The sequence below is a fragment of the Rousettus aegyptiacus genome, unplaced genomic scaffold (assembly GCF_014176215.1).
Source record: "Rousettus aegyptiacus isolate mRouAeg1 unplaced genomic scaffold, mRouAeg1.p scaffold_m13_p_1, whole genome shotgun sequence".
Classification (NCBI taxonomy): domain Eukaryota; kingdom Metazoa; phylum Chordata; class Mammalia; order Chiroptera; family Pteropodidae; genus Rousettus; species Rousettus aegyptiacus.
Genome location: NW_023416284.1, coordinates 30,972,684 through 31,116,862, shown reverse-complemented (window position 1 = coordinate 31,116,862; position 144,179 = coordinate 30,972,684).

Below are 144,179 nucleotides of genomic sequence, written 5' to 3'. Positions count from 1 at the left end.
CACAGAACAAATACTCAGGTACCTGCGGCCAAGGATTTAGGGCTTAACAAATCCCCAGTCCCAGTAAGCCTCTGAGACCCTCTCTGCCCAGGTCCCTTCAACAGCTGCTATGGCCCGGTGGGGTGCAGGAGCCCAGCCAGGCTGCGCTGAGGGGCAGCTGCCCACTGTGGTCCCAGTCATGCCCTTCCTATGACTTCCTTAGGCTTTCAGCCTCCAGAACTATGAGAAAATAATTGTCTGTTGTTTAAGCCACCCAATTTATGGTACTTTGTTATTGCAGCACAAGCAGACTAATACGGATATCAACTAGGAATTATACTTGCACATATTTGCAAATATTGATTCGCATATCAATAAAACTTATTGATACACTCCTAGAGAGAGTAATATCATGTGTGCCACTCCTGCTATTAGTACTGCTGTTCTCACTGAACTCTGATGTGCTGAACTCTCATATCTTTAGTTCACACTTTATTCTCAAGACAGCCCCAAGGGGGAGACATTTATTAGCTCTACTTTATCAGAGATTAAATCTCGAATAAGGTGCTCAGAGTTGGTTGCACACTGCTAAGTGGTAGAGTGAGGATTTGAACCCAGGTCTCCCTGACTCCGGTGTGCATGCTCTGTAGGGATGATAAGCAATCCAGCACTCAGAGTTGGGGAAGGGGGAACCTCACCAGGGCTGGAAAAGAACAATCCTGCCACGCCCACAAGGCCAAAGCCTCCATTCCCCAAGGCCACCTGACTTGTTCAGCCTCGCACCTTATAACTCAATTACTGTAATTGGGGACAGCTGTCTCCTGAGCAGAGCCAGTCTTCCCAGGCTACAGATCCACAGGCATCTCTGAAATCATTAAAGAATTGGCTTGCAACTTTTGTTCAAAATAATGACCATAAGAGTAATGCAATAAACTGATTTTGATATATGCCCAGCTTAACTGATAGGCTCAGCCCCAGTGTTGGCATTTTCTGACAAGATTTATTCTCAGTACAAAGCCACTGCTCAGATTAATACAGCTACGATGTTATTAAATTAAAAATTTACTTTTAATTTAAATTAAATTTACTTTAATTTTACTTTAATACAGTGTTTTTAATAACGAGATCATTTAATGGTGCATTTGGACCCAGTCTCTACCTGTAGCCCCCACATCCCCATGCAGATTCTCTCATTTACAGTTTAATCGGGCAGGGGTGTGTTCAGGTTGAACAGGACCTGCCTCTCCTAGGCTCCCAAATCCATCCCTCCTGAAGCCCTTCATGCTGGCCAAAGCTGCCCTGAGGATATTCTGGAATCTACATCAACCCTGGGCTGAAGAAGGGCCCGGAGCAGCCACACAGACATGTCACACTCGTTCAGTCCTGGGCCAGCACCCCGGCTGGCTTCCCCAGAAGAAAAATGAAGGTCCTCTGACAGGCAAGCATAAATATTTTCTTTCCCAGCCTGGTTCAGATGGGGATATTTGCTGTTAATAAAGTGGCAGCTGGCTATCTGGGAGTGTCTGAACGTGGCCTTCCCTGGCAGGGAGTGTATCATCCATCTCTGTCCCTGCCCTGTCAGATGACAAGACTTCGCTGGCCTGCTTGTTTTTGGAATGTGCCTCAGATGGCAAAAAGCAGGCAGGAAGCGTTTGGGTCACAGCAGTTTCATCTTCTCTCTCTTGAGGGGCAGGGAGGAGCAGCCTCAGGTTGCTGCTCTTGGCAAGCACGCCTATCAGGAGTATGGCCATCGGGTGCCTGGCAAAGCTATTTATTTAAGCCCCACATTAGGCAGTGAGACTTTATTTATGGGGGCAGGAGGGGGAGTGTTGGAGCAGGCTGGATCTTCCCACTTTGAAAGGTGCTCAGACCAGAAAGGGCAACACAACGTAATGGGAAACTGTGCTTTTCTTTAAGGCATGTGGCCTGGAAATGGAGCTGCAAGGCCCGGAAAGGTTTTGAAATAACATTTCGGGCTGGAGCCCTCCCTTCCCCCACCTGGAAATAGGTGTTGGGATGGAAAACAGGGCACCTCTCCTCACCACTCGTCACCAGCCAGGACTGTTTGAAATGAAAACAAAAAATTCTTCCTTAAAAGAAAATGTGTTTTCCAAAGTACTATGAATTCTCTTGACTTCCAAGTCCACGAAAGGCCATGTGAAGGCTCAATTCACAGCTTGGAGCTGTGGAGGCTGCTCTGGGAACCCAGGAGAGGCTGCAGTCTGGGTAAAATATCACCAGCCTCCAAGCCCTTGTGTTTCTCCATGGCAAATTTTGCATTCGATCAACAAAACATTGGTGAGTGCTAAGCCTCTGGGTAACAAAAAGATACAAAGATTTCAGGTCACCTATGCCTGGGTTCGAATCTCTGGCAAGGCTATTCAAACTTTCTGTTTTGGTTTCCTCATGCATAAAATAGGGACAATAATACAGATTTCAAGGGAATGTTATAAGAATCTCACTGAAGCCTACGTATGAAAGCGTGCACTGTAGCACCTGACTCCCACTCAGCGCTTGCAAACAGGTAGGTTGTCAAAGGAGCTCACAGAGGTTTCCTGTGACCTGAAGACTGGGGCAGAGCTCCTCGGTGTGGCAGTCAATACCTTCTGGGATCTGATTCAAACAATTCTGTCACCCAGTGGTCAGGATTCTCCTGCTGCTATCAGTGTGGCAACAGGCCTGGCCGCCCAAAGTCTCTTAGTTCACGATATGCTGCTGCCGTCCCCACATGCCTGTTCATGCTGTTCCACACACCACCACACATTGAGGTAGTCCCTTCCCTCCCCTTTGCACCTTCCGACTGGATGCCTGTGTCTTCAGGGGTGACTGCGACTACCACCTATTGTGTGCCATGTGTCAAGACACTTCTCGCATATTATTTTGGGATCTTTATTTAAGAGTCAGGGAAGACAGAATCAAGAGAAAGAAAAGAGGGGAACAGTAAAGCGTTTCCAGAAAGAGGATGACATGGACATATTTCTCATAGAGGATAGATTTCTCTGGGCCAAAGAGGGGGCTGGGTCAGGAAGAGTCTGAGGGTTGAGGAGAAGTCTAGGGGTCGGAGCGGAGGCTGAGGGTCAGGGGGTAGGCTGTTACAGTGTCCAGGCAAGAAAAGACAGTGACAGTGGCTTTTGGATGGAGAGGAGAGGCTGGATTTGACTTTGCTTTACTTATCCATTTAATACATATTTTGTGGGCACCTATCCATTCAGTACATATTTCATGGGCAGGCTCTCATCCAGCTGCTGGGATACAGTAGTGAACAAAGCAATACGAAATCCCTGCCCTCCTGGAGTTTGCATCCTAGTGGGAGAAACATATAATAAAATAAATAAGAAAAATGTACGGTGTGTTAGATGAGTGCTATAAAGAAAAATCAAAGCAAGGGAAGGGGATACAAGAGTCAAGGATAAAATTATAGACACTGTGGCCACAGAAGGCCTTAAAGTGACTTTTGAGAAAAGCCCTAAAGGAAGTGAGAGGACCAGCCCTGCAGATATCTAGAAGCGCATCTCAGCCAGAGGGAGCCAGGAACGGGAGGAGGCTGGGGCTGGAGGAGACCCCAAAGGGGAGAAGATTAAGAGAGGAGGTCAGAGATGACAAAGGAGCTGGCTTATAAGGGACTCGTCAGTCCCAGCTAAAACTCCTTAAGGCACCTTGAAGTCAGAGGCTCTTGAGTGGTCCTCCTCCCTCTCTGAGCCTGATTTCTCACTGCGGAGGGTACATGTGGTGTTGGGTATGACTGTGAAAGCTTTGAGGTTCACTCTATGCACTGGGCAACAATCAGACCTGGCAAGCCCTGAGGTTCTAGGCGTTGAAGTCATCAAACCTGTCTAAGACCACCTTTCAGCTCCAAAGGTGCTAACATAGTGGCATTGGTGCTGACCTCAGGACGCAGAGGGCCAGGCTCCCTGGCCTCAGGAGCCTCTCCTGCCCAGCCTACTGCCCTGTCCTCTGGGAAAGAGGAGAAGAGCTGACTTTGGGCAACTCTGGCTTCTAGGTCTTGCATCTGTAAACACCGGGTCGCGTGGCTCAGTTTCTTCCCCTGATAACTGATGAATTTTCACCGTCATTCCTTCATCCCTTCATTTATACTCCCCAGTACTCATTTATATATTCATTCCCTCCCTCATTCTGTTTGCTCATTCCTGTCTTCACTCCTTCCTCACTTATTCGCTTCTTCACTGACTAATTTTACTCCCTCGTAGCATTTATCACATGAGTCACTAAATAAGTAATGGATTGTGTAACTCTATATAAGCCTGACTTCTCAGCTAAAACATAAAGGCATGGGTGAGGGCAGACAGCATGTCTTATTCACAGCCATAACACCAGCGTCTGTCCCCACGGCTGGCGGTTGGTGCACACTCTGTAAATGGATTCCATATCTCTTCATTTGCTGCACACTCATTCATTCCTTCAGGTGTCTGGCAAGCCTTTGCATGTGCCAGTATATTGGCCTGGCACTTTTTTTAATCTCTTGACTTTTTTGTTGTCTTTCTTCTCTTTCTTTCATTTTTCTCTTCGGTTGGGCCTGATACATTTTAAAAGAGAGATAAGAAAGAGGAAAATATAGAGATAAATTATCTGTGCTCCTGTCATCCACCCATTCCATTTGTCCATTCATCTGTTCATTCTTCAATGCACATTTACTGATGTTGCTCAGGACCAGAACCTGAGCTGGAAATTCCTTCATTCAGGATGATCAAAGGAAGGCTAAGGGTGGGCTGGAGCTGGGCCTCAAAGAATGGGTAAAATTTCAGGAACCATGGGATGAAATGTAGTGAGGGAGAGGAAACAGCATGAACAGAGGCTGTAAGGAACATCACAGCCAGGTAGGTTCTGACTCCGCAAATAGCTCGGCCTCATAGGATGCTAGGAGAAGTGTGCTCGGAAGATAGTGTGGGGCTAATCATGAGGGCTTTAATTGCAACGCATAAGGGTTTGCTGAGCTCCAAGGGAGACTGACTTGGGCTTCTCATTTCCAATTGAGAGGAGGGCACGCAAACACAGTTTAAGTTTCAGGTTGTTTACTCCTGGAGCATTACGATTTTCTGTTTTCCCTGAGAGGAAGAAGAGGTCTGAGAAGGCTAAGATTCCTCAACAGGACACAAGCACAAAAGGCTCTTACAAAGCTTTGTGATGGCTTTAATACAAATAAATTAAAAGTGTGTGAATTACATACAGTTCCCTCCCCAAACTCTCGAGATGGTGGAAATCAGAAGGAACGCATTAAGGAGTAGGGATCTGGGTGTCCAGGACCCATCAGAGCCTACAGGAGCCTCTCAAACAGGGAATGAGGATTTCTGTGGGACTGTAAGGAGGATAGAGCCCAAGCCTGAGCACCTAGGTCCCTTGAATTCACTTGCAAGCCTGTCTCAGCACTAAGGATGCATCAGCTCTGCAGGTGCCATAATTCTGGCCAATAGGCCTGGACCTGAACAAGGACAAAGGGTCCTCAGCCATCTAACTCTGCAGCTCTCTAAGTCTTCAAGGCCACATGGGGGCCCCAGCAGAACTCCTAGCCTCCTCTAGGCCCCTAGTCGGAGAAGAATTGGCACTTGGACCTTGATCTCCAGAGGACACCAGATCCTCTGGCTAGCCAGGAAAGAGAGTAAACATCAAATAATGACAAAAGCAATAGGGATAATTTTAATACTTATTTTCTCATATGTAAACACATTCTAACACATGCTAACAAAGCACCTTCATAATCTATATCTCATTTGACCCTCACAAGAAGCTGAGAGGATAAGCAAGGTGGGGTATCATAATTTACATTTTAGAGAAGAGAAAACTGAAGCTCAGAAAAGTAAAGTGACTTTTTTCAAAGTCCTACCTCTGCTAAGGTGTTCTGAAGGGCCTTTTTGTCAACCTTCAAACCAGTACAAGGATGGTAAAGATGGTGTCCTGGGTATAAATAGTAGTCAGTGGTTCCTGCAGTCGAGATTGGCCATAGGAAGCTGTGGTCTTTCCTTATACCTCCATCCTGACCTGTAGGTTAGAAGGCAACGACCTGCATCAGGGTCAGGGCTCAATGGTGAGGGGGATCAGGGTGCAGTGTATGTGACCAGGGTCAGGGCTCGGCCAAGACAAGAACCAGAGTGCAGGCCTCCTGACCCCAACCCAGTGTTACTATCACTATATCTGCACTGACACTGACCGGGACAAGGCCCTTTCAATATTTGTAGCCTCCCTATCTGTCATGAGAGGGTATGAGAGAGAAAGCCTCTCAGGCCCCTTCAGAATCCAGGCTGCTGGGCTGTTGTGTCCAGACCTGAGCTCAGGATGTAAAGGTGGAGAGTGAGAGCAGGAAGTCCTGGGCCTCCCAGGGGTGGGGCAGGCCGAGCCTCGGGGGAGGCAGAGGGCACTGAAGCCACCCTTGACTGACCCACCCTCACCCCCCACACACACTTCCTCCTCTCTAGCCTGGGAGGTCTCCCCCACTTCCACATGTTGACTTTCAAATTTACAAGGTGTGCCGATTGCCAAGGCCATGGGATGATTACACACCTGGACCCACCTTAGGAAAGCATCCTCCTTAGCATCTTCCTTATCCCAGTCACCCGAGCAGCCAAGCAGCCGAGCAGCCGTGGGCTGGGGGTGGAGCACACAATGGATTTCTCGGTGCTGTGAAAAATTTAAAGAGGAAAATAGCCAAAAAGACAACAGAAGAGAGAATCAAAGGCAAGTGCCGTTCTAGAAGAAAAGGGGGAGGATTCATGTTCAACTCGATGGTCATGTTCTGATACCCTTGCCTCTTAACTCCAGGTCTGACTCTGACTATCAAGGCTCAGGCTGGAGTTAGGAGCTTTACGATATTTGCTTGGTTTATTGGCTCTACGGAAGAGGGTATGAGGCCCCAAGCAGTTCTCCGGAGCTAGGACCCCTCAAGGAAAAGTCAAGATTTATGGTTTCTAGAAACCCTCAATGCTTCTGGGCTGGGCAGAGCTGGCTTTCCTCAGCAACCAGGTTTCAGAGTGGGAGGGCCTGCAGGTAAGGGAACCCCAGACTGTGGTGGGAACCATTCCCATAAATGCTTTCTCCGCCATCACCTCCCATGATTCTCTGTAAAAACTCCATGATGCTGGGATTTCTCCTTCATTGTGACAATGGGGAGATTGAAGCTAGGAGAGCTAGTTGGCTAGCCTAGATCAAACAGAATCAAGGTCAGGAGGAATTCAAACCCAGCTCTCAGCCAGGGGCCATCCCCCTCTGAGCTATTACCACTAACATGACCTTTGAGGCCTAGTCATGAAATACCTGATTCATTCTGACTAAATGAAAAACAATATTCCTAGTGTTCTGGCCTCGAATCACCTCTCTGTTACCCCATACAGATATGGGAGAATAGCCACCCACCAGGGCTCAGCAAGGTGACCCAGGTATCCCTCTCCACCAGTGAGTGATCACCTACAAGGGTGTTTGACCTTCCAGAAAACACCCACCTGCACCACTCCTGTGGACACTGACTGACCAAGTGGCTCTGGACACAAATGTTTCATTGACAACCCTACTCCATAGGCACAAGAGGCTGACACGGCCTTACCGTCTTCCGTGGCCCCTGTGAGCAGGGTAAATTTTATTTCTAGGCTTAATTATGGGACATGCCATAAATATTCATGCAGCAAAATGAGCCCTGGCTCACAAGAGCGGCTGCTTCCCGCTTGGGGGAAATTAACATTGTTTTCCAGCCAATGAGTAATGAGGCTCCGCTGCTGGAGAGAGGAGCCTTTTCAACAGCCTCTCTAGGACAGAAAGAGAGAGCCACACTGAGAGGCGCCCACACCCCGCGGCACTGCCCTGGCCATCCCAGGCTTCTCTGCCTCTCCAAGGCGGAGCAGAGCTGGATTCCTCTTAGGCACAGCCCTGAAGGGAACCCCCAGCAGGTGCTCAGCAGAGAAGATGCATGAGCTGTGTCTCCAGAACTGAGGTCAACAAACTACAGCCCACTAACCAAATCTACCTACCATTTGTTTTTATGAATAAAGTTTTATTGGAACACAGCCACGCCCGTTCATGTAGCTATTGGCTACAAAGCAGAGTTGGATAATTGTGACAGAGAACTTATAGCCTGCAAAGCCTAAAATTTATCTGGCCTTTCACAGAAAAAGTTTGACAACTCCTGTTCTAGAACCTTCTCATCCTTTAATAAAAGTCCCATAATATTGAATTCTCTGGACTCTTAGGAACATGGAGCAGTCTATGGTCATAGAATGTGCACAGACTAGAACTGGAGTCTAATCTCAGATCTACCACTTACTCAGCTGTGTGATTGCCTCAATTTCTTCCTTTATAAATTGGGGATAATAGTATCTATCTCGGGATTCTTGTGAATATTAGGTAAGTGTATATTTGTAAAGCCCCTAAAAAAGTATTTAGCACAGGGCAAGCATTATGGAAGTGTTCTGCTACATAAGTGGACTCAGTCTCCTATAATTTCTGAATCCTAAAGTATTGAACCTTAACCCCGACACATTTCAGCCTGTCAGACCTTAGACTCTCAGCTAGTACAGGAGGAGCATGTTTCTAATACTGTGCTAAATGCTTGATATGCATTATCTCATTTAATCTCCTAAACAACTCCTTGAAGTAAGAATAACTACTGACTTACATCTGAAGAAACTGGGACTTTACCAAGGTTAGGAAAATAACCCAGGATCCCACAGGACTGAATTGCAAAGCTGAAACTGAGTCCAGGTGTGCCTGACCCCAAAGCCTGTCTCTCAGGTAGTTCCACCTCTCTCCCAGTACCACGGCCCCTCCTCCATACCTGTCACAGTGTCCTCCAACCCCTGCTGGACACCTGCTGTGACAGGGAGCTCACTACCTCTAGAGACAGCGGAAGAACACACACTGGGAACTACTCTTGCATTCACCCATCTCTCAGTCCTAGTTCTGTTTCCTCTCAGCTCTGAAAAACCCAGGTGGGATAATAAGGGCATTTCTGGGGTCACTTCCCAACTTGCTGGGAACCAGCAGTAATCTGGACTTTAAACATTTGCAACAAACTAAACCTGGATGCAAAGACTAAGCTCCATATCATTGGACAGAGCACTCCTCCAGGAAGCCCTCCTTGGTGCCAACAGGCAGCAAGGACCTCCTTTTCTTCTCAAGGCTCCCAACACACCGCCTGAACCCACATTCAAAGAGACCGGAGTCATGCACTAGTGTGAGACTTGTTATAATAACCCTAGGACTCTCTAACCCTTGTGTTCTTTCTGCTTGCTCGCAAACTGTCTTGAGATCTAGTCTCTCTCACAGTTTTGTGGTGTTGCATTTATCCTCACAGTATACTCCAGCTGGAGAGGCTTTATATTTCGATTTGAAAGATGCTACATCTGAGCCCCAGAGGGGACAACGATCAGGAAGAAAGGAAAAGGAAAATACTATTGCTAATCTTTGTCTCATTTAATCGCAGCTATGTAGGCAGTACCCCACTTTACAGAGGAGAAAACTGAGGCTCCAAGAGGAAATCAAACTTGCTCTTGATTCTGTAGATAGTAAAAGAGCGAGAAATACATTGATAAAGCGTCTACCTTATGCTAAATGCTTGCACATATATGTCTTATTACACCATCAAACACATGCAAAAGAAAACTCTACGGGAGGTATTTTTATTTCTGTGTTCCAGGTGTGTAAACCAAGGCTCAGAGAGCCAGGGTGGCTTATCCCAGGGGCAGTGGGGCTGGAACCAGGCCTTGCTGGCTGTGGATAAAGCACTCTGGCCCAGCCTGGCCATCCTCACGAGGCTCAGCACGCATCCTTTCGGGGAGTGGAAAAGGAAACACTGAGCCCTTTTACAGGGTTTCCGTGTGCATGATGGGGAGCCCCTGAGGATGGCCGGCCTGCCACGGATAGGAGGAACAGTTTATTTTTTCTGTGGGCCGCTCTGGAGCCTTTCAAAGGTGTGAAGTTCCGTGGCCTGCAAAGGCTGACTCCACTGGCTGTCCAGATCAGGCCTGCCTGGGCCCCAGCCCCCCAGGCCTGGCCTCTTCAAGTGCCGACTGCGGGAACTCCCTTGGCCCACCTGGCCTCTCACTCGCTGAAAGGCTGCGGAGTGACAAGCCAGAAACTCGACTCCAGTGTTTACTCACCAAACACAGAGACAGCCCTCTGGGCTCTCCTCCGCCATCCAGACCCTGTGCCACCTCAGGGGAAGAGGGGCTTCCAGCCCATTCCCAGGCTTGGCAATACCTGGCATGCTCACCTCCAGAGACCAACCACAAGGAGGAACATCCAGCCCGGCCCTGCAGCAGGAGGGAGTCAGGTTAGACACAAAAAAGAACTTTCTGCCACTAAAGGACATTCCGCTCAGACACAGGGGAACCTCCTGAAGTGTTGTGCTCTCTTGGTAAGGACCCTGGGCCCTTCTGTCTGAGTTTCCTTCTCTCACCCCTGCGATGAGGGGCGGGAGACCCAGGCTCTACCCCAGCTCCCCCGTCAACTGATTGTGGGAACATGGGCGAAGTTACTTCACTGCTCTGGACTTTGTTCTCCCAATGTTTAAAATGGGCATAATTATCAAAGGGTAGTTATGAATTGATGGATACGAAATACACCGCATAGTATGCTCTAACTGTAAAGCGCTCTGCATGTGAAAAGTGGCTTTATTTCCACTATTCCTTCCTCCTTCTCCTCCCTCGTGCTTCTTTTGATCCTTCCTATCTTTCCTTCTTTTCCCTGAGGGGGAAAGTTAGCATGTCCCCTTCTCCACCTAGCCAGTTAACTGAGATGTTGTTTATAGATCCAGAGGTTCTCGTTTTGATTTTTTTTTTTATGCAATTAGTACAAGTGGGCCCAGGAAGGTAGTGGGGCCACAGGGAAATGCCCACGGAGGCTCCGGGTTCCCTCAGGGAACCCTCCAGAAGAATCTGGAATATTCCCCCCTGCTGGAGAATGTCTACCTAGGTTTCTGTGAGGGCAGGACAGTGGGAAATTCATGGTCACAACCTTCCTGGGCCAGGCCAAAGGACTATTTCTCAGTGTTTCCATTGGCTGGACAGGACTGAGCAGTTGTGTCAGTGAATTGATCGTTTATTTCCTTATGGAATGGCCAAAGAAGTTGAACGGTTACTTTGTAAAAACTTCACTGATATTGTTGTTTTTCTGTCACCTTTCTTTCCCTGACCATTTTTATAACTGAACTGACTGTTTTGGTTGGACTGACCTATTGTTCGTCTAAACTGACCCATTGTTGGAGGAACTGACTGGCCGTTTGTCTACAGTGACCAGTTACGGGACCGAGATGGTTGGCTGGGGGCTGTTCCGACAGGATACTTTGGCTAAATGAACTGGTCTGAGGCCTACAGTCAAACCAGCTGATACCGACCGTCCCCCTCAACCTTACCCGCAACACTTATTTCAGAGAGATCCAGTCTCAGATGTGCCGGCCATAAATCCCACCCCCGTCGTCTTTGAGAAGATGTACAGTATTGTCCTATGTTTAAAAAAAAAAAAAAAAAGAATGGGCGTTACATCAAGAAAGGAGAAAGCCCATCTGAGGACCTGGGAAAACCCCAGCTGCCTGTCCTCAGCAGCCTTGCGGGCAGCCCTGCCTGCCCGTTCGCGTGGCCGGAGCCCTTCATTCCCGTCCAGCGTCTGCGTTAGGCATTCGCTGAGCCCCCAGCACAGCCCCCTCACGCGCCCCTTTAACTCACTTCCTTTCATTGCCGATGGGTTCATGCACTTTCAATGGGGCCGCAGTAAGAGGGACCTCACTCCTCGGCCGCATTCACCCTGCCCGCCCCCTCCTTGGCCTTTCAGGCTCCCAGTGAAAGGGACTTGTCCACAAATTGAGGATTTGCCATTGTCCCCTTTGTAAAAGCCGTTCATTTTTCCTCAGCCCCACCCCTCCCATCACCCCGATCAGCAGGGTGGCCCCACAGGGGCTGCGGATGTAACAGGGCACAAAATCCCCAACGGTCCTGCTTAGAAGCAGGGTTGGGGCCTCAGAAACTCAGACTTTGCTCTGGAGCAGGGAGACACTATCTAGATTTCTCCCTGCCTCCATCCCCACCCCATTTTATAGATGAGGAAACTAAGAGAGAGGCACATGACGACATCCAGTTTGCTGTCATTAGTTCGTTTCTCTTCTGTTTCTTTCAGAATTGAGAAGGCAATGTCGTTTGTCACTTATGTTAACCCAATAACTCACTATCGAAAATGTGTACAAAAGCTGTAGTCAGTAGTCGAGGGAGTCTGGGTCGGGGCTCTGTTGTTTAGCATCTGAAATCAAAAGCTAGAGTCATGAAAACATCAACTCTTGGTTGAACTGCCTCAAAATTAAATAGAAACACTGCTCTGACTAATTTGAAATTCAACTCACAAAAAAGAAACAAAGCCAAATTGTTTTTTTCCTGTTTCTAATATTTTTGTTCCCGCACTAGAATTATTTAATTCAACTTCCTATCTGTAGGTGGGCTTACTACTGGGGCCCAGAGAAGAAATCTACCTGCCTAAAATGCCCTATATATCATCACAGATAGGGCTGGGCAGGTGTGCCTGGAATCCACCACACTCTGCCTCTCGGGCAGGCATTTCAGTTTTGAAAAAAATCTCGGCTCCATCGAAATGGTGTTGCCAGAACCAGTTAGGCACTGCAAATTTGGGGCTTTGCAGTTTCTAAGCTAAATTGGCTTTTAAGAAAAGATTTGAAATTGGCAAAAGGGATTGTTTACAAAGTTTCGTCTGTAGGGAGACTCGCTCGATCTTTAGCATTTTTAACGCAAGCTGCTCTCTCCCTGAGGAGTCCTGGGGCACTTTAGGTGAACACGGGGCTGGGAGATTCTGTGTGCGAGCTGAGCCAGAGAAAAGATCTTTGGAGGAAGATGGCCTTAGATCTAAGCAGCCACCGTACAGACCCTGGCTTTAAGATGCTTGAATAAAAAGCAGGAGATTCCATATTTAAATTGTTTATCTCTGGCTAGTCCTTTTACAGAGCACGGGATGAATTTGCTAGGAAGTGAACATTTTCTAAAGTACCAGGGTGGCTCTGAAGGTGGCTGTTTTGCTTTTGGTTTATTCTTAAATGTTGTAATAGAATACAGAGTATTACCATCCATCCCTGTGCACCATGTGAACTGTCCCCATTGGAGATTTATGGTGGGTGATGAGGCTCCACATCTCTCTGAGCCCCAACTAGGTCATAACATCATAAACTCATCGCTGAACCATCCTCATCAACACAGCTTCCATCACCCCTAAGACTGATAACTATCAGAAGCTGTTAATTCCCAGCAAATTATCTAATCCATATGTTGTTCAATTTGTGTAAAACCCAACCCGTGAGGATCATAAAATAAATAAGCACGGAATGGTTTATCATTTCCAATCTCCTCTCACCTAGATAGGCAGGCTGCTTGACCTCGGCCGTGGCTCCCACGTCCTTCCGAAAGGAATAGGCAGCGTAGGTTCATATCTGGACCTGTTTGTTGCTGTTTCTGGGACAGAGGCCACAGACATACATACACAGACTCACAAGTCTGCCTCGTCCCTCCTGCTCCCGCTCCCACACCTCTAATGGGCCAAAGCTTCATTTCACTAATATGTTAATCACTGAAACAGTCTTCCACAGGGGCACAGGCACGGGGAGTTAAGAAGCTGGTAACTTGCAGAAAGAAAAGCAAACTGTCCCTTCGAAAAGCAGAGGGTGGTAGGAATTTGTAATGATGAGAAGGGAACAGAAAAGGAGGTCAGCAGCTCCAGGAGACATAGAGAACAATCAAATTAAATCGTGTTGTCTAGAATAAGCACAGGGTCACCAAGGGGCTGAAGGGGTGTGTGTGTGAGTGTGTGTGTGTGAGTGTGTGCGTGTGTGTAAAAAGGCTTAGGTGAAGATTCAGGCTCGGCCAAAAGTGGGGCCAAATGACCTCTAAATCCCTTTCTGCCTCTGAAATTCTTCAAGGCTGTGTCTAAAAGCCTATAATTGCAAAATTCTGAAATTCATAGATCCTATACTTCTCTAACAAAACAGACACTCTGATTCTAATGTTTTGTGATCCTAAGGATCTATAATCCAATGAATCTGTAATTATAAACTGCTCTGATTATAAAAGTCTATGGTTCTTTAACTCTACCGTTCCATAATGCTAATATTCTATAATTCTAAGATTATATCATTCAACATTTGCTTAATTTAATATTCTAACATTCCACCATTCTTGCATTCTGTAAGAGACCACGATTCTAGACTTCTAGGAATTTATTTTTCTATATGTCTAATACTCTATGATTCTAGTATTTGAGAATTCTGATTCCATAATCCTAAAATTCCATAATTCTGTTTTATGCTACTAAGAATCAAAAACACTTCTGTGATTCTCTAAGTTTATATTTTTCAAGAATTCTAACAGTTTATGATTTTAATGTTCTGGATCTTTACCATCCTACAATGTAAAGGTGTTTTTTTTTTTTTTTTCCAAGTTCTATAGTTTGAAGAGTCTAAGAACCTTCTGTTATTTAATATTTATTTAATATTTATTGTATGCTCTCATAATTCCAGCATTTCTGATATTTTATGATTTTGTTATGACAAACAAAATGTGGCTTCATCTACAAAGAACAGGCAAAGAACCAAGTGACTACCCCAGCTGTCCTCCGAATCCGGCTGTAGCATGTCGCAGGGCCGCTGATCTTCCCTCCTCCGCGAAGGAGACCAGAACACAGCCGGTTTATCCAGCCTGGGCTCCAGGAGCTGCCCCAGACAAAGGCATGGGGAGGGGGTGGCCAGGCCAGGGTCAGGCAGCGGAGCTGGCCCCCACACCTCAGGGAGGCCCCTCCTCAGCAGCCAGGTCTCCAAACATCTGCCAGCGTTTGGGTCCCGATTGCTGTCCTTTAAAACTATCCCTCTCCCTTTCTTGTTCTCCATCAAGAGCTCCCATGACAATCATTTCAAGCAGTTAATGAGTTTCAGATGGCCTTCAGGAGCCCGGGATGGATGGAAGCTGGGGGATGAGGGTTCTTAGGCCGAGTTTTGTGGGCAGCGGGGGAGGGGTGGGGGCGGGGGTCAGAAAGAAAAATCTTTTGTAGCTGAAGTGTTATGGGGCCACCCACCCCTCCCCTTCCAGACCTGGAGACAGAACCTGGAAGAAAGTCCCTTGGTCACTCGGCTGCTTCTCTCTGTTTACCCGTGCTCTCTCTCTCTCAATATACAGACCAGTGCCCCTTCTCTAACTTGTCACTTGCTATATTGAACTTAGACAAAATCGAGACCCAGAAGCATTATATGAAAGAATCAAGGCTTTCTTGAGGCTAAGATGTCATTACTCACCTGCTAATAGAAATGTCTTTACAAAAGACAAAAACAATCTTCTGTGACTCTGTCGCTATCCAGATGCATGAGGGTAAAGACCTGAGACTTGCTCGGTGCCCTCTGCCTCTAATGTGGGCCATGCCGCTTGGCCCACAGTGGAGTTGGCTGTGAGGTCTTGGGAGATGCTCTCCCCGGGCCCGCTAGCAGTGCACAGGGGCAGCTCCTCAAGCCTGCAGCTTCCCCCTGCCGGCTGCTCACTCCCTGTGTGGTGCTCCTTCTGCCCACTCAGTTGGCCTAGGACCCCGACAGGGGCCTCTCGTGGCCCCAGAGCTTTTTCTTTCTGGCAGCAGGGGACTCTGGGGGGACCAGAGGCACAGGAGGCGGCAGTCCCAGCCTTCTTTCCACGTATTCGGAGAGCCCAGGAGGCGGCCGTGCCAGACCTGGCCAGGATTTCACAGTGGATTCTGTGGTGTTCTCCCTCCCAGCTGCCTGGGAACTTCCGCTGCTTTCAAGGTCTAATTTAGGGATCGACTTAAGCGAGCAGAACATTGAGAAAGGCATGCTAGTGCCTTTCAGAGGAACTCACACACTCCCCAGCCCACGGAGGCCATTCCCATCCAAGAAGGTAGGGGACATTCCTGCAACAGGATGTGTACGGTTTTGAGTTCTGAGTGGGTCCCTCCTGGCAAGGGAGATCCAACCTTATAATTAAGTAACTCGACGTTTCCTTTAAGATATCAACAATAATAACCACGCTCTCCCTGTTGCCTAAACAGGACAAACCCTGCGTTAAGCAGTTCCTGGTGGTCCGCTCTCACACATGTGCAGGGAGAGAAAAAATACCCGCCTGAAAGCCGGCCTCCCTGCTTCCCAGCAGCTGCTGCCTCCCTCACGCCTCACGGCCCCCTCCCTGTCACAATTAGGGGTAATCTTTTGTTGCCTGGAAAGTGTAAAAATCACCAGCTTTTCTCTTTGCATGCATAATATCCATTTCCCCTCCAAGTGCGTTGTTATTTGGTTTGGGAATTACATCTATTTACAAGAGTAGATGTTGCACAAAGGTTGTGTTTATGTGGAAAATTATATCGGTGACACGGGCTGATTGGCGTGTGGAGGCTGGGAGAGCAGGCAGAAGAGGCCTTCTCATCAGCTTGGAATAACAAAATGATTGTATTTTCAGCAAAGCTAATTGATCACATACCTCGCTGGGCTATCTGTTTACTCAAAGGCCATCCAGGCCCTGGGAAGGTGGAGAAGAGAGGGCCCCGGGGCAATGGTCACCACTAGACCAAGCCAGCTTTCCAAGGCACTGGGGGGTGCCCTGAGACTAGGGGATGGGACGGGGCATCGATCGGGTCCTGTAGTGGGACAGAGGATTGATGAGCTGAGTGTCCTCGGAAACCAGGCCCAGACCCGACACTGGCAGATCATGTCCTTTCTCCAGAACCCCAAGAGTCAGTGTGGGACATAGGAGCCGTGGGAAAGGCAGGAGGATCAGGGACCACAGCAAAGAAAAATGAGTTAATTCCCTTCCTCTCTTCCATTTGAAAAGCTGACCCGAAAATGGGGCTTTGAAGCTGGTGGTTGGGCTGGCTGCACTGGGCCCAGTGGGACCGAAGGTGCTGGAAACCTGCCCTACGCCTGTCTTAACTGAGTAACTCTGGGTGTCGAAGTTCCCCGGCTCTTCTCTAGAAGCTCTCAATCAGGAACCTGAGCTGGGAGGTCGGATGGGAGAAAGGTCTGTGGGGGGTTTCTGGGTGTGGATGAGGGGTGCATTCAGCTTCCAAATCTGCAGCACAGCGAAACCTGAGCCCAAGTATCTCTCTGACACCCTCCTGGGAACAAAGACCCTGCTCCTTGCCTTTGGGGAATGGAGGGGCTTATCTTTAGGTTTATGAACAGCATTCTAGGTCCCCCAAGGTATGTGATAGGTCTCCTAAGGAGATATTAACTCCCCCAAACTGACCCACACAAGCCAGGCCTTGGGGGCCAAATGACTCCAGTCACCAAAACAGCACTGAGTTAGAATTCTATTTCCTCACCAGTATTAAACTGCGACTTATGTGGGGGCAGAAATAAAACAGTTGGATATAGTTAAACAAATGCTTGAATTGAAAATGACCAGTTATTCTAAAAACAACTTGTCAGGAATTAGTCAAGGAACTGATTAATTTACCACTGACTTTGCAAACATGAAATTCCTTTGAAAAGCATCCATTAAAAATAATCTGACCGCCGCCCATATTATGAAGATAGCTGTTTATTTTGCAAACTTCCAGTTAGAGTCAGTCAAACTACTAGTTACTCTTTACAAATAGCCAGGCAGAAGCTCCAGCCCCTGGTTTGACGGGTTCCAATTGTGGCTTGGTATCCTCATTGCTGATCAATTTCAGATTTCGTTAACTTTTCTTAAAGCAAAGGTTAAGAAGTCTTTGGGGATCATCAATAAGGGTTCCCCCAGAGAAATCCTGAATCCTCAGAGACCCCCGAACCCAACAACCTCATTTTACAAATGGGGAAACTGAGGCCTAGTATACGCTACTCTTACTAATACCTGCTCGTGACATGTAAGCCAAGTTCATGTATTATTTTGGAGTCGTTTGGAGTCGTGACACTAAATAAATTTCAGGTGCCTTTTTTTCCAAGCCTAGTCATGAGGGTTTTCACCTCTCTCCAGGTCCGAGCAATACAAGCCCCAATTCGGAATATATTGGATGTTGTAATAACCTCCTGGTAGTACTGTGTATATATGCATGTGTATTTGTCCACCACTACATTTCAAAATCTCTGGCCTTTCCGAGAGACAAGCAGTTTATTAATGTGGTGCTCTCAGAATTGTTTTTTAATTAGAAACATTTTGCCATGAAAGAACATTAATAAAACCTGAATCCAAATCAAACTTCTCTGTGTATGTTATTTTTACTCCATAGTCAAATGCTTTTATTAGATTTAAAACTTTCACTATGCTTTTTATCTCTGGCTGTATAATGTTCTACAATAAAAAAAAAAAAAAAAAAAAAGCTCAATGACTCCGAAGTCTGGCAAAATAATATACTTTCTTGGATGTCTCTGTGTGTTGCCAATTAGCTTTGCCGTGAACGCAGGCCCCCATCCATCACTCGCCTCTGGGTGGCTGTAACAGAGACCTAATTTGTTTCATATGCCCCGTACTCTCTGAGCCATTCACCAGCACCTCCAACCTGCTGAGGAGCAGCCGGGCCAAAGAAGAGATGAATGACAAGAAAAACCCCAGGCAAGCCAAAGGGACCCCTTATCAGAGCTGGGCTCAGCCTCGTTTGCCCAGTGGGACAATCTCAGCCTCTGTGCCTCCAGTTCCTTCCTCCCCGTACCCCCCTCCAACACCCTTTTCTGTCTCCCACATCTTCTTTCCTTTCATGACCCAAAAGACCCAAAGCTCACGGCCAGTGAGGCTGAGAGTGGAGGATGGACGCCTTCTCCTTTTCTCCGATTTCCCAGAGCGGGCGGCTGTCCTCTCCCCTCTCTACCCGGTTCCCACCCCCTCCCACCTACTCCTTTTACAAGCCCGACGTTTAAACCTCCAGTTCCCTAGGAATTTTATGAATGCTCAGCACAAGCCAAAATAAACTCGTAAAGAAAAAGTTTCTAAAGAAGGTCACAGACCCGTATGGCAAGTGCTGAGCGGTAAATACAAAATTCTTCAGGTCGCTGGGAGCTGAGGTCTGGGTGGTGGAAGGTTGGGGTCGGTGGAGGAAAAACGGGGGAAGGAGGGAAGGAGGGACAGGAACGAAGGCTTCCTTCTCTCTCCTAAAAGGAGAGATGAGAACTCTTCAAATCCCAGACCGACCAAGCCTTTATTTAAAAAAAAAAAATTTTTTTAAGCGCTATTGTAGTTTGACTTCTCCCTTTATTGAAGCTGTAGCCCAGGGAGATGAGGGATTTATCCAAAGTCACACAACAGCTGACCTGTCCAGTGCTGAAGCCAGGTGCTCTGACTCCCAGTCTGGAGCCCTCCTTCTCTGTGTCACTGACACAAGGAGGGAGGGAAAGGAAAGGTCCTCAGGGGCAGAGGCCTCATCTGGGCCTCAGGGTCATGCAGCTGCCTGTTGTGACTCTGAAGCGGTGCTGTCCCATAGAACTTCCCGCAGTGATGGAAATGTTTTATATCTCTGCCGCCCTTCATAGGAGGCACTCACCACATATGGCTACTAAAATTAAATTAAATAAAAAATTCAGTCTCTTAGCCACATTTCCAAGGCTACCATAGTGGATAGCCCAGATGTAAAACATTTCCATCATCGCAGAAATTTCAATTGGACAGTACTGCCCTCAGGGTCAACACCCTTGGCCTTTGAAGACATAATTGTTGTCATGGTGCAAGATGGTTCCTTCCTCTGGGCTTTCAGAGACCCTAGGACCTCCACTAGCCCCCATAATGACACATGCACCTTGGCAGCTTAGGCCCCAACTCTCTTCTCTTTTCACTCCTATGATACCCAGCACAAGACAGATACTCAGTGCAGATTTAGTCTCAGAAGCTTTGGGTCAGAAAGGGTCTTACGGGGAGTTCAACTGGACAACTCCCAGGGCAGGAATCTCCCCCAGCTTCCCAGGCGGTGGCCCATCCACCCACCGTTCGCATACCTCTAGGCACAGAGCCCTCGCTCTCTCCCCAGGCAGCCTAGTCCATTTCTGAAGAGCTGGGATTATTAGCATACACTTCCTAAAATCTAGCTGAAATCTCCCCACTCACATCCCTCACCCTGGCTCCACCCTCTGGGATCTCACAAAATTAATTTTGCTTTTTCTTCTATATAATGACCCTTCTAATAGCTACACATAGTCCAATTCCTCCCCATTCCTTTTCAAACATAAGCTCATTGCTGAACACCTAGACGTGGACTGGTAAGCAGAAAATAGCAGATACTGACCTCCCTGAACCTAGAGACTATTTTTTCTGTTAATGGCACCCATACTTTAAACAACTCCATTGCTCCTTAGGCTTATATGGGGATTGGGTTGTTTAAATCACCCAGGCCATATGAATGGTCCAATAACTAAGTTATCCCAGTGGTGAACAGGATGGACATGATCCCAAATAATATTGCTTTTTGACCCAGGCAAGCAGGGCTCCCACTTCTGCCCCACTCCCAGGTAGCCCCACATTTTGGAGCGCCTTCTGCAAAGTTTTCCAAGTCCTCTCCAATGCCTGGGACTACCTAGGACTAGCAGAGTCATATCGATAGGACGCTCTGAGCCTGGACTGAGACCCATATAGGCTCTGGTCTGTTTCTCCCTTTCAGTGTTCTTTATACCTCTACTTTATGCATGAGGTCAACCAGATGCCCTGAAGAGCTCCAGGATTCATTTCTATGGATTTGTTTTGGGGCTCCATGTCCAGGCCCTGGGCTCAGTAGAGCAGCATTGTAAAGGTATCACTTCCATTAGCTGATGTACTAGTGCTTTTGTAGGTGTCCATGAAATTGCGTCTCCAGAATGCTGCTGGCCTATTAGTCTTGGATGACTCAAATTGTTCCTATAGACAGGAGTCCGAAGCACCCTAGAGTCAGCTGTGTTCCTTGTGTTCACAATCCAAAGGGGAGAAACAGTCTACTGCACAGTTTTCTGACAGAAGCAGTGCTTCCCAGAAGAAAGAACCCAGAGGGCTTCCTGTAGGCAGTGTTATTTAAGCCAAGTCTAAAGAATGGGCCAGGAAAGAGAGTGAAGGGAGAGAATTTCAGGCAAAGGTAACTGTGTGCAGAAAGGGCTCTGAACATGGCTCAGCCTAGTTATGTAAGTTTGGGCAGATTGCTTAGCTTTTTTGAACTCTGGTTTATATGTCTATAAAATGAAGAGAACGATCTCTACCTGACAGGGTCAGGCCTTCATTCAATGATTCAAAGGATGTCCTGGGAACCTACTAAGCCAGACACTGGGCAGGTGCCAAGGACATCCAAAGGAGCACGGCAAACTCCTGCTCTCCAGGCACTCAATCAGCAGCGTGGCAGAGAGGGCTGACTCCCCGGGAGCCACACAGCGGGGTAGTTGACTCCGGCCAGGGCAGGCCTTCTGACCCTTGAGCACGATCTCGAAGGAAGTTTTGTAAGAGTTGTCAGGGCAGAGAGGATGGGAAGGGCCTTTCAAGTATAAGAAGAGAATTGCAAAGGCCCAAAATTATGACCAACCTGGTGAGATTTGGGGCCCGGGAAGCAGTCCTGTATGTCAGTGTGTCTGGTATAGTGTGGCTGGAATTTGAGGCCAGAGCCAAAGAGACTTTGAATGCCCTTTATCATGTAGATGGGGCTCAGTTCTGGAGGATTTTCAGCCTGAGAGTCATGCTATCAGATTTGTAGTTGAGAGTTTCTTTGGAGGCCAGTGTGGAGGCTGGACTGATAAGTGAGAGGCTAGAGGCTGGGAAGTCAAGGGGGAGGCTGGTGGGATGTCCAGGTGGAGATGATGAGGCTGTCACCAAGAGGGGAAGAGGCCCATATAAGAGGCAGAATCAAGAAGAACTTAGTGGCTGGCAAATGTGTGTGGTAAAGGCCAGGTGGAGCCAAGAATAACTCAGGTATGAGGCCTGTTTGTTTTCCAGAAGAAATATCAACAGTCTGGGCAATATTAGCTCGCATTTATCATGCACCAGTTATAAGACAGGCAATATGCTAAGCATTTCACATGCGTGATCTCATTTAATCCTCAAAGCAATTCTGTGAGGTGGCTACCATTTTATTCTCTGTTTTACGGATGAGGAAACTGGCTCAGAAAGGTTACGTAACTTGCCCAAAGCCACACAGCAGACCCAGGGCTGGCATTCAGGGCAACCCTCAGCATTTCTGTCCTTCCCTTCTTCCTGCTTCTCCCTCAGGCTGAGGGTCTGGGTTACTGCCAGGCTGTCCACACCCTATTCGACCACCCAAACGCTCAGGCGCAGAATGTTTTCTTGCCTGCCTCTCCTTCAGTACTTTCCTACACAAGAGCCAGTTCTCTTCAACTGAAGGAACATCACTCTCTCTCATTCACTCACCCATCTGTCCACCCCCAGCACATTCGCTGAGCCGTGCTCCAGGCCAGGCCCAGTGTGGGGCCTGGAATCAGGGGTGAACAGTCTTGTCCCTGCCAACTGCACTCAGCCCAGGACAGCCTGTGCTCTGCAGACTCCTCCCCAACTGCCCTGGCTAAAGGCACCATTCCATTCTGCCATGTTCTCTCCCTCAGCCCATTTCTGTTTGTTCATAGCCCTTATCAGAGTTGAATCGTTTTGCATTTCTGTTGGTTGCATCCATCTTCCCCATGAGGTAAGCTCTCCGTTATGAGCAGAATTGTATCCCCTCAAAATTCGTATGTTGAAGTCCTAAACCCTAGTACCTCAGAATGTGACTATATTTGGAGATGGAGATCTCTTTAGGGAAAGAATTAAGTTAAAATGAGATCATATGAGTGGGCCCTACTCCAATATGACTGGCATCCTTATAAGAAGTGATTGGGACCCAGACATGCACAGAGGGAGGACCACGTGAAGCCACAGGGAAAATATAGCCATCTACAAGCCAAGATGAGAGGCCTCAGAGGAAACCAGCCCTGCCAAAGCCTTGATTTTGGACTTCTCACCTCCAGAACTGTGAGAAAATAAATTTCTGTTATTTAAACCTCTCAGTCTGTGGTGCTTTGTTATGGCAGCCCGAACAAACTAATACATTCCCCGAAGGACACTATCTTATTCTCTAGGGCATGGCATTATTCCCCAACTATCATTAGGCTCTCAATGAATATGTGTTGATAGAATATGTGTATGAGTGTGTGTGACACATATATGTTTGTGGATGCAAAGATCTGTGGGGGCACATGTTTGCATATGATTGAACTCAAGTGTGTGTCTACATGTGTGCACTTTGACTTTTGTATCTGTGACTCAGTGTGAATCTGTGTTTATGAGTTTATTTGTATGTAAGAGAGCAATTTATGAATGGACACGTGTTCCAGTGTTTGTGAACAAAGGTGTGGTGTGTGGAGGAGTGTCAGTGTGGAGGATACTGGGTGTGTGTCTATGAGCTTTTCACCCAAGCGTGCATCTGCGCATATCAATACGCACTCATGAAGACAAGGGTTGTTCATGTCCTCATGCGTCTGAATGTGTGGACCCATGTCTGGGTGTCTGTATCTGGATGTGTCCTTGCACTCACATGCGTTTGTCCCGCTCTTCAGGGAATGTCCCATGGCTAGAGCAGTGACAGGGTCTCCGCTCAGCTGATAGCTAAGGAGGCATGGTCTTAGCTGCTGGTTCTCCGTGAGGCAGACTGGCTTATAGGAAGAGCTTCCTGAAGGGGCCTGGGTGGGGTCGGCACTCTCGGATGAGCTAGCGTAGACCAAGCCGTGGGGGACAGTGGAGAGGGAAAACCGAGGCGGCAGCAGCCACCCTTGACCCCATCCCATCCCCTCTCCCCCAGAATGAGTTGCTCCCCTACCCCCATCTCTGCCCCTACACAGACCGTTCAGTTCAATCGTTAGATCCGTGCTCATGCAATGCATCCCCTCCTCCCGAGTGCTTGTTCCCTGCTTCTCGTTTTGTTCCTCTCATTGAGAGTGAGATGATGTTGATAGTGGATAGAATATTAAGGTAATAGCAACATTTTATTCCTCCCCCGTGTAGTTTCTTCTTGCCGTTGCCCTTACTCCTGCAGGGAACGTCTCTGCACTCCTTGCCGCAGGGAAGGTGTGTGGTAGGGTAGAAAAAAAGGTAGCCAGCAAGTGTTCCTAACTTTTCAAAAGAGAAAGAGGATTCTGCAGAAAAGCTGAGACAGAGGAATGACACAGACTGGCTTAGAAGACACAGGAAGGGGCAGGATTTTCCACAGACCCAGGCAGTGTAGAGGAACAGAGCAAAACCTGCGAATCCCTCACGCGGAGAAAACTTAGGACTGACTGCTCAGATGAGAATGTGCCTGTGGGAGGCATGTCCAGGCAGAAGCACCTCAATACACACAGGTGCTTCCTACAGCCGCCAGGCCAGAAGGAGCCATATGGCAAGGGCAAAGGACAGCTCTGATGTAGCTGACTGACCACCGAGGAGCCCCCTTCCCGACCCTAGCTCAATGCAAGGTCCTGGAATCAGTCAGAGTTGAGCCCAAGAGTAACTAAGGTCACATTTCCTACTAGCTCAGTGTGAAGGGAATTCAAATACTAGCTTCCTGTTTAGTCATCATGGGGATTCACTCCGTCACGCACACCTGAGTCATGGACTAAGATGCACACCCATTACGATATTAAAGCCACCATCGGCCTTTTCATGATTTTATTTAACCTTAGGGTGGCTCTACAAAGAAGGTGGTACTGTGAACAGTCCCTTTTGAAAGATAAGAAACTGAGGCAAAGAGAAGTTAATTTGTCCCACAGCCGCTCTGTGGCCAAGGCAGGAGTCTGAGCCACCTTAATCACTATACCAACTCATAATATCTTCCTATCAGCATTTCTGCCAATCCTTCCCACATATTCCAAATCTAAAATGCAAATCTGAGACCGTGTCGCCTGCACCATGTTTCAACCTTCTCATGACGTCCTTGTCCTCAGGATAAGGCTCAACCTCCCATCCTCAGGGTCTTCCCAAGAACCTGGGCCCTCACCACCCATTTCCATCCTCTGATTCTTTACTCTTCCCTTCTCCCCAACCAAGATGGTCAGCCCCCTGTTTTCTAAACATACTCTGCTTTCATGCCTCTGCACCTCCATGGCCACCTTGCCTTTTTCATCTGCCTGCAATAACCTCTCTCCAAGTACCATCCACAAACCACTTCCTCTAGCAAGCCTTCCCTAACTGCCCTCTTCACCCCTATTTTCCTGTAGGTTTCTGCCATTCCCACTGGTACTTCCTATGCAGTTCTACTCACTTTTTTACCTTAGGCATGTCCACTCTCTGTGAGCTTCTGGTAAGGAGGAAACGTGTAAGACTCCACCCTGTGGCCCTGAACACCAAGCACAAAGTGGAGACCTAGTAAATGATGAATGAATGATGTTGCTCACCATTCAGGTGCAACCTAACACCTTTACACTCCAGGAACCTTCTCTGACAATAAATAGAAGATGAGAGGGGAGCAGGGATGGGATTTTAAGCAAGACATTCTCAATTCTGTCTCTTGATTGCAGTGGACTTTTCTCAGTCAATTTCCCTCTCTTGAACCTTAATGTTTCTTCACCTAAAATGGAGCTAACTAGCCTCTTTGATTTGAGAACGAAGAGGTACTGGCTATGAACACAGTTTGTAACTACAAGGCCTCAAGTGTTGTCCCGATTCCCTTTGTCTCACCCACCCTGATCTCCACCCTCTGTGGAAGGGTCTTGGCCTGGCTACTGGCTGTTGGCTGGGAGCTTCACTTGTACCCAGGCCTCCCAGCATCCCCTCTCTGGGCACCGTCTCCAAATGTGCTGACCTAGCTTGGTCCAGCAGGAGAACTTCAACTTGGGAGCCTCAGGGCCCTGCAGGAGAGGTCAGGCTGGCAATTTATGGTGTGTGGAACAAGCTCCCTCCCAACACATGATCTATCAAGGCGATGTTTTCCTTGGAAAGCTGCTGCGGCATGGAACCCTCTTCCCGGCAGGCAAACAGCTCTCCCTCAGGTGCTCGCAGAGTTCATCAGGCAGGCGAGGTGGGGGCAGAGGCCTCCTGGGAAGGAGCCTTTTCCATCAGAAATGACAAATGGATTTCCTCAGCTCCAGGCCTCAGCCGGAGCACATTCCTGCGTGCAGAGGCCTTGCAGGTCGCAAGGGGACGACGGAGCTCTTGTGAGTTGGCGGGTGGGGGGTTGGGGTGGAACCTGGTCTGGCTCCCCTCCAGTCCCACCCAGACCCTCTCAGTCTCAGGGGCTGCAGAGGGGCCGAAGGAGGCACAGAGACGGGGAGTGAGGCGCAGAAACAGGGACACAGAGATACAGAGAGAGATAAAGAGAGGCCGACTTGTGTGGACACAGGGGCAGAGACAGGCCACGAGTCAGACGGCAAGGCTGAAGAAGACACGCAGCTAGAGACAGAGACAGAAAGAGGATAGAGAAAGCACTCGAGAGCAAACACACATCAAGGGGGTGGGGTCGAGAGTCTCAGAGACCAGACAAGACAGAGAGGGAGTCAGAGGAAAAGAGGAAACAAGCCACAGTAAAGGCTCCTGGGTGGGGATGGGGATGGTTCAGAGGCAGAAAGTCAGGGAGAGAGAACAAGAGATAGCTTGAAACAGACATGGGGCCAGAGGAAGACAATCAGAAAGAGTCTGGGAGGGAGGAAGAAGTGAAGGAGACCCAGGGGAGAGAGGAACAGGGCAAAGACAGATGGAGGACGGGGCAGGTGGGAGCCTGTGTGGGGCAGGCAGGAACATTGTGGTGGGAACACCAAAGTGATTTAGAACAAACGTGCAAACCATTCCAGTCCCAGGGCCTATCACACAAACCTGCCTGCTCGCCCCTTTCCTGGACAGCAGTGGGCCCTGGGACCTCAGGCTGAGGGGTAGGGACACTAGTCAGTGCCCCCTCAAGACAGGAGGTGGGGTGGGCATTAGGTGGGTCCCAGCCTGGTGGAGGAAAGAGCTCTTGGGGGCAAGGGAGCTGCGGTGGTGGCGGCGATGGAGGGACAGCGAAGAGAGAGAGGCATAGAGAAGTCTTCCTGGGCTGGACAGGAGAAAAAGAAGAAATGGAGACCCGCTTTCTCTGGGGCCAAAGGCCACTGCCTTATTTTCACGGAGTCAGACTAGAGTCTGAAAGCCAGGCAGTGCAATCTCCGCCTAGGACAAGAACTCCCTCACTCAGTGCCTATTTATTGAGCCCCTTCTAGGTGCCAGGCCCTCTTCTGGCTGCTGGGGACACCATGGCAAACAAGCGACCGGAAAGTGTGTCCCATGGAGCTTACTCTCTAGTGGGAGGAGAAAGACAGTAAATGAAATACAGACGCTTATATTGATGGCTTGCCAGATGGAGGTGTGTGCTGTGAATATAAACGGAGCCGGGAACAAGGATAGGCGTGAGAAAAGGCCTGGAACTTTGGATGGTCAGGGAAGACCCACGGAAAAGTCTTGAATGAGGCGGAGGCCTGAGCTGTGAGAGCCTAGAGGGAATGAGTCCCTCGCGTCTGTGGAGCGATAGGCAGAATGGTGGAGCCCAAGTTGAGGAGACGTGAGCACGAGGCAGGTGATGAGGGCAGAGTGGGAAGGGGTTGGGCCTTGCGGAACCCATAGACCTTATAGCTGTTGGCTCTGCTCTGAGTGAGATGGGGAGTCAGTGGAGGGTTCAAGCAGAGGAATGACTGACAGGACTTCCTTAAGAGGTGACTTCCTGCCATAGTGGTGGCTTGGACAGCGTGAGACGGGTGGAAGTGGTGAGAAAGGGTCAGGTTCCAGGCCTGACAGAGACAGAGCTGACAGGATTTGCAGACAGATTGGATGCGGGCGTGTCATGAGAAGAAAACAGGAGTCCCAGCTCACCTCTGCTCTCAGCTCCTGGAGCAGAGCACTCACTACTCTTCTGGGAAGGGAGAGGGGGGACCGCACCTCTTTGGACAGCTATGCCTTAGAGAGAGCGTTTCCTCTGGGTGGTGCTCAGATCCACCTTCTCTTATCTTCACCCGACCCCAGCACCAGGCTGGGCGCCCAGAAGGTCTTTAGGCCTTTGCTAAAAGCTTGTTGATTCACTTATGCCCCCACCTTCAATCTGCCTCAGAGAAGAGGGTGGTCCTAATTCAAGCTTGATGCAGCAATATCACTTAAAGGCAACCCTTCCCCGCCCACCCCCCCAAAAAGAAACCCTACCTCTTTTAGTTTATAAAAGATGGAAGTTTGAAACATCAAGTGTTAGTTATCACTATTAAAACACATGCCCCAAGCTTGGCTGTGGGCTCTGCCATCACTAACCCTGCAACCTAGGATAAGTGCCTATGTGTCTCTGAATCTCAGCATCCTCCTACATATAGTGGAACTTTAAATTCTCCCTCACGTGAGTAAGGTTAGAATTAACTAAAATTATGTATGTCTAAGCTCTTTAAGAAATAAATGCAAGACACGGTATATGTGTCAGTAGTAATTATGATAGTAAAAAACATTTATTGAGTATTTTCCATTGTCAGACATAACACTATGAATACTGTTATCTCATTAAATCCTTAGAGTCCTGGGAAGTAGTTACAATTATCAGCTCCATTTTACATGTGAAGGAACGGAGGCTTATAGAAGGTAAGTAGTATGCCCAGGTCACTCAGCTAAGAGGGCTGGAGTCCAGACGCAAAAGCAGACTGATCTGCTCCGGAGGAGCCCATGCTCAGAGCTATCTTATGCTGCCTCCAGCCACAGCGCGAGTAGAACTCAGGCTGAGAGTGTCTCGGTCTTCTCCTCCAGTGAGTAGTACTGGGCAGTCCCTTGAGGAGTGGCAAGGTGCCTTATTGTGAGGAAAAGGACTCCAGAATCACCACTGTTGCACTCAATTTTATTCATTTTTGCCCTTATCTATTTTCTCACTGGATACTCTCAGGTCAGATGTATATTTACTTCTTGTGACAGATGAGAAGTCAGGCTCCATGGAGGGAGAACAGCACATGCAAGGCCTGTTGGCAGTTCAGGCTTTCTGACTGAAAACCAGGGTTCCTTCAGTGCTACGTTGGCTCAGAAATTGGAGGCCCAGGAGCCCAGAGAGACTACCTATTGGGTTACATTGGTGTGGCTCTTATTTGCATTGGAATCTACTGGATTGAATTGCACTGGTTTAGTTTCATTTGTTTGGATTTCATTGGATTGTTTCTTTAGTTGATTTCCTCCCAACCTGACCTTGGGCATTCAGTAGGGTATTCCTGGTTGTAATTGACAGTAATTCTACTTAAACTGGTTAAGCCAAAAAGAGAATTTATTGACTCACTTGATTAGAAAGTCCAGGAAAGTTTACTAGCATCAAGAACTCCAAGGACCCAAAAGACGTTGTCAGACCGCTCTTGTGCATACACCTTCTTTTGCTCTTGCTCCCATTTGTTCTTTCTCTGTATCTCGTTATGTCCTACTCTAGATGGTCTTCCCGCCTTACAGAGGTATCCTTCCTGACTTGGAGCGGAGAGTGGAAGGATAGGGAAGGGATGACCTCAGACACCTCCACTCTAACATTTTCCTAGTTTAGCAGCTCCAGACTTCTGCTCTCCTAGTGTCCACATATTAAATCTCAAGGAAGGATTTAACTGGTCTAGCTTTGGTCATGTGCCCATTCCGTGAGCCAATCACTGTGCTCAAACAGAAAGGATGATATAACGAACTCCATGAACAGAGGGACAGAGTATTCTGACTGGTCACGCCCCTCCCATGGAGTGTGAGAAGCACAGTTTCCCCATAGAAAGGAGGAGGGAAGGATGTCGAGCAGACCCACCAGAGCTATTCTTTATTCCTTGTGACCGATGTCACTGGAGCTGAGTCCCTCTCTCTCCCTGACCTATGGGAAGAGCAGTGGATCAGGTAGGTGGTCAGGGTGATCCGACTCACTTTAGAACAACTCTAAAATATCATTGTGCGTCGGGGTGAATCACAGTGAACTGATTCTACAATCTTAGATAAGCATTGTTCCTCTCTGGGCCTCAGTTTTCTCCCATATAGAACCGGAATGGACACCAGTGCCAGAAGGAAGGCAGCAAGGGTGAATAGGACCCTGCCTCAGACCTTACGCTGGCCCAGTGGGCAGTTAAATAGGCCACAGGAGATAGCTGGAGGTGAGGATGGGGGATTTATCGTCACAGAGGTTTGTATGTTCGTTTACTGACATGCCAAGCACTGTTCTAAGCACTGATATCAGCGCTTAGATATCTCCGCCCAATGGCACTTGTGTTCTATGGGAAGGAGACACTCAATAAACAACAAACAATACATAAGTGAATTATATTATTATTAGAAAATTATATGTATAATGCAAAATATGAAGAAGTTGACCAGGGTGAGGGAAACGGTAGTGGAGGGGCGCAGATTCCCATTGTAAACAAGATGGGCAGAGTAGGTCTCACTGAAAAGATGACATCTGAGCAAAGACTTGAAGGAGGTAACTGAAGGCATGGGAGCAGGTGAGCATGCCAGAGATTGAGGATGTCACTGGGGCCTGGGAGCAGACTCCCTGGACTGTGAGCATCCTGGGACTGGATGAATATGCGTCTGTGCATGTGTACAAGCTCTTTTTTCTGGAAGGGCGCTTAGGGAGCACTGCACCCATTCCCCTCTCCAATTTTATTGCAAGATTCTGAGGTCAGAGGGAGAGCAAGGTGGTGTCTGGGCTTCAACAAGAACTCACTGGCCCAGGGCTAAGTAGCTGGCAGCCTCATGAAGAGGAATCCAAGTCAGCCACATCACCAAGGTTGAGCCAGTTTATCATCACCCATACCTCTGTCTCCAGCTCTGCATGGAGTGTCGCTGTGGGCTCAGCTGTGGGCCACAGGCCATGTCAGGGGCAAGAGCGGGGCTGTATGGCAGGAATAACCCCATTAGTAGGAAAACTCTCCCACTTCCCTACCCAAAACTAAGATCATCTTGAAATGATGTTCCCACCACAATCTCAAAATCACAGGAGACCATTTCGATAAACTAGAGTTTCAGCTGTCGCTTCATTGACATTTGCTTAGAGTAGCCACAGACAAAACAGCTTCTTGCTCCAGACAACTCTGCCTTGGATGATCTTGATCCAAACCATTCCCTAACCAGGGCCTTTGTCTTTGGGCTCCTGAAAGGTCCCACCCTCCCTGCTTCTCCTCAATACCTGGGGCTTTTGAGGGTACGAGGTAAGCGAATGAAAGCTTAGATGAAGAGTCTATTGACAAGAGATTTCAAAACCAGAGGTAAATAGGTTCATTTGCATTCATTTCCATTTAATTAAACAAATGTTTGCTGCTCATCCTTTCACAGGTCAGGCCCTGCATTTTTGCCATGAGTAACAGACAAAACAAGGTCTCTGCCTTTGGTAGACTGCAAAAATGACTATACATTCTTCTCATCTCTGCCTGCCTGCATCTTTGTAGTGTCCTCCAATCAGGGAATGAAGTCTATTTCTCTCCCCCTTGACTTTGGATTGCCCTGTGACTTGCTTTGGCCAGTGGAACATTAGTACAGGTGACCTGAAAGCACGTGGATTGAAAAGCATTTAGACAATAAGACCTGCCCTTTCTACTCTTGGGAACCCTGCTACCACGCCACAAGAGAAAGTCCAGGCTGTCCTGCTGGATAATGAGAACCATGTCACCTAATTACCCAGCCAACAGCCAGCCAGCCACAGACCCCTGACACCAGCAGAGGAACCACTCAGATGAGCCCAGACCAAACTTCTCACTCATAAAAGTGTGAGATAATTGTTGTTTAAGACATGAAGGTTTGGGTGGTGTTATACAGCAAAATATAACTGAGGCACTGCTTGCAACAAGCTATCCCATGACCCAGGCCAGTAAGTAAAGAGGGGAAACTAGGTGGTATAAGATAATAGGGAGTAGTGGAGATGATGGCGAACTGTCCTCACCTAAAAGAAACAGCTTCTTTCAGCTTCTCCTATTGGCTGACGTGCAAGCATGTGTACCTAAGTTTCTAAGAGAAGCCAAAAGTCAGGATATCTCTATGAGATCTCCCAATGCTTAAATGTTGACAATTTAGTTCTCTTTAATGCTATGTAGTATAAGCATCTGAAGGCCTAATCCAGCTCAAAGGCTTTTAGTTTGCAACTTCTAGTGTGATGGAAGAAGGGAAATATATTAAACAAAACAACAACAGCACTGATAATGATGGTGATGATACTACTAATTAATAATGATAATAATAATAATATTTAGAAAGGGAATTAAGTGCAGGGAAAGTTAAGCACAGAGGCTCTGGGAACTCCAGACAGGCACCTGACCTGTTCAGCGGGGCTCCTCACAGGAGGCAACATCAAGATTGGGTCTTGAAGAATGAAGACATGTAAGTCAGGTAACAAGGTGAGAAAGACATTCCAATAGAGAGAAGAGCCTGTCCTTAGTGAAGTGTCACAGTGCTGACGTCTTGGAAGATAGTATCCCGGTGACATACGGGGAAAGAGCCGTTGGAGTGGCTGGAAGTGAAGCTGGAATGGTGGACGGCTTCCGGTAAAGTCTGGACTACATCAACTGTGGAAGCAGCCTCGGGAACTAGGTTCCTTAATTCAAATCTCAGCGCCATCATTTCTTACCAGGGGAAATTTTGCAAGTCACTCATTTACCTCTTTGTGCTTCAGTTTCCCCATATTTTAATGGGGTTAGTAAGGACAGAACCTAACACAAGTTTGTTGTGAGAGTTAAAGTACCAATATTATTTATCCATGAAGAGGCATTGAAAGGTATCATTTATTTTATGTTTTCTTTTTGAAATGTTTCTCTTTTCTCTCTCGTTCTGTGAAAGCAACACATGCTCATTGTAGAAAATTTATAAAATACAGGAGTAAGAAGATTTTAAAATCATCCATTAATCCCATCACTCAGAAAAGACCATTATCAACACTTTGCAGATATTTTCTCAGTGTTATTATCCTGTACAAGTGTAGTTTTCACAAATCTGAAATCATACCCACTATACAGTTTTGTATTTTCTCTCTTAATGTCATATCATAAGAATTTTCCCGTGTCATTAAAAATTCTTCAAAAACATAATTTTAAAAATAAGATCTACTTATTCTTTAGTCTTCTACTGATTTTCTTTTTTTTCTTTTTTCTTTTTTCTTTTTGCTATTGTAAACAATACCAAAATAAATAATCTGGTGCATATACCTGTGTACATATGTTTGGGCATATCTATGGATTAGATTTGTAGAGGTACAATTTCTAGTCCAAAGGTATGCACATTTCTTTAATTTGCAAAGTTGCCATTGATAATGACTAGCCCAAAAGTATATTAAAACTCCTGTTTTCATAGGTTGTGTTTTATCAATTATTTTATTCTTTTTATTTTTGAAGTTAAGAATAGTGTCTTCTTTTAGTTTCATTACTTTCATTATGAAAGGGAAGTTGACATCTCCTCAAATAAAAGCATCATCTTATTGCACCTTAATACTCTCTCCATGCCATAATTTACTTAGCCCATCTTTCAAAATTCACAATTAAAAATAACAGTGTGATGACCACCTTTCTACATAAGTCTTTGTCTGTATCTCTCAGTATTTCCTGGGAAAGATTTCTAGAAGTGGAATTACTGAGTCAGAGGGTATGGGCTTTCTAGACACTTGCTGTTATTGCAAATTGTCAAACATTAATCCTCCCACCAGCAACACTTGTGGGAGCTTCCTTACCTACCTCCCTAGCACTTTCATAGTTTTTAAATGAGTGCCTATAATAAGGAAAATGGGATCTCAATTTCATTTGCAGTTCTTTGATTTCTAATAAACCAGATTCGACATTGTTTTCATATCTCTAGGCCATTTACATTTCTGTTTCTGTGAATCCCGTCTTTTATCCATGTTTCTACTCTTAGTGGTTCTCTTCTACAGGTAAAACACCAAATGTCAAATCAGCATATCACTGATTAAATTCCTACTATGAAGAAAGTACAGAGCTAGGTGTTTTGAGAGATAAATGAGATGCAATCATTATTCTTACAGATCTTGTGATTTAGCTGGGCAGACAAGCCCATACACAGAGAAAGCAATTAGAGAGCAAACCAGACAGTCTGCAATCAAGTGTTAAATGGGCAGCTCAGATGCTACGTGCTGTGAGAGCTCAAAGAGGAGAGAGAATGGCCCAGCTGGCTGGTCAGGGAAAGCTTCTTGGAGGAAGGAGCTCCACACAAGGGCTGTGACATTTAAAACATGACTATTACATGGTGACACACATTTCTATTTCCTCCAGCAAAGAGGACAATGCCTTAGTGGTTCTCTTAGCACTTCTGCAAGAAATCAGTATTAAAGAGTTAAACCAGTTGACTGCATTGGTTGGCCATTTTCATCATTGCCATGGTAACAACAGTGACAACAACTGACATTTGTTGGGCTCTGACCGTATGCCAGACACCTTGTGCTAAGTGCTTTGCATTTATTATTTCATTTAAATTCCTGACAGGCCTGTGAAGTAGATACTATTGTTATTCCTTTTACACATATAGAAACTGAGGTTCAATAAGTCATTCAAGGGCATCAATAAAAGTGTTGATGTGCTTAGTCTCTGACCTTATTTGTCTCCTTCCAAGGACTGTGTTCCATGTCTAGTCTTGCTACAACGGCCAAGGTCAAAAAGCCTTTCGCACCTACCAACTCATCCCTTCTTCCTCCCACTAAAACCAGAAGTCACATGGTTCTGGAGGTTCTTTTGGCATGACTGACAAAAAAGGCAAACCTTCTTTTGAGGGGGAAAATATTAGAGCCATAGAAGTCCGGCGAAGGCTCCTTGAGCATGTGCTAGGTACACGTGAGGCACGTGAGTCCCCACCGTGAAGGGAATGATTTAGGGCAGATGGGCAAGGCCATGACGGAGGTTCTGGTGACAGGGATGAGTGCAAGGAGCAAGGAGAGCAGCAGCAGGTCCTCAGTCCCAAGAAGGAAAAGTGAGTCAGGAAAGTCTTCTTGGAGGTGAGGGTAGCTGAGTCAGCCCTGGGCGTTGGAGGGATTCGTCACACCCCGGGGGGGACAGGCAGAGGGGCACTCTAGAAAGAGGAAGCAGCCTCAGCCACAGACAAGGTAGAATGTAGCGTAGACATGCGTCCAGGCCAGACACAGTCACAGTTTCCCTTCTTCACAGCGCTAACCACACTGTGTCGTCATCTGCTGACCCACCGCTTCTCCCCAGTGGGCTATGTGCTCCCCTGTGAACATTCTTCTCTGTGAACCCCACAGCGACAGAAGGCCTGGCCCATTCGAGGCCCATTCGAGGCCTGGCCCATTCGAAGCAGGCAATACACATCTGTGAGTGAAGGAGGTCAGACCAAATGTCTTCATCCTGAAGCCTTGGCGCTATGGACCTTGCCAGACAGTGCGCTCCCTGAGGGCCAATCTCCTTCTTCTTCCAATCTCCAACACCAAGTTGCCAAGCACAAGCCTGTGAACAATGTGATGATAATAATTATTACTATGAGCATAGCAAACACTTACATAATGACTATGTGCAAGGCACTACACTAAGGCCATTAAACCTGTCTTCTCTTTGTATCCCCAAAAATTCCATTATAGGAATTTCCCACTAAAATTCTAGAAGGGGTAAGTAACTTGTCCAAGGTCATTCAAGAGACACTATATAACTTAGAACTTCGGAGGAAAGACATGAGATTCAGACTCGGATCAAATCCTAGCTGTACTACTTACTTGTTGTGGGATCTTTGCTGATGTTCTTTGGCCTCAGTTTCCCCATTCGTGACATAGTAAGAATAGTGACAACTTCACAGGTTTGTGGTGAGGAGCAAATGATGTACGTGGAGAGAAGCGGTTGATACTTGCAGGTACTCAGGAACTGGCAGCCATCATTTTTGCCCTGAAGTCTGGAAAGCTCTCTTTCCAGTGAGATGGACAACATATTGCCCTCATTGTCCTCCTAGTCCCCTTTCTCATCAGACGGGACCTGCTGCTATCACATGAGCCACTCCCAGGATGATGTGTGAGTCAGACTCCCATTCTACTTGGGTCTGCTCTTCCCCAATCAGCAAACTTCTTCCATACAGAGCCATCTTTTCCACTGCTCCCAGCTGCCAGCAGAGGCCGGTACTAGAGAGAACCTTGGCTCCTATTGGAAGAAAAACAAACTTTACAGAAAAATAAACACTTTTTAAAAAAGTCTTGTGGTTTCACATTCAAGACCTAATAGTTTTTCCTTTCTTCTTTCCCCTGGATACCACAAATCTTCTGCTGGAGAGAGAAGAAAGGAAAAACAACCAAGAAGAGACTTCTAGATTGTTCTTCCATGCAAACATGCACCAAGATGGCCGCATTCAAAGACCGGAGTCCCACATCTGTGCTGTAGCGAGAAGACTTCCAGGCAGAGGCCACTTAGAGACTAAAATCCTCTCCTTCCTGCTCTCTGAGCCATCCCTTCTCCTTACTTCCGCGGCTCCAGAAGAATGAGTCCAAGCTACTTGTCTCACCCACTCCCATTGTTCTGGTGCTATAATGAGCAGACAGAGGTGTAAATGTCAGGGAGACCCAGACAGAGACTCTCCTGTGATAATCCTGTGCCATTTGAACTCCCCAAAACATTCACCTCCCCATAGTGAGCTGGCTGGCTAAAGGCCATCCTGTTCCAGTGAAAAGTCCTAAAAATAGGAGACTCTTCCTTAGAGAAACATAAAACCATTGCCTTTGAGAATGGCCTCCACTCTGCCTTGCAGGGCAGGGAAGAGGAGCCCCGAGTGTCCCCATCAGTGGCTGAATGCTCTGGCTGAGTGAGCCATGCCCCTCAGATAGCCACCTGTTTGCTCATCCTGAGCCTGGGCAGTGCCAGCCTGTGCTAGGCATCAGGGGAGGGTGGTGGGTGTAGTGACTGCGAGATGGTACAGGCAAAGCCCCTTCTACAAGAACCGGCACATAGTGAGTGCTCTGTTTATCTCTGTTCCCTTAGATCCAGAGTTCTCGAACCTGCCTCATGGCTTCAGAAGGTCTGGGAACACCTTGCATGGTAAACAATATTTTATGTGCACACTCTCCCTGGTGAATGAAAGCTTTCACTCCAAGGAGTCAAAGACCCCAAAAAGCTAAGCATCACTGGCTTTTTAATTTAACTTTTTAATGAGAGTTGAACTCTGGAGACAAGGACTTATTTGTCTCGGTATCACCACAGCACAGGAAGAGACCCAGCATTCACACATACAATGGAATGAATGAATGAATGAATGAGTTAATAAACAACAAGCAGATTATTCCTTCAAGGAATTCAGAGCTTAGCAGAGGAGAAATGTAAGAAATAAGTATACTACAAGGCATAAAATTCTGGAAGTCAAAAGAAATGGAAAAAAATAAAATAAATAAAGAGCTGCAGAAACTCTGAGTAGATATAAATTTCTCTGGCAATGCTGGGGAGGCGGAATGGCCTGCTAAGTTGAGAGGAGACAACTTGTGGGGGTGAGGGAAGGAGGTTCAGTAGATAGAATGAGGAGAGAGCTGGGGAGTCATTTCAGGAAACATGGTAAGAAAAAAATCACAAACGTTAGAGAGACATGGACTTTTTTTAACTGTGGTTTTGCATTCAGGGCCTAATGGCTTTTCCTTTCTTTTCCCAGCTTGGCAAGAGGAAAGAATATGTTCGAGGCAGGGGTGGGAAAGAAGTTTGGAAAGAGAGGTTGAGGCCAAATCCTGGGGGGCCTTGAGTGCCAATCTCCACTAACTCAGCTCTGCAAAAGCAGAGCAGCTCTCCATGGGAGGCGAGGGTGAAGGGCCGACCCACCACCCACCCTGGCAGAGGGGAGCCACTGCAGGATTCCAGGTGAAGGAGGCTCAGGTAGGCAGGCCCCGGCCAGGGCAGCACAGATGGAGAAATGAGGCAGACGTGAGGGCAGGAAGGGGGAATCCAGCATCTGGCAAGCGATTTCACAAGGTAAAGAAGCTGTTCTCAGAGAATCCTGAGTTTCCTCAGCTTGAGTTATTGGCCATTTTTTATATTTAAATAACAATGGATTTTAAAAGATTATATTAAACTCAGTTATAAGACTATAGAAAGCAAGATAAAAAGATGAGCAAGACTGAAATAAATATAGAGACGAGGCACAAACCGATGCCTTTTTCCTAGTCTTATAGCGTTCAGTGATTGCTTCTGAAACCTCGCATTTTCCCCCAGACCCAAATGCTCCAACCCTGCTGCCTCACGGTCCCTGTTCACAAAGATTCTGCTTTGAAACCCTGTCCCATCCCTCTTCCTCAATAGCCCCTTTCATCATGAAGCAGCTTTCCCATGTAATGACAGTGATACTGACATGAGTCTAGAGTTTTCTAAAGGTCTCCAGCCCAATGCTATCATCATCAGAGATAACATGTTACAGACCAAACTTTCCAACCCATTCTGTTCTCATGCTATACATGAAGCTCAATTCAAATCGAGAATAATAATAATAGCAGTTACAACTCCTCCCTACTCTGTGACAGGCACTGCTTTGAGCATTTCACGTATATGAACTCATTTAATGCTCACAAAAACCCCCTTGGGATGGGTATTACCATAAGTCTCGTGAAATTGTGCCTTGGCTAGTAAATGGAGAAGCCAAGATACACGTCCTGGATGTCTGTCTTGGGAGTGTATGTTCCTAACCCCTACTCTTGACTGACATTTGACATCTGAGACCCAGCTCTTTTCTTCACACACATTCACTGATGTGCTCCATCAGTGGAGTTAGCTACTCACAAGGCTATCCAGAGAAAGAGGTTAATGGGCAATCTTTCTATGCCTGCCACAGTCCTGTGAATGCATGCTTTTTTTTTTTTTTTTTTAAAGCACTGGAGTAATTTTTGAATGTGAGGCACTTTGGGGGAGAAGGTAAGTAGCAGCTCTCTAGGACCTGTCCTGCTCCTTATACTCCATAGAGGCCCAAAAGGACCAGACAATGAAACACTTTCTGCCTCCACATACCAATCTGAAAAATGGGCTTCCAAAGTAGAAATTCACATAGGCCCACAGACCCACAATAAGAACATAAATCGAACAAAGCTCAAAGAGAAGCATTAGCAATCTGCCTTTTTGAGGCAAGTAAGATCTCAAGAAAGGTCTTTCAGGGGCCACAGAGGGAACTTGATTTCTTATGCAAAAGAGAGACTCAATACTGGAGGGAAAAAAACCCGACTAGAAATGGAGAGATGTGGGTTTCAGTGCTCGTTCTGCTACTTTGTAGCCATGTGACTGCAAAATAAAGTCTACCTTTGGAGGTTTGGTTGGCCCATCAGGTCGATGTGAACAGTGCTTACTTTGTGTGCATGACTTTGTTCCTTTGTTGCCTTCTCCCATTTTCCAACAGTCGAACTTCTACTTATTCCTCAAAGCCCCATGTAAATGCCCTCCCAGAATCCCCCAGGTAGAATTAACCTTTCTACCACTCAATGCACAGAGCACTCATTTATCTCTCTCACTGGGACTTACAAATTTTGCTACTTTGTATTTTATACATTTGTTTAATCATTTAATAAAGTGTTAATTTATTTGACATAATCTCCTGAGCTCCTATGACATGCCAAGGGTTGTGCTAGATTCTGGGGATATAATGAATAAGAGATTGTTATGGGCTGAATTGTGTCCCCCGCAAAAGTCATGTTCATCTCCTCAGAACATGACCTCATGAGGAAATGTTTATTATAGATGTAACTGGCCAAGATGAGGTCATGGTGGATTAGGATGGGCCCCTAACCCAATACGACTGGTGTCCTTATGAGACACAGACACACAGGAAGACTGTTATGGGACAACAGAGGCAGATATCGGAGTTATGCTGCCACAAACCAAGGAACACCAGGGGCTAGCAGAAGCTCAAGGAGGCAAGGAAGGACCCTCTCCTAGAAGCTACGAGAGCATGGCCCTGCCAACACTTTTATTTCAGACTTCCCAGCCACTAGACCTGTTGACAGAATAAATCTCTGTTGTTTCAAGCCACCCAGTTTGCGGTACTTTGTTATGACAGCCCTAACTAACTAATAAGGAAATGTTCTCCACTTTCAAGGAACGATACATAAACAGATCATTACAAAACAGCATGGGAAGGCTATAATAAACAAATAAAAAAAGAAGCCCTCTGCACAAACACAGAGGACATGACATGTAACTCGGTTTTGGAGGAGGATCAGGAAAGTCTTCCCAGAGCAGGCACAATTGGAGCTGGGTTTTGAAGGATGAATAGGAGTTCTCTGGGAGAAAGAGCACTCAGGCAGAAGGAACAGCAGCACCACCTGTGCACCCTCTCGGTCTCTCCTGCTTGTACTCCCTGATGGCCTTAGCACGACATGACAGATGCTCAGCACATACCTCTAGAACTCGAAGGAAAATGGACTCTCTAGACAAGAAGAGAGGAACGGAGGACAGAGTGTGGGTGGCTGCCACCTAGAGACAGGAAAAACTGAAATCGCCAGAGTCTCCAAATCGAGAGCAGATGGAAGGCAGTGGCAGAGGCCAGGGAAATGAGGCAACACAAGCAAGGCTGGCTTAAAAAAAAAAAATTGGGTTGTTCTCTAGGGCTCCAGCTCAGCTGGGAAGGAAAGCAATTTATGGCCAAAGGAAGTAGGCTGACAGTAAACAAAAATACAGTGACCCTTGAGTTCCCACTGGACAGAAGATAGATGGTGCCGTCGTAAAAATGAGATTAATTTTAATAAGGGCTTTCACCAAGCAGCAGACCCTGGCGGCCAGAGGCCTGTCAGAGGGCTGATGACAGGCAGCACCGCTGATGGATGAGGTTGACCCTGCGAGCCGAAGACACGGGGAACAATCGGAAGCTTGGGACGGCCCCTGGCTGTGGATTGGGCAGCTGCTGTTTGTGTGGATTCTTTGTCCTTATGATTTGTGTCCCGAAGCTGGATGCCCACAGTTCAAATCTCTGAACTATGCCTCAACCTCTGCTGGGGCAAGAATCCCCTGTTCCCTCAGCTTAACATGGAACTGTGCTTGCACACCTCCAGTAATGAGAGGCTCACTACCTGTAAAGACTATGAGGCATTGCTCCACACAGGGTCACTCAGAAAATGCCTTTTGCCTCTTTTCTTTGCCACAAGACAATCTTACAAAGACTCTGATCGTTGTCGATTCAAATAAGCAGAGTTCGATTTCATAAACACTGAGAACTCACTGTGCAACAAGATTAGGAGCAGAGAGATGGTTAAGAACTGGTTCCTGCCTCCAAAGAACTTTCGAAAGGAAAAGCAGACTGTACCCTGACTCTGACAACAGAGTGAGCCATGAGCCTGGCTATTGACTGAGCCCTGACCCTGACTGCCGTCTGAATCCCGATCCTCTTATAGACTCGGCCCTGAGCCCTCAAGACTTCAAGTCTTGATCCTGTGCCCCAACTCTGACCCTGGCCTCACACGGAGGTGCCTATTATTGTGGGCTGAGGGAGATGTCTAATGAGAATGTGTAAATGGCTAGGGTGGCTGGCACAAAGTCTACATCCGTGACGCTTGGGGCAGACATATTTGAGTCCCGGCACTGTGGGAGGCGCAGCCTCTGCTTTTGGAAGAGCATGTTGACACTCCCTCCACAGGCTCTCACAGCTTGTGCTTGTCTTGCCACAGCGCTCAGTCACTGTGTTGCTATTCATGTGCACACCTACCTCACTGGCCTCTGCTCTTCTTGAGGACAGAGACTGAGTTTATTTGCTTGTGGGCCGGCTGCTGTCACTGAGCCTTTCTTTCTGGCCCATTCCCGAACACCTACTTTGTGCTGGGTCCTGGTCTGGTCTCAGGGACAGAGAGACAAATGGCCTATGGCCTGGCACAGACACCGGCAAGAGCCCCATTAGATCTTTAACCATTTACTTAATCAACAAACCAATGAGAGGGATCACCTTGCAGAGAAACAGTGCCCCGTGGGGTTTATGAGCTGAACACCTGCCAACCAAATTAAATCAGCCCTCATGATTTTCCAGCCCCCCTGGCATCAGACAGCCCAATTTCTTGTCAGCCATTTCCCCGATTATGTATCAATAGATGTCACACGATCAAGTCCTGGCTCCCAAGAGAGAGTTTGAAAAGTCAAAGATGTTTGTCTAATGCAAACCGATGTCATGTCGGGAATTAGTTTGACTAATAGGCCTTTAATTAGATCCTTGTGAGGTCTGGGACCCAAGCAGAGGCTTCCCAAAGTTTTCCTTTAGAAGATAAACTATCCCTTCCCCCAGATTGCCACCATAAATCTCCTTTCCAGTGTGCATGCAGAATGGCAGAGCAAGGCATAGGTTTGCTTCTCCTGCCAACCTGAAGAGTCTGGTGCCCAATCACCCAAGGGTTAAGTGCCCTGGAGCTTCTTGCAGGCCAGGCCCCCTCACCAGAGGAGCTGGGGGAGGTGCCCAGCCTGTGCCATCTGCTCCGGATGGGGAGCAGAGCTTCTCACCAGGGCCAAGGAGGCATTTTCCCAGACAGCAACAGGAAATGTTCATTTTGTCAACCCAAATAACCCTTGCAAGGCCAGTTCCAGAGCAGAGCAGACTATGATGTGATCATCATCCAGGGAATTTCTCTCAAGGGAAGGAACGTGGAAATCGAGAGACACTTGCAGAGTGAGATCATCATTGCCACCCAGGCAGGCAGGAGGGATTCCACACAAAATAATGTATGTAGCCCACCAGGCACTGGGCAGGTGCTTGATACATGATAATATTGTGATTCATGCTGATTCATTCCTCCACCTTGAACTTATTCAAGACATTCTTGAGTACACACAGCCTAGATCAACTCCACTCCAAGTACGCTCCAAGGCCTGGTACCAGCAGGTCCATGACCATTTGATAACCAGTTTGAGATGAGTTCATGGAAATTGAAAGAAAGTGATTAGAAATGTTTATGGACAGTTGGCATTGCTGTAACAAAATTTATTGTATTTTACAAAAGTATTACCAGTCAGCAAAAGATTGAAAATAAAAAATAGTTTTGTTTTTTCTTACCATAAATAGTTCAAGAAGGGGAAAAAGGAATCTTCTGAGGTAAGCCTTATTATTACAATTTTATACATAAAAAACTGAGGCTTGGGGTGATCAACATGCCCAAGTCCATCCATACAAGTGAACTAGCTCGTCCTCAAATCCAGGTCCTCCTCATTCTAAAGCAGGGGTGTCCACCCCTCGGGCCATGAATTTGTACTGGTCCATGGCCTGTTAAGAATCAGGCTTCACAGCAGGAAGTGAGCCATGCGTGAGCAAGGGAAGCTTCATCTGTATTTGCAGCCACTCCCCAGCACCAGCATCACCGCCTCAGCTCCACCTCAGATCATCAGGCATTAGACTGTCATAGGAGCACCGGTCCCCTGGTGCCAAAAAGGTTGGGGACCACTGCTCTAAAGGTTTGTTATTTCCAGTCACTCTATTCCAGGGCCAAGAAAGTCACATTCCTGATCTCGATGTGTTGCTTATTTTAAAAAAGCTCACAGTAATTGGAGACAAAATCATGGACATCTTGTCTCAGCTCTGCAGTCAACTCACTCACTGAGACATTTTTGAGGGGGAGCCTCAGTTTCCTTATATGTACAATGAGAGAGGCAGCCTTCAGTTATCTTGAGGGCCTCTTCTTTATCTGACATCCTAAATTTGATCATAGACTCTGTCAACAGAAAGGGATTTTTGAGATCATGTGGCCAACCTCTCCTCCAAAGAAACCTAGACCCCTGTAGCCCTTGGATACTCCCTGTGCGTGGCTACGATAAAATAGTTCCGATTTTCAGGCTAGCATCTTCCTTCCAAGGGCTTGTGCCATGAGTATTGGGCAGAGTCTCTCTGCCGTCCTCAGAATTCTTGACCCTAGGAGATTATTCTCCAGAGATGGGCCTTGCCTTTATTCTCAGATTCTCAGCTTCAAGCCAACTCTTGCACCTCGAGAGGGAATTCCGTCAGCCCAGGGCAGAGCTCTCCTCTGGTGCTCGAGAATGAAAGGACACCCTAAAAGCCACCTGTGCTTTTTCCCTGGGAAAAGCAGTGAAACTCCCTTTTGCCCTCATTCAGATACTCCATCCCTTGAGGGGCTAAAGACCCTGCAGGCTCTCATCAACTTTGATGAGAGTCCTAAGGGGTATGGGAAGTACCTAGCAGCTTTTCCCAGGCCTGTGCTGGAAGGCAACTCATCAGCGCTGCACCTCGCCTGGCACAGACTGCATAAGACAGTGCATATGTGATATCAAACCGTAAGTGCTGACTCCCGCCACAGCCTATCAAGTGCACAGCCTGTCCCAGTGAAAGCTGACCTCAAAGGCTCCATCCAACTTCCCACATCTAAATAGAAGAAATAAACTGGAAAGGAAGCTGACCCATGTATGTGGCATGCCACCCCTTCTACCTCCTACCTCTAAAATACTGACTCAGTGAAACCTCCCCTAAGCTGTCTCTGCAACAATCAATGAGAAAGTGGAAAGCTCAGTCTCTGTCAATGCTGAATGAAATGATCAATTATAGACACAAAGAGTCCTGGGAATTTGGAAATACATAGAATTTCAAAGTAAAAGAATCAGAACATCATACGGCAAACGTTTATTGAACATGTATGAGGCGTCAGGCCAGGTTGGGCCCTGGAGATGTGCAAATACAGGGTAGTTGAGTCAGAGAATGCTACAGACTCAGTGTCATGGACTCTTAAGGTGTTGGAATCCTTAAAAGTATCAAATAATAGAATCACAAGACATTAGACAAATAAAATCTAGAATCACAAGAGCGTGGGAACCCAGAAACTTAGGGTCCCACAGAACCAGCAGGGGTTTGTGAGAGGTCTCCATATTTTACATTTTGGTTCAGCGAGGCCTTTCCAGGCCTACGGCAGGAAACTAAGTTCAGAGAAGAAACAGTTTCCACTACAATGTCAGAGGCAGGGTGGCAACCAGGACATGGACCAGGGAGAGGAAGTGGACCTAAAGAATGAGAATGGGGACAAATGGCAGGAGCTCTAGTGAGCTGTGAAGTTGCCTCTGAAATGAAGACCAAGGGCAGAAGGACACCTGATAGGATAAAAAAGGCCACAGGTAGACACAGACCTGGATGGGCCCCATTTCCTGCGAAGGGAGGATTTCTCAGGTTCTGGGTGAAGCCGAGATGGGTCAGTCCATTGCTGGACGTCTCTGGTAGAAAGAATTTGCTTAAATGAAGCTGGACTCAACCGTTCTAGCCTGTCCTGGTTCTGCCCTCTGGAAAGGCTGGACTAATGGAAGAGGATTCATGATTCTTTGTTCCACATTGGTAAGGACATTCATGGCAGGGACAAGTACATAAGCAAAGGCAGGAGGCATAGGTCATGTTCACAGGCAGTGAACATATCAGGTGTCAAGGACACAGAGGGGCATTGGGAGAGATGATGATGATGAAATGGGACACTGGGATCAAATGACAAAGGTCCCAGAGGCTCAGGGTTAGACTCTGCATGTGCGCCCCACATCTCTGCATGGCGTGGCCCATGGTGCAGTCAGAGGCCAGCAGCGATTGCTGATTGCCTGGTCCCCAACAGGGCACTTAGTCTCCTTATGGCCGGTCTACGAGATGCCCTTTTCCTGCCCCTGGGTGGCTCAATGAGACCCTAGAGGAGCCATGTGGTGGGCTCTAGGTGTAACGTGCAGGCTTAAGTGTCTCTAAAACAACTAGTAAAAACCCTGACCAAATCCAAACCAGATGCCCCAGGGCGTGCAGGGTTGAGAGCTGTCAGCACCTCTGCATTTTCACCTGCTCATGTGGGTTGCACCTGTAGGCGGCAGGAATGCAGGAGAGCTTCAGGCTGCCCACCAAGTTCAGCCCCACTGGCCTGCTCAGTGTGGAGGCACTGAGGGGCCAAAGGAGTAAGGTAGCAGACATCTCTTGGGCCAGTCCTCCCTCCGATCATTCCCCCCTTTCTCTTAGTTCCCAGTATAGGTCTCAGGATTTATTAATGCCTGAACTGTACTCCCTGGCTATGAGAGTGTGGGCAAGTTGCGGCTCCCCTCCAAGTCTGTTTCCCTATGAGCAACATGGAAACGTTGATAGTAATGACCTCCGAGTTTACTGGATAGTTTATGCATTTAGTTGCACAAATACTTATTGGGTATTTATTGTGGATCAAGCATTAGACTAGGCACTGAGAATACGGTGGTGAACAGAACAGCCATTACCCTTGACTTCATAGAGTGTACAGTCGGCAGAGGTAGACAGGCAAAACAAACCTCTGTACAAGGAAATAAACAATTTACAAATTGGGTTAATGCTTTGAAAAGGATATGCTAGGTATAAAAAGAGCATGGAACAGAGCAGGAGGTGAAGGGGGCCTCTCTGAAGAAATAGTATTTAACTGAGACCTGAATGCTGAATAAGTAGTAAGCCAGAGGAAGGGTGTGGGTAGAGTGCTCTATGTGCAAGAATAGCATGGGCCAAGGCCCTGAGGCAGGAGAGTGCTCAACTCATTTCTTCCTTATGAGCAGAGAGCAGAAAGAGCAGGTAACGAAGTGAGATTTTAGTCTGTTGACAATGGAAAGCCCCGAAGTGTTTCCAACAGGGCTTCCACTCAATTCTATACTGACTGCTTTAAAAGATGACTTCATTGGGGAATTGAGATCATTCATTAGTGGACCGTCCTTGCCTCTGGCCTGCAGGTTCTTCCAGGAACCGAGGCTCCAGAAGGGAAGGGATTGGCATGGCCAATAAGTGCTAGAGGCCAGGATCTACACAGCCTTCCCCGGCCTCGGGCTGCCTCTAAAAATTATAATGTCCCCACCACCACCCTTGACCTTGTTTGATCCTTCCAGCCTTTGGGGAGAGAGGCAAATGGGACAAGGGATCCTCAGTTCCCTGACACCGTTTAAAAAACCAAGGCCCAGAAAGGTGAGTGGGTTTTCCATGAGTCATGCGGCAAGTTAGCTACTTGACCCCAAGTCCTCTAACCCAGAAATAAATCAGATCATTTCCAAGCATGAGCACTTTACTTAGATCCCTGACCCACAGGGATGGATGGCCTCAAAGATAGAGATAAAATGTTGGAGTAGGGAAGGGCGATTTTAGAGGCTGAGGTCACACCAGACAAGGACATGTATGAAGCCCGAGGTGCCAAACAGAAGGTCCCAGACGGAAAGTCTAGAAGTGATGTAGATGAAATGTGAGGGCAAATTTGAGTCACCATGCCAACAACTCACCACCATGCAAACAGCGAGCTTGATGCCGATCATGTTTACTGATCCCCAGGCCTTCTGTGGGGGGCCCATCCCCACAGCACATCTACTTCCTCTGCCCCAGAACATACCCAATGGAATTTAAAAGTAGCATCTCTGACCTGAGTCCGAGGAACTCCTGACAACTCATAGGACCATCACTGCTAGGACAGAGCCCCCAGCCCCTCCCCATCACCCCTGGAGAGGTCCCTCCCAACAAGGGCCATAGAATCCTCCTCCATTTGGTCTGGGCAGGTCAGAGTCCACAGGTGTGGTAACCTGTTACCCTAATGATATTTCTGTTGCTGCAGCCCAGATGCAGCTTTTTCGACAGCCGTGTCTCACTGGGGGCTGCTCTCCCCATCTTCTTGGAGCTGCAGCAGCCCTGGGCCCCCTCACAGCACCATCTACCTCAGGCACCCCTCTCAGCCTCTTTCTTGGTGCACATCTACCTTAAAGACTCAGCTCAGGCATTTCTTCTTCATCCTCCAAAGCTCAAAACAAGCATCCAGCCCTCCTCCAGGAAACCTCCTCTGATCCCGGGTAAGTGAGCATCCTCTCCTCTGGGCTCCTGCAGCCCCCGTCCTTCTCTTGCTTCTCCCAGTGGACCACGAACCTCTTGAGGGTAAGGTCTGTGCCTTCCTTGTCTCCATTTCCCAGAGCCCAGCACACAGTAGGTCACTAAGTTCTCTTTCCCTTCTCTTCTGGGCCTTGGAGCATGAAAAAAAAAACAAAAAAACAAAAAACAAACAAAAAAAAACAACAACAACATCTCAATTCAGAACTTGAGTAGTAGTTGTTGAAATCCTTTTGACCGGCATGGGACTCAAGGCCCTCTCCAGGGTCACCGCTGCCCCTCCCACGCTCACTGCAGCGGGGATGATCACAAACCAAGCCCACATGCCTCCAGCCTCCCTCTCTGCTCTCTTGGCCAGTAGGGTTAGATATGCGAGTTGAACCTCACCTCATTCACCAGGTGCCTCAGGATATGACATAACCACTCTAAACCTCACCTATAAAAAAGTCTGTCATGAAATAGGCCTTTGGAAAACATCAATTTCCCTTTTCCTGTCTTCTCTCTCTGTAGAAATTGTTTTTCTCATCCAAAGCCTGGAGCTAAGCCCTCTCGCCCAGGAAGCCTTCCTGACCTTGCCCCTCCCGTCTTTGCGGAGCTTGAAGACTAGGTGGCCTCCTGCTCACTCCAGCGCCCTGGAAAGCTCCAGGGCAGGATGGAGCTGGTTCTAAGCCTGGATAAAGGTGAAATCCAACAGTCGGGAGAGGTTATTTTTGGAGCTGACACAAATGCTAAATGAAGAACCCTCAGCCTTCCAAGCAATCTTTGCTTTGTGCTCCAAGGCCCAAAACTAACATTTTCATAATAATTTTCCAGTATCAAAGTGATAGTTTTGATTCGAGACAGCTGAAGCCTGCAAAACTGTATGGCTGCTTCTCCCGCCCTCCAGCCAAACATGTGCCTCTGTCTCTATTTTAACACCTTTGATAATCATCGAAAAATGCGCGGCCCAAGCAGTTTTCTCAGTTTTCTGACCATAACAGCCGCTTCTGGAAGGAGGCCTGTGGAAGTCTGTTTTCCTTCTGCATGACTCTGAGCCCTGGGCTTAGCGCTCCCAGCCCGCCTGCTTTCAACCTCCCTCTCTACATTCCATTAGTAATGTCTGATGAAGGAATTGGCCTTTCTAGTGCTATTAAAGAAGGGGGGAGCCCAAGAAATACAGTAACACAATCTCATGGAAAACTGATATAATCTTTTCAAAACTATAAAGATCGTTCACCCGGAGGAACATCTGCACAGAAAAAGAAAAAGGTTTTAAACAAACTGGAAAGGGGTCGGGTAACTTGTAAAGGCCGGAGTGTCGGGAGACTGCTGGCTCGTCCATGGCCTGCTGTCACTCTGCGGGGGGAAGGCCATCCTCAGAGGAGCCAGTTCCCTCACCGAGAGCTCCCACCATCTGGAATTCATTGCAGGAGGGAACACTGGCGTTTGTAAAAAGAAACTCGGCCTTACAATAATTGTTCTTTAAATCATTAAGATGGTCCAAGACCCAAATAAAAAGTCAAAGGCCAGTAGGAACAGGCCAGGGGTCCAGGGCCAGAGTCCTGGCCCACTGCATGGCCCTCTTCCTTGGATGCTCTGGCTACCTCTTCCCAGGAGACAGGCTCTGGTCAAATTCTAGGCTGTTCTCTTAGCCAGCCTTTTGCTGCCATGGAGAGGAATCTGCTGCAAGACAATTATTTGCAATGATCCTTTTGGTTTGGGGTGCCTTCGGGTTTAGGGGCTCATAAAAGGCTGACGCTAATGCAGCAAAGTCCTGCTGGAGGTCTGATTCTCCAAGCACCCACATTCCCCAGAGGACTCATGGCACCTTCGGCAGTGGCAGTCAGCAAAAGCAGCATCTGCCACACCCGGGAGACCAAACAAGAGATGAGCTCACACACTTGTGCCAGATCAGCTCTAGACAGAGCCAGCAAGGCCCAAACTGGGTGACTCAGTCTGCTTAGCTACCAGAATTCTGAGATGGAAGAGCTTACCGTGGGGCCTCGGTCATGGGGTCTTAGAATAACAGGATCTGAAGATCTGAGCATCTGACTTTCCAAGAGGTCTGAAATCTTAGATCCTTAGCAACAGAGAGCTCTGGAAACTTAAGACTTTTCCTGCCTTCCTCCTCTGAACAGAGGGTTCTAAATGCGTAACTCATGGTGGCCTTAGATGTATTGATTTGCTGAAGAGGTAATAATGGAGCTGCAGGTCTCTGAGCCTCCAGAGGCTGTGAGCACCCTGGGACAGTAGAGAACCCCCCTGCCCCACTGCTGGAAAAGGAAGCTTCTGGGCAAGAGTCCCTGCCCCAAAGTGCTGGGCTCAACCACAAAGGGCAGCGTGCTTCCCCTTGGGGGTACTCAGTGCTTCTCTATCCCCAGAGCTTTCCTAGGGTCCCCTGCTCTGTTCACCCTGAGCTCTGTCTATGAGAACAAGCTCCCCAGTAGTGGCTTCAGTCACCGTGTGTGTGTTTCTGACCCCCAAAGCTCCTCCTCCGTCCTCTCTTCTGAGTTGAGACTCACATATTCAACTACCTACCAGACACCCCCTCCTTGAGCTGTCGCAACCTTTGAGACTCCACGTTTTCCAACCAGAACTCTTTCTCCCCTAAAGTGGTTTCTCCTCAGTGTTCCCACTTCAGAGAAGGCACTGCCACCCACCAGGTACCCCAACCTGAAACCAGGAAGTCATCTCTGACCTCTCTCTTGCCCTCTCCTCCCAATTCCTAAGACCCAAGGTCTTGTCAGTCCTTCCCCCCACCCCCCACAGATTTCTCAAATCCATTCGCATCTTCCCATCCCCGCTATCATGCCCTGGTTCAGGCCTTACCATTTTGTGCCAGGGTCACTGCAACCTGTTTCAGACTGACCAGACCCCTCCTACCTGATCCCCACCCAGCAGCCAGGGCCATCTTTCTAAAACACATGCCTTACCTGGTTTCTCTCTGCCGAAAACATTTAAATTAGTTATCTATATAAAATACCCCCCACTCTGTCACTGCACTAGTCCAGGTGGGTTAGGTTATGCTATAGCAACTAACATCCCAGAAATCTCAGAAGCTTAAAATATCAATATTTCTCGCTCGCACTACATGGCCATTGAGGGTCGACAGGTTGTCATCGCAGTCAGTCAGGGTCCTGGGCTGTTGGAGTAGCTGCCATCTTAAAGGTGACAGTCCCTGTGTTGGAAGAAACGCTGCCATGGAAGGCTTCACAAGGCAATTAAATGCTTGAGCCCAGAAATGGTACATGTCACTTCTTTTCACAACTCTTTGGCCATAACCGGTCGTATGGAACCGTCTAACGGCAAGGAGACCAGGAAGAGCAACCCTCCTATGAGCTCAGAAGGTGAAAGCCAGAAATCGTACCTACACTCCTTTCAACGCCCATGCTCTCCCTTACCTCTGTGCCTTTCCAAAGGCTGCTCCCTCTGCCTAGAACCATCACACTCCACTTCAGTAACTACTACCCATCCGAGGGTCTCGGCTTAGACATGACTTGCCCTGAGAGGCTGCCTCTGAACTCCCCACTCCAGTGCAAACTCCTCTCTAAGCAATTAAGGCTTTGTTCACACTCTATTATAATTACCTACTGTCTACTCTTTCTTGAACTATGAGTTCTATGAAAACAGGGGCTTGAATGCTTTGTTTATTACTGAGTTGCTTTCTCAAGTGCCTACACAAAAAGATAATCCGAATTTTTGAATAAATGAATGAATGAACATATGAGTGAGAGAAATAGATCAAGATCTCAATGGCAGAGCTATCAGGAGTGGCAGAGAGCCTGAAGGTGTCAGAAATAAAACTAACAGTTCATGCCGAGTGAGTTCCAGATCCTGAGCTGGCAGAGCAGAGGAGAAGAAGGTCTCTGATAGTGCCCGTGTGAGGAAAGATATGCCCCATGGAGAGTGGCAACCTACAGATAGCCCCCCAGCAGTCAGAAGTCAGTCACGGAATCTATGGGAATTCTCCTCGCTCCCAGCAATCAAGGATGAGGAGAGGTAAAGTACAGACCAGGACCCAGCTGATAGAATTAGAGTGCCCGTGCAAAGCCAGAGCCAAGGCTCCCCCGCCTCAGCTTTCCTAAGCTCTCTCTCCTTTCCTCCAGCCTCCTCCTGCTCCGGGACTGCTAAAAGGCAGAAATCCTTCAGTACACTTCATTTCTTGAAGCCGGGTGCTCTCCAAGGGCAGAGATGTGTGTCTCTCTAATTTCTCAGCAATTAGCACAGTGCTTGGCACATAGTAATAGCTCAATTAGACCTTGTCAAGCCTGATTCTGAGTCATTCCCTACTCTCTAAGCCCTCAGGAGAGATGAGCTTGCCTCATATCTGTTGTCACTCTGGTTGCCAAGACTTTGGCCTCTGTCACCTCTCCCATTCCATCCCACCCCACCCTAATGTCCTTAGGAGCAGACAGGGCTGTGTACACTGAATGCTCAGATCTTACCCCTCAAGCTCCATGAATCTCAGCCAAGACACTCTGACATATGAAGCCACTGGGCCAGCCTCCAGGGCATCCTTTCTGAGGCCTCCAGGGCCAGACAGGAAACAGGGTCTGTTCAGTGTGAATGACGTCAGGGACACTAAGCTCAGAGCCCCAGGGATAATGTCCAGGCCCTTGATGGGACCCACTATAAACTGTGGTCAGTTTATAGTGGGGCCTGGGATTTCCACAGCAATGATCTTCATCCTCTCCCCGCCCTGTCACCACCCCAAATCTGATCAGTCATCAAGACTTGCCAGGCCTATCTCCTAAATGTCTCTGGAATCCATCCACCCCCCTGAATTACCACAGCAGCCTGTCATCCACATCCCTGCCCCCAACCTACTCTTTACACTGCAGCTAGACTCCTCTTTCTAAAGCCCAAAAGAGCTTAGGTCACACACACCCTTAAAAACTTCCCTACAATGTTCTCCATGCTCTGGCCCCAGGTCCAGTCTCACCAGTCTCATCTCTTGCCACCTCCGTCCACTCACTCTACAGTCCAGCCATCTGTACTTATAAGTGTGCAATATTTCCTGCACTTTCCAGCTTTGCATGTGCTGGTCTTTCTATCGGGAACTCTTCTCTCCTAGAAAATATCTACCTCTTTTTAAAACTTGGCTCAGTCTCACCTCCTCTAGGAAGCTTTGCCTGAACTCCTGCCCCATAGGAGTCAGATGCACCCTCCCTTCTGTCCCCACAGCCTGGTAGGCTTCCTTCTATTATAGCACTTAGTGTCATATTTTCATTGATTCATTTACTAGCATCTAGTTTCTAGCTGACCAAAAATATCTCTTGAAGAAGGATGAGAAAGAAGAAGGGGTAAATACCTGAATCCATCTAGGACAGAGCTGAGTAGGACAGACATGAAGTCTGGAGAGAGTAGGAGAAATCTCTGAAGACTGGGTGATCTGAGAAGTCTTCCTGCAAGAGGAGTGTCTGGAAGCGAGCATAGAAGGACAAGAATGGCTTAGTTAAGTGGAAAGTAAGGTAAGAGAAAGGAGAAGTCAGTTTGTTGATACAAGACCTCAAATACTAAGCTAATGAATTTGGACCTTTTCCTGAGGTCAACAGGGAACTATTAAAGGATTTCAAGCAGATTATAGAGTGATGCTTATAATGAAACCATGATGAAATCTCCACGTTAGAAGGATCTCCATGGCTATGGTGTGCTGTGCAGAGACCAGTTAAGAGGTTACTCCAGGCTCCTTAGGAGAATGATGACAGCCTGCACTGAGATGGAACATATGGAAGGAGACCAGGAGATGGATTTGAGAACAGCTTAGAATGAAGAATTGACAGGACTTAGTGACTAATTGGATACAGGAGGGGAAAATGGAGTCAAGAATGCCTCCAAATCTTCCCGCCCACATGGCCAGCACACTCTAAAAAGATTCGTTTTTCTCTGGACACAGTATACACTGAAGCTTCAGATGGGACAGAGGGGTAAAGATAGCCATTAAGCAACTGCTTCTCCTGATGCTTAGCAAGGGCCAGAGCACATAGTAGGTGTGCAGTTAAGATATATTGACTTAAATTGACTTAAATCACAATAGAGCAGATCTATTTTTCATTGCTAAAGACTGGGTCAGTCCCAGCTCACTTGAGGGTCAGGATGGGCCTAAAGGTTTTGCTGGGAGGAGGAGCGGCCTGAGCAAAGTTCTGGAGGTGTGCATGCTCACAGTATGTAGGATCAGTAGCCTTGTCCATAGACATGAGGTAGACAAGCTGCTCTCTTGAGGACCCAGACTTCATTCTCTGATGGAACACTGGGTGTGTTTCCAGTTTGCCTGCCAAGAAAAAGGGTTTGGTGGCCCTTGCAAGCAGAGAACAGGAAGGGCCGAAATGGCATTCCTGGTGGCCTGAAGTCAGACAGTGACATGCCTGTGAAGTCCAGGCTGACTCCCAGAGTCACTTGGCACCAGCTCCATAAGGAAGTCAGATAAGAACAGAGGATACCAGCAGCAGTAGACAGCCCTCCTCAATGCAAACGGTTAGGTATTCACCAGGGAGATAAGGGCTGGGAAAGCTCTAAGTCTGAAGCCAGCACACAGTAGGTTCTCAATGTCTCAGAATAGACAGTTCTTTCTCTGCCTCAAGGGCCCAAACTCCCAGCATCTAGGATGAAGAGATGCAGAAATGGCCCCTCCGGTGTGAGTCTCTCCCTGCTCACCCACGCCTCACCTCCCACCAGGCCGGTGGAGCCCACCACACTTCCCTGCGTTCTCATGCTGTTCCTTCTTTCTGGAACATGGTTATGCTCCCCTTCCCCTTTCTCCAGCTTAGATGTCCCTTCCTCATGGAAACCCTCCCTGATGCCCCCAGGCTGGAGTCACCTTTATGCTCTCACAGCCTCCATAACTCCTGCTCCCCTAAATCACTGCAATGATCACCTGCTGATGGCACCCCGATAAAATGTGTGCTGGCACCTCATCTGCTGAGCTCTGGCTTCACGGCTCTTTAGTGCGCCATGCTCCTTCCCTCCCTGGGTCGTCACAGCCTCTCTTCCCTCAGCCCAGAAGGCCCACTCTTCTCACCTTGTCCAAGCAGCACAAGCTCATTGCTCTTGGCTCAAGACAAAGGTCAGTTCCTCAGAAGCCATCCTCGACCTCCACCCCATACTGAGCTGGGATACCCTGAGAAAAGCTCCCTTAACCCCTCAACTTTCCCCTGGGCCTTTGCAATTATATTTCCCTATCATTCCTGTTTCTGTGTGTAACAGTGGGTCACAGTGGCTAAGAGCATGGACCTGGAACCAGACGGCCCGATTCACATCCCAGCTTTGCCACTTATCATCTCTGTGTCCTTGGGATAGTCCCTTGACCTCTCTGCACCTCAGGTTCCTCATCAGTAAAGGGAGGATAATAAAATTACCTACTCCATTGGGCTGAGGTGAAGTTTAAATTCCTAATGGACACAGAGCCAGAAGGCAGCCACTGGGGCCGTTCAGATACCCTGGTTGTCCCTTCCTTTGGGAATAAGGCAGGACCAAACTTTCCCACTACCTTTGAAGTCCAGCATGGACACACAGTTTGCTTTGGCCAAGGAAATGTAAGCCGATGGATGTGTGCCACTTTCAGGAGGAAGCCTTAAGGGGCACTGCAATTTACTATATCCCCTCGTCCTGTCCCTCCCTCAGCCTGGGTCCCAGTGTGAGGAGGACGTGCTGCGTACCACCTGCTGACTCGTAATGAACATGGGATATGAATGAGAAATAAGCCTTTGTTTTCTTAAGGCATGAAAATATTGGGGTTGTTTGTTACTGCAATACACCTCTCCTATCCTGACTGATAGGAGCATTTAGAATAGGGCCTACCAGAGAGTAAGCTCTATGTAAGGGTTACCTATTATTATTGTGTTTAATATGTCTGCCTGCTAGACTCCGAGAGCGAGGCCCAGCTTTCTCTCCTTCACTGTGGTAGTCCAGCTCCTGCCACAGTGCCCAGCACACAATATTTGCTCAAAAAATTCTTGACGACCTACCTAATGGCTGAAGATCAGGCAGAAGCCCTGTTGAGAGCGCACGCGCGTGCGCGCGCGCGCGCACACACACACACACACACACACCTGGCCAGGCCCCCACCGGTGCGTGACAAGGATCCAGGTATGCCTAGAACCACCCCTATGCACTGCCATAAATCCCAACGGCCCAGTTTCTTTTGAACAGCCCCTGGAGTTCTTCCATCTTAGCAACGTCTGTCAGTTGTGATGGAATAATCTGGTCTTGCCAAGGCTGCGGTCTGGCCCATCCGCTGAGGCTCCCTTGTGGACATTTCTCCTGGCCTGGCACAGTGGGCAGTCTTTCCCTGGCAGTTATTTGCCAAGAAATTCCAGGTGGTTTTATTTCACTCGGCAAACCCAAACCACTCTGTGTCTGAGAAAATTCTAGATTCCGATAAAAGGAATGTAGTGGCATCTTGTTCAATCTCCGTTCAGTAAATATCATCCCAGGAGACACCAGTCCCTGCTTACATGCCTCTGTTGATGGGGACCTCACTACCTAAAGAGTTTTAGCTCCACCGTGGGGTAATTCTGACTTCTGAGCTCATCCTAGTGGATCTACATGTCTGGAATCTCATCCAAGTCGCAGGGGACATGCACCATACAGATCACGGCCCTTTTCTCTGGCCTGTGACATTCTATAAGGCAGGGATATCATACTCTTCAGTCACCCTTATCCTCTCTTCTTCTCCAAAATAGTCTCAACTTTTTCCTTTCCCTGGATTTTTTTCTTTATCTTTGAGATTTTATGAGGAAACTTCCTGAATTTCCCATCTGTGGGATTCTTTGAGCATATTTTGGCTTCAGAATATGGGCTGGCCTTCTAAGAGGTCACTACCCAGCAGGTGGGGAGCGCTAGAAGACAAAGCCTCAATATGCCTCCCATGGTCTGTTCTTTTGCTGAAACTATTCATCTTCAACTCAAATCTAACCACAGAGAACTCTTATGCAAGATATTAGTAGTTGCTCCTTTAGGAAAGGTATAGAAAGTCTCTAGAAAGGCTGTCACTCACAGGAAATTTGGATGGCATTCGAGCTACAGCCCTGACATTACTTTTGTGTGATTCTAAGTTAATCCCTTCGTTTCTTAGGACCTCGGTTTCTCAGTCTCCTCACAATAAGGAACTGCGCTTAGCGACCTGTAAATATCCTCCTGACTCTATCAACCACCCACTTCTTAGTGCGAAGTAGCACCTCAGCTTAACTGTAGCAATGATTAAGTCTCCCAATGGACCAGTCACTCACCAGTCTTAGCTACAAGTAATGAGAACTAACTCCTGCAAATTTGAGAAAGAAGAAGGAGAGAGGGGGTAAAAAAAAAAAAGAAGAAAGATGTTGGGGAGAGAGACAGGTGGAGAAGGATTTATTAAGAAGCTTTTGAGTAACCCATAGAATTAAGGGGAAGACTAAAGAACAAAGCTCATAAAGTGAACAGAAGCCAGTAAAAAGGTAGAACCACAGCCAAGGTCAGTCCCACCGAAAAGCCTGGTTAGTTAGGACATCCTGTCTGCACCTACTGGGATAAATTTGAAACTATTGGCCATTTCTTCTTTCTTGAAAATTTCTCTTCTCTAGATTTCCGAGACACTGCTCATTCCAGTTCTCCCACTGTCTTCTTCATAGGCCACTTCTTTTTCTGATTTCTAAGTGTATTCAGTTCTCCAAGGTTCTGTCTTCGACCTTGTGGCTGAGCCAGGGTTCGTATCCGGAGCTGGTATGTGCCTCCAAAGCCACTGTCCTCTCTACTGTGCCCTGCTGCTTTTTGGTGCCTGATCTTTGGCAAGCTGTTTCCGCTTCCTGAGTTCAGTCTCTCCATTGATAAAGTGGAGGTCTGATCCCTCCCTAATGAGCTGGTGAGATTTGGACAGTGCTGGGACAGAGGTGCTCAGGACACCAGCCTTGCCGCCGGCTTTGCGCTCCCTGATGAGGGGTGGGATAGGAGCGAGGCACTTCCTGATCTTCCCGTTCTCGCATCCCTACTAGTGCCATTTCTTTTACAGTTAGGATGCAGAGCCAACTTCCATGGACCACCCTAGCCTTTAGCCATTGTGTTTGAAGGGGGCTACCACTGAGTGGGTATGTATGTGAGTGTGGTGTCTCACTGTTTTCTTCTTTGCATTTTAGCTAAGAGCCTTTCATGATGGAAGCTGTGAGCAGAGGTGAGACACCCCAAGTCTTAACTACACTTTTCCTTTCCACCTATGGTTCCCAAGGCTCTCCTGCCCTTCATGAAGGCCACTTATGCTATCATCAGGCTAAGTGGACATTTTCCTGGGGGGAGGAGGGCAAAGGAGCAGGGTCTTTTGGGTGGGTTTCAAAGAGCCTCTGGCTTTTATTATGACCCATCCTCTCTTCCCCTTCTCATCCTGGAGAGTCCACCCTCCTCCCCATCAGGCGGAAATTATACCAGGTTCTAAGGGGGGATTGACGGGAAAGCGTCCCCTCTATTCATCCCAGTGGCTGAACGGACCTCTTCAGCATCCATTGTGCCCACCCTGCCGCCTCCACCTCAATTGCGATCAGGTGGTCTGGTGTGACTCCCTCCCTCTGGCCCTGGACAGGAATGGGCTCAGGCAATGGGCTGGCCCACAGAGATCTCCACCCACCCTCTCAAGGGGCTTTTGTTGAATAAAAATAGCACCCGCCACTCAGCCACTTTAAACCAAGGCCAAGGCACTTGAATGTGAAAATGGGGCCCAGGCGCTAGGAGTGCAGGGACAATGGCTGCCCTCAATTAGCTCACTGAGGTGCCCCAAATGGACTCAAGGAGGGGCCCCAACCACAGCCCATTCATGCATATTTATCACAAGCTGCTGCACATTGGCTTGCATGGTTCCCATGGCAGCGCTGGGGAAGGGCTAAGGGAAGAGGGGCCAGAGGTTCCCAGGGCCCTGCAGGATTGTGATTCAGTGATGCTCTGGGCCTCACCCCAGCAGATTAGAAACTGTTCCCAACCCCATGTACCCCTGCCTTTACTTGACTTTGAGGCTCATGAGCCAGCACAACTTGGAAATCCTAGAATATTAGAGAAAAAGGACCTTGAAGAATGATGAGCACACCCTCTTGACAAGCAGAAAAGTTGAGGCCCAGAGCAGTGAATAACAAGCTTTTTCATTTTTTTTTAATTTACGTCTAGAATGGGAGGAGGTTGGCAATAATACAAGCATTTATTGAATGTTTACTAAGTGTGAGGATCTGTGCTAAGTGCTCTCAACTGTCCTATCAAGGCTATGAGATAAATGCTGTATTGTCTTCACTTGAGAAAACTGAAACTCAGGAGACAGTGGATAATTTTTCCAAGATCACATGGTTGGTGCAAGTAGCAGAGCTGGGATGCTCACTAAGGTAGCCACTGTCCACAGCCCGGCGCCTGGCCATTGGTTAGGAAGTTAGGTAGGGAGCTCTGCTACTTGGTCATTAGCTACTGGTTGCTGGGTGCCAAGTTCAAGTCATCCCATTGGATTTTATAATGTCATATGAGAGCTAAATCTGACAGATGTGGAGACTGAGGTCCAGAGAGACACAGTGCCCTGCCACAGGCCACTCTCAGAGCTAATATGCAGCAGAGCCAAGATTGCAGCCATGCATTATGGTGGCTCAGGGTGGGAGGGGGTCCCCAGCTTGTTCTAGGGCACTTATTTCCTTTGTATCTGGAGTTCCTGGAAAGAAAGGCAACCTCAGCCTCCAGATTCTGCCAAGCTGTCGGGAATCTTAGCGGTTCCCCCATGAGAGCCTGTGTGGAGGAGGTTGTGGTGGGGCCTCCATTACAACATCCTCCTAACGAGCCTATCTGAGGTCCTAGCAAGAGTCTCCTCGTGACTCCACAGCACTTGAATGTGAAAATGGGGCCCAGGTTCTCTTCTCTCTAGGGAGTCTAGCTCTTCCAAGGAACTCCTAGCACTAGCCAGAGAAGGCGGGCACAGCTGCCTCCCTAGTGCAGCATGGCTGCCGTGGCAGTGAGGGCCCCGGGTTCCCCCCAATCTGTGCCATCGTAACATTTTCTGTCCTAGTGTGCTGGTCTAGCTTACTGTGCTCCCATCCCCAGCGTCCCCCATGCAAGCACTCTGGCTCAGGCTCTTTCTCCTGCTTGGAATGCAAAGTGAGATGCAATGAGTTCATGTGAGTTAACTGGAGTTTCATTCATTGGCTTGGGCTGAGTTGGGTCGCATTGGTTGAGTTCGATCTGTGGCATATTGAAATGAGATGAGTTGAATTCCATGGCATTGAGTTGAGCTGAGCTGAGCTAAAGAAAGTTGAGTTGGATAGAGTAAAATTAACAGAAGAAGCAATGTGGGCAAGCCTCAAGTTAGTAACCTCCAAGGAACCTTCTAATTCTGAAAAACTAGGATCACAAGAATCAAGAGTCCTCAGAAATAGAGAGGATGCTCTCTCCATTCTATCCCTCATTTGCTGTTGGACATGACTCCTTCTTGGGCTGAAAAGTGGACACGGGCCTCTGGGACAGTTGCCTGATTTTTATCAGTAACTCCCTTCAGGACTGGAGGAGCAAATGATGGTGCTATCCGGTAGAAGTCAACACAAATCCTTAAACTCCTCGACTCTCAGGAGCACAGATACACAGGAGTCTGAGACTCCTCCAGCAACAGAACAGTAAACTCACAAGTCATCAGGTCTGATATTCCTCTCTACCGCACATTGTCCCTAAAGCCAGGGCCCCTCCACAGCTCCCCTGATGGGGCCACCAGCCTCTGCTCAGGTACCAGAGCAGGATACTCACCACCTCAAGAGAGCACAGTGTCACTTAGCAGTAAAGAAGTCTGAGTACCAGTGCACCCAGGCCAGGCTCCTTGGTTTACTACCACTGTGACCTGGGGCAAATCAACTTTCACTTTCTGGGATATTTGTGAGGATAGAGTTTTGTGGGGATGAATGAGACAAAATGTGTAGAATACTAAACATAACACTCAGCATTAAGTGAGGCTTTCATCAAAGGTAGTTTCTACCACCATCGCTGATCCTATTGCCCCTAACTATTCCTATTATTGTTGACGATACTGGTCACTGTTTACCAGTATGTCAGAAAATGCTCCGTCATTTCTGAGCCCAGGGCTCTAGCCCACATTGAGCCCCCAGCCTCATTCTCTCACCTCTTTCCTTCCTTACACAGTCCCCTCTCTGCTGCACTCAGATGCCAGCACTCAGGCAGCTGACTCCCTCTGCTCAGGGACTAACTGGTCCTAGGCCTGGACACTGCTTTGGGGAATGACCTTGAACATATCCCTTCTCCAGTCCTCAGTCTGTATAGCTATACAGTGGAGGATCGGGCTACATCGTTTTGGAGATGAACCCAGCTCGGACACCACCAGCCACGTATCTGAGCCCCATGTTCCTCCCTCTGTCTGCTGGGTAGAAATTTCTGCACTGTCCGCTGCCCTTTCTGGTCAGTCCTAAGGACCTCCTCTGATGAGGATTTGCATCAATATTCTGAACCCTCCACATGTTCAGTTCCCAGGGAATAGGGCCAGACCCAGCACCACATCCACACCCACAGAGGCTCACACTCAAGGCTGGACTTGGCATCACTGTTAACTTTCACTCCATGGGAGTCAGGCAGGTACAGGGTTCCCCCAGGACCAACGAGCAGACCAAAAGTGAAAATCAGACCTCAAATCAAGGTCTCCTCTCTCTGTCAGCAGTCCATTCATCCAATATGCAATAATTGAGCACCGACTGTGTACCAAGCACTGCTAGGCACTGGGAATATCAAGGTGAGAGGAATTTGGCCCACGCTATTGGGGAATTTCAATAAAGTCCTTGGAAAGAGATTTGGTCATTCATTCATTCACCAAACACATAAGCACCTACTTCGGCCAGGTCAAAAGACCAGCTCAGATCCAAAGCCCAGCCCCACTCCTCCCGTGGCCTGGCCCCAGTGCTGGGGGTGAGGCCTGGTGGTTCAGCAGGCCACCCACTGCCTCCCAAAGGGACTGGCAAGCATGAGCTCATGTCTGCAGAGCCCTGCGGCTCTGAGAACAGGCTCCGAGCACAAGGCCTCCTTGTGATTTCGAGAGAGATGTGGCGGGGGCTGCCAGCCCACGAAGCCCTGGGCACTGTGTGGCTGTCAGCAGACCCTACCGCGACCCAGGGTGCTGGGCTTTGATATGGCATTAATGCGCTAATATCTTAATCCGGCCACCACCCACCAGCTGCCTGGCCACACAGAGGGGCCCTGGGGATGGGGTTTCCAAATTACATTATTGAATGTTTACCTAGTGAGCTGTCCAAAGAGTGTTTAACACCAGCTGAAGGGAGTGCATGTGCACAGGACGGCTTCACACCCGCAGCCCTCACGCATACCACGCTCACTCACACGCCTGCCTGCTGGGACTCACAGACACAGGCATTCACAGAGACAGACATACTGCAGGTCCCCCGGAAACATGCGTGCATGCGCACACACACACACACACACACACACACACACACACACCCCACAGCTCACAATGTACATCCCACACACAGACTTACCACTTGCACACGCACATACATTCCACATGCGTTGACACAGCCCTCACGTGCTGCCACACCAGGACGCCTGCTTTTCCTCATCTCACATGGTCATCTCCAAGGAGACTCCTGTAGGTTGATCCTGGGACGGGTCAGCAGCAGGATGTTGTCCCTGAGCATGCCCTGGAAAGTCGCAGCTGCCAGGCCTCTCCAGGCTCCCTGGCCCCAATTTTCAAGTTCAGGCACACCCCAGCCCTTGTTGATGGTGCTATTAATATGGCCATGGCCGTAGCATTAGTCAGGGAAAGAAGGGTGGACTTCACATCTGGCCCTGCCCTCCTCCTGGGATCCTCCTCCACACACCCGCTCTCATCCCCGTCAGTTCTTGCCCTTGCCAAGCAGATCCTCCCCTCCCAAGCCTTTCTAAATGCTGTTCTCTCTCCCTGGACATCCTCCTCGTCTTACATCCCCCAGCGCAAACTATTCACTTCAAGGCAACCTCACAGCCCGTCTCTAGGAAGCTCTCCTTGTTCCAGCCAGCAGAGAAGAGGCCACTCTCCTCCGTGGTCCCCCATATTGGGCCCTGACAAGGCTCAGAGCAGATAGTGTTTTGACATGAAGATGGTAACGAGGCCCACATCATAAAATAATTCCAAGTCATGACAAGTAATATGAAGGAAACCAACAAGAGGGTGATCAGCGAAGGCCACTCTGAGAAGGTGACATTTGTGAGAAGGAATTAACCTCAGGAAGAATGAGAAACCACCATTCTAGACAGGGAGACCGCATGTGCAAAGGCCCTGAGGAGGAATATCACTTGGTGTGCTACAGGAACTGAACCAGTCAGGCTGGCGAATGATGAACAAAGGTGAAAATGGCACAGGTGAAGTTGGAGAGGTTAACAGGGTAGGGTCATTCAGGACCTTCTAGGTCAAGGACAGAAATCTGGATTTTATGTAAGTGCAATGAAAAATTTTTAAGATGAAGAGCGATGTGATTTGATTTATATTTTAAGAAACTCCTTCCAACAGCTGTGTGGAGAATGGATTGTAGGCGGGGTGAGAGGGGAAGCAAGGAGACCTCCTGGAAGGCTATTAATCCAGATGGGCAGCAGCGGGGGAGGCAGAAAGGTAGACAAATTCAAAAGGTATCCTGGAGAAGCACTGACAGGACTCACAGACGGATCGGCTGTCGGGGAGGAGGAGGAACCCAGCATCACGCCCGGGTTCTGGATCTCGAAACTGGGTGGACGATGATGCCACTTACAGATCTGAGGGGGCCTGGAGAGCCTAGGATGCCCTGCTCTTGTTGTCTGCACATGACACATGAGATCCCCCAGTACCAAGAAACTTAAACAAGTCTGGTGCTGGAACTCAGATTTGTTGCCTTTCTCCCCACAGGCCTGGGGCCTTCCAGCCTCCCTGCCAAGAGCTGATCTCAGGAAAGAATAAGCTACTCATCAAATGCCACTTTCTTCCAGGAAATTCGCCCAGGTCCTTTTCTCCTTCGGAATTTGCATACCGCTGGTATTTAAGAATGTGGAGTCTGGAGCCAGATTGCCTGGGTTCAAACCCCAGCTCTGCTACTTCCTGGCTTTGTGACCCCAGTCAAGCTATTTACCTTCTTTGTGCCTCCATTTCTTCATAAAACATGGGATAATAAAAGCATATACTTTATAGAGGTGTGAGGTTCAAACGAGTACAATGCTTCACTCTTACAGTGCTTAGAAGAGCACCTGGCACAGAGTAGGCATTCAGAAAGGTTGCCAAGTGCTACCAAATGAAGCCAACACTGTGGCTGCAGGCTGCCTTCATTTGTTAGGGAACCAAGCGTCCCAGTGGCCAGAACGCTGGCCTTTGCAAGTAGTCTCTTCCACTTAGTACCTGAATGGCTTTGGGCAAGGTGCCTTTGATGGTAAATTGCGTTCTGCCCCACCTGCTTCCTAGGCTGGGGCGAGGACCCAGGGAGATGGTGGAGACCTGATGTGGAGAAGCACTATGCCTGCCAGTTTCCCACATGAGAGGGTAAGTCAGTAACCGTCCTGGAAGGCGAATCGGCAGGAAAAGACTGTGGGGCTCAGAGCTCTGGGCGGGCTCAGGCGGGGAGCTCTCTCTACTGAGATTCTTCCTGGGTCCAGGGCCAAGCTTCATTGTCTTTCAGAAATAGTAACAATTCAGAATGCTTCTCTTTCTTTTTGAGAACTTTGCAGGATGCTGTCACACCCCGTAATCTCCTTTGATTCTCATAGCCATGGGGGCAGGTCAGGGAACAGCCTCTGAATTTGGGGATGAGGACACTGGTGGGGTGGGGGATGTTGACAGTCCTGCAGAGCTCATGGCAGGAGCCCGAAACACCTCCCTGACCAGGCTGCCTTCACCCCCGCCACCCCTGCCCTTGTGAGGCTCTTTCTTTCCCAAACTCTGGTTTCAGTTTGAATCTCCCCCTTGCTTTCTCTTGACTTCTTCCACATCTTCTCTTTCTTCTGAAGAAACTCCTCAGAAAGGTTGCTGAGACCACAGACCTGGAATTCCAGGGTCGGGATTGCTGGCCTCCTCCTCCGTGGGTTCCCATCCTGGCCCAGCCTTTTCCGGAAGTGCCTGGGTGGTGCCTGCTCCCCACAGTTTTCCACAATCTCGGTCTTGCTGTCGTTTATCTCTCGGTAGTTTACCGGACTTCAGACAATTCCAGTTTATACCATGGAAGAGAAAGTCAGAAGAGAAATGAAAAAAAAAAAAAAGAAAAAGAAAGAAAATTTCCCTACCCAGCCTCCAGCCACACATTTTTATAACCTGCTCCAAACTCATCTACTATAAATGATTTAATTTTGAACATTTTACAAGCAACTTTGCCCTTAAAATGGATGGGAATAGATGGGATATGACGGGGTCTCTCAAGAGACTGACTGAATCCCAAGAAGTAATACAGCCCACGCAGACCTCTAGACACTGCCCCCGTCCCATCATGCCCAGAATGTTCCAGTCTGAGAGGGTGGACAAAGCCCTGGGCTAGGAGTCAGAAGACCCAGACTCCAGCTCTGAATCTGCCCTTCTCTGGATCTCAGTTTCTCCATCAACAGAACAGAGATCTGGACTAGATGATCTTTAAGGACTTGTCCTACTTTAAGGGACATGGTGTCTGGGAGTTAAGACAAAAACCTGGAGGCCAGTGAGAATGGGAATGAACAAGTCCATGCTGAGCAAATTGGTTGTGAGAAAAATCACCCGGGGCCCTGAATCAGATTAGGGCCTACGGGAGGGAAGATGGCAATTTGACTGTCACTCCCCCGCTCAAAACTCTGCAGTGGCTCCCCATTGCTCTCAGTCAGAACAGGTACAAGCTCTTTATCCCGAAAGTACCTTTCCGGCACCCTCCATCCCACATCTCACCTTGCACTCTGTGGGCCTGAGACACCAAAGTGCTTAGTTTCATTCCATCGTGTGTCCTCCTGCACACTCGCCCGTACCACCCCATTGACCTGGATGGAACACCCACTCCCCACCTGTTTCCCCTCTCGGGAAACCCTGTTCTCTTCTCGGGATACATTCAGGCACTACCACCTGTGGGAGGCATTGGGGTCTCCAGGCTGAGCTCCACGGTCCAGCATTTATCTCCCAGTGCACGGCCTGGGAGAGAGTAAGTACCCAGCGAATGTGTGTGGAACAGCTGAAGGAGTGTGGACACAGGAGGGGAGGGGAGACGGCATTCCAGACAGTCAACACACAGAGACAGGGACGTACAGGGAGAGTGAGCAAGGGGGCTGGGAAGGTAGATTAAAGTGAGGCCACGTCCCCCTTTTATAGATGTTTGAACTGAATAACCTGGCCCAACATCGCACAGCTAGGAAAGTTTGAGAACGGGGATGCTAGCTCCAAAGAATGTATTCTTTCTCCTCCCAAGAAAGGACAAAAAGTGAAGGTGGGTATCAAAATCACAGAGTTCTAGGATGATCTAGTAAAAGCACGTTCTTTAACCTAAGTAGACTGTGTTAGTTGACAGTGAATGAGAAAGGTAGTCCCATTCAACAGATGAAGAGGTGGAGGCCCAGGGAAGTCAGGCAATTTGCCCATGACCACACTGCATGCCAGGGCAAAGGGCAGCATTTCAGGGAAGAGGAATGCTTTAAAATAACACTGACATCTAAAAATAGTGCCTGGCCTGGCCCGGCTGACTCAAGGGGTCAGGTTTTATGGCTGCCCCCATCTGCTTTTCTGAGATGCTGCAGCTCACCCTGCTCTAGTTATAGTTTTTCCATGAGCTTGTCTCAGATTTCTCTGTCCCAGTGGTGAGCCCATGGGTCAGTGCCTAATTTTCCAACGTTTATCTTTCCCATTTACAATTTCCCCATGTAAACCATCAACTCCTTTGGTCCCCTGTGTTTCCGACTCCAAGCCTAGAATTAGGGACAACTAGGCACACAGCACTCCCACACGTCTCAGAAAGCCCTAGAGCCATTCGTAAGGGCCATCCCATCAGGACTGGGTGACGCTCCCCCGTGCTCCACCAGCCCACATTGTTGGTTCCCATCCTCTCCACTGTTCCTACAGCTCCAGGGTCTGTTGCCTCTGTTCTCTTATTCAGTCACTCCTCTGCAGGCCGGCTCCAGTTTGAGCTTTATACAATGTGCTCAGGAAACAAATGTGAACATGGTGCCCTCCCTGCCTCCACAGCACCCAGAGAGGAGTGACTGCTATCTCTTCACATGCAGAAAGCAGAGGTGTGGGGAAATCGGTGGGCCAACTTAACTGAGTTGGGCCAAGTTAACTGAGCCAAGTTAACTTGGAGGCTCTGACAGATATGTCTGTTCTGCAACTTGGATATGAGGGTCTGGATCAGCAAAGAGGCCTGGGGCGGTGTACCCTTGGCTGTCTCAGTCCACTGTTTACCCAAACCCTGACCCCAGCGGGGTCCTGATGGCAAATTCCAGGTCTGGGTTTCATCTCCTCTTAGATCTGTCCCTAGTGGTTTCCTGTGTGATTGCTTCATCTCCCCAGAGCCCATCCTAGGGTCTGCACAGAGAAGGTACAGGTACAACTCAACACGTGGATTTGAGTTGAATAGAAATCCTAGCTATGTCTCTAGCCAGCTCACTACCATTCATCTTCAGGGATGAACACAAAGAAATGGAGAGAAAGTATAGGCCCACAGGGGTTAGGTTTGACTCACCTGAACAGGTGCGGACCTGGCAGATATGATAAACACCGGAGCTGAGATCAAAACACTCATCTCCCTGGAAGCCCCATTTCTTTCCCCATGGTTGCCCTGAAAGATCCTCATGGAACCAGACTTTGGACTTGCGAGTTTTAAAGAGAACCATGACTGACTTATGAATATGCATCTGGGTTCCCTTGGCTCATTTGAATTTTGTTTCCCACATTCCCTTAGGTGATCTCAGCCAGTCTCTTGGCTTTAAATGTTGTCTATATGCTGATGACACCCAAATCTAAATTCATAGCTATGAACTCCAGATGTATCACCCTGGGCATCTAACTGGCACTTCCTGCTTTCCCAACTGACCCCCGAGTCTTTTTCCCCCTCGATCTTTCCGCACCTCCAGCAAAGGCTCCCCCATTGACCCAGGTGCTCACCTAAGGATCATCTTTGATTCCTCTGCCCTTCATACTCCACTTCCAATACATCAGACGACTCTGTTCTTCAGAAACATATTCCCAGCCTGTTCACCATTATTCACCTCTGCTGCCGACATCTCAGTCAAATCACCATTATCTGCAACAGCTTCCTGATAGGGCTCTCTATTGCCAAAACTGTCCCACCTTCTCCCTCAACGTTCTCCACTCCATAACCAGAGCAATCCTTATAAACGTAGATCATCCTAAGCCACACCTGTGCTCAAAACTCTCCATGGGCTCCCACTGCAATTAAAACATAACCCAACCTCCTTGTACTCGTCTGCCAGACACTATTTAATCCAGGCACCTACCTCCCTGATCTTCTCTCTTTGCCAGCTCCCTCTTCTTTCTGGTCTCCAAACATGCTAAGCTCATTCCAACCCCAGGATCTCTGCAGTAGCAACCCCCTCTGCTTGGAATGCTTCTCCTGGAAAATGTCACTTGGTCAGATCTTCATAAATGCCTCCCCCTATGTAATTTGACCTACCACAATAGCCACTCCAAAAATATCAGAGTCCTCTTGGTGTCTTAAGTGAGGTGCTTGTTGTTTGTCTCTGCCCACAGCTCCAGGAGAGTAGAGACCTTGCCTGCCTTGTTCTGACTTTCTGTAGTTAAGCGTCCCCAGCACCTGCAACAGAATCAGGCCCGGGGCCCCACTGACCAAGTAGACGAATGAATGAAGCAGCCCATACCTCACAGTGTGAGAACAAAATGGAATATTCTGGGAGTCAAAAACATTTATTAGTGATATGACTTTAGAGATTTATTTTAATCTTTCTGAACCTCAATTTCTCTACCTGAAAAAAAAAATGAGAACAACACTACTTACCTCACTGAGATAGTGTGAAGATTTCATATCTGTAAATCATCGATGACAATGCCTGGGACCCAGTAGGTGGGTTCACTAGATGGCATCTGCCATTATTATTTTGATTGGCATCACACGTCTCTCAGGTCTCTCACCTTCCAGTCTCACTCATCTCATAATCCCTCATTGTGTGTTGCTTTGAAGTTTAAAAAGACCAAGATCAAGCCCTGACTTTGCTATTAACAGCTTTATGATCTTGGGCAAGTAGCTTGATTTCTCTGGTCTCCAGTCTCTTTAGTTTTAAGCGTGCTGTTGATAGCGCTTGCCTCTTAGAGATGGTGTGAAGACTAAATGAAATCAAGTAGAGAAGAGGCCTAACAATGTGACAGGTGCACTGTAGGTGTTTGAAACGTGACCACTGTTTTCATCTGTCCATACAAACCTGGGCACGAACACGGTTATACAGGAGCATATACACACACGTGCACACACACGTGCCTCCACACACATAACTCCTCTCTTGGCTGGGTCCGAGAGCTACCGATTTGAACTCTAGGGATGGAATCAATTAGAATTATTTTTAAAACCTCATCTGTTTTGATTTAACAGGAAGCTTTTGTTCAATGAAATGCAGCATTAGTCAATGAAAAATCAAAGGCCCTGCATTTCAGGGCTCCCAGACCCCAAGGACCTCCTAGGTCCAGCTCTCATTTATACAGGTGCCTCTCCCTGGAGCTGCCTCATCCTCAGTGCGCTCCGAGAGAAGAGGGGCTTGTCTGCTGACCCTGAGCCATTCGCATCTGAGCACTGGGCACCCCTCCCTGGGGATGTAATTACCAGTGTCTGTGTTTGTCTCCCCTGTTCCCTGTCCATATTGAGTACAAGGGCTGTCTGATTTATACGTGTGACTCCAGTGCCTAACTCAATGCCTGGCACAGGAAAGGCACTAGATAAAATTTTTCATGGAAAAAAAAAAATAGCGATGATTGAATAAATGAAAAAAATGATTTAATTGCAATAATAATGATTACAATTAATATTTACTGTGCCACTTAACATATGCCAGACACCATATTAAGTAATTTCCATTTACTGACTCATTGAATTTTCATAACCACCGCCTGAGGCAGGCACACCTATTTAGCTCCAATTTACAGATGAGAAACGAGGACACAGGAAGATTAGTAACTAGCCCACAGTCACACACAGTAAGTGCAATAATTGGGATTCCAACCAGGAGACCAGGGCCAACCCTCATAACCCTGACACTGTCACTCATTCATTCATCAAACACTCACTGGACACCCACGCGGTGCCTGGCCCTAGGTGGGACTCTAGAAATGCACCGACAGATTAGATCCACTTCTCACAAGGAGTTCACAGTCTAGTGGAAGAACAGCAGACACAGACATGGGTGGATGTGGGAAGTTTCCGTGGCAAAGGCACACACAGCCAGCCTACCCTGGTCAGGCCAGAGAAGACTTCTTGGAGGAAGTGGCCCTGGACTAGGTTGACCTGACACAGAAAGGAGAAAGAGTATCCCAAACAGAGGGGCAGTATGTGCAAAGGCATAGAGGTAAGTAAACATGAGGCATTCTGGGAATGGCAAGCACCTGGGGGAAAAGGTAGTAGGCATCGTGATAAGGAATAGGAAGAAAAGAGGCCAAGAGGCCATCAGAGACTGGTCAGGGAGAGTCAGTGTGCTCTACAGAGGAACTTGAACGTGGTCCCAGAGGTGTGGGGATCCATGGAAGGACCTATGGCTATCCCTATCAACTGAAAAATTTAGTGAATTAATGCAAGAGGGTGAGGGAGAATGAAGTCACTGCACACAGCAAAAATTACATACTCACACCTACCGTGAACACGCACATCCTCCATATGCACATGCACACACACTACAAATACACACACACATGCACACAAATGTACCTGTGAAGCACTGGAGTCAGGAACACGGATGTGGAAACTGTAGACTAGAGATGATAACTTTTAATTTACTCCTGATTCTGCCCTCCTGAGCATGATCCTTTCCAACTAAGGGTTGTGCCCTGAGCCTGGAGGCATGTCCTCTGCCACAGTACTGCTAAAATATTTCCATCTCATCTACTGAGGAAGTTGGCCCCTGCCTCACAGGAGGAATTTAGTGTGGGCACCACAGGTATCCATACCTGAAGTTAGAGTCAACAGTCAAACCATGGGTCAACAGCTACATCCCAAAGGGTGAAGATGGTTGGAAGGTAGGGGACACAGGCTTAGATGTGAAGTGATTTTCCAGAGAGGTCATAGGCTTGAGAATTCATAACCTAGAAAGAGAACTTGGAGACAAGACCAGATGACCCATGTCTTAAGACAGTAACCTGAAGACTGAGACCTGGACCAGATCACTTCTTGAGAGTCCTTCCAATACAGTCTCCAGGGTTCTGCTTCAGAATTCCCTCACTGCCTTTGTGACTCTGATCTTCTTCCGTGAATTCTGCACTCCCTCTCTCAGACAATAATTCTAATATTATTCCATTCCATGCTATTTCAGCATGAGACATTATGGAATATTGGCAAAAAGAGCTAGTTTTGCAATCAAATGTCTCTAGGTTTGAGCCTTGACTCTGTCACCGTGAGCCCCACATAAAGAATCCAGAGCTCTGAAGGGATGCCCTTTACTTTCTACTCCCTCCTGTCTCACCACAGAGAGGTTGTCCCCAGCATCTTATGAGATAATATGTCTATTCTCCATCTGTGATTTTGTGCCCTCAACAAGCATACAATGTTTTCCAGTGCGAAGTCTCCAACCTTATCCCAAAGAGCTTCCCTCTGCTTCCTGTGAATGCAGATGCGGCTGTGTCTGACTGATGGGCAGGTGAAATGGACAGTGGGGATTGACTACACCAGCGGGTTGGAGAGCCATCCCACGAGCCTGGAGATCCTTGGTGATCTCTCCCCAGATTGGAGATCCACTCCACCTCACCGATGATCGGGTTCTGCCAGGGCTCAGTGTCTCACCAGGGACTGGCCTGGGAGAGACCCATGCACTCATTCCTCACCAAACTCCAGGGCTTCTCTTTGCTGAAACTCCCAGGGACTGACATTGTATTTGGGACTAGTTAGGAACTTGTGGTTTTCCGTGAGAGTACAGAGAAATGCAATCAGAGTTGGAAGTGCCCAGCTAGCCAAAGGACACTGCTGAATTGAGAGAACGAAACAGCCCCATGAAGACTGACAAGTAAATTCCCCCCGAAGAGGAGGTTGAGGTGTCCTCGACTGTGAGAAAGAACAGACGCTCTATTTCCGTCACAAGCAAGCCAGCAGACAGATGGCAGGTGGGGTTTTACCTCCTCAGCACCTCATTATTCCTTCTCTCTCTTTCTTCTCTCCCTTCCTATCTCTTCCTCCCCAGTTTCTTTCACAACCTTCCTCCTTCTCCTTCTCAGCCCAACCCCAGTTTCCGTCTTGGCTCAGCCACTGATCTGCTGTGCACCATGAGTGAGACACTTTCTCTCTCTAGGTTTCTTTTTTTCTCTTTTCATAAATTAAAATGAAACACACATATGCACACACAACACACACACATACACACACACGCACGCAGGCGCGCATGCACCCCACACCATACCCCAATGAATAAGTGCGTTATTGTTGATTCTGTCAAATCTCCTAGTACTCTGACCTTTTAGAAGTTCCCAACAAAGTCAAAGTTCAAGAGGCCACCTCCTGGGGTAGTGGATTGAACCATCATAATTGATCCCCTTTAATCCGTGTTTGCTGTGTGTGAGATCTGTGCTCAGTGCCTCCCAGGCGTTAGCTTGTAAGATTGAAAAACCATCAATCGTCCTAATCAAAGAATAGAGTGAGGGTGGGCGAGAAGGAAATTTTGGTCGGTGCTACATTGAGTTTGGTATTACATTCTTAGTAAGTTAATCCCTAGATACTTAATAGTTTGTGTTGCTGTCATAAAAAAAAAGAAAAACACCAAAGGTATCGTATATCCTATTATATTTTCTAGTTGGCTATTTCCGTTGTTAAGGAACACTTAATCTTTTGCAATTTTAAAATATATCTGACACCAGGAGGTATAGAGAGTAAGAAACTGAACACCCACAGACTCACCATCCAGGTTGGAAAGGAAACAACACACATGTAGCTGAATCTGAGGACCTCTCCCAGACCTACTCCTTTCCCTCCCCGTTAGAGGTAATCACACTCTGTGGCGTGCTAGATCCTTTTTATTCATATTTGTATGACTGCTCCTTCACACATTCTATAAAATTCACATGAGCATACACATATAGTGTCATTTTGCCTGCCTCTAAACTTCTTATAAATGTTACACTATATATCCTTTTGCAATTTGCCTTTTCATTTTGTTTTTGCTCAATACTATGTTTGTGAGATTTACCCACAGTGATTTATGTAGCTCTGGTTCTTTTATTGTCAATGAAATACAGCGCCTTCCAATGTAACCACAACTCTGTCATCAATTCTGTTCTTGAAGAACATTTAAGTTGTATCCATTTTTTTTAGTCTTTCAAACATTACCAAGAATATTCGTGTGCATGCCTCCTTGTGTAAGAATTTCATATATACATCAAATGTGTGTATATCTTTCTCAGATATTACCAACTTGCTCTTCAAAGGAGTTTACAAATTTACACGCCCATCTGCAGTATATAAGCGCTCCCATTGCTTCGTCTCAGGCTCTGCAGCACTTGAAATTGTCAAGCTTCTGCATTTTTGTAAATCTGAGGTGTGCATAACATAATTATGGTGTGGTTTCATTTTGCTTTTCACTAACTGGTAGTGCATTTAAGTACTATTTCACATATGTATTAACCATTTAGTTTTCTTCTGTGAACTGATGTTTCCTATACTTTGACTATTTTCCTGTGGGGTCCTTTGCATTATCTAATTGATTTGTAGGCCTTTTTACAGATTCTGGCTACAAATCACTTTTTTGGTTATATGTGTTGCAAATTTCCTCTCCCAGTCTGTGACTTCTCTTTTTACTTCGTTTAGAGTGTCTTTCGATGCATGTAAATGTTTACATTTTAATGTAGTCAAATCTATCCATCTTTTACCACCCTTGTTTATGTTTTTTGGTGAATTGTTTAAAAATTCCTTTCATATCCTGAGGCCATAAAAATATTCCTCTGTTTTCTTCTTAAAGTGTTAAGTTTTGTTTGCCAAATTTTTCTATATTGATTCTAAAATTAACTTTTGTTCAGAATGAGAGTTAGCAATCCAATTTTCCCAACACGATTGGATTGTCCATCATTCCCCTCCTGGTTTGGAAAGCAACACGTCTATCATGTTGGAAGTTTCCATTAAGTAAGGGTCTGTTTCTAGTCTCTCTAGTCTGATCGATTACTCTATTATCTAAACCTATGCCAAGTAGTATATTTTTTCACTTGTGAGATTTTTATAAATTGCATTAAATTATTTGAATAGATAATGCATTGATATAAGACAAAATAAAAAGGTATATAATTAAAAGTGTCCCTCCCACATCCATTCTCATCCCACTTGTAAACAAATAAACACATACTTATCATGTATATTCAAGCAAATATAAATACATTTTCTTCCCTTCATCTTTTTACACAAATGATAATGTACCATATACACTAGAGTTTTCACCTAACACTGAGTCCTGGAGATCTTTCCATGTCAGTACATTGAAAACTTCCTCATTCTTTTGTATCATTTTATGATTTTTCTATATACAGAAATATTATGTATATCATAGTTTTTAAAAAACTGTCCCACTATTGATGGGCACTTAGGTTGCTTCCAGTCTTAGCTATTACAAAGAACCCCGCACATGTCGTTTTCTATGTACAAACCTATTTTTAGAGTTGACTCTTAGAAATGGAATTCCTAGATCAGAAAATGTAATGGTTAATTTTATGTCAATTTGACTGGGCTAAGAAATGGCCAGGTAGCTGGTAAAACATTATTTCTGAATGTGTTTTATGAGGGTGTCTCTAGAAGAGATTAGCATTTGATTTAGCCCTCAGGTGATCATGAGTAAGTTGGCATCATCCAATTCGTTGAGGACCTGACTAGAAAAAAAAGATGAAGGAAGGGCAAATTCCCTCTCTTCTTGAGCTGGGACATCCATCTTTCACTGCCCTTGGACATCGGAGCTTCTGATTCTTGGGTCTTCAGACCTGGACTGAATTATATTACTGGATTTCCTGGTTCTCCAGTTTACAAATGACAAATTGTGGGGCTTCTCAGCCTCCACAACCACGTGAGCCAATTCCTATAATAAATAAATAAATAAATATATATATATATGGATATATATATATCCATCTATATCTGTATTTATATTCATACCTACATCCTATTGGTTCTGTTTCTCTAGAAAATCCTAATAGAGACAATATATACATTTGTAATTTGAACAGGTTTTTGCCAGACTGCCTTCCATGAAGATTGTACTAATTTACACACTACCAGTAATATTTCCTTAGCTTTGACAACAAAGCATGTTTTTAAACTCTTGGGTATCTTTTATCATTCTGATAGGAAAAACATAATATCTTGGTATAGTTATAATCTGCATTTCAATTAATATAAAAAGATAGACTTTTTCTGTGACCCACTTGTATGGACATATCTTTCGTCTATTTTTCTCCTGAGCATTTGGTTCTTTATCTCATTAATTTCTAGGACCATTTCATAAGTTAGGGAAATTCACCTTTTGATGAAACATGAGTATTAAATATTACTTCCCATTTAGTTATCTTTTGGCTTTGTTTATATTTTGGCATAACGGGTCTCTTAATGTGGTTTAAATTTTTTTCTCTAATGTTGTCTCTATTTTGAGTCATAATTTGGACGATCCTCCTTATTTCAAGATTATAAAAGGGTTCTCGTATTTTCTTACAGCATATTTGTGACATTATTTTCACTTTTAAATCTTCGATCCATTTGAAATTTATCCTAGCATATGGTGCGAGGCATAAACCTAACTTTATTTTTTTTCCACATGGCCAACCAGGGACCGTCAACTACATTTATTGAATAGTGAATCATTTCCACCACTGATTTTAGAAGCCAGTTTTTCATACACTGAACTCCCATATGTGTATTCACTTCTATTTCTGGACTTTCTATTATGGTTGATTGTCCTGTCTTGCTATTCATGCATCAGTTCCTCACTATTTCAATTATTGAGACTTTTAATATGTTTTAATACCTGGTAGAATTAGCCCCCTGATATTACTCTTCTTTTCAGAGTTTCTTTATTTTTCACATGCACTTGAGAATCAGCTTGTCTGGTTTAAAAAAAAAAAAAAGGTTGCTATTTTATTGGGATTGCATTAAATTTAGAAATTAACTTAGGAACAATTGACATCTTTATGATGTTGAGTCTTCCCAGCCAAAAACATGGTCTTTTCATTTATTCAAGTCTTCTTCGTGTCCTTAGAAGTGTTTCAACATTTTCTGTGTATGAGCTTTGCTTCTACATGTTACCTTTATTGCAAAGTAGTTTACTTTGCTGCTGTTGTTGTCATTGCCCTGATAAATAAGGTTTTTTTCACTACATCCTCTACATTGTTATATTTATACATGAAAGTATATAATTCTTCTGATTAACTTTACATATCCATCTTACCAAATTGTCTTACTAGAGGTAACAGTTTTTCAGTCGGTTCTTTAGGTTTTCCAAAAGACAATTATCTATAAATAGTGATAACTTTCCAACTCCTTTTCCAGCTTATATACCTCTAACTTTTTTTATTTTGTCCCATTACATCATCTAACAGTATGGAGGTTTTGGAGAAGCCCAACAAATAACACTTCTATTTGCCCAAATTCTGAATCAATTGAGAGTAATACAGATGGAGGAAAAAAATATCACTTTATTGCTGATAAAGTTTAGATATTAGAAAATGTGGCTTCTATCTGACTCGCCCACTCATTCATAAGCAGCACCAGTCTGGGAGCATGGCTAGCTATATGCCATGGGATCTGACATCTAGTGTTCTCATCAGAATTAATTTGCTAAAGTTTCTGTAATTTTAATTTTTATTTCCTCTTTGACCCAAGGCTTTTGTTATTGATTTTGCTATTTGTTTTAATTTCCAGATTGGGGCAGGGCCTTTTGTTTTCTGATTTTAAGGTTAAATTTCTAATTTGGAATCATTATAACCAGAGAATATTATCCAAACTATATTTACTTTTTGTAATTTATCAAGAATTTCTTTGTGGCTTAATATTAATTTTCATGAATATTTTATGAACAAGTAATTAAAAAGTAGATTATCTGTTTTTAGAATATAGATTTTAAAATTATATTTAGTCTTCTCTACCCTTAATTACTTTTTATCCACTTATCTTATCATGTACTGATATTGCTAAATTAAGTCTCCCATTACTAGTGTATTTAAGGTTTACTTCTTTTCATATATCCCGTAGTTTCAGTTTTATGAATGTTAATGCGATATTATTTTGTGCACAGATAGATATACATAACTATTATGGACAATGCTTCCTGGTAGTCATATGTTTGTGACATCCTTTCCCGCATTATACCAGGGTTGATCTCATGATCAATAGAAGAGAATATGGCAGAAGTGATGATATGTATAACTTCCAAGAATAGGTTATAAAAGATACCACGACTTTCACCTTAGGCTCTCTCTCTCTCAATCCCCTCCTCCTCTGCCTCTCTACCTTTCTATTTGCCAAAACTTTTAATTTAGCCTATCTAAAATGGCTAAATGGCTTTATGGGCTTCTTTTATAGAATTTTTTCTCTGTGACCTAATCTGAAAATCTTATTCTTTTAATAGGTAATTTTAGCCTTTTTATATTTATAGGTATGACCGATACATTTGGTCTTGGTTTCTACACATTTTTCAACATGAAATCTATTTTGGGGTTCTTTACTATGTGATCTCTTTGCTTTACTTTTGTGCATGAAGTTATTCTGATAGTTAGAAAATTTTTATTTTTGTTTTAGTGATTATGTTTGTATTTCAACTTTATATAAATCCTTTAATTTTCTATTTCTTTAAGCAGCATCTACTAGTTTCTTCCTATGAATGATAATAAAATTAGTGTACTTCTTTCTTATCTTTTCTGCTCCTCTCCTCTACTCCTCAATTACTGCCAATAACATTACCTTATCAGTGTATAGCTGTGTACCATTAAATATGCATGTACTTTAATTACTTGATTTATCAGCTTCAAAATATATACTTTCACTCTTGCTTGATACAAAAGTTGAGCAAACGACCAATATTCTACCTCCAACACTCTTACTCCTATTCCCCTCATAGTCTATATTAGTTGTGTCATTTCTATATTTTAAGAGTGTAATTTATTTTCTGATTTGCAACCTAATCTTCACAGTTTTTAGTTTTGTAGCCTTTACTGTAATTTCCCTAATTCACTTTTGATTTATCATCCCAATGTCATGCATCTTCAATATTGCTTGTCTATAGCCTTTAAAACTGAAATACTGTTAGTCGAAGGACAGTTGGGATGGTTATAAAAATCCTTGGGGCTCATTTTCTTTCCTTGCAGCTCCTGTAAAATTTATTCTGCTGTCTGATAACGCTAAAAATTAATCTGAATAAGTCTGAGTCTGTTCTGATTTTTGTTCTTCTTATACATTACTCAAACATACATGGATAACCAAACAATTGTTCCTTTATCTTTGAACTATGTCTTGGTGTTATCATTCCAGACAAACATATAGAGTCAGGTCTATTTGATTTCATGAACATCTTCTTGAATTAAACTGTTAACTATTTATTCAGAGCTATTATTTTAGTTACCTGTTTTCAGGACTCCAAAAGTACATAAGTAAGATCTTCATTGTCTATTTTCTGTATTAACCATTTTCTTTCCAATTCCTTTCTAAAAATCTTTATTTCTGTTTCATCTTGCTTGTTTTTCTCATGTTTATTCTCCAGATCACTTATTGTATTTTTTAATGCCTATTCTTCTTTGAGCTCTTTCTAAACTGTGTTTACTTCTAGATAATTTTTTCTTCTACTCCTTTCTTGAATTTTGCCAGCTTGTATATTATTTCCTCCTATGATCTTGTCCTTCCTTCTCTGGGTTCTTTCCGCTTTGCTTTACCGTCTAACTTCATAGAGACAATTGCTTCATTAAGTTTTTTAAGTTCATAAAATATTTACTCCCAATTTCATCTGTTCTCTGGCAACATTTCTCTGGGGAGAAATTTTTGCCCTTCAACAAATTTTTCTGAATATTTTCTCCTTTTTGTTTATAATTTCTTTCACAGCATGCTTTGTTATCTATCCTGTTATTACTCCTTATAATAGCACTAAATATCCTCTTTTGCACTGAATAAATTGGATTTGGTTTTCTTGGACTTCCATTGACAAAAAGATGCTGTGGTCAGGGAAAGATAAAGGGGTAGCGAGATAGATTCCCAGGTGGCTGATCTTCATAAGAAAAGTCTCTTCTCTGCTACCACAAAAACAAATTTCTTCTACAAAGGGATCATCCTTATAATTCTTTATATAGTCCTGACTCCTTAGCTTTTCTCAACTAAATCAGCTCCAGGAAAGTATTTCCCTTTAGCCCATTTTACTTTAGTCATTGAGCATATTTTTGAAAACAGGCAATATAGTTTTTACATCTCTGGATATACCCCTTACTTTTAGGAAGAATATTTTGTCTGGATACATTATCAAAAAAATGTTTCTCTGGGCTTTTTCTCTTCATTTCCTTCTATTCATTTTCTTCCTAATCTCAGTTTCTTTGGACTGTTCTTACACATATTTGGGAGTCTTGGATAATACCTGTCCTCAAGTTTCACCAAAAATAGTTTATTTTTTTGTTCTTTTATTGTTGCTTTTGGATGATTTCTAGGAGAAGGAGAAAAATGTTGATTTACACAGCCATATCTATTCCAGATGTACACAATGTCTTAATTACTAGGGTTTAAAATAAGTCTTACTTTTTGCTATGGCAAATTTAACCACCTTGTTCTCTTTTCTTCAATTCTTCCTTAACTGTTACTGAATCTTAATTCTTCCACATGTATTTTAGAATGGGCATTTAAAATTACACACACACTGTTGAGATTTTTTGTAATTTTAATAAATGTATTATTAATTTAGATAAAAGGACATCTTTATGGCACTGACTTTTCCTATCCATTAATATGACATGTCTCTCCAATTATTTGGATCTTCTTTAATACCTTAAAATAAAGTTTTATAATTTTCTTCCCAAAGATTTCTTATATTTTTTGTTAGATTTATTCCTAAGTTCTTTATGTTCTTTGGTCACATTATAAATGCTATCTTTTTTAATATTTCATTTTTAACACTTGGTTGTGGTATAGGAACACAATTGATTATATATTAATCTTATTTATATCCAGCAAATTTGCTGAGCTCCAGTTCATTTGAATAATTTGTCTTCAGATGCTCTTAGATCTTTCCATAAATCATTATATCCCGTCATAATCACTCACAATCTGGTTTTTATTTCTTTATTTTGCCTTACTATTCTAGCTAGGAATTCTAGTAAAATATTGAATAACAGCAGTAATAGCAGACATCCTTGCCTAATTCCTGATTTTAAAGGGAATATTTCAAAATTTTCCACATTACATATTGTGTTTGCTGTTTGTTTTGGTAGAAATCATCTTTCAGGTTAAGGAATATCCTTTACAACACAAGTTTACTGAAAGTCTTAGTAATGTGTATGGAATTTTACCAAATGCTTTCTCTGAATCTATTATGATAATTGTTTTTTTTCTTTTAAATTGTTAATATTCGAGATTGATTTAATAGATTTCAAAATATCACAACATCTTTGCATTCATAGAATAAATGTAACGGTTTACAATGTGTTATTAATAAACTGCTGGATTTGGCAATTCAAGAATCATTTGTCAGTCTTATTTACCTTCACAATATCTTTTTTCAAACCCTTTATTTCAATCTTTCTGAGTCCTTATGTTTTAAGTTTGTCTTGGATAAACAGCATATAACCAGGGTAGGGGCAAAGAGTTCATTTTTACCCAATATGACAATCCTTATCTTTTAACTAAAGATTTTAGTTCACCTACATTTACTGGAGTTCCTCATCTGTTTAAATTTATGTCAACCACCTTATTTTTTGCTTTATGTTTACTATATTTCTCCTATTTCTTTTTTGCTTTCTTCTTCTGTATTTTTAAAATTTTTTTAAATTAACCAAGGCTTTCCTTTAATTCATTTTTTCTTTACTAGTTTAAAATTTATATATTTTATTTCTACTTTTTTACTAGTTATTTTAAATTTTTTAACATGCATACCTAACCAAATCTAAAATTAAATAATATTTCCCTCCTCAACAATGCAGACTTTAGAATGCTTCAACTTAAATAACTCTTCTGCCAATCTTAAATGATATTATTATCTAGTATTTTAATTCTACCTTGACTTTTGACGCCCAAATTAGTCACATTTCTTAATATTATACTATATACTATATAGTATTATACAAAATACTATACAGTGTTTTGTTTCAATTTATCCTCATATTTACTTTTTTTACCCTAGCATTGCTTTTGGTGTCACACTCCTTTCTGGGTTCAAAATTCTTTTCAAATATACATGCTAGGAGTTTCTTCAGAAGGTATTTGATGATAAACTCTCCCATGTGCAGGATATCCCCTTGTTTCTCTTCTGCAACTACTTAGACCTGCTTCGTGCTCCCACTTGATCTCTCTGGGGACAGTGATGCTTATTTTAAGTTCTCTTTCCTCCTGTCTTCCTCAGGTACAATCATTTATGTCTCTGAGCAAGGACTGGTAGGGACTAGGAAGACGAAGTGCTTGGGGGCTGACCCATGCCCCGCACACGCTATTGTCACTATCACTGTTGTTTTCTGACCCCCAGTGGCAAAAAGATGGCTGGTGACCCATCAAGGGGAATGTGGAGGAGATTCAAAGATGCCACATGATCCTCTCCCCAGCCTGCCCCAAATACTCCTCTGCTTCAGGCTTCCATCCACCCCTCACATCCCCAGGACTCTACCACCTTCAGCACCCTCGCACAGTTTTTATGTGAAATATCTCTCTTAATCTGTGACATCTCCAGGGCTGTTTTGAGGAGTGATCCAGCACCCAACATTACTTTGTCATCTTGTCGAACATCGGGCTATATGTTTAGATGTGTGTGTTCCCAGAATATGTGTTCACACATATCTCCCCAACTCAGTCATGAGCTCCCTGAGAACAAAGGTCATGTCTGATAAGCCCCTGACCCTGAGCATCTGACACGGATTTGACACATCGTAGGGAGGCAGGGGAGCAAAGTGCTTAAGAGAAGCCCACTCTGCCATTCACGAACTCTAGGACTTCAGGAGATTAATTAATTTCTCTATGCTTCAGTTTCCTCATCTATAAGACTAGAATTAGATGAGAATGTATATATAAAGAAATTAACTTAGTGTTTGATATAAAGGAAAGTCTCAACAAATGCTAGCTGTTATTAAAAGATGCTCAGAAATGTTTGTTAAATAAATAAAACACGTATCAAATGTCTTGGGGATGTTTAGAATATGTGTCACGATTTCTGCCCTAACAGGGACTAGTGGTTACCATTGGGTAGAGGGTGAGGAAGGAAGAGGGAGGTAGACAGGGTAAAGAGGATCAAATATAGGAGGGTAGGGGGAGGGCGAAGTGAGTAAAAGGGGATCAAATATATGGTAGCTGAAGGAAACTGGACTTTGGGTAGTAAACACACGATAGAATATATAAAGGTCAAATTATAACGTGCACTTGAAAATTATATAAATTGTATTAACCAATGTTACCCCAATGAACTTAATAAAAAAAAAAAAGATTTCTGCCCTAAATAATTTACAAAAATGCCAGAGACTAGACTCATGACACAAGTAAGCAATAATACAAACAGATTTCTAATGACTAGAGCCATTATCAATGTGTCTGTGGGGCTGAAGAGATAGGAGCCCTAAGTTCTCGTTCATCTGGTCATTTTCTTGTTCTATAATATAACTTTGTCTTGTTCCACTTTGGGCCTCTTTTTGTCTCATTGGCAAAGTAAGAAGTTGGATTACATGGATAAAACACTGGATCAAACTAGAATGAGTGATGAGTGAGTGTGTCTTTTAGGTTCCCTATAGGAAATAGATGGCTCAACTAGAAGGTTAATTGGAGAGAATTTAATGAAGGGCTATTTATGAAGGTGTTGACAGGCATGTGTGAACCAACATGGCATGGTGAAATGTCCAGAGACCAGCCATCATTGGCATCATTGCAGGGGAAAGAGGAAGCTACCCCAAGAAAGGATCCTTAATGCTAGCTCCCAGACCCCCAAAGAACTTTCTGCGTAAACTTTACGTCTAAGTTGTTTTGTTTCGTTTTGTTTTGTTTTTCAGGACTAATTGAAATGAAGCACATGAAGCGCTGCCCTCAGTGACATCGCTTCCATGACTTTTTGGTTTGAGAAGTAAAGTGACTTCCTGGACAGGCTTTAACAGCAGGGGTCTGGAAATGCCCTGGCCCAGCGGTGATGACAGAGCCAGGAAAAACCTCAGTAAGTGACCTGGGAGGACGATCCTTAACTGGCCGCTTGTCCCCCACCACTCTGCACCCAAGCCTGGCTCCACTGCAACTCTATGGGAGTCAAGCTGCTGAAAGGACTGCCCATCTTGGGGACGTATGGGCTCTGCCAGGTTTATAATGACTGGATTTTAACTACCCTGGCTATTAGGTCTGCAGGCAGGGGCTCTGGGGTTGGAAGAGTGGCTGCTGCCCAGAGCCCAGCCAGGTGAGGTGGGCTGAAACAGAAAGAGACACACCAGGGTTCTATTCAAGGAGAACAGCTAAGTGAGAGCATCAGACACATGCCGTGTGACACCGTCACGTCATCTATGACAGTGCTAGGCCATTTTTTCCTCTCTCGATTCCATTTAGTGCCACTTTGCCTGCAGACAGGCAGAATCAGCCATCACCTGGAAGAAGGTTAGAAATGCAGATTCTTTACCCAGCTCAGATCTATTGGATTTGAATTTCTGGGGGTGGGGCACAGCAGTCTATTTTAATAAGGCCCCCTGCCCCTCAGGGATGCACACTAAAGTTTGACAACTATCGTTCGCTATTATCTCCTTTCTGCCAACCCACCCAACCCACCCCACCTGCAGCACCTAGTCTTCCTAGGTGGTCTCTCATCCAAGTACTAATCAGGACCCACCCTGCTTAGCTTCTGAGATCAGAGGAGATCCCACATGTTCAGGATGGCAGGGGGTAGACCACTATTGTCTTATTTATCCTCATTTTCTAAAAGGAGAAACTCAGACTTAAACAGGCTAAAATTTGTGCCCAAGGTTTTAAAGGAAGTAACAGAAACAACACTCCAATTTGGATGTAACTGACTCTTTCCTCTCCCAGTGGTAACAGGAAGTTTCTTGGCCTCGAGGTAGACAAGTGGCAACCGGTGAACTCTACTGTGGAGCTCCTCGGGAAGATGCCCATGCTGTGAACTTAGGCAGTGGGAGGTGGAAGCAGGTGGACATGCCCAGGAAAGGAAGGTCTAGAGCATGGAGGAGCAGAGCCTGCCAAGTAGTCAATAGCATCTCCAAAGCCCTTGGCGTGACCTCTGGTGCAGGTGCTTTACTGTCCCGCCGAGGAGCTCCGAGCCCTGAGCTTCGTGGCCACGCTTCCTGGCAGCAGAGCCACCTCCCTGCACCAGCAAGGTGGGCAGCGTCCAGTGCAGACTAGAGGAAAGCTTGGGGTCTCGACAAGACCTCCACGGTTTCCTTGATTTTATGAAATTAAGTAACAGGGAGAGAAAGAGACAGACATACTGAGAGCCACAGAGACTAAGGACAAGATAGGGATGTGCAGGAGGACAGGGTGGTGCTCGCCGCTGTCCGCACTGCGCACCCCACGTGGTCCAGCCAGCGGCAAACTGGAAACAGCTGCGGAGGTTTGTGGCTTCCGCCAGGCCTCCCCTGGCCTCTGGCTCTGGCCAACCCAAGTGGTTCGCCTTAATCCCCCTCCCTCAGGAAGCTGTGCTGTGAAAATCCTCTGACCTGCCCGGCGAGGTCAGCCCTGGCCTGATGGAAGCGGGGCGCGGGCAGGACGAGCGGCCGTTGCTCCCAGCTGTGTGCTGCTAGAGCACCCACCTCCCTCTCTGAGCCCCGGCTTCTTCATCCCATAAGTGGGGTTAGTAATGCCTCCCACGCGGGGGATCAATGTGAGGGTTTAATGGAAAGTGCCCGGGACCTTCCCTGGCAACTGGCAGGTGCTCCCAGAACCTTTATGGGTCCCATATTGCTATGATGTGTCCGCCCACAGGGGGGCGCCTTTTTCTAGCTTGCATAGAAATATCCTGAGGACTAGTGGAGGCCTTGCCTCCCCTCCTCCTTGAGTTAAGGTCTGTCTCCAGCCCAGTCCCATGGGGCATAGACCCATGGCCCTCCTCTAGAGGACACGAGTCCCCACTCCAGTTCATCGAGCACTTCCTGAGGCCCTACTGTGTGTCTGCCCCGCACTGGATCCTACTCAGCACCTGTGCCTGAAACTTAGAGAGATAATTTTGTTCAACTGAGTCTCAGGGCTTTGCCTCTGGAACTTGAGGATGAGATAGGTCTCACTGTCCACTGAGATTAAAATGAGAGAACATCCATTCTAATCCACCCATCAACTAGAGAGGGCAAGGGGCCTACTCAGGTACACATAGCAGGTCTGTAACAGAGCTGGACCTCTGGTCCATGTCTCCTGTCCTCCAGTTAAAGTTTTATTTTGTTTTGTTTGTTTTGTTTTGTTCCAAACACTGGTCTGTCCCCTCCACTGAAACAGTCAAATTGGAGTCTAAGGCCTGCCCCAGACAACAGCCAGGGCTGCTGCCAGATCAAAAAGTCACTCACGTGGCGAGCTTTCCTGAGCCCCCTTCACCCTGGGCCCAGGTGCCAGAGGGGAGCATCGCAGGATAAGGGCAGCAGGCACAGCGGGCAGAGCCCCTGGCAGGGAGCCGGCACACAGGCATGACTGTGGACTGAGGTGAGCATTGGTCTAGGAAGGAGGACCGCTGGGGCCATTGAAGCCTGACACAGGGTCCTGGGTTTGGAGCTGGCCCTTCTTCCAACCCTCACTTCCAGCCCTCAATCTCCCCACTACCTGCCTGCTGCCCACTTCAAATGAGTCTGCAGAAAAGTGCTTGCCTGGTCACCAGAGGGGAGGTCTGTTCTCCCAGACCTGCCTGCCTGCTCATTGCTCCTGGCTGTGCACATACAACACACAGTCTCACACATATACCCCACACAGAGTTACACACACATGCTCACTTTCACTTCACGAGCTCTCTTACACTCAACTATACCCACATACTTAGACACACAATTGCCTTGCGGTTCCATGCTTGTGCACTCATGGTCTCACACAATCTCGCGCTCACTCACATTCAGTTCCAGGCATGTCCTCTTACACACACATAGCCTCCCTTTCTTACACACCTCTCTCAAGTACCCCTGGTGTGTCTTACTCTAACATACACATACCTATACAAAAAGCTCCCTGAGTGTCCACAACCAACATGGTGAAGGGTGACCCTGGTGCTTCTCCCTGGTACCCCACAGCGTTCTCGATAGTGCACAGGGCCTGGCCCTGCCTGGCCTTCTCCATCCCCAGTGAGCTGGGCCTTGTGGAGGCAGCTCTGGGTGGGATTTATTGCAGCAGAACATGGGCTAGGCAGCCCAGTTCCAGGCCAGATGCTGACCCGCTGCTTTCCAGCAACCAAAACATGAGCTCATTGTTCTTCCGTAAGCTGAAGGCTGGTGACATTCTTACAGATTTGTTCACCGCTGCCCGCATCCTGTTCTGCCCAGCAGCCTGCCAGAGCCCACCCAACAGAGGAGAGAAATCATCCTCACACCTCCCCCACCCCTACCTCAGCTGATGCTGTCACCTCCCCTATTTCACACACACACACACACACACACACACACACACGCACACACACACTTTCAAAAACAGGCTCACCATGAAGTTAGTGAAGCCTGGGTCTCAGGGCCCTTAACTCGCATAGCCCCTAAGTGTTCATCTCCAGGGACATGAGAGGGAAGCAGCAGCCACAGACACACACAAAAGGCACTGGTCTCCAGCTCTCCATCTGAACAGTGGGCTACGCAGCCAGCCATGGCCTGCTTACCATATAGAGCTTGTGCGAGGGTGTAGTAATGATCTTCGGAACACTGTGAAGTACCGTGCACATGGAGGCATCACATATTATTATTCATAACTACTACCAAAAACTTGTCCCTTGGTCAATGTCTTCCCCACAGGCCCTGGGCCAGGGCGAAGACACCTGATGTAACTCAGGCTCTGCTGTTCTCTTGCTGCATGACTTCAGGCAGTCTCGTTCCTCCTTCATTCTCTCTGGGCTTCAGTTTCCTAAACTGTAGGGTAGCAGGATGGGCCTGGATAATTTGTACTGTTCTCTCCATTTTTTTACTTTTGTGGGATCCAGGGAGCCATGTTGCAGATGAGGTCAAGAGAAGTGAGCCAGAGGAGCTCAGATTATTTGTCCTCTCATAAATTAATTTATACCTCACTTCATGTAGGGCTCACTCGTCTATTCAGCCACAGACAACTGCCCACCCCCATTCCCCATTTCACCTACAAGCAAAAGACTAGAAACAGTTCGTAGCAAATGAACAAGCAGGCACCACCACTGTCCCGGGCAGCCTACAGTCTACCGGGGAAGGGGAGAAACCGAAGAAGTAAATTACAAATGCACAGAGTACTAGGAAAAAGTGCAGAAAGCAACAGGCAGACCTCTCCTAAAGAACCCCGCTCCACCTCTCTTGGCCCTGGAAGAAGTTATGCTTCAGGAAAACCTAAAAGGTGAATGGATAAAAGGTGAATGGATGAGTTAGTTAGATAGGGGGAGAAGTAGGGAGAGGAAACGTAGAAAATGCAGAGAAGGTCTGAGTAATGCAAACAGTGAGGGAGGAGGAATATGGCGGGGATGCAAGTAGACTCATAGCTTTGGTGTGAGGAAGCTCAGGGCGATCCCATGTACTGGCTTCTATTTTTCCATGAATAGGTCAGGGCATCTGCTGAACTGTTCAAGTCTGCCAGGATGGCTGCAGCCTGCATTTAGGCTGCTGAATCATGATATAGAGTGCTCCATTATACTCTTCCGGTTCCTACTCTCTCCCAGGCCCTATACTGGGCACTGGAGCACATATGGAAAGTTCTCTGAAGACTCCTCTCTGTTTACCTGTTTATTTTTGCATAAGCAAGAACGGAGAGCAGTAAAAGAGTGCATCATGTGCCGTTGTGCAGGTTCCTCACAGTCTGAGACACCCTGACAAGGAGGAGAGTGGAGGCTGAAATGCGGTTCTTATTCTGCTACCCAAGCTATGTGTGTCGCCATGAGGCTGTATCTTCTAAATAAAAAGAGGTCTTCTTGCCAGTTTCCACAAAGACACCGTTTACTCTCCACCAGCCAAACTATGAGTATGCTGGGCTCTATACCTGCTAGAAGCACCTTTTCCTAGTTCTCACAATGTGTATGGGCACTACAGACTCTTGGCATGAATCGAGAAAGCTTGAGAGGCACCTTTTTGTCAAAGATCGTAAAGAATGAGGTTATATGTCAAGGCAGCTCAGCATCTTCCCCAGGAGAGAGGTGTGGGCATAAGCAGGAGAATTTTTATACGAAGAAAACTCTTTGGTATCCAGGATGAAGGTCAAAGAAATGTGAGCTGGAAATCCTCTAGTTTAGAGTCCCTTACTGTTAAAACTGGGAGGGACTCTCGGGCCATCTTATTCCATTCCCTCATTTTTCATGTGAGACAACAGAGGACCAGAGAAGTCACACAGCTTCCCTGAAGTCACACTGGTGTTCAGGACAGTGCCAGGGATTCCGCCTCCCAGAGCTGTTTCTCCACTGTGTCCCCTGCCTGGCCCATTCCAGAGAACCCTCATTGAATCCTCTCAGGAAAGGGGACAGATCTGTCCCTCCCAGGGCCCCCAACACGGGCATACACATACATTAATGCACACCCATGCACACACACATACACATGACTTTGGTGGGCCTGGCGGCCTCCAAGACAACAAAGCACCAGGCTCCCTGTTCACCAGACTGTAACCCGGGTGCCACTGAGTGAGTTCCAATACCTTTCCATCACCTCCTAAGGGATTTCAACTTGATTTTGTTTTTATCTAAATATGTTCCTGTGCCTTACTGCACAGGAAATGGGTTATCACCTCTCCCAGGAGGCAGAGAGGCCCAGGGGACATGCTGAACTTCCCAGGGCAACACTGCTAAGCCATGGAGGTCCCATGGGATGATGAAAAGGTTGAGACAGCCTCACTCAGGCTCAACCTTTCCCCTTCACCTCCCTTCCCCAACCTGCCCCTCCCAATTCCCACTGAAGGAGGCGAATTAAGAAGGGACACATCAACTTAACTGGAGACCTGCAATCTTTACAGATGGGATTCTTTCTCATCGTTGTCACTGTGTTTTTCAGCAGTGGTTTTTCTTCACTCAACCATTTTCCTCCATTCTCGGTATGTCTTTACCTCTACATTTCAGAGTATCGGGGAGGCTAGAAGAGGCCACCACCAGTCAAGGTCACTAACTCAGAGCAGACAAGGGGCTGCCAACGTACTGGCATGTGAGGAGTAATACAAAAACATTGCATATGTGGCTTATTCTTTTTACCATTTTTATTTTAAAATAACAGGAAACCACACAAAGCAAACATACAGTTTAATGAGTCATTATAAGGTGAACACCCATGTAATCATTACCAAGATCAAGAAATAGAGGCACATTAGCCACCCCAGGAGCCCTTCTGGGTGCCTCGCCCTAATCACAACCCCTCCCTTCCCTGAAAGTAACCACAAACCTAACTTTAATAATGACCATTTTCTTGCTTTTCCTTATAATTTTATCATTCAAATGTACATCCCTAGACACTTTCATTTAGTCATGCCCATTTTCTACATTTGGCAAATCTTATCAGTCTCTCCTAATTCCCAGCTTTTCACCTCCAACCCTTACTTTACCTGACACCTTATCTGTTGAAGAACCCTGGCTCTTTGCTCTGTAGAGATTCCACAGTCTGGAATTTGCTGATTGAACATTCATGATGCATTCGCCATGTTTATCTGTCCTCCATTTTCCCTTCAAATGGACAGCTGCATTCAGACTCAGACCAAACACCTTTGGCAAGATGATAGGTGAAGCTGTACTGTTTCATCAGAAGAACATATGTCTAGCCCTATCTCTTTCTGAGATTGTTAGACACACTGATGCTCAGTGTCGACTTCATTCATTCCTTGGGTACTACAAAATGTCAAGTGATACCAAACTCTATCTTCTTCTCCTTTTTTTTCATTAGTAGGAACACTTTTATTATGACCTATTTTTAACACCTTAATTTCCATTATTCACAGTCATGGGTTTAGGTCCTAGGAGGAGTGGGGGTCTCAGTGTTAGGAGTGATGTGACGTGTTTAATCTTGAAATCTCTTAGCAGTTTAGGATATGAGTCTTGGAAGTACCTCAAATGTAAAGTCCATCCCAGTTACTCCCCAGAACAAGAAGCCATGCTGCATCTTCTCTAATAGTTGGTCATTCAGCCCCTGCTTCCATGTTTCATGGATCTGAAAGCTCACTACTTTTCAAGTCAATCCATCTCATTCTTGGAAAGATCTGACTATGAGAGATACTTCTTCAAGCTTTAGAATTGCCTCTTCATGCCCTCCCTTGATGATACCACAGGGCAGGTCTGCTCACTCTACCAGGGAATGGCCCTTGAAAGTCTCCTCCCCCAGGAAGTCTTTCCAGCTGCTCTTCTCTCTCTTCCTCTTCTGGCTGTAATTTCACATGAAATCCATAGCTATGGAGCTGTGATTGATGTTTGCTCAAAATTCTAAAGCAGGCTTACCTAGAATTTTCAAAAGGCAGACAATCATTTGGAAGCAATCTAATCCAAATATCAAATACTAATACTTCATCTCCCAGACCAGTCTCACCACAGCTTAAGCCGACCACGGCAAAGGAAAGCTCATGGGCGGGTCTTCCATTGTGTAAGCCCCTCCATGTCCACACCAAGAAGCCACATTTCACAGACACCTAGATGTAAGACAGCAGAGATGGATGAGGTGGCCAAAACGTACTCTTCTCCTGGCGCTTGGCACAACCAGACAACATGAATCAAAAATAAAATCAACACCACACAAAAAATCTGGGTCAAATTGTAATTGAAAGTTGCTTTTGAAAAGGAGGTCTTGAAGCCATCATCTTTCCTTCTCCTCTTGAAGCCCCCAACATTCCCCTTGGTTAATGACATCACTTTCCACTCAACTCTCCATTGCATAGCCTGAGTCAACCCTCAGTCCCCACATTCGGTTATTTATCCATCCATCCATTAAGTCTCAGGAACATCTCTGCAAACACAGTCTACACTTTTCCGCTTGCTTTGCATTAGCTATCCCACCAATCTAGAATGTGCTACCCATTACCCCTCGATATCTCTGCTAGCACAAGTATCCCTGGCCTTCAAAGCTTAGTCCACAGGCCACCTTCCCAAGCCCCTATCCTGGATCCTGACCCTCTTCAAAAGCAACTATCTCTCCAGCAGACTCTTAGAGCTAGATTTATGGAATAGACGAGTAGATTCACTAATCTCATAAAGATTTCTTAAGTACCCTATGTGCCAGACACTATTCTAGGCACTGAGGCGCTAGTAATAAAAGCAGTAGACAAAATCCCTATTTGTTGTAGTCAAAAGAGTCAGACAATGAATAAAACAAGTAAATTAGTAATTAAGAATGTGTCATGGAAAAAAATAAAACAGAAAAAGTGTTTTTCCTGTTGTGGGGAAGGGAATGAGGGGCCTCTCTACTAATGTGACATTTGAGAAAAAAAAAAAACTTAAAAGAAAGGAGGAAGTAGACCTATGTAGGTATCTGAGCAAATAAATGAAGGGAGAAATGAATGAGTGGACAAACGAACAAACAAATCATTGGATACAGTGATGAATAAATGAGGGAATCACTGAATGAATAAATAAATAAGTAGATGATAAAAATTGTGTCTAGTTTATCTTTTATAATGAATCGAAGTGACTTGGTCAAACTACACTGGCTGGAAATAAACCATCAGCTATTTCTGTGACCTCCTGGAGACCATCTGGGTCTTGAAATTGTGTCTAACAAACTTGTGAGATGGTTCCAAGGGCCCCCTTCTCTTTAGAGGCCTCCAAAAGTTCTTCAGGTCGCCCACAGCCCCGGGGGCTCAGCCAGCCTGGCAACCTTGGAAAGAGAGCATAGGGCTATTCTGCAGAGCCAGGTTCAGCTCTGTCTCTGGCCAGTCTCAGTGTCCATCTGCACAACACTCCCGACCAACTCCTCCTCAGAATGGGGAAGCAGGCCGCATGTGCCCGTGCGAGGCAGCCATACTCTGAGATACGCCAACTATCAAGAAAGGGAAAGTGCTGGGGTGATTGTTTCTTCAGTCCGCGAGGGAGGTGCTGGGGCTTGAAAGACAAGCGCATTAGGGGGACTTCCAAGCTACTTCACAATCTTGAAGGATTACTACTTAAGCTGGACGGAGTCTAAAATGCTACTAAGAATTCTGCCTCTCCACATTCTTGACCTGGCCAGAATTTTGTCAGAGGACCGGTTGGAGACACTGGAAGAACATAGTTACGGAAGAGGAAGCAAGGATGTGGGATGGCAGATCAAAGGCACAGAGTAGAGACAAAGGTGTAATATATACTGGGGACAAGAGAGCAGCTTCCCATGCTCACCCTCAAGAAGGACAGTCACCACAAGGCAGGACAGCACAAAGCTTATAATCAGGAAATTTTGAAGTCCAACAAACACAGATCCAATCTCAAACTCTGTGGCTTCAAGTGAGATATTTAATGACTCTGAGCTTCAGCTTTCTCAAAAATGGGTACAATAATGACTGTCTAATGGAAGATCAAATGAGACAATGTTTACAAAGCACTGAGCAAATGCTGGCACATAGAAAATATACAGTCAACGATAGTCCTCATCACTAATATATTCTAATAGATCACTGATAATATTGATATGTTATAAATATGTAACAATATATACTATAATGTTAAGAATTATCTGAGTAAGCAGTGTGTTGAGGTTAATTGAAAAGAGCTAATATAAGTTCGGCTAAATTAATAGAGGTCAAGGGTGCAAAAAGAGGGAGAGAATGGGCTGTTCTCCTCTGAATGTGTTAGTTAGCTCCTATTTGATAGAATGTGTCAAATCCTGGGCCTGCCCCTTGTCAGAACAGAGATAGATGGATAGATGCAGAGTATAGATGCAGAGGAGCTCCCCCACACCAAAGGTAGGTCAAAAGAAGCTTAGGCAAGCTCTGCCATACCAGAAAGTATTCTCCCCATAAGGGAGGTTGGTCTGCACCAATACCCAGCCTAACCTGACACTCAGAATCTCTCACTCATGGCACAGTGGTCCTTACTGGAGCCTTGGAGGTATAGACATCACTCATCTATCCATCCATTCATTCATCCCTAGGCTTCTGTGAACAGTGCCAAGAACATAGAAGACATGAGGTCTGCCTTCTAGGGGGTTGATATTCTAGATACGTGACTTTCAAACTCTATATGCATTATCCAAGGAGAGACAACTAGATAGCCGCTAATAGAAGAATGAACTTGGACCCTACTTCACACTATATACAAAAATTAACTCAAAATGGATGAAAGGCCTAAATGTAAATGCCAAAATTATAAAACTATTAGAAGAAAACATAAGATAAATCTTCATGAGCTTGGATTTGGCAATGAGTTTCAAGATACGACACCAAAAACACAGCAACAAAGAAAATATAGATAACTTGGACTTCATCAAATTTATTTAAAATCGTATTTCAAAGGACACTGTCAAAAAAGTGAAAAGACAGTCCTCACAAAATGGGAGAAAATATTTGTAAATCATATTTGATAAGACACTTGTGTCTAGAACACATAACCCTTGAAACTCAATAATAAAAAATAATAATAATAATCCAATTTTAAAATGACTGAAGGACCTGAAAAGACATTTCTCCAAATAAGATACACAAAGAGCCAAAAATTATAGAAAAAGGTATTTAACAGCATAAGTCATCAAGGAAATGCAAATTAAAGCCATTAACAAGATACCTCTTTACACCCACTAGGGTGCCTACGATTCCAAAAGTCAGATACTAACAGGTGTTGGAAAGGATGTGGAGAAATCCGAGCCTTCATACACTGCAGGTGGGAATATAAAATAGTGCAGCTACTATGGAAATCAGTCTAGTATTCCTTTGAAAAGATAAACATAGGGTCATAGAGTTAACCATTTGACCCAACAATCCCGCCCTTAGGTATGTATACGTCCAAGAAAAATGAAAGCATACACCCACACGAAAACTTATACACAAATATTCATGTACATCAATAGACGAATAGACAAAATATGGTCTATCATTTGAATATTATTCAGGCATAAAAAATAATGAGGTCCTGATAGATGCTACTTTAGAGGAATGATGAAAATTTTCTGCTAAGTGAAAGGAGCCATCACAAAAGACCACATATTGCATAATTCCATTTACATGACATGTCCAGAACGAGCACTCTATAGGAATAGAAAGTAGATCTATGGCTGTGGAGGACTGGGGGATGGGCAAGTAGGGGGATAAAGAGAATGTTTATGGGGCTTCTGAGGTGATGAGGTGTTCTAAAACTGACGGTGGTCACGGTTATAAAACTGTGACTATGCTAAAAATTATAGGATGGTACACCTTCAGTGGGTGAATTATTTGGTATATGAATCTCGATAAAGCAGTAACCAAAAAGAATCACCCAAAGAGAGCTTCGAAGCATCCTGCCAGAGCTGCAGGTGTAGGGAAGGCAATACCTTCCACTTCCTGAAAGCCTATGAGCTGCCTTACCTTCGCCATCTCTTGCCATAGACACTATAGGGGCACAGTCTTTTATCTAAAATACTGAAATCCAAGAAGCTCTGAAAATGAAGAGCTTTTCCATCAATTTGCAGAAATTCATTTGCTATCAAAAATTCCAAACCAAATCTCCATGAGGCTACTCATGGTCTATACTTTACACTTAATATGAGTATTCATACATTTCACTGCAGAAATCATCATGTGTTTGTTTACAGGCTGTTCTCCTAACCCTGCTAAGGATGTTTTATAAAATATAGTACATATAACATTGCTTCCTAAAAATCTGAAAAGTCTGGACTTCCAAACCACAGCTGACCACAAGCATGTCAGATCAGGGACTGTGGACCTACACTTGTTCCCATTTCATAGATGGAGAAAACCGAGTCTGAGAGGCAAAACAACCTGCCTGAGTCCCAAGGCAATGACTCTTAGCTTAGTTCTTCCTCCAGCCAGGAAGGCCTTCAGTGCCTTGCTTCACCCTTCCTTGCTATCCTCAACGGTGCAGGGACACTTGGGGACTCCCGTCTGCCTGGGTGTATAGGTGCCTGCCACTCCAGGCTCATCTCCAGCCAGCTCCTGGTACTGCCTCACCTACCACACAAGGGGCGTGCCCCACAGATCAGGAGCTGGAGCCTGAGCCTGCTTTGTAATTTGCTCTGCCAGCCCGCTTTCCAGCTGCAAATGGAAAATCCGAGAAGGTGGTCTGCTTTTCTGGCAGATGTCCGGCCTGGGACAGTGCAGCCTGCAGCAGAGTCTGGCGCAAGGGCTGCTGCTAGGTTGGAAACATTCTGGTGGAATTAGCAGAGAAAAAGAACGTTAATTCTGCAACACCAAGACTCCTACAAAATATCTTGTTGGCAAGAAACAATAGAGATGACAGACTGAGGACCACTCCTTCCACATCTCTCGCTTGCTCAGTTATTTGTTAATATAATCGATGGCAATAACAGAAGTTACTATGTAATGAGTCCCTGCTCTGGGCCAAGGGCTTGACTCAGCACTTTTCAGACACTGACTTACCCTGGGGTGTGAAGTATTATTGTTCCATTGTTCAGAACCAAAACAGAGGCTCCAAAAGATGGTTTGACTTGCCCGAGGTCACACAGCAAGGGCACAGCTGAGCAGGACTGGACCCATCTCCTTGTGACTCTGAAGATCAGCTTTTCCCAACCCTCACACGGAAGCTTTTTAGCCAAAAGTCTCCAAAGAAACCGAACCATTTCCTCAAGTCAGAGTTACTCAAGAGCAAGTAGCAAGGCAGCTTTTATTCAGTTTGCTTCCTTTCCTCCCCTTTCGGGTTGGGAATGCCCCATAACCATGTACTCCTCTGCAACTTTTCCCTCTAGAAGCTTCAGAAGTGAATTATCTACTCATTTCACAGATGAGAAGGCTGAGGTCTACATAGAGAAAGTAATTGCAAACCCAGACCTTCCTCCTCCCCTCGATGCCTCTGTGTGGCTCTCAGCTGAGAGAACCATAATCCCTTTTCTCTGGTAGACAGAAAGCCTAAGACCATAGGAGTCAAAAGACTACTGTATATTGATCTGCCATTCCCTCAGTTGTTCATTCACTAAAAAACCCTGAACACACCTCTTCTCTGAGCTCCAGCAGAGCACTAGGGATACGGCAAGGGATCAAACAGTCCCTGACTCCTGGGAACTCAGAATCTAGACAACCAACATGCAAACACACAAGTCCACCCTATACTGTGCAAGTTGCAGTGGGGTCCTCTAAGACCCAGAGGAAACACAGCAGGGTCAGAGAAGGCTTCACAGAGACGTTTGAGCTGAAAGTTGAAGGCTGAGTTGACTTTGGTCAGGTGGGCAAGCTGGAGAAAGGTACTCCAGGCTGAGAGCATGGCATATGCCCCAGCCCAGAGGTGGGAGGGATGATGAGGACTGACCCCTAGGCAGATTGGAGTGACTGGAGCATTGAGCAGAATTCCACTAAGGCTTGGGAACCGTCTCTACACCCGAGTGGCCATGGAGACTCATGGCCAGAAGGACCCTACAGGAGGGACAGGTTTTGAGGGTGGCTGTTACTTTTAGGGCACCAATGTCCTAAGTAAATGGCCACACCAAGGAGAAGACCCTACCCTGAGCTCAGAAGTACAGGCAGCCCCTGTGGCTTCGGACCAGCCAGTGACAACTTTTGGTCATTAATTGCAGCATGTGCTAATGTTTGATAAATTGCCCAACAGTTGCATTAGCTAATAACTCCCCAAACAAAACCAGAGAGTTCATCTGTTTTTATAAGACGCCCAAGAGCATCCTGGGAACAGGCACGGTGGTCGTGAATAAAAGAGAAACATTCATTTATGGTAATTGGTTTCAGCTCCTCACTTGGCTGCTTGTCCTGACCTAAATGTATCCAGTTGTTCCCTTTGCCTCACTCTGGTTTGGGGGTCACTCCTAATGGTTTAATTCAACAAAAAATGTCTGCCATTTCCTGTAACCTCTGTCTTTTTTCACCCTGCTCCCAAACGGTTTTCTTGCAAGCAGCATCTCTGCAAGTCCCTCCCGGAGCTGTTTCCTTCTCAGGGAACAAAGTCAAGATTGTTGACAGAGAAAAAAGGTCTTAAGTCCAGGCCAAGACAAGAAGGTCGGGGAGGGGATAAATGAAGGTAATAATCATTTGTTTGTCTTCCACCCGGACTTCACAAAGCAGGTTTTGTCCGAGGCCGGTGGTCAGGGACTCTGACACAGAACACGGCCCTGGTGACCAGGGGCAATTTATGGGCGGGAATGAACACAAATCCCCATTCATGGAGCCGGCAGGGAGGAAGTGACTGAGGAGGTACATTGGAGCCCGGCCCTCCCCAAGTCCCTCCCGCGGTCTGAGGCTGTGGAGGCTGGGAGGGGCTCGCTGGGTGCTGTGAGTCTTGGCCAAACTTCAAACCCTGAGTGCGGCCCTGCCTTCCCCTGGATGCCTTTTTTTTTCTTTTCTTTTCTTTTTTTTTCCCCCCAGTCATGAGCACAGAGTGTCTCCCTGCCGTGCAGTGCCCAGAGAGGGGATGAAAAGGCTGGTCCCTCCATTCTCAGCTGAGCTCTCCATCCCTCAGGTGGACTCAGGATCAGGAGTGTCTACTGACATTTGGGGCCCGAGGATAAGAGGTGGGAGTGTAGGGGAAATGTGGGGCCGGGGAGCAGGTCTGGAATACATTGTCTTGCAGGGACAGCTTGTAAATTGGGATGCATCTGGTAGAAAGGCGTTGTATAAATATTAGATCGTTATCAGTGTATTGTGTTTCCCGCTTGGGCAGAGGAGGGGCTAGGAGGCCCCAGATGCCTTTTGTCAAGAAGACAAGGATGGCTTCAAGCGGGCCTCTGCTTGAAGGTCGCTGCCTGCCTACCGGTAGTCCTCAGGATCAGCACTCAAAACCTGGGGAGGGCAGAGGTGACTGCCAGCTCAGCCTGCCCAGGCTCTCCTTCATGAATACTCTGCACCAGGCTGAAAGGAGAACAGGAGATTGACTGGATGGGTAGAACAGAGAAGGCCAGTTAGTGTAGGCAGGTGAGGGCCACTTTGCCTTGCTATGAGAACCTGCCCCTCTCTGTGGGTCTTTTCTCCACCTGAATGACCATCTCAATCTGATTTTATGTCATTTATGAATACCTACTCCGTGTCATCTTGTGCTAGGCACAGAGGACACAGAGGTAGAAATAGCCCCATGTTAGGGAACTCAGCAACCACAGGACCCTTCCAAGAGGGAATGTGAGGACAGGGACAATCTTTATTGTAAAGCTCCTTCCTGCTTACCTAGAGCGTTGGGTAGCCCCACTTCCAAGTGTCCATACATCCCAACCTGAGGCAGTATTTGCAGGCCTATTGGACTCAGCACTCTAACAAGCAAGGCCTGAACAGTGCCACCCTCAACATCAAATCGCTATCACACCATCATCGCCATCACCATCACCATCATCACCACTACCATCATCATCAACCAAATCTGTCCTTCCCTATTCCAGAGGCCTTGCTGACTTCCTTCTGGCCATGACTCTCTGTGGCCACTTGGGTGTAGAGACAGTTCCCAAACCTTAGTGGAATTCTGCTCAATGCTCTAGTCACTCCAATCTACCTAGGGGTCCTCATTGTCCCTCCCACCTCTGAGCTGTGGCATATGCCATGCTCTCAGCCTGGAGTACCTTTCTCCAGCTTGCTCACCTGACTAAAGTCAAACCAGCCTTCAACTCTCAACTTAAACTTCTCTGCGAAGCCTTCTCTGACCCTCCTGGCAGCCTGGGAGCCTTCTTCTGTGTTTCCTTGGGTCTTAGAGGACTCCACTGCAACTTGCACTGTATTGGGGGGACTTGTGTGTTTGCATGTTGGTTGTCTAGATTCTGAGCTCCTAGGAGTCAGGGACTGTTTGATCCCTTGCTGTTTCCCTAGTGCCCTGCTGGAGCTCAGAGAAGAGGTGTGTTCAGGGTTTTTGAATGAATGAATGAATGAGTGAGTGAGTGAATGAGTGAATGAATGAATGAATGAATATTGCCATCGTCATCATCGCCTTCGTTATAATAGGTACCATTTGTTTTACATATTCTCACGATCAAGCCAAACATTTTATCTTCATAACCTATGCATGAGGTTGACTCTGTCAGTGCCCGTTTCACACCTGAGAAAACTAAAGCTCAAGGTCATACAGCCAAGGCATTCAAACCCAGGTTTTTTGGTCTTCCTTATACTCTTAAGAAAATCTTCTGTTGGCAGGCATCACAAACTGCAAGGGAGCCTAGGAGAAAGGGCCAGCTCTGCTCATGGCTCCGGAAGGGCTTCTGGAGGAGGCCCCTGTTGAGCTAAGACCTGAAGGATGAGCAAGAATTTGACAAGGAGCCCCGCTGAAGACAGGCATCATTCTCCCCCCATTCCAGAGGCCTTGCTGACTTCCCTGCCCCCTCTACTTCCCATTCTGAGCACTCAGAATTTCCAGCCTGACCAGTTACTCACAGCCTCATGCCCTGGTCCCCATGTGACCACGTCCAATCCCCTCAGCAACTCCATAAGGCGACATTGTAATGTCCTGATAGGAAAACTAAACCACGGAAGGGGCACAGTGTACCTCAAGCCTCACAGCCAGTAAATGGCAAGATTCACACTCGGGTTCATAATCATGATGTAAGACCCCTGGGGACTTAAGGGTGCTCTGAGTATAGGGCTGGACTCTGAGAGACCTGAATGCAAGAGCTGACTCTGTCATTGTCTCATCGGTCACCTTGAGCTGTTCCACTCTCCCTAGACCTCAGCCTATCCACTCTAGAGAAAGAGAACCGTTGAGGGGGAACTGGACTTTGTGGTATCCGAGGTACCTGTGAATTTATGTCATCCCTACACGACTTCGCAAAGCTGGAGCGCCAAGTGTTAGCATCTCCATTTTGAGGGCAGGAAATCTGAGGCCTGGGAGATTACGTGACCAGAGCATTGGATCATACCTAGAATAGGAGGCCCGAGTGTGGCAAGGTCTGAACCCTGAGAACTAAGAGGCAGTGAGTGTGCTGAGGCTGTTTAATTTAGAGCAATGCAGAGGGGCCACAGCTAGAGTGTCTGCCTTAGATCTGCACAAGGCAGTCCTGAAGTAGAAGGCACAGGGAGAGTATAGCCCCTACAGACAAATGGCCAGACTCTGAGGGTCAGAGGATGTTCAACAGTACCTAGTCTAAGCCATAGATGATTTCCCTGCCAGGTGTTATCTGGCTTTGTCTTGAATACCTCCAGTAACAGGAAGCTCACTACCCATCAATGCAATTCATTCCACAGCTGGGACTGTTCTGATTTTAGCTCACTCAAAGGAAGCATTTTCTATTAAGAAACATTTAGGCGAAGAGGCTGGGGCCATGGGAAGGAATTAGAAGCTGTGAATCTAATCAGAGAGAGCCTCGGCTTGTCCCAAACGCCCGGAGACCATCATGAAATCTGCCCTCCCAGGGTGCCTGCTCCTTTCGCAGTGGCGACAGACATGTAGGCAGCACGTAACAGTTTACATTTGTCCAAATGCATCCTCCTAACCATCTCACCAGATATCCAAGGCAGGAATTATCGTGCAGCCAGGGCAGACAGAAGGAACAGGAGCGGTCCAGAGAAGGTGGCCTTTTCTGTCCAAGCCACTCAGCCAGGAAGAGGTCGTGCCGGGATAAGACCCCCAATCTTTTCTGCCTCAGTGCTGCTACCATATGGTGCCTGCCCAGTCACTGAAGAGCCACCCACGTAGGAAGCTGGCTACAAAGAACACTCCGGGCCACTTCCAAATTTGGAATGGGGCACCCTCAAGCCCCTTGGATATCCAGGCTGTGCTATTTTTAGGCTGATCAGCTGTTCTACCCTTGCTCCCCTACCCCAGGCCCCCCAAGCAGATTTCCCAAGCAATCAAATCCATGTGTCGCCAGTTCCGGCCCTGGCACTTTGTGAGGTGAGTACTGGATGCTCCAGTACCACCAAAGGATGTATGCCCCATCCAGACGAGAACAGTCATGTCTTTCCTGATGGTCCAAACCTCAGACTCTCCCACCTCACTCTATCAGGAGCCAGACTCTAGATACCCCCAGAGCCCTTCCACACCTCCCAAGAACCTCCAGAAACGTTTATTGGACAGAGACGTGGACTGAGGACCACAGAGAGGTCCAGGCATGCCCTATGTCCTGACCCAAGTTTTCCCATTCCCCACAAAGCCCATCTAATTGCTTCCTGTCTGAGCTAGGCTGAGAAGAACTGGTGGTGGCTTCTTCTCCTCCTGCTTCCCCAGGAAGTGGTTTGGCACCGAGAGAGTAGCACAGTCCCATACTGCTCAGCCAATTGTAGCTAAAAGAACATGGGCCAGGGAGTCCACCCTACTGAGTCCTCATCTTTAAATGTCCACAATATGGTTGTGAGGCCTCAGTGACAACATGCATGTAAAAGGCTTCACACAGAACTCAGCAAGGAGCTGGCATTCTGGACATTTTTAGCTATTCTTACTTCTTAATGAGAGAAATGGAGGCCTTACTGAAGTATCACAGAAAGGGGAGGAAAGCAGAAAGTTTGTGCCTGGACTTTTGCAGGGGTGAGGCACCTATATGATTCCCATCCCTTTCAGCACTGTCCCTGAGATTCTTATCTGGAGCCCCGTCCCCACCAGTGCAGCCCTTGGATTCAGGCTGTGCCCACTCCTGCAGTTCTGGCTACCCAGACCACACCTCTAGGCACAGGAGGACCCCTGTCTGGAGGTGTTGACTATTCCCCGGACCTCAGTTCTCAGTTCAGTGAGTACAGGGACGACAGCCCCTGCCAAACTCACAACCCCACAGGCTCAAGTATACAGCAGGCACTCAAGACCTGCAGAACATTGGCCTTCTGAAAGAGCATAGAGAAGCTGAGAGATCGTGGGCTTTGTAATGTGACAGACCTGGTTTCAATTTCAGCTACGTGACTCCCAGCCTGTCCCTCACCGTCGCTGAGATTGTCTCCTTACCTGTGGAATGGGTGTGAGAATACCAATTATGCAGGATAGCCATGGAGGGTAAAGAGAGCAGATGTCAGGCATGTCCTCGTTGTAAAGATATGTGTCTCATCGTAGCCCCATAAGGAAATAGAAACCAGGAAAGGGAACCTCCAAGGTCATGCAGAGAACTGTCAACCCAGGACCCAAGCACCAGATCCCAGACTGGACACTTCCCACACTCAATGAACAAATGCAATATATATATATATATAAGAGTCTTTGCCCTGGTCCAGAAAGGCTATGAGGCCAGTTGGAGCCCACTTCCCATGCTGGTACACACACACACAATGCCAATGTGTTAGGACTTATGCACGGTTCCCGCCATGGGAACCAGCCACCTCCCTCTGCCAGCTGCCCTTAATTCTTCCAATGTGGCTGAGAGCTGGTGAGGCTCTGAGGGAGGGAGTGGGGAGGAGCAGGAGGAGCCAGACCACCTCTGCTGACAGCTCGTTTACAGCCCGCCCATCAAGTGCACTTTCCCTGCGGGGATCTAGCCCCTGGGAGCAGAGAAACTGGGGGGCCAGCTCACAGCTACCAATGACACATTGCAGGCACCAGGGGATGCCTAACCCCTGTCACTCAGAGTGGCCCTGGGGACAACCACAGCTGGTCAGAACCAGGAAAGAATGAGCTAGCCCAGCCAGAGGTCTGGTGGCTCTGGAACAGGCCCGAGGCAGAAAATAAAATCCCCACTCTCCAATCTGTTTCACACCAGTGTCTGACGAGGACAGCCAGCAGGCCTTGGTACAGCAGGGCTAGCTGGCCTGACTGAACAGGTCGGGGTGGGAAAGATGAGCAGGGAGGTCAGCGATGAGGCTGACTGCCCATGAGGCAGGTATCTGTGGACAGTTCCTTACTGAGACCATGTGGACTGCTAACTGGCATGGGAAGGTAGCACTTCTGTTCCAAGTCTCCCCCTGCCTGCTGTGTAACCCTGGGTTGGAGTCAATCTCTCTGAATCACCAAAGAGGGAGTGAGACTGCTTCTCTCTAAGGAGAATAAGACCAACATTCCAAAGAGAAGAGGACAGCAGAGGGAATTGTTTGCTTTGCAGATTCCTAGTCTCCTTACTCAGGTTCAAACTATCCCAGGAAGCTGAGGATGAATTAGGATTTGGGTTGGGGCAAGCTCAACAGCTGTGAACTCGAAAAATATTCATTGATGCTGAGGGCTGCACAATGCTGAGGATGCTGAAATGGATCAGCTGTAGTCTTCACCCTTCAGGACCTCTCAGTCTGGTGAAGGACTCGTTGTCACAAAAGGCAAACTGACAAGTGTGATACTGGAGAAACAGACATTGTCCAGAAAGAAATAGAGATGGGCAGTCAGTTTTCAAAAGGAAAGCTTGGAAATCACCTGGAAGAGACGGCAGTTGTGCGAGGCATTAAATGTTATGGTCCTTCTCTTGTGAATGGAACAGAGCAGGGAAGCAGGGAATAGATGGGTGGATAGGTGGATGGTTGGATAGGTAGGTGGACAGATGAAATGGATGGGTGGATGTTAAACTGTCCGATGGACAGGCAGATGTGAGAACAAGGGAATGTTTCATTAAATTGATTCTTATAATAATTCTTCCAAGTAAAAGGATGAAAGTGACAGTCCCCTTCCCCAGGTTATTAATATGAACCAAAAGCCAAACATAATTAAATATATTTTAATATAATACATTTTATGTAATACATAATCAAAGTATTATCATAACCTGAGGCTGACAGAGAGAAAGCAACTTGTTTAAGAAGACATAGTAAATTAATGACAAATCCAGGACTAGAATTCAAGGCTTCTGACTCTCATCCCATACTTTTTTCCACTCTTATTCTATCCTATTTCCCTCCTCTACACTTAAATATTTGTAGAAAGAAGGAAAAATAACGAGGAGGGAGAGATGGGAAATGAAGGGAGGAAGAGACCATCACAATTTTGTGGAAAGGGTCCTGAGTTCTGGCCCCTGATCTTTATCCAGCCATTTCACTGATCTTGGCCTTTTTATTTATCAGAAAAAAATGGGCCGCAAAAACCTCCTTAGGTCACAGGCAGGAAAAGTGCTTGAAGGCAAGAAAAGTCCTACAAAGGTAGCCTGGGAAGTCTCATTTTTCCTGGTTCACTCACTGAGTGATGCCCCTGGCTTCCAGACAGAAATGAGTCCAGGGACCAGGTCAGAAGAACAATCCTGTTGACAGGGCATCTGGGTCCCCAAGGCAGTATGGAGTTTAGGAGGTTGGGGCAGGCAAATGGGGTGCAGGGAAACACAGGATGCGGGCTGGGGAATAAGAATAAACATGGCCCGGACACTGGGCTCTGAGCTCCACGGCGAGGGCTTAGGGCATTGTTGAGCAGACACCACCAGCTCTCAGCTGTTCGCGTCAGCAGGTGGGGCAAAAGCAGCCCGTATCCCCATGGCTGCAGAGATGCACTGGCCTCTTAATCCAGAATTCCAGCTTTAAGTTGCCATTTTGAAGACTGCCCAGTCCCTTACTTTCTCACTAGGTCTCAGTTCCTTCACATGCAAAGTGAGGAGAAAAATGCCTCCTCTGCCTGCCTCCAACGGTGGGCAGTTGTCCCTAGGCACAGTGCTAGCCTAGCCATTGCTGCTCAGACAAGGCCCCATTACCCACACACGGCATGAGATGCCCGAGGGGAGTTTGGGGCAGCACACAGAGAATGCCTTCCCGGCCCTGGGATGGGTGGAGTTCAAGCCACCATTCTCAACTTGTGTGGGTCCAGAAGGCATTGCCCTGGAACATGAAGGGACAAGGGCAGTCACCCTACTTAGTTTTATGACATGCAATGATGTTTATCCCAGGATGTAAGTGGACCATGTCCTCCACTCCTGTTCTTGCCCCTTTTATAATAACAGGTGTTTAGAGTGTGGACGCTGGAGCCAAGTGTCTGGGTTAGAATCCAGGCTTTGCCCTCTTCTTAGCTGTGTGACCCTTAGCAAGTCGCCCAATTTCTCTGTACCTCAATTTCTTAATGTGTGAAAATAAGGATAACAATAGTATCTGCTTATCGAGCTGTTGCAAGAATTAAATGGCTTAACATGTACAAAAGGTTTGCAGCAGCACCCCGCACATAGCAAACATAATACAAGTGTTAGATATTAATAATATCATCGAGGCTCATCCTCGGTATGAAGTCCTCGGGAAGCTTTCCTGAGCCCACAGGCTGCTTAGAATCCTCAGCCCTCACAGGTCACCACGCTTCGCTCTAACGAAGTCTTTATCTTCCTATAGTTGGGTTTCTTCTTGAGCCCATTTTACAAAAGAGGAAACTGAAGCCTATAAAGATTAAGTGATTTGTCTCTTTACCCTGATCTTCCATCCTTGGCTCTCACATCTTCGATAACAGGAAACTCCTTCCCCACCCAGCCCCAGTGGGGCGCTACCATTTGAACTGAGTTTTGCAAGGTAAGAGTTAACCAGGAGAAGGTTGGAGGTGGGAAAGGAGGCACTCCAAGCAAGGGCCCAGCATGATGAAGGCATAAAGGTGAAAAACTCCCTTGGGTGGGAGAAACCTCTAGTAGTTGGTAATGGTGAAGCAGAGAGAGGCAGGGAGCGAGCAGGGGGTAAGGATGCAGAGGTGGCCTCTACCACATCAGAAGGGTCTTGAATCCCAGGCCCAAAGGTGCAGATGTGATGCTACAGCAACAGGGAAGCCATTAGACCACTTTTAGCAGGCACGGAAATGGCCAGATTTCCATTTGGGGCCCTCAGTGAGCTATAAACACTGTGCAAAGCTAACTATTACGGCTAATAATGGTTTATCACCCTGTACCATAATTGCCGTTTACACATCCATCTCCCGCCAGATCATGAAGCCCACTAGGGCAGATCTGTGTGTCTTGTTCATCCCTGTGTCCCTATGCCTGGCACAGAGCAGACGCTCGGAAGCCGTTGTGTAGAATTAATGTATTAAAATGAAGCGCGTGATGCCAACTGCTGTGAATTGTTTCACAGGAGAAAAACTTTAGACTCAGGCAGACCTCAATCCAAACCCTGATGCCAGCTCTTCTTGCAAATGACTTTGGCAAGATACATTACATCTCTGAATGTCAGCATCCTCTTCCTCAAAATGTCTACATGGCAGCTAAAAGGACATCACTGGGCACAAAGATGCAAAACTGCTGCCTGGTACAGATGCCAGCAAACATGAGGGAGAATTTTTAATCTAAGGACCTGGATGTGAATCCTGACCCTGCCCTTTCCCAGCTGTGCAACCTGAGGGAAGTAAATGAACCTCTCTCTGCTCTCCTCATCTGTTCAGCCCGAGGATTAAAGATGATACCAATCTGAAGGGCTGGCTGTGTGGACTAAAGGAGATAACAGATGTACAAGAGTTTAGTGTATACAAATGTGGGCGATGATTATTATTATCACAACAGCTCATAAAACCCGGGTGGAGCTTCCTGTTATAAACAAATTCTCCTTCGCCCCACCCGTGCAGACCAGCGCCTGGCTCAGTGCTTTGTTCCCAGGAAGGGCATAGCTAGAGGGGCTGGCTGGGCTGGGGCAGAGGCCAGAGCAGGCTCCTGGCTCCCACCATCTGCACCATGGGGTCAGCCCATCTGTCCAGCAGTGGGCACACATGTGGCCTCATCTGAGGGCGTGGGGTCATTAGGGTCAAGCAGGAGAAAATTGGGGGCAGATGAGGGGAAGGTTCCAGCTTATTTTTAGAAAAGGGGGAAAGAGAGGAAGACAGGAAGGCCCTTGTTCCTCAGCATATCCACCATGTGGATGGCAGGCGGGAGGGCAGGCAGCCAGGCAGGGCTGGAGACAAAGATGTGTCCACTGCTGTGGCTGCCGCGCAGGCCGCTACAGGACCTCAGATGACTTCACGGCCCAGCCCACCGGTACAGCATACTCCCTTGCAGCCCTGGCTGTACCCAGGGGGAACTCTTGTGACGTAGAACCCAAGACCCTGAAGGAGACTACATCGTCCAGAGGGCTACGTTTGGGCTTCAGGAAGGACTCTCCAGCCACAGTGTAGAGGAGAGCTTGGAGCATGGAATCTGGTGGCAGGGAGGCCAGTGGGCACTCCCAGCACAGGCCTCGTACACGCGATGATGACTCTGGAGCCAGATTGCTGGGATGTCAATCCTGGCTCTTCCGCTTTCTGGCTGTGTGACTTACAGCCAGTTGCTTTAATCTCTTTGTGCCTCAGTTTCTTTGTCTGTAAGATGGACATAGTCATAGTTTATACCTCGTAGATTTGTCGTGAAAATAAAATAATATGTGTAAAGCATTAGAATGCTTAGCTTGCACTTGGCGCTTGGCGGTCAGCAAGCACTCAATGTCTGCTGTCACTGTCAGCCTACACATAGTAGGGCACACACTGCCGGGGTGGCCTGGTCTGAGGAGGAGTGAGCTGAGCGTGCACAGTGCTCTCTTGCAGGCCCCCTCAATGCGGGTGAGACAACTAGAGTGTGGTGGGTTTGGTGTGCTGAACAGGCCTGGCTGAGCGGGGCGGGGGGCGGGGCCAGAAGGGAAGGGAGTGGGGTAGGGGGTGACAGGAGGCCTGCTCTGTGGCAGTGGGGCCAGCCCAAGCCTGGTTGTCGGCAGGCCTCACTGTGGTTCCCGTGGGCATCTTTGGAAAGCGCTCAAAAATGACAAGAATTTTCCAAATCGCCTGTTTTTCCATTCCTAGGCCCCCCAGTCCCCTATCATCAGATCTAACTCTGAACAGAACTTTGAAATGTGTCAGGAACAAGAAGGTGAAAGTGTAAAAACCCCAGAGCGACTGTTAATCCCAGGTCTGAGTGGCGGCATGCCTGCCGGAGCACAGTGGAAGAGTGTGCATGTGGGGGGTGCGTACACATGTGTGCACGTGTAGGCACGTGTGTGTCCTCTGACAAGAACATCCTGCACACAGGAGCTGATGGGCATGTCGACAAGTGGCGACCCATATTGATACTTGTGCCTCGTGTCGGTGCACACACGTGATTATGTGCTCATGTCAGTGTACGTGTGCCTGCATCGATCGCAGAGAGGCTGTCCCCGGAGAGCCCTCGGAGACCACTCACAGTAACCCACAGGGGAGGGACCTGCCTGATGTTCCACAACAAGTACAGGGCTGGAGCTGGAACCAGGGATCATCACTATGAAGAACGTAGACTTTGAAATCTGAAGGGCCTGTGTTTGAATCTTGGCTCTCTCATTGATGAGCCGAGCGACATTGAGCAAGTCACTTCACCACTCCCAACCTGTTTCCTCACTGGAAATGACTATTCTCAAACTCAAGGGGTGTGGCGAGGCCCCTCAGTCAATATTGGGCTTGATGCTCAGGTCTCCTAACTTAAGTATTCCTTGGTGAATCCAAAAGAACCTCCACCTATGGGCAGCTGAAGGCTGAGGGGCGGGGTCCCAGGAGCCACCAAGGGTCTGTCTTCTTCAGATCACCCGGGAGGGTTCTGGAGCCCTGTCTTGGGAGGCTAGAGACCAAGCTTCTCGCCTCAGTCTGGCAACAACTGCCTGGCATGGAGTAAGTGTCTGTTGCTTGCTGGGCCTCAGTTTCCCCACCCCCGCCAGGAGGGACAACTAGGGGACCCTCAGGGCCCTCCCCACTCCAAAGACCCCTGGCTCCACAGGGGATGGTAATTGGGAGCAGCTGCCCCTAGAATGGGGGCATTGAGGAGGGGAGTCTGTGGGCTTCCCCAGCCGCCGGACACTGCCCCGTGGTTTATGTCAAATTGTCAGCCCCAATCCTGCTTTCCTCCTGGGTAGAGCCGCCTCCAGTGGGCCTCAGGAGAGGTGGCCTGTCCAGCCGCTGTGTTTACAGTGCTCAGACGCCACTGGGAACCTGATCTGGGCAGACCAGGGTGGGCCGCCCCACTGGGCCCAAGCCGTGTCCACACTCATTTCCCAGACACTGAACACGGCCAGCCTCCCGCCTCGCTAGTCCAGCTGCCTCGTCACCCACCCATGGAGGGCCCAGCTTCTTGCAGGCAAGCACCTTGGGTGGCTGCAGAATGCACCAGGGCCAAGGAATCCAGAACAGAGCCAGGGAAAGAGGGTACAAAGGCAGAGAAGAAGGGGCATCCTCCCTTCAGACAGATTAATGCTTCGCTCCCCAGCGAAGGAGCTCTCCATCCCCTGTCCAGGCGCCTGTACCCTACTGGCTTGCTGACAGACAAGCCCCTCCACACACTCAGTCATCTGGATTAGAGTCAGCTACAGTCCACGTGCCAAATCCAACCGGCCACCGCCGGTGAGTGAAGAGTGCCTTTTACATTTTTAAATGGTTGGCGTGGGGGTGGGAGGGATCAAAAGAATATTTTAAGCCACATGAAAATTATATAAAGCTTAAGTTTGTGACCATAAATAAAGTTTTATTGGAACATGGCCATGCGCCTGCATTTATGTACGCTGGGGGCTGCTTTTGCCCTACGATGGCAGAGTTAAATAGCATGATGGAGAGCGTATGGCCTGCAAAGCTAAGACTATTTACTATTATGGCCCTTTATGGAAAACTTTCGCCAACCTCTGATTTAAACAATTCGTGAGTAGCAGTGTAAACGTGGCAATGCAAAGATGTCACTGTCTTAGTTTCCAATGACCTAAATTTTTATCCCAAGTTTCTGGAGTCATTCCACATTTGGAGGATCTTCGTGATGTCAAGGTGGTGGGGAGAGGGGGTTGGTAGGAGCAAGGCACTGACCCACACTGATTGACCCTGCACATCTGGCCGCCCTCTGCCACCTCCATGGCACTGAGTCCTGGATGCATCTCATAACTTCCTTTGGGGCTCTTATCACCCACCAGCAAAGCTGCCTAGGACGCGTGGGCTTGGTCACACCTCTGCTCTCCTCCCCTTTATGTTTCTTCGAGACACTCTGTTTATCCATCGTTTTCCTTTACTTCCTCTGTAAACACTCTCAATTCCAAAAGCTCAGAGATGTGGAGAACAAAGGCCAGAAAGGCTTGCGGGGGCCCCCCCCTCCCCCCGCGTTCTGCCCTGTCACATACCTCCCCTGCAGTGATGAGCCCAGAGCCAGCGGCCTGGGAGAAGGAGGATATCCCAGGAGGAAAAACAGATGCAGACAGGAACTCCAGTCCGGCCACACATGCATTGATTCACTGCTCTATTCCACTAGCCAGAAGTATACTCACCCATTCCTCCAGTGAATCATTCAGTCAGTCATTCCTGGTGGAGCAGCCAGTGTCCCCGACAGACATTACAGGGAGACAGAGGTGAGCAAGGCACACCCCTGCCCTCTTGTTGTCCATGCTCCAGGGCAATGGCTGAGGGCAAGTATTTAACAACTGATCTAACTGATCTCTGAGGGCAGGGGGCAGGGGAGGGGGGATCGTTCTTATTTGTAGCATTCGCTGCTTTCTGTGATCTAAATACTCCTACATGGCAAATTTCAAGTTGTCCACACGATGCGACTGAAATAACATGAAGCTGGGAAGAGACGAACACTATAAACTCTCATGAGCATGTAGGAGTTGGCTCCAGCACGTCACCGCTCTCGGGGGATTCCTGTAAACAGACATCACACACAGTGAAGTAGGTATGACATGAGAAAAGCAAAAGGGCATAGGAGCACAGAGGAAGAGCACCAAACCCGGCTCAGAGGGTCGATCCCAGAGGGCTTCTTCGAGGAGGTAACATTTAAAATTAGACCCTGAAAGAAAAGTAGGACAAGAGATAGAAGAGTCTCCCGACCAGCTCATCCCCACCTACCCCTCCTTTCTCTGTACTCCTATGTAACACTCACAGCCTGAGCCACACCTTTATGTCCAACTTGGGGATCATTTTTCTCCAGAGGCACCACAAACTCTTAAAGTGAGAGAGCATATGCCTGGGCCACACAAGGTTGGTGGAGGGAGCTGGCTTGAGTCTGCACCACAGATCTGGCCTGTGACAGGTTATGTTCGTGCTCCTGATTAGTCACTGCCTTTTTCACATAGGAGGTCTCTACATCCCTACCCACTGCCAGGTAGCTGTCCCGCCTCCTGTGGGAGGGGTTTACTTTGACTCAGCCCTGTGTCTTGCCTTGGGCAATGGAATGTGAATGAAAGTAACACTAAGAGCCTTGTATGGTTTAGCCATTTCTCTTTGTGCTCTCTGCCCTGAGTATGTCATGTCCCAAAGAGGGACAGCTGCTTCGCAAGGATCCTGGAATAAAGAGGACACATGGAGCAGAGCCGCAGTCAAGCCACAGCCACAGCCACAGACAAAATACAATGTGGGCGAAAAGTAAACTTGTTATTGTAAAGCCCCTATTTGGGGCATGCTTGGTGTGTCTGTTACCACAACATAAACCTAGGAAAAAGCTGACTAATGTTCAACCCATCCCCACCCGGGACTGGCTCATGCCCCAACATCCCTCCGCGAGCCCCCAGAAACACACTAAGCCACTGTGCCTCGCCCCGTTTTGAGCAAAGATTTACCCAACCAAGGCTGATGATGGGAGCATAGGGTCCTTAAAATGTCCAGAATTCTCTACAGTTCTAGGATCATCCCATGGCCCTGGTGAAAGCAAATGAAACCCTTTGTTAGCGGTGTCTGCAATTCAGTTCTCCCATCTCACGGCAGCTATTGGCAAGTGTCACGCTTGGCAACAACAACAAAAAAATGCCCTCATTCTCAATCCAAAGTCACTGCAGACATTGAAAATTCTCTCTTTGAGGATGGGCCAAATTTAAGAAAACTTCTGTGCAAAAGAAGAGAGTCGAGGTGAGGTGGACAGGAAGGAGACTCTGTCTGCTGGGCAATGGCAGGGACAGAGTCAGAACCACTGCTGACCGCAGGCTGGTGGATTGACAGGTGCGTGAACAAATCCATGTGATCAAGTGTGGTGGTGCTCACCTGTTTCACAAGATGCCATGGGATCACAGAGGAGGCAGAGACTAACTCTACCTAGACAGCCGGAAATCCTTCTGGAACAAGTTAAGGGATAAAGGGATGGATAGTGGAGAGTAGAGTGTAGACAGATGATGAACAAAATAAAATCTATCGGAAAGGATCGAATAATTTTTCACAAAGAACATATAAACCAGACCTAAAAAAAATAAGAATATCAGCAGGTAAAGAATCTGGACAGAAGAGGCGGCATTCCAGACGGAGACTAGCATGTGAGGATAGGGGAGGATGTGGGCCACCGCACTGAGGCAGTGAGGGAGGCGTGAAACACAAAGAGCCCCAGCGGCACACCGCAACAACAAGTGACAGCGGAGCCAGTCGAACTGAGTTCTAATCCCAACAGCGCAACTTTCCGACTGGGTAACCTCGGGCAATTTAACCGCTTTGTGTTTGTGCCACTGCTACCAAACCCAACCTCAATACAGTATGTGGCACTCGCCTTCCCTCACAAGGTTATTGGGGCACTTTAGTGGGAGAGATGCTAGCAAAGTTCCTGGCACAGTGTGATGGCTCCCTCTTGCTCCCCTCCCCCCAGGATCTGCTCTCCCAGAGTCTGGGCCTGCGCTGAGTTGCGGCAGGGGGCTGGGGGAGCTGTGGGGCACTCTGCCTCCTGACTGAGACACCATCTCCTCCCCATTCTGGACTTTCCTTCAGAAAGCTCTTGCCCCAGGGGTCCTCTCTGCCCTCCTGCCCCTTTGACTATTCCACTCCAGCCTCCACACAACGGGACCAACACGCTCCCTACTTCCTCACCCCCTAAGCAGGGCCCTGACTCCAAGCCTGCAAACACCCTCCCCTCCAGAGCAAACACATCCAGACATGGGACCAACCACAGAGACTAGTGAAGAGGGCCGTTCTAGGTGGAGTGAGGTTTGCTGGATCTCATGCCTTACGGAGACATGGGCAGCCAAGCAGAGAAAGCAGAGGCCAGGTGGCCAGGTCATGCCCTCGGCTCCTGCCCTTTTAATCTTACCTATCCTGGATTGCAATGTCCCTGATGCTATTCCCAGTCCTGAGGTTAGTTTCCTCTCCCAACTTCCTCTAGTGTAGCCATCCCCATGGGAGACGGGAAAAGCCAAACAGTAATTAACTAAATTTAGAAACAAATTCTTATTATAAATGTTACGGGCACACGGGCCAGGGTTCAGGAAGGAAAATGATTCGGGATTTGGAAACACCATACAAGGTCTTTCACTATTTAGCCTGGTGTTCAGTAAATAGGAAATAAACATTTTTAAGTAAATGAACGTTTGCCCCTGCTCACCTTCCCTTCACCTGCCTCTCACACACACAGTCCTGCCCCCCAATCTGCAGCACTACCCACAATTCCCTACCTGGAACTTACCCATCTGTCTCCTACAGTTGGGCCTTTGCTGGTGCTGTTTTTCTATCCGGAGCATATATGCTCTCCCCCTGCCCTTCTAGCTGAACTCTGCCTCATCCTTCAGGATTAGGTTCAGACATCACTTTTCCCAGGAAGATTTACCAGGAAGGTCCTCCAGCATCCCAGGGGACCTCTGCTACCCCAGTCATAGCACATGCTGCTTTGAGATGGCCACCATTTCTGCCCCCTCACTTGCCTGGGAGCTCCTCTAGGGGCAGAGGTAGGGTCCCTAGAACCCAGCAAAAGGCCCAGCCAGAGGAGAGACTCAAAGAGTACGTGATGAGTGAATACACGTGTTTTCAAATCAGATAATCCCCAGGAGCTGAGTACTCCAGGAGGACACAGGAATCAAGTCAGGAAGAGCAGTAACCCTCCAGGCCACCAGGGGGGTCAGAACAGAAGTTAGACAGGAATCATGCGGAATGCTCCCTCTCCCCCTCGTGGTCCAAGCACATTACTGCAGCTTCCCAGGGTTCTTGACTCACCCCAAGGAGCAGTGGAGTCTGGGGAGGATCTGGGCTGAATTCTGGGACACGGAATCCTGGAAAATTAGAGCCAGAAAGATTTTATACCTTTGGGAGTTCGAGCACTATGCATAACTTCATTTAAAAGATGGAAAAATTGAAGTCCAGAGAGGAGGTAGGCTGCCAAAGGGAAAGACCTGGAACTAGAACCCAGATCTCCCGAGGAATGTGGAACATATTTTAAGGACAGGAACATCCAAAGTCATGGACTTCTAGCCTATTTTGCTGCCGAGTGGCCCCTAGATTCTGCTTTATCTCTTCATCCAGGCGCCATGCAGTCAGAGCCGGGCACATGCTTTGGTTGACAGATAGGTGTTCATTAACCCGTCTTCTCTTTTAACCTCATGTGTGCTCTGGAAGGTGGGTTCCGGTTACTCTCTCCATAACTAGTTGTCTGACTTCAGACATGTTGCCTCTCTCTCCAGAGGCTGTCAGTTTTCTCAGCTGCGAACTGGAAGGTGGGCTTGATCAAGAGTGGCAAACAGGCTTCCTTCCAGTGCCAATGCTGATGGGGTACTGCGGCTGCTTGAGAAGAACTGTAAGGACAGGAGCACTGTGAGTGGTCAGCAGTGCCTGTGACAGGCCAGGAGGCACCTGGCAGACATCAGAGCTCTGCAGACTCCAGCCCCAAACCCCTATACAGTTCTAGATTTGCTTTTCTTGTCAGCACTGTGACCATCGATAACTGTATCAAGCTCTGTGCAGGGGACAAAGTATCCGGAGATCATCAAATAAGATTCCTGCCCTTGAGAATTTCACGGTATGAGACATTTACCTAAATTTACACACAATCAAGTGGAGAGGTCAGAGCTACAGTCTTAGGGAGAAAGGGGCTGTAGAGGTCAGAGCGTCTAATACCTCGGCAGCTGCAGGAACCCTCTGGACCAGCAGGCCATCATCCTCTGCTTTCCACCACTCACAGGCATTCCAATCATGGAGACATCGCATTTCATGTTGACACAGCATCGCCCAACTGTCTAATGATGGCGAGATTGCAAGCCATGCAGTTTCAGTGCACATGCAGGCTCTGCCACTCCCAGTCATGTAATTTTAGACAAGCTACTTACTTCTGGCTCTGGCTCTGAGTTTCTACCTGCACTGTGGCCTGCCGAAGTGGTTACGTGCAATAAATAACAGGTACAGGTAAATCACCCGGCATGTAGTAACCCCCAGTAGAGGGGAGCTGACCTGAATTAAGGTCTGCCTTCTTTGCATTTTCCTGGCTTTGCACTTCCCAAAGACAGTTCTACAGGAGAGTGGGGACACCAACGGGACCCCACCAAGCCTTTCTTGGGACGACACATTGGCACCTCCACCTGCTACTCCCATAAGTGTTCACTGGCCATGGCGCCTCACTCAGAAGCCAGCGCTCTGGACCAGCCCCCTCCAGGAGGGACTAGATCCCCCAAAAGTGGAGGATACGACAGTGCTCTGAGGGTGCTCCCTGCCTCCCCACCCTGGCTGCTCCCCGCTCTCACAGAGGCCTGGCCTGGGGGCTGTCCTTTCCCTCCCAGAAAGCCCGTCCCCCTTCTGGTCTGAATGTTTGCTCTCTCACCTCTCCCAGAATCATTAAACATTCTGCAGTGGAAACGCGGCCAGTCACATGACAAGTACCGCCGCCAACCTTGGCACTTCTCCTCTGATCCCGTTTGTTTTTCTAATATAAAACTAATATGACATAATGTATAATCTAATTTGGAAATTACCATTTGCTTGGCTGGCCCACACTGCCAGCCAATACCAACAGCAAGAGAAATTATTTAAGAATGTTTCTTTTCCTTCGGAACACTGCTGATAATTTATTTTTCCGTCAGAAGATTACTTTTCTCTTTACGACATTTCCTGCCCGGGTGATTTGCGTTAGCGTTCAATAAAATGGTCTGTGCCTAATGTGGGAGTGAGTCAACACGACTTCCCTTGAATGAAGGGAGGGTGTCAACTGTGGTCCGTAGTGTGCTGAGACCTGCTGTCCAGGTACTGGGGGCAGGTGCCAAGGGGGCTTTTAGTGGGGAGTGTTGGGCAAATCTCAGGAATTTACCTGCCCTCTATCCTATAAGCCAGATCTCAAGGCTGCCTGTAGGTCCAGGGACCCCAGGACCCACTGGCCTCTGGGGGAATGAGTAATATCCATTCGGCATCCTGGGCAAGTCCAGCATCAGGCTGGGCTGTAAGCTGAGAGTATACTTTACTGAATTTCATGCTTCCAATCTGTCCACACCAAACTAAAGTATCTCTTCTCTCCCATTCACCACAAATAACAGACACATCATGAGCTTCTTATGTATTGTCACATCTTCAGTGTGTCATACTATCACATAGTTCACTTCTGTACACTGCAGTTCAAGCCAATTCATTCCTTCATCTTTTCTTTCAATAAGTACTTTGAAGACACAGATAGCTCCTAAAGTTAGAGCTGGTTTTGAATCCTAGCCCTGCACCTAATAGCTCTGTGACCTTAGACAACTTTCTTTACTTCTGTGAGCCTTCTTAAACCACATCAATAAAATGGATGGTAATAATAGTGCTGACCTCATGACCTTTGTAAAGATAACATGTGATGAGCATGAAAAGGGCTTCTTAGCCCAGTGCCTGGTACGCAGTGTCATTGTCATTATTAAGCTCGTAACGAATAATGACCAGAGTTCCTGGACATGATGAGGAGAGTTCTGGTCCCAATGAAAAGCTCAGTCCCTGGAAAACAGGCTCGTGTCTTGCTCTGAGAAATAACAAAGCCAACTAAGATACAGGGTCATGGCTCACCACCAGGTCGCTGCAGGCGCTGAGTAGCCTCGCCCCCTCACAGGTCTGGTCACTAAAAAAAAAAGTACATCCATCTCAACTACTTTTACAAGAAGGGACTCTGGTGGGGACTTCTTCCCACGGCAGACCAAGGGAAGGGACAGAAAGAGCTTTCTCAAATCTTCTCCCCCTCCGCCCGTGACCATTCTTTCCAGGAAACTCAATCTCCAAGTAAGAGAGTTTATTTACCCAATCCAGTGACAGGTCTGATTTCTTTCTGGATGTTTTGAGACTGAACTGATGGGCGTTCTGGTGAAGTACAAAGAAGCGAACCATTCAGCTGGCTATGTCAACCACCTTGGCGGGCATTGCTGGCCTGGAGACGCTGGACAGAGCAGAGGTGCTCTCTGAGTACTTGGCCTTGTCATTAATTAACCAAGTTAAGTGGTTGTTTTGGTTTCACAGTACTGAGGTAACTGGCTCTTCATAGAACTGACTGAATGTTTAGACACAGCCTCTCCTGCTTGAGAGGTTGTTTGACAGAACGGAGTGGGTGTTTTGTTACTGCTTGGTGACCAGTGTGACCTGTTGCTTTTGCTTCGTTTGATTGGGTTGACTGCTTGTTTGGCTCTGATGATTGGTGGTTTCACCAAGTTGACCAGTTGGTCTGTCACAGTTAGACTCATTTGATTGGCTGTTTAAGCGGGGTGGGTGTTTTGGCATTTATTAACCGAGTTGATTGGGTTTGATTGAACTGACTGGATGTTTGAGTGAATGAATCCAAACATTTGGACGTTGTTTGAGGCAACCGATTGGCTGTTTACAACAGAAGGGGTGTGCTGCTATCATCTGACTTAACTGACCCATTGTTCTGGCATTGTCTGACCTAATGGTTAATTGTTGAGTTTGTTCTGTGTTTTGCCTTTGTTTAACTCTAAAGACAGGTTGTTGGAGAATTGTTCGATCAAGCTGATTGCTTGTTTAACTAAGTTGAACAACTGCTTTGGTATGATTTGACCACGCTGACTCGTTATTCAAACTCAGTTGATGTTTTGTTATAGTTTGACCCAGTTGTTTTGAAGGTACCCATTTCTTGGTGGGTTGTTTTGGCACTGTTTGGACCAACCAACTGACATTTAACTGAGTTAACCAGGAGTTCAGGCCCTGCTTGGCCATTTTAGCTGTTGTTCAGCCAACTCGACTTAGCATCTGACAGAAATAGAAATAGTAAGGCGCTTTGACAAGGATCCCCAAGCTGACCAGGTTTTCACCAAGTTGTCCAGCTGTTTGGTCTCAAACTGACAAGGGGAGGGGTGGCCGGCACAGACCTGTATTTGCTGAGGACCCACCCTAGGAGGGTCCCTCATGTGGGAGAGGGAAGGAAAGGAGTTTGGGGAACCCCAAGTCGCAAGCTCACATTCAGACAGGTGAGAACAGAAAGGCTGGTAGCGATGCAGCTGCTTCGTGCAAGAGCGCTCAGGAGCTGTGGCCTCCTGAGCCCAGAGAACGCGTTTGGCAGAACGCTTCAAGAATGCAACCTCTGGGTTAAGTGGTTGAAATTAGGCCCAATGGGGCTGTTTTACTGAGAATTTACAGTCGCTCATAGAACTCAGCCCCGATCAAGTAAGAGTCCCTCCTGCCAAGATGGAGATTTGTTCCCAGGCCAAGGGGATTCACCAACAAAAGTACACTTCCCCGGCCTTTGATTAGTTCTAATCTGTGCACCTCCAAGTAGTGACCCCACGGAGGGTGGACGCTAACATTTGTTCTCCCTGTGGAGGGTGCCCCTCCCTGAAATCCACGGGTGGTAGGGGGAGGACTTTTCTCTCCGCTGACTTCCTGACAGAGGCTTCAGCAGAACAGGGGCCGCCTACGCCGCGTGTGATGTGAGTGGCGCCACCAAAACCTCGATCCCACCAGCGGGTCATGGGAGAGGAAATGCCCACGTCATGCACTCAGCACAACAGATATCAGGGCGGAGGTGGGGGGCTCTGGAGGGGAGCTGGCCTGCTCTCCTCGTTTTACATGTAGGGAAACTGAGTCCTCAAGAAAGAAAGAGATTAAGTAATTAACTCTTTGCAGCGTAGACAAGTTGAAATTGGAAAGCTCTGCTCTGGGTGCCTAGTACAGGCATCACTTCTGGTGCAACAGCAAGGAGGAGGGGGGAAAGGAAAGGCTATAGCCAGGATGGGAGCTCCAATCCCTAACTCACTGCATGAGTTAACGCAAGTCTGTTCAGGAGAGGATGAATGAACCCTTGCCAAAGAAACAGCTCAGATCGCAAGCTCTGGCCACTGAGGCTTAGGGGTTCACAGGACCTAAGCCCCACCCCCCTTCCGATTGCATCAACAGGTATATCATCATCAGAACAAGGTGACAATCTCACCAGGCTCCACATGGAATTCAGGATAAAGGGTAATGGGCAGACGATAGTGTCATAACCCAGGAGGAAAGTTTCTCAAAGCCACGTCCTGGGAAAAAACTGATGATGGAGGAAGAGCTGTCCTCCCTAAAGAAGAGACTACGTGAAATATGGGGATCACTCTCTGGAAAACACAGAAGATTTTCAGAAGATAGGAGAGCAGATAAGCTTAATGAGTGTCAGAGAACAGAGATATGGCATTCAGTAGGTACTTGAAAAATATTATTGAATAAAATCACGAGGAGACAGAATACAAGGAAGAACTTTCTAACAGGCAGTGCAACCTCAAAAGGGAGAGAACTCCTTGTCACTGGAGGTCTTCCGGGCCGAATTTCTATGTTGCATAATAGGGAGTCAGATGAATGAGAAACAATAGATTTGTTACCTCCTTGCTCAGGAAAACACACCCCCATTCATGTAGGCTCAATTGTGCTTCCTTGCTCTGGTATTGTCCGCTTGTACTGAGCTTGGATACCACTATGACCTCCAGATTCTTTTCATACAAAGAACTATGAAACAAACAAACAAAAAACTATGCAACATGCAACATACAAAAAATTTCACCACCCAACACACTCAGGAAGTCACCTTTTAAACCCATGTTTTCAAACACTGAACCTTTGTAAATTCTAGTTCTGCTAACCAGCTTCTCCACTCTCCCTTTCAGCTCCATGAAATTAATAACTGAGGACAGCCTCCGCAGCCCTGGCTGGGAGCTGAGCCTTGCAGCACACCTCACTGGAGACCTTCCTTGGACAGAGCCATGCAGTCGAGGAAAGGCAGGGAGCAGAGAGCCACTCTGCAGCAATCTGACCACTGCAAATTGTTGGTTTTAAGATGCTGCTGTCCATTTGGTGCTGAGTGGCCTGAGTCTCTGGAATGGCTCTCAGAAAGCATTGGATGCAAGCAGAAAGGAAGTCAGAAAGACAGCCAGGCATCGAGCCTCCCATCAGAGACCCCAAGAAAATACTGGTGGGGCATGTGATCAGCTTCAGTGGCCCTCAGAAACCCTGGCCAGACAAAGATATATTGTGCCTCTGCATAGTGGGTCTGAGAGCGGCAGGCCACCCAGGCCTTTCATGCAGGCAGCCTATGGAGGCTGCACTGGAACTCATGGGATACCAGCAGGGCCCTACTCACTGCTCCCTCCTGCAGAAAGCCACCTTTCCAAACAGCCAAACACACACACACGCACACACACACACACGCACGCACGCACGCAGCAGCCAAGGCCACCCAAAGGCTGAGAAGAAGAGTTCATTAGGCTTTCTATGGCCTTTGCTAGGAGGTATTGAGGGCAAAGGAGCAATTACTATGCAAGAAGTAAAGGCTGAGCTCCCAGACCTACTCCCTGCTAACATGCTAGGCGACCCGAATTGGGCCACCGAACCTCTCTGGACCTCCTCCTCGCTGCTCCTCAAGTAGGGAAAGTCAGGGCTAGTAGGGATCCCAAAAATCTTGGAGTCCCACCCCCACCATAAGCAGGAAGCCTGAGCCAAAGTCAGCAGCAGAAATGGCCTGGAACTCAGTCCCAGTCCCCAGCCCCCAGCCTACTCCTTCCACCATACTGCACTGCCTCACCAAGCCTGCGCACAGTAGGTCACCATCTTTAAAGCTCTAGAAGCCTGCAGCCCAGAGAGAGTTTGCTAGTTTCCATAGACTGCCATAACAAAATACCTCTAACTGGGTGGCTTAAACCACAGAAATTTATTGTCTCACAGTTCTGGATGCTGGAAGTCCAAAATCAAGATGTCAGCAGTGTTGGTTCCTTCTGAGAGCTGTGAGCAAGAGGCTGCTCCATGCCTCTCCCCCAGCTTCTGGTGGTTTGCTGGCAACCTTTGGTGTTCCTTGGCATGTAGAAGCACCACCCAATGTCTTCCTTCATCTTCACATGACATTCTCCCTGTGCAAGCCTCTGTCGCCAAATTTCTCCTTTTATAAGAATGCCAGTCACATTGGATTGGGCCCAACCTAATGATTTCATTTTAATTATCTCTGTGAAGACTCTAGCTCCAAACGAGGTCATGTTCTGAGGTACTAGAAGTTAGGACTTCAACATTTGAATTTTAGGAGGACACAATTCAACTCATAACAGAGGGATTCTGCAATTCTTCTCAGGACACACACACACACACACACACACACACACACACACACACACACACTGACGGACAGATCAGAGAAGCAATGTTCAATTCTATGTGGTTTGGTTTTCTTGTGCTCCCACTGAGCTCCTGGCCTTGTGTGAGGTGCTGGGGGATTCTGTCTGGAGAAGAGACAGGCAGATGTGGATTCCATGTGTGACCACAGACAAGTCACTTCCTCTCTCTGCCCTGGGTGAGGGTTACATGAGCTCAGGGATGAGAAAAGACTTTGCCTTCCTAGAAGAGCAGCGAAAGAAGCAGGCAGCAGACTCTGGTGTGTCACCAAGCTGGTCAAGGGTATCTCTGGCCTTCCCAACATCCTCTCAACCCTCTTGGGCACTGTCTTCCCTCCCCAAGTCTCCGAAGTTGCCCTGTGTTGTCTTCCCTCACTGAGGTGAGAGGTCACCGTATAGGCTCTGCTGAGCTCCCACAGCCCCTGAGGCAAACCCCACTTTGTTCACCATCCCCCAAGGGACCACCAGCCCCTTGGTGAGTGGACTCGGGCTGGCTCAGTCAACACAAAGCCTTCTCGAAGAAGTCGCTTGTGGATGACTGTTTGACCGCGTGGGCAATACTTGCAAATCTGCATTCAGGAGTAAATGGCTAATATGTGTACCCTTCCTAGGAGAACTTTCCAGCAGAAAGACTCTGGTTGGAAAAGGAGCCACTTTAAGGCAGGGAAGCAAGTCCCCAAAATCAGAACCTGCAGGTGCCGCTCAGGCGGGGGCAGAAAAGGTGCATCCTTGCTGACCCCTATGGGGAGAGCAGGGTCTGTCAAAGCAGGCACCCTGCCCTGCCACAAACACACACACACATACACACATGCATCAAGGACACCACCTCACCTCCTGGGTTCCAAAAGGCCACTGTTCTGCCAAGAGGACAGAAAGAAGTGGACTTCCCATTGACTCTTCAAACAAGCCCATTGACTCACTCTTGTAGTCATTCACTTATGCCTTCCTTCCTTCACTGACACATCTACACATTCACTCATTTGTTACATATTTGCCCAATTCATTCATCCTTTAAATTAGTTCACATTATCTACTTGCCAGTCCATGCATTCATTCATTTATGTTCTCACTGATTTAAACATTACATTCATCCATTTATAAATTCAACAAACATTTGCAGTCAGTTCCTACTATGTGCTAGGCACTGTCCAAGGCTCAAGTGATACAGAAGTAAACAAGACAGATAAAGCTTCTGCTCTCATGGAGCTTCTAAGACAGACCGATATTTCAAACACTGATAAGTACAAGGAAGAAAGTAATTCAGAGAAAAGAGACTGTGACCTTACCTTTGGGATTCCCTTTGGCTAGAGGTGACTCCTCTCTGGGAGAGCTTCTCTGAGAAGGTGCCAGTCAAGCTGAGACTTTAAACTTTAAAAGTAGTTGCCCATGTAAAGACCTGATGGAGGTGTGTACTAGGCAGTGGGAATAGCAAGTATGGAGGCCCTGAGACGGGGGGCACATCAGTCAGCATCCCAACAGGAAATAGGGAGCACACTCAAAACAGGAGAACACAAGGCAGGTTTCCTTACAGAGAAGCTCCTGTGAAAGAAGATGTAGAAAAACACAAGGGACAGAGCAGTAACCGGGGGCCAGAAGCAGCAAAATTGTTACCATTCTGAAAGGAAGAGGGAAGGGGTGTGGGGTGGGCTGGAACTTAGAGAAGTCATGGCCTTTGGTGAGGGACACGGCCAGCCCAAGCCACCTGTAGGGAGAGAGGGGCGGGAATAAATATCCTGACCCTGCTCTGCTCCCTTGTTCTGATCTTCCACGGGTCCTTCCCATTGACAGAACCCAGCTGGAGGCCAGACTAACAAGGAAAATTTCTGATGGACCACACACAGGTCAGCTCGGGGTGCTGGGCAGTGGAGAAGGGTGAAGAGTGCACCTGGAGCGGCATGCAAAAGCCACCACGTCCAGGCAGGAATGTGTTCATTGTTCCCACTGATCAGAGGCAGGCCAGTGAGGCTGGAGCACAGGGGTGAGTGGGAAGAGGTAGGGCTGGGGAGCCAGCAGGGTGAGTCCCAATCGTGTAGGGCTGAGTAAGAAATTACAATTCTATTCTGCCTTCAATGGGAAGCCATTAAAGAAATTTCAGGAGGAGAATGACATAGGCTGACTACTCCAAAAGCTCGTCCAGCCATGATATGGGAAGTTGCTTTGTTCATTCAGGAGATGCTCCCATGTATTCACTCACCCACTCCTCACTCGCTCTTTCCTTCTTCTAACTCACCTTTTCTCAGCTGTCCATGATTTCAACACACCCTTCCCAGCTCAGTCCTCTGTGCTGCCTAGGCCCAATTCCATGTACTGGGGTAGATGCAGAGATGCACGGGCCTGGCTTTGTCCTCCAGAAGCTGCCGTCTGACCTGGTGACCCCTAACACTAGGTGGCGATTAGAAAGAGCCTTAAGGGAGTCCCCATTGTAAAGAATGGGGAGTCAGGCTGGGAAGACTAAGCTGCTTCCTGCTAGAAGGTACAGGCTCTAGGCCAAAACACATGGTCTCTGCCACCCATTTGCTAAGTGATTTTGGGCAAGGTGGACAGCTGATCTGGGCCTGTGAAACAGGGGTGCTAATTCTGCCTGCCCATCCCCTAAGACTCTGAAAGGAAAGGAAAGGCTCTGGATATTCTGTCCCAATTCTCAATTGTACTCCTCACCACCTAGCCTGGTCTACCCACAGCAGCCCCAGAAGTTGATTCAGGTGCTAAATCATGAGCCTCCATGCCTGCCCGCAGAATGCAAGGACCGGGGGAGCCTTAGTCTCTCCAGGCCAGGGAATAGCGAGGTGTGGTCCAGGGATTGGTTACAAGACACTTAGGCAGAAGGAGCCTCTGCCCAAGAGGTGAGGTGAGGAGGACAACTCACATTAGTTAGGGCAAAACAAGAGGCAGTCCCTGTGCCCCACCCTCTACCACCGCCCCAGCCTACTACAGAGGGGGGCTCGAGAGTCAAGCAACAAAGACTGTCCAAGTGACGGAACCTTTGGGAACAAATGGCCTTCACCATACAGATGGGGAAACTGAAATGCAAGACAATAGGCACGCTCAGGATCATAGGAGAGTGGGGCTGCCGGTGCAAGCCGGGGTTCCAAAGACCTGGCACCAAACACACGTCTTCTCTAGGCGAACCGCGACCTTGAGAATAAGATGAATCACCTTGAATGGAGCTTATGAGGGTTATGTGAACTAAGGCAGGACATGCCTAACAAATGTCTGACACATACAGGGTACTCAGTAAAAATATTCCATATGGCCAATCTTTTGCACTTTTACACTTGAACCCACTGCTGCCCAGCCACTTGGCGGAGAACATTGGTGGGGCCTAGTTCCCCGCTTCAAGCGCCCTAATGGCTACCTTGATGTCAACCTGATCATGAGCAATTCTTTTTGTGTCCCCAGGTCTGCTTTACTAAGCTTTTATTAACAGGAAGAGAAAAAGGAGGAGGAACAAAAGAGAAGAAAGGAAGAGGAAGAAAAAAGGCCAGCTGAGATTACTGACAGGTAACTGTGGAAGACAGTTTGTCTCTTTTTGAGAAATCACAGGAGACTTCTCCCTCGTGCCTTTGTGCTTCTTCTAAGCAAAGGGCCTCTGTTTATCTCATAGACACAATAAATCACATGTCCGCTTGTGTCCCCTCTGCGGGGAAGCCCAGAATGGAATGCATGACCTGCCTCTACAAGCATGTAGGACCTTAAAGCAGGAATCACTCTTGAATCCATCCTATCTTCCTATGCGTCTTTATCTTTGCCTTGATGGCTTACTTTATTTTCTCATGTGTTAGTATAAACATCTATGTAGATTGCTTTCAGTCCTTTCTGGAGAAAGGCGGTGAAGGAAGGAAAGGGCTCCATTCTCTGCCCTACTTGGCTCAATAAGACTCACCTCCCTCACCCAACCCCTTGTCCACATGAATCCAGCAGCCGAGCTAGCCAGCTCTCTCTCATGAACATCCAGCTGTCTATTTGCTCTAGCCTGAGGTCCCCAAAGACCCTGGACTATAAGTCAGGCTCACAGAAGATCACCCTGCAGGAGACCTTCAAGGAAACCTTGGGAGGATGGCAGGAAGCGTGGATTGAAAGACTCAGCCAGGAAAACAGAAATTCCTCGTATCCCATTCACCTCCACAACCTCCAAAGTTGACCCCATACCCTCCCCTGATGCCAAGAACTGCCTACTCCCACTACTTCCCACCCCTGCCCAGTGCCTAGGACATTGGATTTGGCTAGGCTTCTCTGCCCCCCTCTTTCAGGTAGTGGTGTAGTCAGTTTGGGGCCACTATAACAAATTACCATAGACTTGGGGGCTTACACAACAGAAGTTTATTTCTCATAATCCTGAAGGCTGGGAAGTCCAAGATCAGGGTGCCAGCATGGTCAGGTTCTGTAAGAGCCCTTTTCCTAGGCTGCAGACAGCGCCTCCTCTCTGTGTCCTCCCATGGGGTCCGGTGTGGAGAGGTAGCTAGCTCTCCCGCATCTCTTCTTAGAAGGGCATGAATTCCATTGTGAGAGGTCTACCCTCATGGCCTAATCACCTCCCAAAGGTCCCGCCTCCTAATACCATCTCTTCGGGGGTTAGGGTTTTAACATATGAATTAGGGTGGGGCCACAAACATACAGTCCATAACAGGTAAAGAGGTGACGGATTGTAGGAAAGTGTCCACCTGCCCCTTCCTCAGAAAGCCCAAGGATGCCCCCTGCTTCTCCCCGGAACTCCCTGATGCAAACCTATGCTGGTCCCTTCTCCTTTCAGAGCTAAAACTCCCACCTTTAAACGCAAGGCAGATGATAGATAACCTCTAAAGGTCACACCCACTCTGCTCCTCCCTATCCAGCCTCCAGCAATCATTCTCTGAGCACCAACTCTTTGCCTGGCCTGGACGGCAGAAATACAGAGACACCACAGGCTTAGGGGTGAGAAGTACATTAAGGGACATCAGAATGAGGTACTGTTGGGGCAAAGAAGACACACGGATAGATTGCTTAAGGGATCAGAGAAGGCTTCCCAGAGGAGAAAGCTTTGGGCAAGGCCTTGAAAGACAAGTAGAAGTTTGCCAAAATCATAGGGAAAATAAGACTTTTTTTATAGCACTCTGTTTACTTCCAATGTCTCATTTGGTTCTGTAGAGTCATGACTCAGAGAACAGGGACTTAGAATATGTCAATGTTTAGCTCCGAAAGTCTCTTTAGATAGTATTTTCATTTTTTGATTGAGATGACTGGGGCCCAGAGAAGGGAAGGGACTTTCTCAAGGTTGCACAGCAGGGGATTAGAAAATCCTGAAATCTGAGTCTCTGGACTTCTGGTCTAACCTTGCTCCAACCACAATAGTTCACTCACCCCTTTTTCCTTTTCCAACCACCATCTGGCCTGACCAACTGCCCCATCCCTCCCAGCCAGACTCACGATAAGTTTTATAGGGAGGTAAATGATTGGAGTAGGGGGTGGGGAGTAGAAGGGAGAGTTTAACCCCACAATGTTTTCATACTTGAGATCTGAAAACACGATTTCCCCAGCAAAGAAGCTTAACGTTAAGCGGAAAATCGGCTTGGAAGGATGTGATATCATTTATAACAGTACATTAAATGCAAGCTGAGAACCTGATATATTTTAGGAACATTCAGCACACTCTAGACTAATAAACATTTTACAATATTATTGCACATGTTCATTTCACTTTGTACAAATAATCATTCCCTTCACATCTAATAAGTCTGTTTGACACATAAGTGGTCTTGGGCAAACACCTCGGAGGGCCTTGTTTTTCTGTGCATCGATCATTTATTTGTGTAGCCCGCTGGGACAGTGACTAATGATTTTGAGGGTTTAAATGTCCTCAGACATCATCTTTGTCTCCCTTCTTGTTATTGTACAAATGTAAAATAATTTCATTTTGGTTCCAGAATGTATTGTTTTTCATGTATGAAAAATGCCTGCCCCTTCCCTGCCTGGCATGGCATCAATCAGTTTAGAACAATATTTGGAGGAGCTCTGGTCTGCAGGTCCTCCACCGAGCTCTTGAGGTCCCTGGGTGACAGGCCCAAGAACACCACTTAATGGGCAATTTCCAAACAAACCTGCTGCTGCCACTGCATGGAACCAGAAGACTCCTCTCCCCACCAGGTAAGCGTGAGTCCTGCCCCTCCAAAGCCCCGAGAGCTGAGATTTGCTATCAACAGCCTTTTCCTGTCTCCTTTTTCTCCTTCCTTCTTTCCAAGAGTACCCATAGAGCTCTCTGGGGCCAGGTGCTGCTGTGCTAGGAGCTGGGGAACAGGGATTAAACCAACATGGTTTTGGCCTCTGAGAACTGAGAATCGGGGCAGGCCAACACTAGCTCAAATAACTCCAGTGTGGGAAATAGAAAAAGAGGTCCCCTGTGGCTGGGCTCAGACACTGCACTCTCACTTGGAGAGCCAGTGCTTAGTATAATTAGGGGAGGAAAAGCACTCCTTCCTCTGGGCGGAGGCAGCCCCCATTGGGGCACATATCTCAGCTGGGTGTTCTTGTGCAGCGTGCAACCTAAACAACTGTACACGGAAGCCACCCTGGTGGAGTGGAGGTGGAGGTCAGTGGGCGGCAGACAGACCCAGAAACAATGCTATGAAATGTATGTCCCATTCTGAGACAAGCCATTAGGAGTAGAAGCCTAGAGGGAGGACAGTTGACAAGGCAGGGGGGTTCATTAAGAAAAGAGTAGGAAGTGACAAACAAAAGGGAGCAATAGCCCCCACCCTATCCATTGAACAGAAGGAAGAGCCAAAGCAAGAAGCCAAGGAAGCTGGCCATTTAGAAATACTGAACATAAAGAGAAAGAAAAGAAGTAGGGGAGGGTGAGATAAGAAACGAGTGTTTGTTGAGTAAACATGTGGCTAGATGGAGGGATGGCTTAACAGAGAGATGGGTGGGTGAGTGAATGAATAGGAGACAGAGACTATATTAAGAAATCTGCAATTCCTTGAATGCCTGACTAAGAAATTTGTGCTTTATTCCATTAGCAGTGGGACTGAGGAATTCCTAAGGGCTCTTGAGGAGGAGATAACACATTCAGAACTGTATTTTAGATAGTCACTCTGACCCAAATGAACTGAAGAACGTAAGTCCAGGTACTGAGGGGGATCTCTCTGGTGCCCAGCTAGAATGACCACTTGGTTATCCTGTAAGGAAACGGAGAAGGAAGAAAAGTAATGATTACTGAACATCAGCAGCCCTTTAGGGTAAATGATATATCCCTGAAGAGCCATGGGAAAATGAAACTAGAAGAGTGACTTTCTGAGATTACTTAATCTGTGCAAAGTTAAGAGTGGACCCCATTTGCCTGTCTCCATAGTTTGTGCCTTAGGCTGCCCATGCATATCTGGCTGGTGGGATGGCCTGAAACGGAGCCTCTTTATTTCTCTTGCCCAAGGAACCCCAAAGCCTTAGTAAGCACTCGCTTACATCTGGTTCCAGCTGCCAAATACAGGTCACACTGGCTCTGTAGGGCCTCCATCTGTACCTCCTTCCTGTCCCCTATCCACCATTTCCAGAAGAACCAGGAGCAGATTTGCATGTCAAGAAACATGGACTAGGCTCTAGCTCTGATCTCTCCGTCACCCCCACCACACAGTTTGCAAAACAATATGCAATTTTACCCCCTCTGGGCCTTTGCACATACTATTCCCTTTGCATGACTCTTTCACTCTTTCTCTGTATAGCTAATGTCTTCTTGTCCTTCAAGGCCAGCTTAAGTGTCCTGTCTTCCAAGAAGCCTTCTCTGACTCCCATAGCTAGGTTAGTGCCACCTCTGTGCTCCAACAGCTCCTGACTTTTCTCAAGATGGAACTTACATGTTCATATTTTTATGGTCTATTTTCATCATCTTTGTCTATCCTACTGAGGGCTGCTAGAGAATAGGGAATATATTTGATTCCCTTTGAGCTAGGGCCTGGCTCAAAGTAGACTCAGAGAGTACTGAAAAGATGGTTAAGTGGTTGAATATATGGGAAGATGGATGGATGGATGGATGGATGGATGGATGGATGGATGGATGGATGAGTGGTTACATGAACCGATGCATAAATGGATAGATGGACAAATAAACAGTTTCTCTCCCTTAAGGGAAATAAACTTTGGACTTGACTCCCCCACTTCAGGAAGTCTCCTGATCTGGGGGAAAAAACGTCAGTCTTAAAAACCGAGGATCTTGATGGTACAGAAAAACTGAAGATAACAACTTATAGGTGCATAGACCTGCAAATGCAATTCATTCAACTTCATTGAGGTGAAGCCTAAGTGAGGTGGGACATTATTATATAGGCTAAGGTTTAAAGAGAACCTCAGTTGGCGTTAGTCAGGTCAGAGAGTCTTATACATAGATTTAAGGGCCTTGATCTTTATCATGAGCTGATAGGGAGCTGGGCATCATTGGAGCCATCGACATCTTTTGAGTCCTCTAAGTAAGGATAAGATTGAAAAGTCAGAGGCATTAACCTTAGGTATTTCTCTCTGTGTCCATTCTATAAAGGCTAATCAGAAAAACAGGTGCCCCAGACCTCAGGTCCCCATTCTGGGGCAGAGATGGATATTGTCGGAGTGACTGGGACCTGAATCCAGACCACTCAAAAAATTACCCCATGGCCCCATCTTATATTCTCCCCCAGCTTCCTATAGTTCTGTGACCTCTTCTAATTCCACTTGTACACAGATGAACATGCTGTGTCCACAAAAGCCAGGAAACATATGGTCTTAGAGGATGAGCTCAAGTCCTTCTCCCACTTGCTCCAGCCTTCAAGCAGGTAGAGATAACTGTCCATTAGCACAGTGGAACCCAACCTTTTTGGCACCAGAGACCAGTGCTCCTATGAGAATCTAATGCCCGATGATCTGAGGTGGAGCTGAGGCAGTGATGCTAGCACTGGGGGGCAGCTCCAAATACAGATGAAGCATCATTGCCACTCACCTCCTGCTGTGTGACCCGGTTCTTAATAGGCCATGGGCTGGTACCGGTCCATGGCCCAGGAGTTGGTGACCCCTACATTAGCAAGTACCCTGTACCAGAGGGCCAATGATGTAAGTCATTTTTAATTCATTTAATAAGTATTTATTGAACACGTATATTTCTATAGAGATTTAATCAGAAATAGAAACGCCAGATGATACATAGAATGAGAGATTTATTATAAGTATTTGATCTTATCCAATTGTGAGAGCTGCCTAGATATTCTGCATGCTTTCATGTCTAGTCTAGAACCTGAAGTCCACAAGGCAGCCAGTGAGGAAAGAAAGATAATGTGAACATGAAAGAATGACAAGCTGGAAGCATGAGGATTATCATCACTCTAAGACTCTGACTTTCATGACTGGATGTCCTCTAGGAGATGCTGGTGCCTTTTGTCACAGAGCTGCAATGTTCCAGGCCCAGGATTCAGAGAAGTCAAGGAGGAGATGGGGTCAGAGCTGACAGAGCCATGGGGCCTTAGCCACTGCCCCTCACCAACGAGGCAAACCAGCAGAAAAGTGACAAAGAGCATGAGTTCAGGCCCTGCACCGACCTTCCCTGCACAAGAGGGAATTTGACTGCTGCTTCACTGCCACCTTCCAAATCTCAAACAAAATATCTCCTGCAGCCCCTGCTAACCTAGAACTATGCAGGGAAGGGAATTCTGGGAAATGGGGTTCCAGTTTAGCTAAGCTGACATGACAGAAAACCATGAAACCTACTCGGTGCCTGGCAGAGAACTTGTCACTGGACACCTAGCAGAGAGAAATTAGAAGCCCTGCCATTACAGAGCTCGACCTCATGACGAATAATTTTTTAAATGACACCGTCTGACCAATCTTACAGTACAGCACATTTAGTTATTGACAGTCTACCATTGGGAAGCAGTGCGTTAATTGGGATCATGTTCATACCCAAAATAATGGTGGCTTAAACAGATTCAAGTTTCTCTCTGACTTCAAGAACAGACTGATATGATAGCTCCTACATTGTCAGGGACCCAGGTTCCTTCTCTCTGGTTGTTAAACCACGTAGGGCTTTATTCTCCTGCAGTCACTTCATGATCTGAGATGTCTGCTGGCTGGTGCAACGGTTATTAGGTCATAATGCCCACTGTCAGAGAGGAGAAAGGAGAGGGAATACACATGCCCACTCCTTTTCAGGACACTTCCTGCGAATTCCATATACAACTGCAGTTAACTGGCCAGAACTTGATTACGCAATCACACCTAGCAACAAGGGAGACCAAAAATGTAGTCAATTCTAGCCGGCTGTGTGCTTGACTGAAAATTGGAAGGTCTATTAATCTGAAATAGGGAGAAAGTGGATGCTGTGGGTCACCTAGCAATCTCTACCTCGGGTGCTCTACAGTAGTGATCAATACTCCAGATTCTGGAGCCAGACAGCCCTGAATTCCATTCCCAGTTCGGCCACTTTCTAGTTGTGTGAGATAGTTGTGTGAGATTGCCTTCCAAGCATCCGTTACTCTAGGCAAATGAGATCATTGTCATCACTATCCAATAGTGCCAGGCATTATCCCAAGCACTTTTCATGGACTGTCATTCTTAACCCTCACAAGGAACCTATGAATTAAGTAGTATTATTATCCCCATTTTACGGGTGAATAAACTGTGGCTCAGAGAACTGAAATAAGTTGCCCGGGGTTATGTTCATTCATAAACACATACTTAATGGATGCCTGCTCCATGCCAAGCTCTGTTGGGCTCTGCAGATACAGGAGAAGTCAGAATGGTCCCAGCCCTACCAAGGCTCCCAGCTAGGAAGAGGCAGTGCCTGGCCTACTCTTTCTAATCCCCTAGACTGCCCCTTGGGCTTGGGGGCTGCTTGTAGGGAAAAGATAGCAAAACATTGCTTTGTTTTGCCTCTTCCCAAAGCTCCCAGCCTGTGCCCACATTTGTTTCAGAGCATCTTCTCAGCCCAAACTCAGCACAAACTGCTCCCAGAGGGTCTGGCTGGGGTAAGAAGGCGAAACCAGTCAATCGATTGGTCACCCAACACCAGCCCCTGGTCAAATTTAGAACAGCCAGCTGAAATCAGCATTAGCAACAGCAACCCCACATACACCAGCTTGAACTCTTGGTCACAAGGTGCTTTCACATCTACTATTGCATTAGGCTCCACTTTTGTAGATGAGAAAATTGAAGTCACTTGCCCAAGATGACACAGGAAGTTTTCCAGAAGGTAGAGTCAGAGGCGTGGGAATATCTAGTCTGTTGTAAGAAATGACACACAGTTATAGCGGCCATGGCACTGGCTGGGTCAAGAAGGTAGGCACAGGGGCCAGTAAAGAGTTTTGATTTCTTCTGGTAGGCAGCAAAGAGCCAACCTCAGGGGTAGATTATGCCCAACGAAAACCATGCAGGGGAAAAAAAAAAACAATCAAAATGTTTGAGCCCCACTTCTTACATATCACCTCAGGGGACAGGTCTCAACTTGCCCATCTGTGACCAGATGGCCCCGAGTGACTGGATGAGAGACTACCATTCTCCAGGCCTGTTTCCTCTTCTGCAGAGCACTTTTTTCACTTTAGTCCCATTACTGGGACCAAAGGACAAAAGCAAGCTGCAGCACACTCTGCACACATTGCTCTAACAAGGCTTTCCGCCCAGCCCAGCTACTAGTGCTTTGCCAGGAGGTCCCAGGAGACAGGGAGGAGGGAGCCAGACAGATCTGGTGTTCCAGTCCTGGACTTGGATTACTTACCTGTAGAAAGGGAGGCTGTGACAAGTAAATGAGACAATCTCCATAAACTGCCAACTATAGTGCCAGGCACACAAAATGCCCTATGTAAATGGGTGTGTGTTGGGGGGGTGGGGGACAGGGGGAGTGGGGGAGTTCCCTCCTCTCCCCTTGCTTCACCCAGGAGAAAAGTCTGAAGTGGGAGTTGGTCAGCAGCAGTGAGTGCCAAGGCTGGAGATCAGCCCCTTCTGTGGTCCTGTGATGGCTGAGGCCGAGAGAGGCAACTTTTCCAAGCTCTCAGAGCATGATGCAGACCCAGCCAGGCCTAGTACTTTGGACCAGTTACACCCACTGAGGGACCCTGGCCCCAACCATGATGCTTTGGGAGTTGTGGGAGCTGAGCACTTAGTGCTGCAACCTGTAAAGAAGGGATCAGGGTCCCTGATGAACATTCAAGAAAGCCACCCAGCCACATCCCCATCACATCTCCACTGTGGTATTTGTGATCTCTGACATTTGCCCCCTCCCCAAGCCCCTACCCTTTTCCTGTTTGGCCTGTGAATTGGAAAGGGCTGTAAACAGGCAGGCGGTCTCCTGGCCCTGGGGCGGGCCTGTCAGCCAGCCAAGGGAAAGGTAGGTCCCAGGGGATCCCCACCCCCACCCGGCCCACATAGCCCAGCTGAGGAGCTTGTAAAGATAGGATTTGTTTGTTTTTTTGGAGCTGGCTCAGAATCTGGCTGAGGCTGGGCCCTTTGGGGAAAAGCAACTTTTAAATAAATGCTTCAAGATTGTGCAAACATTTCAGTAGTATTGGAGGCCTGGCGTTCTGGGTCAGGGAGGGAAAAAAATACCTGTCAATCACTCTAGAGATGAAAACCTGATAGCAGAGCAGTTGGTGAAGACAGGGGCTTGGGTTGCAAATCTCAGCTGTGGCTGGCTGGAACCAACTACACTTAAACCCTCTCTCAAAAAATCATTTGCATGTTAATCAATAGAGCAGCCCTGTTGGACAGACGCAGAGAACACAGGCAGCTCGCAATATGATCCTGATCTGTGTGAGGCGTGCAGAAAGGACAAGTCTCCAAGGCACACAGAACTGGATTTCAGCCCTGGCTCAGCCACTGATTAGCTCTGTCGTCTTGGGTAAGTTATTTAGCTTTATGTAGCCTCAATTTTCTCCTTGGTAAATGGGGTTGTAACATTGATCTCATAAAGATTGTGAGAATTGTGAGATATAGATTGCAAGAAAACCTGGTCCAAAACAAGAGCCCAGTGATAACTCATGACAATATTTGGAGCTGCCACTTATCAAGCATTTTCTATGAGTGAGGACTTGAATACATTTTCAATGATCTTCAAAGCCTGCCCTGCTTAGCCAGCCATGTACAAGCATATCCTCTGCCTCTATTCCCAGCTCTAACTCTGCCAAGAGCGGGGCTCTGCCCCGACTTCAGGGGCTCGTGATCTTGAAAAAGGGGAGCTCAGAGCTGACAGACTACAAGCTGGGCCAGAGTATGGAGTGGGTGTTCTGAGCAAAGATTCCAGCCAACTTCAGTAGAGAGGGGAGATTTGATCTTAAAGGATGAGTTAAGTGTCCACAGGCTAGCATTGGGGAAAAGCATTCCAGATGGAGACCCATATAAACAAAGGCTCCGAAGTAAGTCTGTATGCCAAAAGTTAGGATGTTGGGAAGAGAGGCATTCAGGAAACGCAACTGGCAAAGTTAGATCGAAGTGCAAAGAATCCTGCACCAGGAGTGTCTCCTGCTCCCTGGGTTCTCCTCCCAGCAGCATTTAACTAAGGTAGTCACCTCATCTCCCTGTATCTATATGCCCCTATGATCCCTTCCCAGCCTACTTCAAAGAGCTTTTGGAGGTGAGAGAATTTTGAGGTTAAAGTGCTCCACCAACACTGGGTATCATTGTGTTACAGTGACACACACCCAGACATACACAGACATGTATGCACTCATGCATACACATGCACATAAACACACATGCACAGTCTCAGGGATCAGAGACCTGGCTTCAATCCCAGCTTCTCCATTTACTGCTGCAGGCCCCAAGCAATGCACATATACAGTACATATAAAGTGCCAGTACGAGGCCAAGCACATAGCAGGCACTCATAATAGGGTTACCATCCAGCACATCAACAAACTCGAACTATCTGTTTCTATTTCAAGAAGAAACTATCACCCAACAGGGTCAATTCATGAGACCGGCCCAGAGATCAGTCCTTGACTCCTTCATCAGACAAATGAGAAAGTGGGGCTCAGAGAAGGAAGAGAGCTTACCTAGCTTGGAAGCAGGAGTGGAGGAGCACCTAGAGAGAAGCCTTCCTGAATTCCCACTGTGCTGAGCTTCCGAGAGCCAGCAGACCCCAGGCCACGTAGGAACGGCACTTCAAGCAGAGAGAAGAGCATGAGCAAGAGCCCAGGGATATCACTGATGAACTTGGGGAAATACGAGTCATGTAGTCTGTCAGGATCTGTGCTGGAGTGTGACAGAGCTAGAGCTGGGGAAGTGGAGACAGGTCCTTGAGTCCAGGCAGGGAAGACCCTGTGGGGCATGTGTGGAAGCAAGAGGGAGCCCTGCAAGGCAGCAGCATTGGGCCATCACTTGAGGAAGAAGCAAGACTGGAGGCTCCACCCAGGACATGCCCAGAGACAGGGTGAGGAGTGGGTGGATTTGGGAGACACTGGGGAGATACAAGACTCCTCAATGAGCGTTTGTTTTCTGCAGGAGGAAACAGAGATGGAGATGGAGTGAACATACAAGTAGACACGTTTGATGATTTTAAGTCTGTCCTACTAAAGCAAAGAGCCACCTTTAACGAATCAGCTGTGGCTACTTAACCGAGATTTTGAACAGAGGAGAGTACTCCGGACAGGGGGCTTCCTGAGGCCCCCCACCCGTCGCCCCACCCACCAAGTCCCGAGCCACATCCCACTCCTGTAAACCTGCCCACCCTCCACCCCATCCACCCCATCCTAGGGAGGAAGGGGAAGCCCTCAGGGCTAGGCAAGGAGGCCCACAGGACAGGACAGAGGAGAAACCCAGATGTCAGGGGCCCAACTTTTCCTCCAGTTTTATCTTCTTTCTTCCTGTCTCCATCTGGCTCCATGCCCAGGCTGCCCTCAGCCTCTTACTATGTGCCTTGGATCCAGTCCCTCACCTCTCTGACCCTCAGTCTCTTCCTCTGTAAAAAGAGGTAATAGTACTTAGCAAACAAGGCTGCTGACATTGTTGGCAGGTGCCGTGCCCAGAGGGGCTGCTCAAAGGGCATCAGTTCCTTTCTCACAATAAATAATTCCATTTGTGATGCTACCCTTTCCAGTATACAAATCTTTTCATTTGCTTCAGCACAACAGCCAGCCTATGTGCATTATCATAACATAAGACACGTATTATGGCAAACGGCTCTCTCACACTGAGTCTAATCGGGGCTTTTTCAGGTTTTGAACTCGGGTCCCTATGACTCTCCAGCCACACTTTTCCAATCTGTCTCTTCCCGCATCCCACTGTCCCTGCCTCCTCCTTCCCTCCTCGGCCTGCTTCCGCCCGCCCCCCAGCCCCAAGGCTCCCCCTGCCCTCGCTCCCTCTTCCCTCCTCCCATTCCCCCACCTCCTCCTCCTCCCCCATGCGTCCTCCCCTCCCCTTCCTCCTCGGCGCCTCCCCTCCTCTTCGGCGTCCTCCGAGCCCAAATACGCGACACCTGGAGCAATAGCAGCCGCCCCGCGGCCTGGGCCTCATTACGGGCCAGCCCTTATCGCGGCGTGCATCACATTATTTCATTTCAAAGAATCCGCAGAGAAACCCGTCCCCGGCCGACAACAGAAAGTAAAAACACAGCTGACTCCCATTAGGGCCCTCTCACAGGCTCCGCGTGAGGTAATGAAATATGGAAGCGGTGAGATATGTAATGCTTTATTAAGCGGTCTCAGCTACAACGGCGTGCATGCCAATTACGCCTGCAGGCTACCGCCCGCCCCCGGCCGCGGACCACCCAGCGCGCGCCCGGCCCGCGCCCCCGCCGGCAGGCGGTGCGGGGGCGGGGATCAAGGGGGAAGGAGAGGAGGGAGGAGCGAGGGAAGAATGGGAAAAAGGCGAGGGAGGGAGGACAATGGGGAAAAGAGAGGGGAGGGTAAGGAGGAAAAGGATGGGGGAGGAGGAGGAGGAGGTAGGAGAAAGAAGAATACAGAAGAAGAGGAGAGACCATGGCCGGTACTCAGCGCCATCTCTGGGTGTAGGAAGGAGCAAAGGCATCATTAGGGCCCCAGAGAGAGCCAGGCCTCTTCTCCCCACCCGACTAGTGAAGCCCTGGGAATCTCAGAGTGACCTGAACAAAATTAAGAGAACTCAGATTCCTAAAAGACGGAAAAGGGAATGACCAAAACTAAGGCTCAGAGAGGTAAAGACACTTGACGAGGCTCACACCGATGAAGCCAGGCCCCCTGTTTTCCGAACTACATGGTTCTCATTTTACCAAACTGCCTCTTCTTTTCCCTCTAATGATGTCTAAATGGCAGAGTTCTGGCATTCTGTGAATGAGAATCGTTTTCTGTTTTGTTTTGTTTTTTTAAATCTGACTCTCACATCCCTGAAATCCTCTGCCCTCTCTAAGGATCCCTAAGGTTTTCCAACCTTTGCACATTTTTCTGACCTGGCCACTGCCTTGGCTAGGCTGTTTAGCCTCTCTGAGAAGCAGTTTCCTCATCTGTACAGTGGGGATAAAATCCCCATCTCCTTAGGTTATGGTACAGAGTAAATGAGATAATGCACAGAGCAGCCCATGGTAAGTACTCTGTAGTGACAGCTGTGGCTGCTCAGTACTAAATAAGTTTATCCTATAGGGCACTCAACAGATGATTCCGGGTTACCCACCTGGTGCCAGGGAATGTACTTGCTAATGTCCTTGTGTCCTTTCATGGAAAAGGCAAGTGAGGTAATTGGACCCCCTTCAGGAAGCTCTGGTAAGGGTTCAGCTGCAGAGAGGGAAGTGAAAATTACTGGCTAATAGGGAATTGGGGATTATCTGGAGATTTGCATTATCCATTCCAGGAGTTCTTAGCCTTTTCTCTACCTCAGTACAAACAAGGGATGGTTCACTGCCTGAGGAGGGACCATATGGGGTGGGGGTGGGAGGAAGGGGGGCTGCCGCAGATAACTCTGGCTGCAAGGCCTGCATAATTCCTGGTGCACACTCAGGGACCCACGCCTATTCTTGACACCCAAGCGAGCATTGCAAAAGGCAAGGGAGTTGAAGAGCATTTTTTAAAGAGGTGACCAGAATTCCCCCGAGTTTTTTAAAAGAAAAAAAATAATTTGAAAATTTGGGTTTATGCATTGGTTTTAAGAAAGAAGTCCTTGATCACGATACAATCTGGAATCCGCAGGGAGAAGGCAGGGACAGGGAGCAGCTTAAGGGATATGATTAATAACACTAATATTTCTACAAAGCCTCTGAACTGCTATGACACTTATTTAATTCTCCCAAGACTGTTGAGAGAGGGGTTCCGTTGCCTCGTTTTACAACCGAGGAAACTGAACCCCAGAAGAAAAACTTCTGCCTAAATGTATTCAGCAGGTCAGTGCAGAGCTCTGAGTGGAACCCGGGTCTGATTACTACTCCGGTGTTATCTCACTCTCCCAGACTCCCTACCTCCAGAAAACAGCACTGTAAGAAGGCCAAAAGAAAAAATAATGATGTCTAAATGACAAAGTTCAGGCATTGTGGTGTGGATAAGAAACGTGTTCTTTCTCTACATCTGACTTTCTAACATCCCTAAAATCTGCCACCACCCCCAACTGATCCTGCATGTTTGCCCAAGAACACCTCATTCCTTCAACTACAAACTGAGCTCCTATCCTGGCCAGGTGCTGGAGAAATGAAAATGAAACACTCATGCTCCCTGTGCCTTGGAAGAGCTCACAATTTGGCAGGGAAAAAGGACACCTGAACCAATAATAAGAGGGAGTATAAAGCCATGATGGAGATACCTGTTACACGCTGGGCGTCAGGCCGATCTGCCCAGAAGGTTAGGGAAGGTCTCAGCCAACGTGATATTTGTGCAGAGTTTTATGGGGGTGAATAAAAGGAGTCGCCTTGGACAAGAAAGAACTGGAAAAGAATGGAGCCCAGAATATCCACAACTCCTTCCAAGAAGTGCTAATACTTTTTCGGGCCTACTTGAGCAGGACAAGTGTTAGTCAAAGGTAAGTGATAGGAGAACACCAGAGGTTTTATTAAGTTCCAATTATTTAAATCAGTGGGAAGGCCAGGTACTCATTCATCTCTTGGTAATTGTTTTTCTTTTAAATTTTTCTTTAACTAGAATTTCTCCAGGTTATTCAAACTCTCTTGAACAGAAAGGTCCAGACCTTTGTTTTCATCATACAGATGACATTACCCCCATTTTATATCTGAGGCTCTAAGAAGTCATTTCCATAACACAGGAAAAAATGACTTTCATTTATTAAGCACTTAGTGTGTACCAGATGCTACACTAAGCACTTTCTGTACATTTATCTTATTTGGTTCTCAAAAAATATGAGATAGTTTCCTAAAACTTTCTTATTTCACCTTTCATGTCTTTGAGCATGCTGTGTCTTCTGCTCCATAAGTATTCCTCTGTTCTTATCAGGTGTATTATTTAGGCTTCAGACTAAATAATAGGATAAGACAGCCAACACCACAGTGGTTCAAATAGGATAGAACACAATGGTTTGGAGATAGGCATATGATCCAAGGTGAATGAGACAGCTGTGTTCCCCAAGGTCATCCAGGGACCCAGATTCCTCCTATTTTGTTGCTCTGCCATCCTCTCATAGCCAAAATTAGTTCACCCACACTACAACCACATACCAACCATGGGAAGTCGTGGCAAGCAATTTCACTTCCATTCACATTTAACTAGTAAAAACTCAGTCCCATGGTTTTACTAGCTGCAGGGGAAGGTAGAAATTATCATCTCTAGCTGGGTAGCCATGTGTCCTACTAAATCTGGGAGGAGAATTTCTGTTATTAAAAGGAAGGAAAGAACAACAGACCTGGAAAAACAACATACTCTGCCATCCCTACTTATCCTTTATCATCCAGTTTGCATGCTGCCTCCTTGGCAAAGCCTTCCTGGATTCCTCCCCAATTACTTGTCCCCTCTTCTGTGCTTCTACAGCCTCGTATACTTTGTTGCTTTATACATCTTAGTTTATAGACCTATCTCTCTTCCTCTGTGAATAATAAGCTCTATAAATAATGAGCAGTTGCTATGTTGTAGGCACTGTGCTAAGCAAGGTTTATGCATTAACTCATTTAATCTTCCTACAACCCTGAGAATTTCCTTTTCTGTAACACGGGCATAACAATGATACTGACCTCATAGGGTTACTATGAGAATTAAAAGAACCGGTATTGAGATGAGTACTGAGTACGTGCTCAATAAATAGTAGTAGCTACTACTATTTTATAAGTTTGAATTGATAAATGTACCAATATACGGGATTAGTCCAGTTATAAACTATGCTCCCAGTCCGACACAGCTCTCAGATGAGCTGTGAGCATTAACCTCATGTCAGGGTGTCTAGGTACCTAGAGGTATAAAGTCCAAGAACTCTTGATACAGTGGGAGGTGGTCTAAAAATATAAAATGCCTACGTCCTAGAAGGCACTACTTAATTTCCCTACCCTCAGGTGAGAAAGTTAACTTGCCCAAGGCCACACAGCTAATAGGTACAGAACCATGGCTCAAAGCCGACTTATTTAAGTGGGTGACAGGGGCATAACTGGCTAGGCTAGATACAATGCATGAATATCTGACACTTAATAGACCACATAGAGAAAATTCAGATACTTAGGCTGTTCAAGACACTACCACTACCTGGTGGTAGCTGCAAGTATTGCAGGCATAGCATGTCATTCATTCAAATGAGGTGAAGAATCCCAAGTATCCATTTTGAATTGTTCTACTATATTAGATACAACTAGGACCTTTTCAAAACTTTTGGTTTTCTCTCTCCTATCAATAATCTACCCCAGGCCATTTCCATTGTTCTTGGCCACTAGCATTTCCTAAATTTGTTCTTCTTTGCACTTCAGAATTTCTGAAATCAGAATGTGTACTATAATAATGCATCAGCTTCCAAGAGGAGGAGCACGTTGTCAGACAGCTGTCACGTATGTGCAATATTGTTTTGGATGTGTGATTTACAATAATAATGACACACAGAGTTGGTTGTTAAATTTGAATCCCTAATTATTGCTTTAAATGTCTTCAAAAATATTTCATTGTGATGCAAAAATTTTAAAAAGTTACTATCCATGCAAAGGATGACATGCCACCCATCATTTAACATACTTACTGGCAATAAAATTGCCCAGAATTCTTAAATAGATCAGAATGTTCTGAGTGGTGTTAGGTGGGTCTAATAAATTGACCCATCAAGTCCTATTACTTAGCCACTAAATACCTACCTACCTGTCAAAAGCTTTCAGCTAACTTTCAAGAAAAGCTGTTTACAATATTCAATGCAGTTAATAGAGAGGGAAAGACTATGTCTATTCAAAACAAAAATCCACATGAAACACCAATATTCCTCAATAGGTCTTGAGACTATACCGTTAATCTTAAAAAAAATTAAGTTCACCTACATGAGATGCAAAAAAGCAGCACCATCACCATGTTCTGTGTAATTGCTGATGACCTAAAGTGGATCAACAGAACGCTGATGAGCCAGCGTACACTCAACTATTAATTGTGATCCTGAAAAAAAAAAAAAAGAGCGATTGTAGAAACAACTATACGTTATCTGTTACTTTTCTTAATTATGTACTGGTAATGTGACAATTCTCCCCCTAACTCAAAGTGTAATTAAATGAATAGGACAGCTTATGTGTAGTCGTAGTGTCTTAGTATCAAGAAACCCCAGTTTTCACTTGACACTAAGCTGCTCATTACAGGCGTTAAATGTGTCCTTAGCACCTGTTCCAACACTCTTTTCTACCACTTAGTTCTCCGACCACGACATCATAACTGGAATATCATAAATAACATTAATGAATATCGGTATAGTACTGTATCGTTTCCAAGGGACTCACACATATTTTCTCGCGTCATCCTCACAATCGCTCCACAAGACAGCTCTTTCTCATTAATGAGGAAATGGTCCTGGGAGAGATGGCCCGACCGAGCCAAGGTCACACAGTATGACTAATACACTCGTCTTCCTTCCTGTTCCTTCTCCTTTACCTTACTACTCTGTTGATTTCCTTTCTCTCTTCCTTTATTCTTTCTTTATCTGTTTCCCTTATCTCTCCAGGCATCTCTGTCACCTTGTCTGTTTCTCTCTATCCCTGTCTTAGGGCTTACTTTTCTACCGTCCATCTCTTTTCTCTCTTTATCCTTGTCTCTCTCTGTCTCATGCCTCAGCATCTCTTTAATTTTGTTTTTATTGCTTTCCCTCTATTTTCACCTTCTTAAGCCACTACCTTCTCCCTTCTCTTCCTCCTCTCTCCTTTCTTCTTTTTCATCCTCCTTCCTCCGTCCTCTCTTTTCTCTCCCTGCCTCCCTCCTTTTTGTTCTCCCTCCCTCCTCTGGTTTCTTAGTGCCTGAAGATGAAAGTTTTCTCTCCTAATGTGTAGCATCTCTCTTCTCTGATGACAGACAGACATAGGCAAGGAAGAAGGGAATGGAGCACAGGGCAGCAATAAGAAGGCACCTTGGCCTTTGTCGCCCCCTAGAGTCTGTTCATTTTGCCCAAACCTCCTGCCCCAGACTGATCTACTGCAGCTCCAACCAGCCGCTCCAGAACAGGATTCCTGGAGAGAACCCAGCCAGAGACAAATCTCCACATATTCTGCCTGTGTGTATCTGAAATGACCAAGTTAAATGGAAAGTTCCGAGCATATTGACAGAAAAAGTGAAACTAATATCGAACTTGGAATTCCTGGACCCGGGTTGAATCCTGGCTCTGCCAGTTACCAGTTTTATGAGTTTAGGCCACCACCTTGTCTTTCTGAACCCCTGTTCCTCATCCGTGAGGTGGGTTACCTTGCAAAGACTGTTGTTAGGGATTAATTAAGGCCATGATGGTGAAAACACCTGCTGTATAACGGGTGCTCAAGAGATGTCAATTTGACAAAAGGGAGGCTGTTCAAGCGTGAGGAAGTGGAGAGGGAAGGGGTGTTTAGGGTAATGGGAACTTGTACATGAGCCTCGTATAATTGCAAAAAGTGGCCACAGATTCTTCCCCAACCATCAAGAGATAGAGTCTGTCTCCTCATACCTTGAATCTGGGTTGGCCTTGTGATTTGCTTTGGCCATTGGGTTATTAGCAAATGTGATGCAAGCAGAGGCTTAAAAAGCACTTACACATTGGGGCTCGCTTCTCTGGCTGTTTTGGGAAGCCTGTGACTGCCACCATGAGAAGAATCTCAGGCTGGTCTGCTGAATGATGAGACACATGGCCAGGTACCCTTATAGCGCCAGCCATCAGCCAGCCACTCACCAGGCATGTGAGTGAGGCCATCGCTGCCACCCGATCACAGATACATGAGCATTTTACTTATTTATTGCTGTGTAACAAATTACTCCCAAAGAAGCTTAAAACAACATTTATTATCTCACTCCGTTTCTAAGTGTCAAGAAACTTGAAGCAGCTTACCTGGAATGGGAGTCGGGGGCCAGCAAGAACAGGAGAAAACCTAGGTAACACCCACTACAACCTGCTTGACAATGGAGCCTCACGGCGCGGCGTGTGCAGGCTCAATTCTCCTGCACGCCTGCTCCCTCCCTTCCCCTCCCCCCACCACCCTCACCACCACCCCCCCCCTCCGCCCCAGAACCAAACATCGGAACCTGGAGGGTCCTCGGCAATGAGCCTCTCCAACTCCTCATTAAACAGAGGGGAAGCTTGCCCAAAGTCACACCACGGACCTGCAGCAGCAACAGGATTAACCCTGGCACTCCGGCTCCACACCCTAGGCTTGTTTCTTTGCAATATATACAAAGCACATTGCAACCCTGGTGACACTTCTGTTTGGAACCGAATGGATTTTTAAATATTGCCCATCTGGGACTCAGAAACCAGGCCAGGACAACAGGAAAAGCCAGCGAGAACAGGAAGGGGAGCAGAGAACTCATTACCTGATTACCCCTCCCCATCCCTAGCAAACCCAGGACTCCTGTCTCCCCAACATTACCAGACCTCACTGAGGTGCCCACACCAACTCTGCTTCTCAAGAGGCTCGTGTCAACTAGAGAATATCCAATTCAGAACCTAGATCTAGTCTTAGAATCTTAGGCTCTCAGGACAGAAAGGAACCTTCTCCTGGAACGTGCTCTCTCCGTGATGGGTGGCCATTCACCTCTGCTTACACACTTGCGGAGACCAGGAACCCCTTGGTTGGAGTTTTGGAGACAGATCTACCTACATTCAAGTCTCTGTGGCAGACAGCTGTGCAACTTTTGAAAAATCATTTGACCTCTCTATATCTCAAATTTCTCCTCGGCAAAACGAGAGTAATGCCTCCTTAGCAGGGTTGTTGTGGTAATTAACTAAGTTTATAAATGTGTGCAAAGTTCGCAGAAAATGATCAGCATACAGTTTTGATTACCTAGGCAGAAGGTGAGAA